Raw genomic sequence first — 137,017 nt, forward strand, 5'->3', positions numbered from 1 at the left:
AAACACTCAGAACAAGTGAAAAAAAACAAAAGATATAGACTTTGTAAGGGGAAATGAGGAGCGGGGTCATGTAAGCCCACTGTCAGGGCTTTGACTTGTGCCTCAGCAGAAAATCTGAAGGGCACGTTTTTCCTACAAACTCTGTGTTATTGACAAAACTCCCTTGGGATGGGTATTATCAGGTCAGACCACCTGCAGCTAAGAGGGGTTCAGCGACCCAAACAGAGAGGGAGTCTGTGGGTGTCCTTTGCCCAGCCGTGCAGGGTGAGGGGAGATAAGACCTTCTGGTCCGGGAAGGTACCTGGGCGTTAAGCCCAGATGTGACCTAATTAGACGGCAAGGGGCGGTGCTAGGGCTGATGGGCGTGGCCTGTCCGCCAGAATAAAGCGGGGGGGCCTAAGGCTTGACTGGCAGTGTGGGCGGGGCTAACCCGGAGTTGGCAGGCCAGCGTTCAAATCGCTGCTCCCGGAGGCAGCCTCCTAGTTTTGTCCTCAGGTCTGGTGACCCGTTGCTGGGGGCTGCGATGGAGTCGGAGTGGGACGCGCTGAGGGCGCTGGGGGCGGTTACCGCCTTGTGGCTGCTGCTGAGGGTGACCTGGGAGGTGGGCCACTTAGTCTATGTCTACCTGCTGCCCCAGGCACGCCGGGGCGCCCCTTGGCTCCGGGCACATGGAGCCTGGGCAGGTGAGGAGCCAGGGCTCTGTGCCAAGTGGGTATGGGTGGGGGCTGCAGGAATGAGGACGGGTGACAGGTGAGGACCCCCGATCAGAACAGAGGCTGGAGGACTCCTGGAAGCAAGATAGGTGAAGGCTGCGGTGACCAGGGCGAGGGAGGCACCCAGAAAAGGCACAAGAAGGGCCAGGAGGGAGAGTGGAGGAGCCGGCAGGGGGAAGGATCTGGGGTGGGCTGAGCTTGGGCTGGGGCAAAGTCTGTGGCTGCCTCCTCCTGCCCTCCCTCCTCCTCTCGTCTCTAGTGGTGACAGGAGCCACCAGCGGCATTGGCAAAGCCTATGCGCACGAGGTGAGTCATGATGTCTTACAGCCTAGGGAATGCTAGGAGTTTCTGTCTGTTAGCTTGCAGCAGCTGCCCCTGCTAGACTGAAAACTGCATGCTTTATCTGGTTCCTTCAGATGTCCTCTCCTCCAGGAAGCCTTCCCTCTGGTCTCCAGGCTTCTACAGCCCCTCAACATTTTCCCATTGTCACCCTGATTTAGTCATTCAAAACATATTTATTGACCCCCTCTACGTGCCAGGCATCTTCCAGGTCCTGGGGGGTACAGCAGTGAACAAACTAGGTTTAAAAAACCAAAAGAACTTGCCCTCATGGAATTTATGTTCTAGTGAGGGGAGACAGGTGTAAATAAGATTAATAAATAAAATATACAGTGTGTCAAATGGTGCCAAGGGTTAAGGAGAAAAATCAATCAAGAAAGGAGAACAGGGAATCCTGGGGATGTGTGGGTTCCCATTTTTATATAGGATGATCAGAGAAGATGTCACTGAAAAGGTGAAATGGAGAAAAGACTTGAAGGAGGTGAAGGAGGGAGTTATGTGGATAATTGGGAGAAGGGATTTCCAGGGAGAAGAAACAGCCAGTGCAAAGGCCCTGAGGTAGGGAGAACTGCTTGTTAGAGAAGCAGAGAGGTGGCCACTGTGATTGTGTCAGAGTGAGAAGAATAGGGGAGTCGTAGGAGTTGAGGAGAGAGATGCAATTTCAGGGCATATCCTGGGGAATCTGGTAGGTTATCGTGGATACCTTACTATTTGCTGAGTGAGGTGGGATCCTGGGAGGGTTCTGAGCAGAAGAGGGGTATGATACTGTAGGGGGTGAGGGTGGAAGTAGGAGATCAGCTAAGGTGCTCTTGCACAACCCGAGCAGGAGATGGTGATGACTCAGACCAGGGTGACAGAAGTAGAAGTTCTTGGATTCTGGATTATTTTGAAGATAAAGCTGACAGGATATACGGAAAGGTTTGATGTGGAGTATGACTCAGCTTTTTACCTTGTAACCTGAAACCTTGCTAAACTCACTTCTTGGTTATTGTAAATTTTTTGTGGATTTCTTGGGATTTTTCTACATCATCTGTGAATAGAGATCATTTCTTCCTTTCCAGTCTGTATACCTTTCATTTCCTTTTCATGCCTTATTGCACTGGCTAGGAACTTCAATATGCTGTTGAAAGGAGTGGTGAGAGTGAAGATCCTTCTTTATTCCTGATCTTGGGGGAAAGGCATTTAGTCTTTAACCATTAAACGTAATGTTAGCTCTAGGTTTCATTTACTTATTTACTCATTTATTTACTTATGTGCCCTTTAGAAGGTTGAGGAAGGTCCCTTCTACCCCTAGCTTGCTGAGAGTTTTTATCCTTTGTCAAGTAATTTTTCAGTATCTATTGAAATGATCGTATGGTTTTTCTTCTTTAGTCTGTTTATATGGGAAATTACATTGATTGATTTTTGCAAATGTTGAACCAACCTTGCATTCCTGAGATAAATCCCACTTGGTCCTTTTTATATATCACTGGATTGGATTTACTAATATTTTGTTGAGGATTTTTTGTGTGTAAACTTATGAGTTTCTTTTCTTGTAATATCTTTGTTTGGGTTTTGGTATTAGGATAATGCTTGCCTCACAAAATAAACTACTACAAGATTTTTGGCCAGAACACCTCAAAGAATGGAGCTGCCATTACTGAGATGGGGTTGAACTGAGGGAGGACCAGGTTTGGGGAAAAACAGACAGGAATTTAATTTTGGACATTTTAAGTTTGAGATACCAATTAGGTATCCAAGTTGCAAAGTATGCAGCTGGGTATAGCACTGTGGAGTCCCGAGGGGAAGTCTGGGTGGAGATATAAATGTAAGCATCATCAACATAGCGATGCCATTTAAAGTCATGAGACTAGATGAGATGGCCATGGGAGTGGGTGGAGATGGAGAAGGGGAGCACAGTCTGAATCACCCCAAAGAGCTCCCTGGACCATCCAAAGTCAAGAGGCGTGGAAGATGAGGAGGAACAAGAAATGAGACAAAGTAGGAGGAAAACCAGAGTATAAGGGATGGAGAAGAGGTGTTGGAAGCCACATAAAGAATGTTTCCAGCAAGAGGCAGTGATCACCGTGTCAATCACCGCTGGGAGGTGCTGAGAATACAGCATTTGCTTTACCAACGGGGAAGTTATTGGTGACCAGAGTGGTTTGGGTGGCAAGGTCGGGGCAGGAGCCCGACTGGAGTGGGTATGAGAGGGTACGGGAGGAGAACAGTGTAGACAATCCTTTCTTGGAATGTTGAGTGAAGGGAGCAGGTGGGGTGAGAAGAAATGGGGCAACACCTGGACAGGGAAAGTGGGAGAGACCACAGCAGATTTGTATGCTGATGGGAATAATCCAGAAGAGCGAGAAGTCGTGATGCAGGGGAAGGTGGGAGAAAAGCTGGAGCAATGTCCTTCAGCGGGCAAGAAGGGAGGGGAAGCTAGGGCTGGAGTAGAAGGGTGACCCTGGGGGAAAGGGAAAGGATTGTGTTTAGTTGCAAGTCAGCGAGTCCTGATGGCCACTCTGGGTTATTGCTGGCTGAGAGTTGGTCTGTCCCACCTCTGCACTCTGAGCCCCGTGAGGGCAGTGCTGGGACTGTCTTGGTCAGGGCCACCGGCACAGGACCAGGCACAAGCAGATGCTATGCAAATGTTTGTGGAATGAATGAATGGCCTTCATAGCACCAACCTCTCAGATGCATGGAGCTGTTGAGATGTTTGTGCCTGGCCTCTCTCCGAAGCTGATGGACACTGAGCTCCACATAATACATCACCCTCAGACACACAGGAGGAGAGGGTCAGATGTGTGCCAAAATGCTACTTGGCGCCCATTCCACAAATATTTGCTAACTCTCTTTCAAGGGGGAAGGCATTCAGGGCAGAAGGAGCAGCATGTGCAAAGGCCCAGAGGCAGGAAAATCCAGGAGATACTTGTGGGGCTAGATGAACCATCTGTTGTGCCTGGACTCCCATAGAGAGCTGGTACCAGGTCACGTGGAGCCAGGGTGAGGAACATGGTTTTGTCCCAAGGGTCCTGGGGAGTCAAGACAGGAGAGGTAGGGGCAGGTTTGTGCTTTAGAAAGAGCCCTCTGGCTGCCGAGTGGAGGGTGAAGAGGAGGGAGCGAGACTGAATTTGCCACGGGTACCTTGTGTCCCCAGCACCACCCAGCAAAGAGCAGGTGCTCTGCAAACACACCTTGAACAAATATTTGAAGGAAGGAAGGAACAAACGCTTGAGTTATTGGACTTTTCTGTCACTGCAAATAAAAGCCAAAGTCTTTACCGGGGCATCCGAGGCCCTATGATCTGGTCCCCTGCCTATCTCACTGGGCTCCTGTGCCACGGGCCACTGCCCCCAGGGCACGCGGGACTCCTGCTGTCCTCCCAGCCTTTGTGCAAAGGCCTCTGCGCTTCCTGCTCCGCCTGCCTGGACTGCGCCTTCCCCGGAGCGCAGGCATCTTTTTTCTCTTTCGTTCGCCTCTGCGTCCGCAGCGCCTACCACACGGTGCCCCCGGGCAGGCACCACACGAAATCTTTGTAGAACGAATCAATCAGTCAATCGATGAATTCTCTGCAGCTCGCCAGGAGAGGTCTGAACATTGTCCTCATCAGTCGAAGCCTGAGCAAGTTGGACTACGAGGCAAAGGAGATAGGTGAGAGCCAGGGGGGGCCGCGCTGGGGAAGTTGGGGACAGTGCCCGGGGCGAGACCCCGGCCAGGGCGGGGGCGTGGTCAGAGGCGTGGCGCGGCCTTGGCGAGAGGGTGGGGGCGTGGCCAGGGCGCGAGCGGGGCGTGGCCGGGGCGTGGTCTGGGCGGGGGCGTGGCCGGGGCCCTCCCCGTGGTCGGGGGCGCGGCTACGGCGGGGGCGGGGGCGTGGTCTGGGCGTGGCCATCGCGGGGGCGGGGGCGTGGTCGGGGCGTGGTGCGGTCGTGGCGAGAGGGTGGGGGCGTGGCCAGGGCGCGAGTGGGGCGTGGCCAGCGCGGGCGGGGGCGTGGTCAGGGGCGGGGCGGGGGTGTGGTCTGGGCGGGGGCGGGGCCGGGGCCCCCAGTGGTCGGGGGCGCGGCCATGGCGGAGGCGGGGGCCTGGGAAGGCATGGGGCAGAGGCTTGGGCTGGACAGGCACAGGGATGGGGTTGGGCCAGAGGTGGGACTGGATTCCAGCTGAGGGTCTGGCTCCCGCTGTCCCCGCTTCCCAGAGCGGCTTCATGGCAGGATCACACGAGTCATCCAGGCCGACTTCACCGGGGGCCTGGAGATCTACGGCGCCATCGAGGCAGGACTGAAGGACCTGGAGATCGGAGTGTTGGGTAAGTCCCCGTGCCTGCTCGGGGGCAGCCCTTCCCTCCACTGCCCCCAAGGTCACCGTGACCTGGGACCCTTTTGTGGTGGCCCTCCCTCTGCCCCGACCTGGTCTCCCTGGGCCTGTTGGAGTGACTCAGACAATTTGTCCCCTCTCGCTCAGTGAACAATGTGGGCATGCTGTATACACCTGGCTTCAAGAAACTGCTCGACTGTGACAATGTCGCCAAAGTGAGTGAAACCGAGGACAGGACTGGCCTCTCCAGCCCCTCCTCTCACGCTACTGCCCTCTGTTGGAAAACTCACGCAGTGCGCTACCCATGTTAGAACAAGGTACTCTATTGCCTTCCGCTGGAAAATTGTCTTAAAACCTACAGATCTTATGATGTCTGGGACGTGAAGGCGGTCTCCTTCGACGGGGCGCCCTTGTGCAGTGCCCAACCGGCACGACTGTTCAAGTTGAGCCTGCTTCTGCCCTTTCCTATTCCCTGGTGCTCACTAAGGGGACCCACGTGGGAAAGGGGACCCACATGAGAAAACCAGTGCCTGCCTTGTGGAGCGTGTGGCTTTCTAAATTTTTATTTGGGATCATTCTTGAACCCACAGCTTCTTTTCTCCTAATCACCTGTGCATATAGCCCCATGGTATTTCTTAGGAGAGTCCAGTAGTCACTTGGACCTCAGTTTCTGCTGCCAACCTCTGTTGTTAAATTAATTGTTTTCTTTGTCTTTTAAATTATATCAAAGTTATAAAGAGTCAAATAGTTCTACAAGGGTTGTTGAAGAAAACGGCATACGCCATTCTCATCTCCTATTCCACAGAGCAGGGTTTCTCAACATCCACCCTGCTGACATTTGGGCTCATGGTTCCTTGTCGTGGGGGCTCTCTTGTGCCCTGTAGGCTGTTCAGCAGCATCCCTGGCCTCTACCCACCACATGGCAGCAGCATCCGCCCTCCAGCTGTGATAACAGAAAATGGCTCCACTCACGCCCGAATATCCCCTGGGGAGAAAACCCCACCCGGCTGAGAACCACTGCCCTGGAAGCTACCGCTTTCAACCTGAAAAAGTATATAATTCATCCTTTCAAATAATCCTGTTTAGAGGGTACATCTTGATTTCTCAGCTTTAGCCCTTATCTGGTGACTACCCCCAGCGGAAGAGGAGGATTATTTCTGGTTCGCAGACACCGGTGCCGCCACCACAAACACACACCCAGGCCTCCCATCCCCCAGGATAATGTTTCATAGGTGTGGCTGCAGAATCACATTACTGTGCATTTGAAAATGCTGTCCATGGTGGCGCCATGTAGTTTTCCTTTCTATAACAACTTTTTATTCTCCCTGGAGTTAGTGATTGCCTCGATTTTTCATCTGCTTGGATTGCTATGTGCTTATCATTACTTCAACTCCGAATTGTAATCCAAAAATATAAAAATGTTCCAGGCAATTTCATCTTCTTGAAGGAATCTCTCCAAGAGCCTTCTGTCCTGCTCCAGTCTGGACTGGTTACCCTCTGTGTCACAAATCCTGGGACCTCTCTTTATCTTTCTCCTAGGAAGCCCCTATTTTCTCTATCACATGTTATAGCTTCCTTCGGTTTACTCCCTCATTTTGTTGGAGCATGTCCTCCAGTAGCATTCTGAGAAAGGGTGCATGGATGGTAAAAATTTCAGCTCTGTTTTCTATCAGTTACGCAACTTTGCATACATGACTTCATTTCTCTGAGCCTCAGTTTCATGTCTATAAAATGAAAATAAATATTTTTGCTGGGCTCACAGAGCTGTTATGACAATGGAATGAAATAATGAACATAAATCTAAGTTGTGCACTCCATCAATGTTGGCTATTACTATTAGACATAGACAAAACAGAAGATCAGGGTGGTTTTTAAATTTTAAATATTATTATTTCAAGAGGAAAACATATGCTCATTTTATAAAACGTAACGAGAGGGTAGCTGGGTATTCTGCTTCTGGTATTAGAGGAAGTTGTTGGAGGCTAACGCTGTGAATGAGAACCATTAGGAAAGCGGGATACAATGTTATAAAAAATAACTGGAGACATCACAGAGCTAGGAAGGCAATGAAGAACCTAGCACCAAGATTTGAGGGAGGAGAGAACCCAAGAAGGGAATTTGACATTTGGAGCAAAATTTCACTTCAAGGTGGCTCAGAGTTTAAGAACCGAAGCACAGCTTTCAACCTACTCTTGCTCCAACGAATAATGTAGTTCAAAGCTTTGGGAAATATCCCAAGTTTTAAGATGGTACCCTGAGAAACTATCAATTAGGAGTTGGGGTAAAGTAGAATAAACTAGGTTGCATGGGAACTGAAACAGAGTTTCCAGTGAATTCCATTCCCGTCGGGATTAATGTGACCTGATATTTCAGCGCCCCCTAGTTTAGCTGGCTGGAAGCACAAAAAACCAACACATCATCTTTAGACGAAAACAATATAGTTCAGAGCCTCAAATTAGCCATACGATTTTTTATGTATTAAATATCCAGCACTCGACAAAATATAACCAGGAATCTTAGGAGAAAAATCATGACAGAAAACAAAATAAATAATACATCATGTAATTTAGTCCACATGTGACCAAGATAATGGAAATATCAGCATAGATTTTTTTAAAATTGTGGTAAGCTTTATATAATATCCAAACAGAAACTCTGGATGTATTAAACCATAACTCCTCATTCTTCCCTACTCCCAACCCCTGTCCTTTCTGTCTCTATGAATTTGCTGATTCTAAATACCAGTGGGATCCTAGAATATTTTTCCTTTTGTGTCTGGCTTAGTTCACTCAGCATAATGTTTTCCATTTCATCCCTGTTGTAGCAAGTATCACAACTTCATTCCTTTTATTTTCTTTTTATTTTTTAATTGTGACAAATAGACATAAAATTGGCCATTTTTACATTTATTTACATGGACAGGTCAGTGGCATTTTGTACACTCACATTGTTGTGAAACCATCACCACCATCCACCTCCAGAACTTTTTCAATACCTCCCCCTTCTTCCCTAGCCCCAGCTCCTGGAAGCCACCATTCTAATTTCTGTCTCTGTGAATGTGACTACACTATGTACCTCGGATAAGTGGAATCGTACAGTATCTGTCCTTTTGTGCCTGAAATTTCATTTAGAATAATATTTTCAAGGCTTATCCCTGTTGTAGCATGTATCACAATTTCCTTCCTTTTGAAGGCTGAGTAGTATTCTCTTGTATGGATACACCACAATTTGTTGATCCACTCTTCCATTGATGGGCACTCTGGTTGTTTCCACCTTTGGGCTGTTATGAATAATGCCGCTATGCACATTGGGGTACAAATATCTGTTTGTGTCCTTGCTTTTAATTCTTTGGGGCATATACCCAGAAGTGGAAATGATGCATGCAAGATTGGTTTGGCTATTCAGGGTCTCTTGAGATTCCCTATGAATTTTAGGGTGAGTTTTTCTATTTCTGCAGAAAATGCTCTTTGGATTTTGATAGAGATTGTGTTGAATCTGTAGATCGCTTTGGGTAGTAATGACGTCTTAGCAGTATGAAATCTTCCAATCCATGACCGCGGGATGTCTTTCCAATTAATTATCTCTTCTCTAATGTCTTTCAGTGATGTTTTGTGGTTTTCTGTATATGAGTCTTTCCTCCTTGGTTAAGTTGATTCCTAAGTATATTTATTCTTTTTGATGCTATCATAAATGGAATTGTTTTCATAACTTCCCTTTCGGATGGTTCGTCATTAGTGTATAGAAACGCAACTAATTTTTCAATGTTGATTTTTGTATCCTGCTGCTTTGTGAATTCACTTTATAGTTCTCACATTTTTTTGCGTGAAATCTTAAGGATTTTCCACATATAAGATCATGTGCAAACAGATAACTTTGCTTCTTCCTTTCCAATTTGGATGCCTTTGTTTTTTTTTTTTTCTTGCCTGATTGCTCTGGCTAGAACTTCCCATACTATGTTGAATAGAAACAGCAAAAAGCAGAAAATGCTTTCAGTATTTCATCATTGGGTATGATGTTAGCTGTGGGCTTTTCGTATGTTTGTTATTCGTATCTTTATTATGTTGAAGTAGTTTCCTTTTATTCCTAATTTGTTAATTAATCATGAAAGAGTGTTGAATTTTGTCAAATGCTTTTTCTACATCAATTGAGATGATCCTGTGACTTTTCCCCTTTATTCCATTAATGTGTTGTATTACACTGATCAATTTTCATATGTTGAACCATCTTTGCATTCCAGGAGTAAATCCCACTGGGTCATGGTGTATCCTTTTAATATGCTGATGAAATCAGTTTGCTAGTATTTTGTTGAGGATTTTTTGTGTGAATGTTTATAGGGGATCTCAGTCTGTTGATTTCTTTTCCTCTGATGTCTTTGTCTGACTTTGGTGTCGGGGCAATGCTGGGCTTACAGAAGTTAGGAAGTATTCTCTCCTCTTCAATTTGTTGGAAGAGTTTGTGAAGGGTTGGCATTAGCTCTTTAAATGTTTGGTAGAATTCATCAGTGAAGCCGTCTGTCCAGGGATTTTCTTTCTTGGGAAATTTTTGATTACTGGCTACTGATTCAATCTCCTTACTACTTACGAGTCTATCCAGATTTTCTGTTTCTTCCTGATTCGCTTTTAGTAGGTTTCGTATTTCTAGGAATTTGTCCATTTTACCTAGATTATCCAATTTTTTGGCGTGCAGTTGTCTGTAGTGCTCTCTTATCATCTTTTTTGCTTCTGTAGAATCAGTAGTAATGTCCCACTTTTGTTTCTGATTTTATTAATTTCAATGTTTTTTCTTTTTCTCTTAGTCAGTCTAGATAAATGTCAATTCTGTTAACCCTTTCAAAGAAGCAACTTCCGGTTTCACTGATTTTCTTTGTTATTTTTCTATTCTCTCTTTTATTTTTCTCTGCTCTAATCTTTATTATTTATTTTATTCTGTTAGCTCTGGGTTTAGTTTGTTATTTTTTTTCCTACTTCCTGAAGGTATAGAGTTGTCGATTTGAGATATTTTTTTCTTTTAATGGAAGTATTTACAGCTATAAGTTTCCCCCTTAGCACTGCTTTCCCTGCATCCCGTAAGTTTTGCTATGTTGTGTTTTTATTTTCATTTTTATTTGTCTCTAAATATTTTTTAATTTCCTTTGTGATTTCTTTTTTGACTCATTGGCGTTTAAGAATTGTAGAAGTTCAATATGTATTATGGATATTAATCCCTTATCAAATGTATTATTTGCAAACATTCTCTGCCATTTTGTGAGTTGCCATTTTACTCCATTGATAGTGTCTTTTAATGTACAAAACATTTTAATTTTGATGAAGTACAGTTTATCTATTTTTCTTTGGTTGTGGTGCTTTTGGTGTCATATCCAAGAAATCATTGCCAAACTCAGTGTCATGAAGCTTTTCACCTATGTTTTCTTTCAAAAGTTTTGTAATTTTGGCTCTTACCTTTAGAGCTTTGATCCATTTTGAGGTTTTTGTATGTAGTGTTTTGCTTCATATATTTTGGGGCTCTGTTGTTAGGTCTGTATATATTTATAATTGTTATATCTTCTTGCTGCATTGAACTTTTAAAAAATATAATGCCCTGGGGCTGTCCCAGTGGTGCAGCAGTTAAGTTTGCACATTCTCTGTCAGTGACCTGGGGTTCACCAGTTCAGATCCCAGGTTTGGACATGGCACCGCTTATCAAGCCATGCTGTGGCAGGCATCCCACATACAAAGTAGAGGAAGATGGGCACAGATGTTAGCTCAGGGCCAGTCTTCCTCAGCAAAAAAAGGAGGATTGGCAGCAGATGTTAGCTCAGGGCTAATCTTTCTGGAAAAAAAAATATATATGTATAATGCCCTTCTTTTTTTTTTTTGCATTGTTTTTGAAACTTAGTGTCTATTTTTTCTGACATATTTATAGCCACCCGAGTTCTCTTTCCATCACTGTTTGCATGGGCTATCTTTTTTCTAATTTTTTACTTTAAATGTCTCTGTGTCTTTGTATCTAAAGTGAATATCTTGTAGACACATATAGTTGGGTGACGTTTTTAAGTCCAATATGTCGATTTCTGTCTTTTAATAGAAGCGTTTAATCTATTTGTAAAAAGTGATTATTGATAAGAAGAGATTTGCTTCTGCCATTTAGCTGTTTCTTCTCTGTATGTCTTAATTTCCCCTCTATTCCTAATAACTTTTTTATTTAGTTGAATTTTTGTAGTGTACCATTTTGATTTCCTTCTTCTTTCCTTTTCTGTGTGTTTTCAAAGTTATTTTCTTAGTAGTTACCTTGGGTATTACAGTTAACATCTTAAACTTATAACAAACTAGTTTTAATAATACCAACTTATTTTCAGTTGTGTACAAACACTCTGCTCCTATACATATGCTCCCTCCTTGTTTATACTGTTATTGTCACATCTTCATACATTGTGTGTCCATTAACATAGATAATACAAATTTATAATGATTACTTTATACATTTGCCTTTTCAATAATGCTGAAAAGACAGGAGTAACAAACCAAAAGTAAAACAGTGGTGGGTTTTCTACTTACCTATGTAGTTATCTTAATCTGTTTCTTTATTTCTTCTTATGGCTTTGATTATTTTCTAGTTTTTGATTATTTTCAAACTGAAGGACTCCCTTTAGCATTTCTTGTTAGAGCAGGTCTACAGATAATGATTTCCCTTAGCTTTTGTTTATTTGGAAATGTCTTCATTTTCCCCCTCATTCTTGAAGGATAGTTTTGCTGGACATCGAATTCTTGGTTGACGGATTTTGTACTTTTGTTTTTTAGGACTTTAAATCTGTTATCCCACTGCTTTCTGGCCTCTGTGGTTTCTGATGAGAAGTAAGCTGTTAATTCTATTTGTTTATCATGAGGACGTCTTTCTTGCTGCCTTCAAAATTCTCTTTGGGTTTCGACAGTTTGACTACAGTGTGTCTTGGTGTGGATCTCCTTGAATTTATTCTGCTTGGTGTTTGTTGAGCTTCTTGGATATGTATGTTTCATCAGATTTGAGAAGTTTTCAGTCATTATTATATTATATATTATATATTATTATTATATGATGTGTATAATGCTGTTTGATGATGTCTGACAGGTTCCTCAGACTCTGTTCATTTTTCTTCTTCTTTTCTTTCTCTTTTGCTCTTCCAGCCAGATACTTTCAATTCTCTTATCTTCAAGAATGCTGATCTTTTCTTCCACCCACTCAATTGTGCAGTTGAACACCCCCCTAGTGAATTTTTCATTTCAGTTATTGAACTTTTCAGCTGAAGAATTTCTGTTTGGTTCTTTTTTTTTTTTTTTATAATTTCTCTCTCTTTGTTGAATTCTAATTTTGTTCATATATCATTTTTTAAACATCTCCGTTAGTTCTTTTTTTTCTATGGCTTTCTTTAACAAGTGGAGTATATTTAAGACAGTTGGCTTAACGTGTTTGACTAGTAATTCCAGTTCTGGGTTTTCTCAGGGATGGTTTCTGTGAAATTATTTTTTTGCTATGTATGGGCCACCCTTTCCTTTTTATTTGTATTTTTTGTTGTTGTTGAAAACTGGACATTCAGAGTATTAAAATATGTCAACTCTTGAAATCTGACTTCCTCACTCCTCAGAGGTTGCTGACTTCTGCTTACTGAGAAAAAGTCATTTGTGACTTTTTAAAAACTATTTTTGCAAAGTGTGTCTTCTTGTGGTGTGTGGTCACTGGAGTTTCTGTTCCATTATCTCTGGGATCATCCAGTGACCTGACAAATATTTCCTTAAGTGTCCGGCTCCAAAAGCAGAGGAGGGTAGTGTCTTTCTTATCTCTTTAAATCTTCTAATAGATACTGCCAGGGGAAGCCATTGCTTCTAAGATGGCCAAAGGCAAGGCAAGTGTCTGCACCCTTCCCTTAGGGAACCACCAGACCAACCAAAATGCATAAGCTCACAGTTTTGGAGGACAAGGTCCTCACTGCCCTCCCTGGTACTAGCCAGCTACTTCAGGAATGCAAGATGCTATTCCCAAAACCACAGTGGGGCTGAGAAGTAGAGGATGCTGGGTGTTCTGCCCACACCACTCACTTACGAAAGATCAGCAGCCTGTCCATGAAGCACTCCTCTGATCGTTATAAGTGTCCAGTCAGGTCCCAGAGTTCCAAAATAGTTCATTCCAATTATTCTTTCCAGCTCAATAGTTGCTTTGATGGAAGAAATGACCCCTAGCACTTCCTGCTCTGCCATTTTGTGTTGTCTTGTTCAGCATAGATTTTAAAATAACTATGATTAATATATTCAACATACTAAAAATCACAACAGAGAATTTACTCAGAAAACTGGAAATTTAGAAAATTCAAATTCTAGGATTGAAAAATGCATTTATTGAAAAGCAACTTTATGGATAGATTTCATAATGAAACAGACACAATTGAAGAGAGAATTGGTGAACTGGAAGTAAGGACAGAAGTAGATACTCAGGCACTTGCCTGGAGAGGCAAAAGGATAGAAAACATGGAAAGGGATAAGAGATATATGAAGTATTGTGAAAATGCCCAATATGTGTGTAACTGGAGTCCCATAATACAAAAAGGAGTAAATAGGCATGATGTAAATATTAAAAACATAATGGCTAAATATTGTGCAGTACTGACAAAAGACATCAAGCACAAATCAAATTCCAGGATCACTATGACCACCAATGCAATTGCATAGAAACTTTCAAAGCAGGATTTAGAAAGTAAAAAATTTGAGCTGAAAGACAAATAAAATTGAGAAAATTCTGCGAGATTGATCAGGAAAAGAGAGAGAGAGAGAGAAGGCACAGATAAGTAATGCCAGAAATGAAAATGAGGGGCCAGCCTGGTGGCATAGCAGTTAAGTTCTCATGTTCCACTTCAGTGGCCCGGGGTTTGCCGGTTCATATTCTGGGTGCAGGCATGGCACCGTTTGGCACGTCATGCTGTGATAGGCATCCCATGTGTAAAGTAGAGGAAGATGGGCATGGATCTTAGCTCAGGGCCAGTCTTCCTCAGCAAAAAGAGGAGGATTGGCAGCAGTTAGCTCAGGGCTAATCTTCCTCAAAAAAAAAAAAAGAAATGAAAATGAGGATATCCTTGGTGATATCAAAACTGTAAGAAGATCCTACTAAGATATAATGGCAAAAATTTGAAATTTTAGATTACTGGAGCTATTTCCTAGAAAACACAATGTATACAAAAACAAAAAGAAATAGAATATCTAACTAGTGCTATATCTTTAAAGAAATTGAACCCATCATGTAAAAGCTCCTTACAATAGTGTTTACTCTTGGAGGGGTAGTGTGTGGAAGGGTACGTGGGTGGGGGCTCCTTGGGAGCTGTTAATTCTGTTTTTCTAAATCTGGATGCTGGTCACATAGCTGTATCCAGTTTGTGAAAATTCATTGAGCTCTACATCTATGGTGTGGGCACATTTCAGCATCCATGCTATTCTTCAATAGCAAGTTTAAAAAGATGAAACCTTCCTGTAAGTAAAAGCTCCAGGCCCTGATGTCTTTATCCGTGAGCTACCGAATATTTAAGCACAAAGTAAAAACAATCTCATCTAAACTCTTTCAAAGACTAGAAAAAGAGTATGCACTTTCTGCCTCATTTTATGAGGGCATACAACCATCATACCCACTCCCAATAAGGAAATTACAAGGAAGAAAAAATTAGAGCCTAATTTCCTTCAGGAACATAAATGCAAATATCCTAGACCAAATAATTAGCTCACCAAGCCTGTGATACATAAAAAGAATTAAATATCACGATCAAATGAGCTTTATTCCAAGAGTGCAAGGATAATTCAGAATTTGAAAATCTATCTGTATACTTCACCATATTAATAGAAAAAAGGGAGAAAAACCACATGATTATCTGCATAGATACAGAGAAAGTAAGAGTCAATTGCTGAGAGTTAATGTATGTTCATTACTTTTTAAAAAGCAACTAGGAATAGAACAAAACTGCCTTAATCTGGCAAACAATCCTCAAAGAACCTGCAACTAGCATCATACCGAATGGTGAAATGTTGAATGCTTTTTCCATGAGGTTGGGAACAAGACAAGGAAGTCTGCTATGACCTCTCTATTTAACATTTTATGGGAGATCAAAGATATAAGGCTAAGAAAGGAAGAAGTACAATTGTCATTATTTGCAGATGATAAGACTTTCTATGTAGAAAACCCAGAAGAATTTATTTATTAATCAACTCAGCAAATTTTATGTCTATATATCAGTAATGAACAACTAGAAAGTAATTTCTTTTTTTTTTTTTTTGAGGAAGATTAGCCCTGAGCTAACATCTGCTGCCAATCCTCCTCTTTTTGCTGAGGAAGACTGGCCCTGAGCTCACATCCGTGTCCATCTTCCTCTACTTTATATGTGCGATGCCTGCCAAGCGGTGCCATGTCTTCACCCGGGATCCGAACTGGTGAACCCCAGGCCGCCAAAGCAGAACGTGCTCACTTAACCACTGCACCACCAGGCCAGTCCCTCAAAAGTAATTTCTTGGGCCAGCCCCAGTGACCTAGTGGTTAAGTTCAGCATGCTCCACTTCAGTGGCCCGGGTTCACTTCCCAGGCACAGAACTACACCACTCACCCGTCAGTGGCCATGCTGCGGTGGCATCCCACATACAAAAAGAGGAAGATGGGCAGCGAATGTTAGCTCAGGGCAAAGCTTCCTCAACAACAACAACAAAAAGTAATTTTTTTAAGAGGCAAGATTTATCATGGCAGTAAGGACATCCAATATCTAGGCATTAATCTGAAATAAAATATGTAAGACCACTTTTCCTTACAGAAAACTATAAAACATCACTAAGAGAAATTTTAAAAGACCTAAATTAAAAGAGGGGCATACTTAGTACCTCTATTGTAGGCAATATACATCAATTGGCAGGTTCAGTGTGTAAAGAAACTCTCACTGAATTCGGGGCTATCCTAGACAAATTCCCAGCAGATTCTTTAGTGTAAATTGACAACGCAAAGGGCCAAGAACATCTTGAAGAAAAGTTCTACCAGATGACAAGAATTATTATGAAGCTACAGTAAATAAGACGGTGTGACACTGGTACAATGATAGAGAAATAGAAGAGTGGAGCAGAAGAGAGTCCAGAAATAGACTCCCACATATATGGGCATCGAAATTATAGCAAGACTGTATTACAGATCAGTGAGGGGGAAGAGGCTCTGTCAATCAATCAAAGTGGATGTGGGCATCTGGGAAAAAGGGAAACTTGTTCCCTACCTCACACCCTACCCAGAAGTCATTTCCTCTTGGATCATGGATCTGACTACGAACTCAGACTGGTGAGGCATAGAAACATTTAGGTAACTTATGAGAATGTCTTCACGACCATGGAGCAGGGAAATATTTGTCTTTTTTTCCCTGGCTTTATCGCGATATAACTGACATATAACAATGTGTAAGTTTAGGGTGTACGACATGATGATTTGATACACATATATATTGTGAAATGGTGACCACAATAAGGTTAGTTAACACACCTGTCACCTCACATAATTACAGTTGGGAAATATTTCTTTTCTTTTCTTTTCTTTTTTGAGGCAGATTAGCCCTGAGCTAACATCTGCTGCCAATCCTCCTCTTTTTGCTGAGGAAGACTGGCCCTGAGCTAACATCTGTGCCCATCTTCCTCTACTTTATATGTGGGACGCCTACCACAGCATGGTGTGCCAAGTGGTGCCATGTCTGCACCCGGGTTCCAAACCGGCGAACCCTGGGCCACTGAAGTGGAACGTGCGCACTTAACCACTGCGCCACCAGGCTGGCCTGGGAAATAGTTCTTAAACAGAAAACAAAAAGCATAAGCCATGAAGGAAGGGATCAGAAAACTGGATTACGTTAATATTAAGAGCTCTTGTTCATTCAAAGTCACAAACAAGCGAGTGAAGGGACAAGCCACAGAGTGGGAGGAGATATTTGCAGTGCAAGTAACCACCAAGGGGCTTGTATTTAGAATTTACATATATTAATATGTCATATACAAGTTATATATATTAATATATCATATATAAATATATTATTTATATTATATATTATATTAATATATATTATATTATTATATTATGTTATATATTATATATGTTATATAAATCTTTTTAAAGTACAAACAACCCAGTTAAAGAAGGGGAATCAGATTTGAATAGCCACCCTACAAAAGAGGAAATCCAAGAGATCAGTGAACACATGAAAATGTATTTAGCCTCATTCTTATTAGGGAGCTCCAAATTCAAGCCAGAATGAGATACAGCTACACAGCCACTAAAAAGTTTAACCCTAAAAGTACTGACGATACTATGTGCTGCTGGGGATGTGGAACAACCGAAATTCTTAAGCTTTGCTCGTGGGAATATAAATTTGGACGATTTGGGGAAATTGTTTTGCAATACCGCCTAAGATTGGAAATAGGCGTACACGAGCATCCCTCCATTTCACTCCTGGTGGTGTGTGAGTGCGCAGGTGCTCCAAAAGACACATTCGAGAGTGTTCCTAGATAAATTATCTATGATAGCCCCAGACTGGACCCAACCTAAATGTCAGTCAGTAGTCGATGAGATAAATAAAGCATGCTGTATTCATCGAGTGGAAAATTACAGCAATGAACATGAATGCACTTCTGCTACACACGACATGGATGAATCTTACAAACAAAATGTTTAGCAGACGAAGCCAGAGATAAAACGGTACATACTGTATGACTCCGCTTATATGAAGGTCAGAACCAGACAAAACTATTCTAGAGCGTATTAGAGGTCAGCATAGTGGGTAACCCAGGGGGAGGCAAGGACAGTGACTACAGGGGGAAATCTGGAAAAGTGTCAATACTTTATTTCTTCCTACTTCACCTTTCACAAGTAGGCATGTATTTTGGGGATCATTCTAATCAGAATAAATCGCTGGCCCATTCTTTTTTATTATTATTTTTTTTATTTAAAGACTGGCCCTGAGCTAACATCTGTTGCCAATCTTCTTTTTGTTTTTTCTTCTTCTTCTCCCCAAAGTCCCCCAGTACATGGTTGTATATTTGAGTTGTAGGTCCTTCTAGTTCTTCTGTGTGGGACGCCGCCTCAGCATGGCCTGATGACCTGTGCCATGTCCACGCCCAGAATCCAAACCAGGGAAACCCTAGGCCACTGAAGCGGGCGCGTGAACTTAACTACTCGCCACGGGGTGACCCCATGACCCATTCTTTTTACTTGCGGCCCAGCGATCCATCCATTGGCTACACTGTATTTATTTAGTCACTTTGCTATTGATCAGCATTCAGGATGTTTCCTGTTCTGTGTGACTACAAAGAGTGTTGCGATGAAAATTCACTGCCCACACGGGTGAGTATCTTGGAAAAGAATAAATTTCCGGAAGTGGAGTTGGTGGGTCAAAGGGTACGTGCAGTAGGTGCTACTTTTACAAAATGTGTTGTGTTAAAGTAAAACTAAGTTAGGAAATAAGAAAAGGTGGGCGCTGTGGCGGGGCTGGTGATGATTGGTTTTGTTTTCTTCCCCAGAGACTCTCGGATGTTGTAAACTGCAACGTGATGTCTGTGGTCCAGGTGAGTCTGGGCCAGGAGGCGCTGGGTCCACGGTCAGTGTAGCTCTGACTACTCTGGGTGGTCCCCAGCATCCCTCCACACCGGACCTGGCATGGAGAAGGTGCTAGGGGCTATTCCCTGAGGCTTGAAGGGAGCGGAGGGAGTGAACTGGAGGAGGGAGCAGGAGTCGTTGGGCGGGTGGAAGGATTGCAAAGGGAAAGGTGGAGTTTCCCCCACTCTTCTCTACAGATGACTGCAATTGTCCTGCCCCAGATGGTCGCCAGGTAAGAGGCAGTCTCTTTCTCTTCCACTCTGGATCCTCTCCCATCCAACCTCCAGGCTTTTTCCGTTCCCCGCTGGTCCCACCCACGTTTCCAACTCTTCTCTGTCCCTCTGAGGTTTCTCAGATGAGGGCTCGGGCTAAGGGGTGGCAGTGGGGGAATCACCTGGACCCTCTATTTCCGGTTGGCATTGATCACCTTCCAACGAATGCTTCCTCCTCCAGGGGCAAAGGCATCATCATCAACATCTCTTCGTTATCTGACAGGAGACCCTGTCCATTTTTAGCAGCATATGCAGCCTCTAAGGTACCCAGACCCACAGACCCAGGGCGAGGGCTGTCCTGCCATTCTCGATTCCTGCTGTAGCCCTTTATTCTGGCATTGAAGGTTCTGGGGGAAAAGTCCTGAATGTGTGTATGTGTGAGACAGAGGTGTGCCACCTGAATCTGGAGCTGTTCATAGGTCAGACAGACATCTGGGACACAATCCAGTGGGCAAGCTAGGTTTTTCTGTTTGTTTTTTAAGAGAAAGGGAGGCTGGGGTCAAGGGAGCACGTGAGGTGGGAAGGAGGTCTGGGAATTCAGAGACTGGCCTGGCTGGCTTGGAGAGTGCGTGTATGGGAACAGAGAGAGGGCTCAGAACACGCAAGCGCTCAGGTGTTAAGGTGAGGACTTGGGCCGCGAGGAGCGGGGCCTGCTGGATCCACGGACGGAGTGCTCTGCACAGGGACGGCTCTCGGTCCTGGGACCCTCCCTCTCCTTCCTCCACAGGCCTTTGTGCGAAGCTTCTCCCGGGCGGTGGGCGCAGAGTACTTCTCTCAGGGCGTCGACGTACAGGTACCTGACTCCGCAGGGGCGGGGCTCAGAAGGCACGTGGCAGCTCAGAACGGGAGGGGCATGGACACGGGGTAGGAGCTAAGGGACAGTGGAGGCTTCTAGGAGCAGAGAGATGTCTGAAAGAGGATAGTGATTTGGAATAGCTGGAGTGACCAGAGCTCAGAACTGTGGCTTTGCTTAGGGGGCGTGGTGTCAGGGGGGCATGGTCTCTTGGAAGAGTGGCATGTAGGGGCGTGGTCTCCTGGGACCGTGGCATTTACGGGCGTGGCCTCTTGGGGGAGTGTTTCTGGCATGGCATCTAGGGGCGTGGCCTCCTGGGGGGCGTGGTGTCTAAGGGCGTGGTCTCTCCAGGCGTGGCATCTAGGGGCGTGGCATCCAGGGGGCGTGGCATCTAGGGGGCGTGGCATCTAGGGGGCGTGGTCTCAGGGCAGACACTCGGACCCACGTGGGACTGCAGCTAGAAGGCAAGCCTCTGGGACCCACAGGGAGGGCCTGGGAGGGTAGGCTGGGGTGGGAGGGGACTTCTTTTCTTTACCGGCTTCCTTCCTGCAGACAGTGAGCCCCTACACGGTTGCCACAAACATGACCCGTGACGTGAGCTTCGGAAAGAATGCCGAAGACTTTGCTCGGGAGGCGCTGGACACTCTTGGCCTCACCTCGCAAACGCCTGGGTGCCTGAGCCACGCTTTGCAGGTGCCTTCACGGGGCAATCACGGGCAGAGAGCTGGAGGGAACCTTCCCTGGCTCCGGTCCACTAGTCCTTAGAGCGGAGAGACGTCCAGGGGAGGGGAGGTCCCCCACCCTGGGCTGGGGAGACAGGAGAGGAGATGGGGGCACATCCTGATCCCTGGTACCTCTCCTTCCCAGAGTTTCCTGCTGCCTCTGCTGCCCAGTTGGTTTTCTCTCTCGCGCTGGGGAGTGAAGTTGACATCTCTGTGGGCGAACAGGCTTAACGAGAAGTTCGCGAATTAAAGGCATTGAAGAGGCGTGGCCGCTTGTCCATCCTCCCCCGCCCCCCAATCCCGGGCCAGAGCTGTCGTTGTTAGCAAAGATGTCCCACCCGGGAGAACAGACAGACAGGCAGGCCAATGGAACAGAACTGGACCCCCCGAACACCTGCACATTTGGTGACAACTGCAGATCTCAAACCTCTAATGGGAAGATGGAGTATTCAATATGTGGCGTTTGGGGAAAAACAAAAAATATACATATAATTGTAGCGGTGATGGTTGCAAAATTTTGTGAATATCCTAAAATCCACTGAATTGTACACATTTAAAGGGTGAATTTTATGGTATGTGAATTATATCTCAATAAAAATAATTTTTGAAATGGAGACCCCCTAAGTATATGTATATATAATTAGATCCATTCCTCACACCATACACCTGCATAAACTCCAAATGAATCAGAAATCTTCATGTAAAAGAGAAACACGCAACTAGAAGTGTACACGAATGAATTCTTCTCCATCTTGGGAGTGGGAGAATGTTTCTAATTAATACTGAAAATTAAAAGCAACAACAAAAAGAATCGCTAATAAATATTGAACTATTAATGACATGCAGGCTGAATTCCTTAGGGAAAGTGTCTGAAGCTTCCTCTGAAATGCATTGAAAAGTGAGATGAATTCACTCGTGGATAGTGGGATAGATGGAGCAGATAGAGATAAGACAAGTCTGGTAAAATGTTAGTAATACAACCTAAGTGGTAGATACATGCTTTTTCACTGTACACTTCTTTCAACTTTTCTATTCGTGTACACTTCTAGTTGTGTGTTTCTCTTTTACATGAGGATTTCTGATTCATTTGGAGTTTATGCAGGTGTATGGTGTGAGGAATGGATCTAATTATATATACATATACTTAGGGGGTCTCCATTTTAAAAATTATTTTTATTGAGATATAATTCACATACCATAAAATTCACCCTTTTCATAATAAAATTTTCATAATAAAATAGTGGGGAAAATCCAGGAGCAATAAAATAAAATAATAAAAATAAAATAAAATAAAACTACTTAAGCAGATTTAGAAGTTACTTTGGAAAAGATGATTCCATGAGCAAAGTAAAAATGTGACCATCTCAGAGAAAATATTTACAACTTATGCACAAAATGTGAATCTCCTTAATATATACGGAAAAGACTAGGGGCCGGCCCAGTGGCACAGCAGTTAAGTGCGTGCATTCCGCTTTGGTGGCCTGGGGTTCTCCAGTTCTGATCCCGGGTGCAGACATGGCACCACTTGGCATTCATGCTGTGGTAGGCATCCCACATATAAAGTAGAGGAAGATGGGCATGGGTGTTAGCTCAGGGCCCTTCTTCCTCAGCAAAAAAAAAAAAAAAAAAAAAAGGAGGAGGATTGGCAGCAGATGTTAGCTCAGAGCTAATCTTCCTCAAAAAGAAAGAAAAAGACTAAAAGCCCAATGTTTTAAAATGTGTAAAGGAGTGAAAAGACACTTCACAGAGATACAAACACAGACAGTCCTTAACTATATGAAACGATGCTCAACTTCACTGTCTTCTTGTTTGCATGGCTTCTGGAGAGAAGTTAGATGTAACTCTTGTCTTGGTTCCTCTCTAGGTAAGGTGTCTTTTTTTTTTTTTTTTTTTTTACATTTATCCTGCTTGGTGTTCTCTGAGCTTCCTGGATCTGTGGTTTGGTGTCTGACATTATTTGGGGGGAAGTTCTCAGTCATTCTTTCCAATATTTCTTCGGTTCCTTTCTCTCTTCCTTCTGGTGTTTCCATTATGCACGTGTTACACTTTTGGTAGCCATCTTACAGTCCTTGGATATTCTGTTCTGTCCTGTTTTGTTTTTTTCAGTCTTTGTTCTCTTTGCTTTTCAGTTCTGGAAGTTTCTATTGAGATAGCCTGAAGTGCAGAGATTCTTTCCTCAGCTGTGCCTACTTAGCAAGTAAGCATCAAAGACATTCTTCATTTTTATTACAGTGGTTTTAATCTCTAGCATTTCTTCTTGGTTCTTTCCTAAGATTTCCATCTGTCTGCTTCCATTGCCCATCTGCCCTTGCACGCTGTCTCTGTTATCCATTGGAGCCCTTAATCATAGCGGTTTTAAATTCCCAGTCTGATAATTCCAACACCCCTGCCACGTCTGGCTCTGATTCTCGCTCTGTCTCTTCAAATTGTGGGGGTTTTTTTGCCTTTTGGTATGCCTTGTAATTTTTTCTTGATAGCCGGACATGATGTACTGGGTAAAAGGAACTGAATAGGTCTGTCGTAACGTGGTGGTGAGGTGTGAGTTGGGGGGGGTGGTGCATTCTGTAGTCCCATGATTAGATCTCAGTCATTTAGTAAGCCAGTGCCTCTAGATTGTGAACTTCACAAGTGTTTTTAATTTTTTTCTCTTTCTTAAGCAGGAGAGTGTGGCTAGTGTGGGCTGAGATTGGGCATTTCCCTTCCCTACACCCTGCTCTGTCAGAATCTGATAATATCCCAGAAGATTAGGCTCTGGGTCACTAGTCCCTCCAGGGCAGTCTTTGTTAAGAAGAGCAGAGTGCTTCTGATGAATTTCAAGATGCTCCTTTCCCCCGTCCCCCTGCCAGGAACACAAGGGGATTTTTCTCTGATATTTACTGTGGGAAGTGGCTTGAGCTCCTAGAGGTAAATCCCCAAATTGTGGAAAACTTCCTATGACTGGGTTCCCCTAGAGTTTTCAACTCTCACGCTTGTCCACACTGAGCCTCATCAATCACGGTGCCGGTTTCCCACCCCAGCACTGGTTCCCGCGGCAGTGTCTGCCCACGAGTCTCTGCTCCGGAAAGTTGTGGTTGCCTGTATTTGCCTCTCCGTCTTTCCAATCTTAGGGGCAGTGTTTCACCCCGTGTCCTCATCTCTGTTCAGCTTTTTATTTGTTGTTAAGACAGAGTGGCAACTTCCAAGCTCCTTATATGTGAAACTGGAAACCAGAAGCTACCTAAAAAGGCCATATACACTTAGAAAGAATGTATATTCTGCAGCTGTTTGATCTACCGTTCTATATGTGTTGATAGTTCAAATTGATGAATTATACTGTTCAAATCTATGTTCTTTCTGAAATATACTTTTTGCTTCTTCTGTCAGTTACTGCATGAAGCATGTTAAAATTTCCAACTCTGATTGTGGGTTTGTCCACTTCTCCTTTTAGTTCTGTCAACTTTTGCTTTATGTTTTTGAGGATGTTATTAGGTGCATGCATGTTTAGGATTGTTGTATGGTCCTAATGAGCCCATCTTAAATTATGAACTGTCACTTTTTAACTCTCGTAATACTTCTATCTAAAGTCTGCTTTGATATTAATATAGCCACACCAGCTTTTTTCTTTCTTTTGGTTGCTGTTTGCTTTGTGCATCATCTGCATTTCTTTTATTTTAAATTCTTCTTTGATTTTATATTTAAAATGTGTTTCTAACAGAGTATATAAAAGGATCTTGTTTCTCATCCAGTCTGACAATATCTCCCTGTAACTAGGGTGTTTATTTTCATTTATATTTAATATACTTGGTAATACAGTTGTGTTTAAGATCACTGCGCTAGTGACCTATTGCTGTGTAACAAATCACCCCAAAATTTACTGGCTTGAGACAATAGCAATCATTTATTATCTCTCACTTTCTGCAGGTTAGGAATTCATTAGTGGCTCATCTGTATGATAGTTCAAAATTCGCTACATCCTTGCCCACACTTGTTATGACCTGTCTTTTTTGTTCCAGCCATCCTAGTGGGTTGAAGTGGTACCTCATTGTGATTTTGATTTGCATTTTCCTAAAAGCAAATGAGCATCTTTTCATGTGCTTTTTGGACACTTGAGAAGGTGTCTCTCTTCTCTGAGAAACGTCTTCTCAGATCCTTGCCCATTTTAAAATTGGGTTGTCTTTTTACGATTGAATTGCAAAAGTTCTTTGTATATTCTAGATGCAAACCTCTTATCCAATCCACGCTTTGCAGATATTTTCTTTCATTCCATGAGCTGTCTTTTCGCTTTCGGTATGCTAGCCTTTGAAGCACCAAACCTTTTAATTTTCATTAAGTCCAACTGATCTATTTCTCCTTTTGTTCAGCTTCATTTTCAAAGGATGTTACCGCTGGTATAGAATTCTAGGTTAACAGTTCATTTTTTTCACTCGGTGCTTTAAACGTGTCATTCCATTGTCTTCTGGCATGTATTGTGGGTTGAATGGTGTCCTCCCCAAAAAGATATGTAGGGGGTGCCAGCCGAGTGGTGCAGTGGTTAAGTTCACACGTTCTGCTTCAGTGGCCTGGGGTTCACCAGTTCGGATCCCGGGTGCGGACATGGCACCGCTTGACAAGCCACGCTGTGGTAGGCTTCCCACATATAAAGTAGAGGAAGATGGGCACGGATGTGAGCTCAGGGCCAGTCTTCCTCAGTAAAAAGAAAGAAAAGAAAAGAAAAGTCAGACGCCCTTGTTTTCCCCTTAAATGTGATGTTTTTTTCTCTCTGAATGCTTTTCCTGATTTTCAGTTTTCTTTGGCTTCAGCAGTTCTACCATGAAATGCCTAGGTGTTTTTTCCTGCTTGGTTTTTATACTGCTTGGGGTTCACTGAGATTCTTTAATCTGTGAGTTGATGTTCTTCACGCATTTTGGAAATTTCTCCAAAAAGCGCTTCTTAAAAATGACTTCTGGACCCATGCTCTCTCTTCTCTCCTTATGCTGCCCTCATTCTACACGTGGCAGATCGTTTAACAGTGGCCCCATATTTCATGCACGTCTTTTGCGGGGCTTTTGGTACCATTCTTTTGTCTTAGAGCTCCATCGTGGATAATTGCTATGGATCTGTCTTCAAGATTCCTGTTCTTTCCTTCTGTTGTCAGTAATCTGCTGTTAAATCTCTTCAATGAGTTCTTTTTAAACCAACATTATAGAAACATAATTTATGTATACTAAAACACTCACACTATGAGTGTACGGTTCATTGAGTTCTGAAAAATATATGTGCTTGTGTAATCACCAAACAAATCAAGATATAGAACCTTTTTATGATCCCAGAAGGTCTTTTTGAGCCTCTTTCCAGCCAATCTTAACTCCTCCAGGTAATCACGGATCTGATTTACATTACGACTGATGAGCTTTGCCCGGACTAGAATTTCATACAATTGAAATAATGTCTGAACACTTTGGGGACTGGCTTCTTTCTTTCTGCGTAACAGTTTTGGATTCATCCATGTTGTCACACGGATGTAGTATGTTCCTTTTTGCCCATGAGTGATATTCCATCGTATGAGTACACTGCAATTTATTATTAATGAGCATTTGGGTTATATCCAGTTTTCTGATGTTATGAATAAAGCTTCCGTGAACATTTGTGTCAAGTCTTTTTGTAGACACATGTTTTCATTTCTCTTGAGTAAATACCCAAGAGAAATTTCTGAGTCATAGGGTAAATGTATGTTCAACTTGACGAGAAATTGCCAACGGGTTTTCCAAAGTGGGGGTGCCGTTTTACACTCCCTTCAACAAGTTGTTAGAATTCTAGCTGCTCCACGTTTTTGCCAATGTTTGGTATTGTCAGTCTTTAAAAATTTTAGCCTTTCTGAAGACATGTGGTGATATCTCTTTGTGGCATTAATTTGAATTTCCATGGTGATTGTAGATGTTGAATATCTTCATGGGTTTCTTGGCCATTCATGTGTCTTCTTTTTGAAAATGTTCAAGGCTTTTGCTCTTTTTAAAGTTGGATTTTTTAATCTTTTTATTATGGAGTTATAAGGGTAATTATATATTCTGGACTCAACTTCTTTTGCGAAATACATATTGCAAATATTTCCTCCCAGGTTTTGGCATACATTTTCCTTTTCCTAATTATGTGTTTTGAAGAACAGAAGTTTTTAATTTTGATGAAGTCCCACTTATCTTTTTCTTTTTCTTTTATGGTCAGTGCTTTTAGCGTCTTGTCTAAAAAATCTTTGCCTACCCCAAGTTCCTGAAGATTTTCTCCAATTTTTTTTTCTAGGAGTTTTATAGTTTTAGCCCTTACATTTAAGTCTATGATTCATTCTGAGATAATTTGTGTGTGTGTGTGTGTTAGGTTCAATTTTGTTCATGCAAATATCCAGTTGTTCCCAGCACCATTTATTGAAAAGACTCTCTTTTCCTGCCATAGAATTATGTGGACATGTTTATGGAAAAGCAATTGTGGGTCTACTTTTGGGCTCTCTGTTCTGTGTGTGTGACATACGTCCTTATATCAATACCACGCTATTGATTACTGTAGCTTTATGGGAAGTCTTGAAATCAGATAGTAAAGCCCTCCATCTTTGATATTCTAAGTCCTTGAATTTCTATATAAACTTTAGAATCGGCCTGTCATTTTCTACAAGAGTTTGCTGGGGTTTTGATCAGTTTTATTTCCAGACTTTTTATTCTATACCATTGATCTATTTGTCTGTATTTATATCAATAACACACTGTTTGATTATTATAGTTGTATAATAAATCTTGAAGTCAGATAGTGTTCGCTTTGCAGCTTTGTTATTTTCAAAGCTATCTTGACCATTCCTGGTCCTTTGCATTTCCACGTGAATTTGAATATCAGCTTGTCAATTTCTACCAAAAAATTACTGGGATTCTGATTGGGATTGCATTGAAAACTATAGGTAGATTTGAGAAGAATTGACATCTTAACAATGCGAGCTTTCTAACTCGTGAATATGGTTTCTCTCTCCATTTATTTACATTCTCATTAAATTCTCTCATCCGTGTTTTATAGTTTTCAGTGCCCACATCCTGCACATATTTTATTAGCCTTATATATGAGTATTTTATATTTTGTGACACTGTTATAAATAATATTTTTAAATGTTATTTTCCAGTTGTTGGTTAGTAATACATAAAAATGCAATTAATTTCATATATTGACCTTGTATCTTGCAACCTTGTTAAAATCACTCTTTAGTGCTAGTTTCTTTTTTGTTAAAATACTTAGGATTTTCTATGTACGTAATCATGTCATCCACAAATAAAGAGAATTTTACTTCTTTTCCAATCTGCTACCTTTTATTTCCTTTTTCCTGCCTTGTTGCCCTGGCCAGGATCTCCACTACAGTATTGAGTAAAAGTGGTGACAGTGGACATCCTTACCCTGTTTCTGATCCTAGAGGGGGTGTGTTCGGTCTTTTACCATTAAGTAAAATGTTAGTAGGAGTCTTTGTAGATGCCTTGTATTAAGTTGAGAAGATTTCATTCAATTTCTGGTTTGCCAAGAATTTTTATTATGAATGCGTGTTGAATTGTGTCAAGTTATTTTCTTCATTTATTGCAATGATATGATTTGTCTCCAAAATTCTATTAATGTGGTGAATTCCATTGACAGATTTATGATGGTTAAATCCATCTTGTAGTCTGGAGTAAATACCACTTTCCCAAGAGATATTTTCCTTTTTATATATTGCTGTAATAGATGTGTTAATATCTTGTTAAGGATTTTTATGTCTATGTTCATGAAGGATATAGGTGGTACTTTTTCTTTTATTGTACAATAAAATTCTTTTTATTGTATTGTCTGATTTTGGTTTCAGGGTAATGTTGGCCTCGTTAAGCGAGTTGGTGAGCTCTCTTCCCTCCTCTCTGCTCTGAAAGAGTTTCTGTAAAATTGATTTCACATCTTCCTGAAATGTTTAATAGAATTCAACTGTGAGGCTGTCTGGCCCTTGAATTTTCTTTGGGGAAAGGTTTTCAATTATGAATTAATTTCTTTAATAGTTATAATGCTATTCAGATATCTTATTTCTTCTTGTGCCAATTTTGGTAATTTGCGTGTTTCAGGGAATTTGTCCATTTCAACTAAGTTGCCAAATTCATTGGCATAATATTGTCCATAATGTTCCTTTTTTATTTTTTTAATTTCTTTAGGAAATGCAATGATGTCCCTTCTTTCACTACTGAATTTAGTAATTTTTTTTCATTTATTTTCTTGATTTAATCTAGTGAGAATTTTATTAACCTTTTCAAAGAACCAGCTTTTTAAAAATTGAATTTCCTTATTTTTGGTCAATTTCCTATATAATCGGTTTCCATTCTTAAGTTTATTTCCTTCCTTTTGTTTACTTCGGTTTAATTTGCTCTACTTTGCCTAGCCTCTTATAGCGGAATCTTACATCATTGGTTGTAAACCCTCTTCTTTTCTAACATAAACATTTAAATATATAAATTTCCATTTTGAGTCAACTTGTGTAAATGATCTTTATATTTAAAGCGCACTTCTTGGGGGCAGCACACGGTCCACAACAGACAGTCCAGTCTGACCGCCTCTGTCTTATAAGTGGGTGTTTTCAAAGTTTAGGTTGGTTGTTAGTACGGTTAAGTGGAAATCTATCATCCTGATTTTTTAAAAATCTACCTCATCTGGTGTTTGTTCCCTTCTTCAACCCTCTTTTGGATTAATCGATTATTTTTTTATGAGTCCACTTTGAGGTCTGTTGGCTACGGCTATTCGCTCTGTTATTTTAGAGTGTGCTCTAGAGCGTATGTTCTCCACCTTTAACTCAGCCCAGACCACCTTCAAATGACCCACCACCAATTCACACAGGGCGCCAGAACCCTGTGATGGTGCATTGGCATTTCCTCCCTCGCTGCATTTGTGCGGTTATCATACATAGTACTTTTGCAGAGGTTATACACTCCACAATGCATTGTGATTATTTTTGCTTCAACAGGCAATTTTCTTTTAAGGAGATTTGAATGATAAGAAAAACAGCTTGTATATTTACCCAAATCGTTACCATTTCTGACGCTCTTCGTTCCTTTGTGTAGATCCAGATTTCCATCTGGTATCTTTTTCCTTCTGCCTGAAGGGCTTTCTGTGACACTTCCTGTTGTGCATGCAGGTCGGCTGGTGATAAAGTCTTCCAGCTTTGGAATGTTGAAAAACTCTTTTTGGCCTTCAGTTTCTTAAAATTTTTCAAAAATTGTGGTAAAATATACAAAACATAAAATTGACCATCTCAACCACTTTCTGCTTTCTTTCTTTCTTTTGCTGAGGAAGATTGGCCCTGAGCTAACATCTGTTACCAATCTTCCTCTTTTTTTTCTCCCCAAAGTCCCAGTACATAGCTGTATATCCTAGTAGTAAGTCACTCTAGTTCTTCTGTGTGGGAGGCCGTCACAGCATGGCTTGATGAGCGGTGCTAGGTCCACACCTAGGATCCGAACTGGCAAACTCTGTGCCGACAAAGCCCGGCACGTGGACTTAACCACTCCACCATGGGACCGGCCCCCATCTTAACCATTTTTAAGTGCAGAATTCAGCAGCATTACGTTCACTCAAATGGCTGTGCAACCATTGCCGCCACCCATCTCCAGGACTTTTCTGTCAACCCAAACTGAAACTCTGTACCCATTAAACAATAACTCCTAATACCCTCCTACCCCCAACCTCTGGCAATACTATTCTACTTTCTGTCTCTGTGAATCTGACTACTCTATGTACCTCATACAAATGGAATCATACAGTATTTCTCCTTTTGTCACTAACGTATTTTGCTTAACAGAATGTTTTCAAGGTTGATCCACATCGTGGCATAGGTCACAATTTCCTTCCTTTTCAGGGCTGAATAATATTCCACTGTGTGGACTTACTACATTTTGTTTATCCATTTATCTGTCAATGGACATGGGTTGTTTCCACCTTTTGGTCATTGTAAATAATTCTGCTGTGAACATGGGCGTACCAGTATCTGTTTGAGTCCCAGCTTTCAATTCTTCTGGATATCGGCCTAGAAGTGGAGTTGCTGGATCACATGGTGACTCTGGTTTAGTCTTTTGAGGAACCTCCATACTGTTTTCCACAGCAGTTGTGCCATTTTACATTCCCACCAGCGATGCACGGGCTCCCAGTTTCTCCACGTCCTCACTAACACTTGTTACTTTCCTTTTTTTTTTTTCATAATAGTCATCTAATGGGAGAGAAGTGATTTGCATTTCCCTAGTGAACATTTTTTTCACGTGCTTGTTGGTCATTTGTACATCTTCTTTGGAGAAATGTCTATTCGAGTCCTTTGCCTGTTTTTAGTTTTGTTTTTTGGGGTTTTTTTTTTTTTTTTGGAGTAAGATTAGCCCTGAGCTAACATCTGCCAATCCTCCTCTTTCTTTTTTGCTGAGAAAGACTGGCCCTGAGCTAACATCCGTGCCCATCTTCCTCGACTTATATGTGGGACGCCTACCACAGCATGGCTTGTCAAGCGGTGCCATGTCCGCACCTGGGATCCGAGCCGGCGAACCCTAGGCCGCCGAAAAGCGGAACGTGCGAACTTAACCGCTGCGCCACCGGCCCCCTGTTTTTGAATTAAGTTGCTTGTTATTGAGTTATAGGAGTTCTTTTTATATTCTGGATATTGATCCCCTGTCAGATGTATAAGGAATATTTTCTTCCATTCTGTGGGTTGTCTTTTCACTCTTCATAGTATCCTCTGATACACAAAAGTTTTTAATTTTGATAAAGTCCAATTTATCTATTTTTGCTTCTGTGGCCTGTGCTTTTGATGTCGTACTTAAGAAACCACTGCCAAATCCAAGGTCATGAAGATTTTACCCAAGGTTTTCTTCTAAGAGTGTTATAGTTTTAGCTCTTAATTTAGCTCTTTGATCCTAATTTCTGTATATCGTGTAAGGTGTGATCCAACTTCCTTCTTTTTCACGTGCATATCCAGTTTTCCCAGCACCCTTTGCTGAGAAGACCGTCTGATCCCCATTGAGTGGTCTTGGCATCCTCGTCGAAAAAAAATTTCATCGTCAGAGTTGGTTCTGAGCTCTCTATTCTATTCCGTTGGTCTAGATGTCTGTCCCGATGCCAATACCACCCTCTTCTGATTACTGTACCTTTGTGGTGGGTTTGGAAATCAAGAAGTGTGAGTCCTTTCACCTTGTCCTTCTTTTTCAAGATTGTTCTGACTATTCAGGGTTCCTTGAAATTCCATATGAGTTTTAGGTTGGATTTTTCTATTTCCGCAAAAAACACTGTTGAGAGTTTGATAGCGATTGCATTGCATGTGTAAATCTCTTTGGATAGTACAATCACGTTGATAATATTAATTCTTCCAAACCATGGACATAGGATGTCTTTCTGCTAATTTGGGTCTTGTTTCATTTCTTTCAGCAATGTTTTTCAGTTTCCAGTGTCCGTGTCTTTCATCTTTTGGGTTAAATTTATTCCTATTCTTTTTGATGCTATTATAAATGGAATTGTTTTCTTAATTTTCTTTTGGGATTGTTCATTGCTAATATATAGAAGCACAACTGATTTTTGTGTGTTGATTTTATATCCTGCAACACTGCCGAATTTGTTGGTAGCTCTAACAGGGTTGCTGTTGTTTTTGTGGATTCTTTCGGAGTTTCTACAGACAAAATCATGTCATTATGAACAGAGATAATTTCATTTCTTATTTTCCAATGATTTCTTTCTCTTGCCTAGTTGCTCTGGCTGGAACTTCCAGTACTGTGTTGAATAGAAGTGGCAACAGCAGGCATCCTTGTTTTGATTCTAATCTTAGGGGGAAAATTTTCAGTCTGGGGCTGGCCTCGTGGCCGAGTGGTTAAGTTCGCACGCTCCACTGCAGGCGGCCCAGTGTTTCATTGGTTCGAATCCTGGGCACGGACATGGCACTGCTCATCACACCACGCTGAGGCAGTGTCCCACATGCCACAACTAGGACTCACAACGAAGAATATACAACTATGAACTGGGGGGCTTTGGAGAGAAAAAGGAAAAAAATAAAATCTTTAAAAAAAATTTTCAGTCTTTCTCCACTGTGTATGATGTTACCTGTGGCTTTTTCATACATGGCCTTTATCATGTTGAGGAATTTCCCTCCTATTCCTAGTTTATTGAGTGGTTTTCATCATAAAAGGTGTTGAATTTTGTCTAATTCTTTTTAATGTGCCCCATGGACATGAATGTAAAAATAATAAAATATTAGCAAAACAAAGCAAACAATATGTAATAAATGATAATACGTCATGATCAATTTGGTTTAACCTAAAAAATTCAAGACTGTCTTAACAACAAAAAACCAATCTAATTAATCTATCCTATCAAGAGAATAAAGAAGAAAATAGTTTGATTACCATAAAAGATGCAGAAAATGCATTAAGCAAATTTCATCACCCATTCCTCATAAAACTCTCATCAAATTAGTGATAGAAGAGATCTTCTTCATTCTGATAAACAGTATCTATGAAAACCCTACAGTTAACATGATACTTAATAGTGAGAGACTAAATGTTATCCCTTTAAGCTTGGGAATAAGACAGGATTTCTGTTCTTAATGTTTCTATTCAATGTTGTACTAAAAGATTCAGCCAGTGCAATACAACACGAAAAAAAATTCATGTATTGGAGAAGAAGAAATAAAACAGTCTTTATCTGCAAAATACCTAACAGTCTATGTAGAAATCCTAAGGAATCTACAAAAAGGAAAAAACAGAAACTAGGACTAAGAAGTGAATTTATCAAGGTCGCAGGATAGAAGGGCAATAAAAAAAAGTTGAATTTCCACATATAAGCAATAAATAACTGGAAAATGAAGCTTAAAAGCCAATACAATTTACGATATAAAATACTAAGAAATAAATTTAACAAAATTTACGGAAGACCTGTACACTAAAAGTTACAAAATATTGCAGAGACAAGTTAAAGAAGGTCTAAATAAATGGAGAATTATACCTTAATCTTGGATCAGAAGACTCAGTAATGTTCAGAAGTCAACTTTCCCTAAACTTATCAGACACGATGAAATCCCAATCAAAATCACAGCAGATGTTTTTGGTAGAAATTAACCATTTTATTCTAAAATGTATGAGGAAAAATTAAGGACTTAGATTTGATGTAATTTGGTAAAACAAGAACAAAATTGGAGAACTTTTGCTGATTTTAAGATTTACTATACTTGGGCCAGCTCAGTGGTGCCGCGGTTAAGTTCTCACGTTCCGCTTCAGCAACCCAGGTTCGCCGGTTCGGATCCCGGGTGCGAACATGGCGCCGCTTGGCAAGCCATGCTGTGGCAGGCGTCCCACATATAAAGAAGAGGAAGATGGGCACAGATGTTAGCTCAGGGCCAGTCTTCCTCAGCAAAAAGAGGAGGATTGGCAGCAGTTAGCTCAGGGCTAATCTTCCTCAAAAAACAGAAAAGATTTACTATAAAGTTTCACTCATCGAGATAGTGTGATATTGGTATCTTGGTGTAGGAGTAGACATAGATTGGTGGGACATAGTAGACATAGATTGGTCACTGATTTTCTACAAAGGTAACAGTGTAATTCAATGTGGTATCTACACCAGAAAAGATTAACTTGAACCCCTACCTCACACCATGCACAAAAATCAACTCAGAATGGCACCTGGACCTAAATGTGAAAGCTAAACTTTATAAAACTTCTAGAAGAAACCATAGGAGAAAATATTTGCCTGCTTAGGAGAGGCAAAGATTTCTTAAGACACAAAAGCATTAATCCTAAAAGAAAAAAATCAATAAATTGGATTTCATTAAAATTTAAAACTTCTGCTCTTCAAAAGGCAACGTCAGAAAAATTAAGTCATGCCAAAAGTTGAAGGAAATATTCGCAATCCATGTATTTAATGAGGAACTAGTCTCCAGGGTCTAGAGAGCTCAATAATTAATTAAAAGACAAATAACCCAGCAAAAAATAGGCGAAAGCCTTGGACACTTAGCAAAAGAAGATATATGAATGGCCGTAAGCTGATGAAAAGATGTTCAATGTTTTTAAACATGAGGGAAAGAAATTAGAACCACAATGAAATACCGATACACACCCACGAGAACAGCTAAAATTAAAAAGAGTGACAATATCAAGTGTTGGTCGATGTGGAACACCACCTGCCTGGCACCAAACTGGAAATCATTCAAACACCCATCAGGAATAGAATGGAGCAGGCTGGCCCGGTGGCCTAGTGGTTAAGTTCAGCACACGCTGCTTCTGGCAGCCTGATCTGTGGGTTTCGATCCCCAGCGTGGACCTCCACCACTTGTCAAACCAAGCTGCAGCGGCAACCCACATACAAAACAGAAGAAGATTGTCACAGATGTTAGCTCAGGGCCAATCTTCCTCAGCAAAAAGAAAAAGAAGAAGAAGAAGAATGGATCAATAAATTCTGGCAAGTTGCTCCAATGGGATCCTGCAGAGTAATGAGAACGAGCACACTACTGCTTTGCACAACGTGGATGAATCTCACAAATGTGATCTTGAGTGAAAGAAGACAGAAACCAGAGTCGTTATAATGTCACATTCCAATTACTGTTTTCCCTCCGTATTCGCCAGGGCTTGGTTCCAGGACCCCCGCGGATACCAAAATCCACGGACGCTCAGGTCGCTGATGTAATAAAACAACGTAGTATTTGCGTATAACCTACCCACATCCTTCTGTCTGCTTTAAATCATCTCTAGATTAATTACAACATCTGACACAAGATAAATGCTATGTAAACAGTTGCTTTGCTGTATTGTTTACGGAATAATGACAAGGGAAAAAGTCTGCGCATGCTCGGTACAGACGCGACCCGGTAGACAGCAGCTGGGAGCGCTTGCGGTCTGGTTGGGGTTCGATTCCCGGCCCCTGCCTCTAACACACTGTCCCCCAGCCGGTGCCTATTCTGAGCCAGCTTCCTGCCTGAGATAAACAACCCGTCCTCCCAGGGCCCGGGGGACGGTGCCAAGAGATTCTGTGTGTTTAGACACACGCGGGGAGCACCTCGCACACAGCGGACACCCGGTAAACAGCGGCAATCCTGCCCCAGCCCCACAGCCAGAAAAGAGGCTGGGATGGGAAGGCGTCTCACTCTGAGTCCGAAAAGCTCCTGTTTTCCCAGCTCTTCCCCGTCGGTCAGGACCAGTGCCGGATGCATCACGTGACCTTTCCGCTGAGCCCTCCCAGCCCCGCGGGCTCCCAGGGGTGGGTGGCTGCTGTAAGAACCTGGGGTGTGCAGGTGGGGTCCCACCCCTGGCACTGGTTGGGTGGTGGCTTCGGTTGTATTCTTCCCCCGCCTGGGCCTCTGTTTCCAAGTCTGCAAGTTTGTGGAGCAGGGGCACCAAGTGAATCCTTGCGAGTATGGTACTTGGCATGCAGTCGGCACTAAATTAATGCTGCTGTTAGGACCCTTTCCCTCATTTTACAAAAGTGGAAACTGAGGCTCCGAGTAAGGTCAGAGCTTCTTGGCAGACCAGGAAAATGATTGCCATCTAGAAAAAATGGGGGGCTGGCCCCGTGGCCGAGTGGTTCATTTTGCACGCTCCGCTTTGGCAGCCTGAGGTTTGCCAGTTTGGACCCTGGGCACGGACCTACACACCGCTCATCAGGCCATGCTGAGGCGGCGTCCCACATAGAACTAGAAGGACTTACAACTAGGATAGACAACTATGCACTGGCGCTTTGGGGAGGAAAAAAAAGAGGAAGATTGGCAATAGATGTTGGCTCAGGGCCAATCTTCCTCACCCCCCCAAAAAAAAGGGGGGGGGAGGGGCACAATATTCCTAATAACCAAAAAGTAAAAACAACCTAAAGGTCCATCCATTGATACATGGATAAATAAAATGTGACCCATCCGTAGAGTGGAATATTATTTGACAATAATAAGAAATGAAGTCCTGACATATGTGGCAACATGGATGAAAGTCGAAAACATCATCAAGTGAAAGAAGCCAGACACAAAAGACCACATATTTATTCACAATATCCAACATACAGAAACAACCTAAATGTTCAACAGACAAATGGATAAAGGAAAAGTGGTACATCCATACAATGGAATATTATTCAGCCCTTAAAAAGGAAGGCAATCCTATGATTTGTAACGACATGGGTGGACCCAGAAGACATCATGCTAAGGGGAGCAAGCCAGTCACAGAAGGACATGGGCTGCACGAGCTCACTTAGACGAGAGGTCGAAAACAGTCAAAGTCGCAGAAGCAGAGAACAGAATAGGGGTTCAAGGGCCTGGGGGGAGGGGGGACGGGAAGTCGTTTGACGGGTGCGAAGTCCCAGTCATACAAGATGAGTAAGTTCCTGAGATGTGCCGGACAACATCATGCCTGTAATTAATAATACTGTGTTGTGCAGTTAAAAATGTGTAAGGAGAGTAGATCTGATGTTAAATGTTCTTGCCACACACACACGCACACACAAGACCACATATTCTGGGATCCATTTATACGAAATATCCAGAAGAGGCAAATCGACAGAGACGAAAAGCAGACCCGTGGTCCCCAGGGCCTGAGGAGGACAGAGGGTTTGGGGGATGATGGCTAAGGGGTGCAGGGTTTATTTTCGGGGTAACGAAAATGTTCTAAAATGGACTGTGGCGATGGTTGCACAGCTCTGTGAATATACGGATGGCGACTGAATTGCACACTTCAAATGGATCAATTGTCTGGTGGGTAAATTATATTTCAATAAAGCCGTTTTGACATGGGGCACTAAAATCTGTAAAGGACACTGCCAACCTGAGGTTAATCCGTCTGTAATTAAATGCCTACAAACCACAACGTGTTCGTGCCTCCACCCCTCTCTTGTATGTCAATGACATTGAAAGTGTCATTTGGGGAGTTGAAGTGAGGAGGGTACATCCTCTGGACATCTCACCTTGTCCCAGGCAGAGAGAGGTTAAGCAGTTCCCTAGAGAGGAACAGGAACCACAGCCCAGAGAGGGTCAGCTTCCTGCCCAGGGTCACACAGCCCCGGGGCTCCAAAAGTCCTGAGTCCCCACCTTCCCGAGTTCAAATGTGCGTGCGTGAGGTTCCAACCCCAGCCCCAAGGCTGACCCCTGGCTGCCTCCTTCCCATTTCTCAGGGAAAAAAAGAACCATGCCAGGAAGCATCCATCATAGGCTGTCCAACTGGGCCGGAGGGGCAGAGGTCAGCAGGGAGGTGACCTCAAGGACTCCGTGGGGACCAGGATCCGGCAGGGCTGGGGGTGAGAAGGTGGAATGTTTCCCACCCTGAGATTTTTTCCTGCGTCAACCCAGGAGGGCGCCCTGGATGCTGCTGGCCCTGCCCCCCACCTCCTTCCTCTCTTGACACGGCTTCCCGGCTGAGGATGGATGGGAAGGGTGTGCCAAGGTGGAACCTCTGGGCCCAGAAAAGGACAGGCGCTTAGGGAATGACAAAGTGAGGGACCCTGGCTCGGAGCGGCCAAGGGCCTGCCCTGGAGGCATGCAGCCCGGGCCCTCCGTGCGAATGGGGCGGCCGGGCTGCCCCTGGCCCCGCGGGGCCCTCTGCAGCCTCCACTGCCCAGCCCAGGAGTTGGACCCTGGCCCGGCCTTGGGCGTGTGAGAAGCCCTTGGCCCTGGGCCCTGCCTTGGTCTTTCCTCCCCCCACACACTGGGGACTCGGCCCTTCCTTGTGTTAAATAGAAACCTCTTTATTCTAAGTATCGTACATTTTTTAATACATTGGAGTGGGGCCAGACCTTGAAGGGAGGGGAAAGGGGGGGGGCCCGGGATATTTCTAGAGTCTTCCAAAATGCTACCCACCACACGCTGGGCTGGGGAGGAGGTGCTAAGGACGAGCTTCGTGGCCTTGGGGAAGTCTCTGCTCCCTCTGGCTTCTGTTTCTCTTCTGCACGGGGAGCGATGGGCGAGGGGACCTCAAAGGAACTTTTCATCCCGGGGGTCTGTGGTCCCAGGCACCGAGTCAGTAAGGGGCCGTCCAGGAGGGCGGTTTGTCAGCAGCAAAGACGGGGGAGGCACTGAGGCGGGGAGGTTGCTGGGGGCATCTCAGCGTTGGGCCCGGGGCCGGGATGCAGAGGGGGACCGGGGCCGGGGCAGACAGGCCAAGTTGGGCCTGGCCAGCCGGGAGAGGGGGAGGCGGCCCAGGACGAGAGGGAGACTGAGGCAGAAAGGCGGGCGGGGTACGGGGATGTCAGCGAAGAAGACCCGGTCGCGGGGGGGTGACGAGGCTCCCTCTTCAGACAGTTCCAGGTCCCGGGCCACCGCCAGGATCTCGTGGCGGGCGGCTGTGTTGCAAAGGCCACGGATGTCAAGGAGGGCCGCCACATGCTTCCGCCTGGGGCAGAGGAAGGAACAGGTGCCTGGGGGTTCGGTGCTTCAGACACAGGCCCAGCCCCCCGGGGACCCCGCCTCAGAACCCGCCTCAGCTCTGGAGTCCCTTTGTCCCCCCAGATCCCTCCTAATACCAGTCCCCCTCAAATTCCTCCCCTCACCAGCCCCCCTGGCTCCCTCCTTTCATATCAGCCCCCTCTTCTTGCACCAGGCTCCCCTCCGGTGTCTCCCTTCACAGCAGCCCCCCCAGACCCTCCCCTCATACGAGCTCCCCTCCAGAATTGGCTTCCGACCATTTCTAACACCTGCCACCCACAGTCGATTCCAGAACCCTCACCTCCAACCCCAGCTCAGGAATCTTTCCTTTTACCCCAGTCTTGGCTCCTGATTAAAATAATCTTCAGCCTTCACCCCCAACCTTAGACAGCCCCTAAATTTCCATTCTGGTCCCCTCACTCCTGGTTAAGCTCTGGAATACAGCAGCCCTGGACTTCATCTCCACTTTCATCTCAAACGGCCCCACCATCACCACTCGGACCCAGCCCAGATGTGCTCGCCCTCGTTCCCATCCTAACGCAGTCCTCGCCCCAAGCCCAATTCTGGAAGTTTCTCCACCACTGCAGTGCCAGCGGCCTCATCCAAAACTCAACATCGCTCAGCCTATGGGCCGGCCCGGTGGCACAGCGGTTAAGTGCGCACGTTCCGCTTCTGTGGCCCGGGGTTCGCCGGTTTGGATCCCGGGTGCAGACATGGCACCGCTTGGCAAGCCATGCTGTGCTAGGCGTCCCACATATAAAGTAGAGGAAGATGGGCACGGGTGTTAGCTCAGGGCCAGTCTTCCTCAGCAAAAAGAGGAGGATTGGCAGTAATTAGCTCAGGGCTAATCTTCCTTAAAAAAAAAAAAAAGATCGCTCAGCCTAGATCTCATTCTAGAACCTTCATCCCCAAATTCGGCCTCAGAACACTCGTTTACTTTCCCCTCCCACCAAGCCGCAGAATGGTGCTGGACCAAAATTCTACTCCAGAACTGGAACTCACCTTGGGGACCCTCACCCCAAACAAAACCAACTGTACCCCACAACCCTCGCCCCTAAATCCAACACAATGGGACCTTCCCCGTCGCCGCTTCAGCTCAAGACCGCAGGTCTAAAACTCAACTCCAGAACCACCACCACATTCCAACGCAAGATGCTGAGCCCAAGCGTCCTCTCCCGAACTTGCAAACACAGCCTGGGGGCCCCCACTACTCCCTCCAGCCCAGCTGGGCGTCTTCGCCCTCCCCCATACCTGCTTGAGAAGCCCCATGGCTCCAAGACATGCGCGTCCGCAGGGTGTGGCTCAAGAACCTTCCGGCTCAACCAAGCTCCCAAACACGGCCCCAAACCCCGCTTTGGAGCCACTCCTCCCAGCCCAGCTCGAGCTCCAAAGGGGGCTTCAGATTCAAGTGCAGAAGCCCCACTCCAGCAGGAGTGCTGGGGTGCCCCCGCTCTCAGGGGACTCCAGGGCTCTGTGCCTTGCCAGGGACGGGAGCCCCACACCCTGGAATCAGAACTGTGCATCCGGAATCAACCCCAGGAGGCTCACCCTCCGCCGCTGGCCCTCCGCCCTGGAGCTTGAAACCCCACTGAGGCCTCCCTCCCCGGCGCATGGGGTTCCGTCTCTCTGAGTACAGAACGTCTATCTGCCTGAACAGCACTGCATGACTGCCACCACTGCCACCACCATCCAGCATTTACGGGTGGCAGTGGGGTGTGGTGGTCACGTGCACCAGCTTTTGAGCCAGCCTGCTGCCTGGGTTCAAGTCCAGGCTTTGCCACCGCCTAGCTGTGACATTCGGGGTGAGCTACTTAATTTCTGCCTGCCTTCCGTGACGCCAGCCACTTAGAACAGCCTTTTTACTTGCGTATGTTTTCTGAAATAACTTTTCTTATAGGTCCTGCTTATAGAGTGGGTGTGTAAGGTGATTTCTTAGGTCTGAGCTAAGGACTCGACCAACAAGAACTGGCATTGTTACGGTTGTCACCATTGATGATGATGATGCATCCCTCAATAATCCTATGAAAAGAATAGATCGTCCCCTCACGGAACAGATGAGGAGACTGAGGTTCAGAGCGGACCGCTGAGAAAGGAAATGGCCCACCAGGACCGGAAGGGCTCCTGCCGCCGTCTCAGTGCGTGTGCGCCCGTGTGCCCGTGCGTGTCCCCGTGTCCCCCGCGGCTTCCCTGCCGGGCCGGCCCTTCCTGCCGCCGGGCGGTCCCGCGCCCCGCCCCCCCACCCCCCGCCCCTGCCCTGGGCTTCCTGTGACTGCCTGTTTGTTTGCGAGCCCTGGTGGCGGCGGGCGGCGGCGGCAGCGGCGGAGGCGGCGGGAGAAGGAGGGAAATCGTATTAATAATGCCCTGGTTCCAGCAGGAAACGGCCGTCAGACACGCTCGCCGCCCCCTCTCCCTCGCCCAGGAGGCAGGAAACGCAGGGACTGCTGCCAAGGCCCGCTGGGGGGGGGGGGGGGGGGCGCGGGGGGCAGGCCGGGTTGGGGGGGAGCTCTCACCTGATGTCTGGGTAGTCCCGCACCAGCACCCCCACTTCCACCTGGATGCTGGGCGTGTCTTCCAGCTGCAGGACTTCGGCCAAGTGGGGCACCACGGCGTCCAGCCAGGAGGCCTGGGACTCCTGCAGGAGAGGGCCCGCGCTGGCACTCGGCCCCCGGTACATGCTCCCCCCAAACCACACCCTCCCAAGGCCCGGCCCCTCCCGGCCTCAGTGGTCTCGTCTGTAAAACCAGGCAGAGGACAGACTGTCCTCAGAGGTCACCTGGAACCTTTGGAAATTTGAAGAAATACCCATGATATCATCTACTCCCAGTTTTGCAGATAATTTGGGGCTGGGGACACCCCTCGGGTCGTAGCCAAGTTTGCAAAATGTTACCATTGGGGGAAACTGCCTAAGGAGCCGTCTCTCTGCCTTCTCAAGAAAATTTCCAAAAAAAAAAAAAAAAACATTCCAAGGACTCCAGGCTAGAAACTCCTGGAATAGCGGCTGAGCGAGGCCCTTCCGGTGCCGCTGATCACACTGGCACAAATAAGCGCTAGTGACTTTAAAGTCTTGGGTTTGGGAACATTAAGACTCCAAGTTTCTGGGGCATTTGGCTTCTAGGTGGGCTCACCTAAGAGCTAATGTTTCTGGAATGTTCTCTCTGGGCCAGCTAGGGTCCTAAGCACTTAAAGGGACTTAAGTGATGGAACCCCACACCACCACCTGGGGACCGTGACTCTCCCCCGCGCGCAGAGGCTAGCCATCACCGGGCGAAAGGCCATTTTTACGCGCGGAGAGCAAAGATCAGCGTCCCCATTGCCCCGAAGTTGGGTGAGAGTCTTCCTCTCAGGCGCTGCCCCCCGACCCCGGTTTCCGAGCACACCCCCCCCCCCCCCGGGGCCGCACTGACCAGCCGCCTGAAGAGCCTCTGGAGCTGCGCCGCGTCCTCCCGGAGCCTCCCGGCCACGCGGCTGCGGGTCCGCGCCGAGCGGCAGCGCAGGCGCCCGCGGAGCAGCGGCCGCACGTACTGGACCAGCGCCCGCCGGTGCAGCTCGGCCACCAGCGTCTGGGGACCCGAGGGACGCGAGGGGTGAGCCGCCGGGGGCCCCGCTCCCCACCCGCCCGCGCCCACGAAGGCGCCCAGCGGGGGCCTTCCCCCACGCCGGCACCCAAGGGGTGACCCCCCTCCCCCTCCCTCCCCCCGCCCCCTCCCTGCCCCCCCTCCAGCCTCCTAGTGAGCCCGCGGACACCCCCTGCCGGCGTCCCAAAGGTGCCCCATCCCCGACCTTTCCCCAGTCTCCGGAGCTCCACCTCCAGGGGCCCCCGACCCAGTCTGTACCCGGCCCTACACCCCAGCACCCGCGGGCACGCCTCCCCCAGACCCGGGGCAGAGTGCCACCTATCTCCCCCGAGAGAGCTGCTCCGCACGTTGAAGGGGTCTCCCCCAGGGGAGCGCTCTTGCTCCCCCCAGCCCCAACCCCCACGCCTCCACCCCCCAAGGAGGCGCACCTGGTAGGGCTCGTCCTGCATCCTGCGTAGTGCCAGGGCCTGAGCGCCCAGCGTGCCCACGATGCCATCCAGGGCCTCCGAGCTGCTCAGCCACTTCCGGCGCATCAGCTTGTTGAAGTGGGGCTGGGGGGGGCAGAGAAGGGGGAACGCATAGCTGTCTTCCCTTCCACCCTCTTTCTTCACTTACCAATTCAACATAGGTTCCCGAAACCCTGCTCCCAGCTGAACCAGAGCTCCATGGCGCTGGGTACACAGCCGTGATGGAGACAGCCCGACCCTGCCCGCCTGGGGCTCATAGTCCGGAAGGGGAGACAGACCAGAGCCCAGGCAGGGACCACCCAGAGTGGACAGGGCTGGAGGATGGAGCCCAGGGACTTAGTGAGCCCAGAGGGGAGGCCTGGGTCAGCACAGAGAATCAAGGAGGGCTTCCTGGAGGAGGGGGTGCCAGAGCTGAGGCCCCATGCTGGTCATTGTTAACCAGGTGAGGGGTGGGAGAGGGAGCGACTCATTGGGAGGGAAGAGCCAGTGTGAAGAAGGTTTAGATTTCAGATGGGCCTGCCCATCAGAGGACCAGAAAGAAGGTCAGCGTGGCTGGCAAAACCCCCTCTATAATCCTCAGGGCCCAGGGCAAATGAAAAGGAGGACCCTCATCCAAAAATTGTTAAGAACTTCAAGACAGAGAGAGCATTAAACCAAGCTGGGGCCCTTCTAAGCAAGGGGGCCCTGTGTGACAGCCCAGTGGAGAGATGGGGCTGGTTGGGTGGGGGCAGCAGAGCACACAGGGCCTCCTGGGCAGTGTGAGGAGCCCCTGCTTTCTCCTGAGGGCACTGGGGAGCCATGGCAGACTCTGAGCAGGGGAGGGAGAGGGTCAGCTTTGTGCTTTATGGAGATGGATGGGAGAGGACGAGACTAAGGCAGAAATTAGGGGGGAAAGGGGTTGAGCAGAGAGAAAGGAGAATGCAGGCGGTAGAATTCGGAGGATGCAGTGAGGGAGCACTGTGGGGTGGCGTCTGGCTCCAGGTGTGTCGCTGTTGCCATAAACTCTGTGTATCTGTGACGATAAGGATGCCCAATACCCGCCACCAGGACCCCAGCAAAGCCCCTGACGGCCACAGTCCCATTGCTGCCAGAGACGCCTGGAATTCCTGAGCCCACCTTCCAGATGAGTAAACAGAGACCCCGCGAGGACAAGCAACTTGTCCGGGGTCCCCCTACCTGGAAGCGGTGCAGCCAGGCCTGGAACAAAGACTGTACCCCGTCCCCTGCACCCCCCTACTCCCCCCCCAACTCAGCCACTTGTATTCACATACTTGTGCATTTAGTCACTCAACAAACACTCTCTGAGCCCAGCCCTGGGGGGTTACTAGGGACGTGTCGGAGAACGCTTGGGGACACGGGAAAATGAGATAAACAAACTCCAAGCGCCTGATAATCGTAAGCAGGTTGGGGGACTCTGAATACTCATCTGATACTTGATGATATTTGGAATTTCTGTTCCATTTGTCAGGTATGCAGATGGCACTGCGGTCATGTTTGTTTAAAAAGGACTCCTTATCTTTGGGGATACAGGCTGAAGTGTTGATGGATGATGTCAGGATGTCAAGGATCTGCTTTCAAAGAACCCCGTGGGGGCAGAGAGGGAGGTGAAACTAGATTGGCCAGGAGTTGATATTTGCTGGAACTGGTCCCCGAGAGGTCATTCTGTCATTCTGCCTACTTTTGTGTTTGTTTGAAATTTTCCATAACAAAAAGTTATTTTAGAAACATTCCAGCAGATCCTTGTCCTTGAGGAGCTAACACTCTAGTGGGAGGAGATGATTTAAAAAAAAAAAAAGAAAAGAAAGAAAGGCCATAGCATGGCAGGTGGCTGTAAGTGCTTTGGAGACAAAGAGAGCAGGGACTGGGGAAGCGGGCTTCTGTTTTAAATGGGGCAGGCAGGGAAGGTCTCACTGAGATGGTGACATTGGAGTCAGGACTTGAGAGAGGTGACAGAGGGAGCTGTGTGGCCATTGCAGAGAAGAGCAATGCGGGCAGCTGGAATAGCAGGTGCAAAGGTCCTGGGGCTGGACTGTGCCTGTCGCATTGAGGAACAGTGAGGGGGCGGTGTGGCTGGAGTGGAGCAGCAAGGGGGATAGTGGGAGGAGATGAGTCAGAGAGAGAAGGGGCCAGTGATGTGCAGGGCCCTGGGGGCCACAGCAAGGACTTTGGCTCTTGCTACATGGAAGCTGGGAGCCATGGAGAGTTCTGAGCAGAGGAGGGACACAATCTGGTGCACAAGGTGGGTTGGGCAAGTATTACAACCAGGGACACGCATACCTCTGGGTCTCATTCCCCAGTACTCCCACCGCCCTCCCCACATGCTCTCACCCACCTCTGAACCCAGCCTGCTCCGGGCATGCACAGGAGCCCAGAGACGATGACTGGGGCTCTAGGGTCTAGGCGAGGCTGGACAGGGACTTGGGGGACCTCACTGGGGGGGCTCCACCCCGTCCCCAGGCCCCCTCCTGCTGGTGGCTCTCTGTCCTCCCCCGCCCCAGCCATATCCTCCCACCTCTTCCTTCCTGCACCCCCTTCTGCCCCCCTAGACATGACCATCACCCCCACCCCGTCTGCTTCCCAAACACTGAGTCACGGGCTGAAAGGAACTGTGGGACGGGGGGCACTCCCCTGTCCCCTGTCCCGGCACGGGCTCCACCCCAGCCCCTGCCTCACTCACCTGCAGCTCCTGGAACAGCAGGTCAGCCAGGACGCGGTGGCAGAGTCGGGTCACTCGGTCCAGAGCGCTGGCCGCTGCTTCCCGGGCTGGCTCACTTTCGGGGGGCCCCACCCGGGCCAGGCGCTCCGCCAGGGCCCTGTGGGGATCAGCGGAACCAAAAGTCAAGGAGCCTCGACGTTGAGCCCAACCGCCTGGACCTGGCTGAGTGCACATAGTTAAACATATTTGAATTCGTATCTTGAATTTTGAATTATGTGAATTATGCATAACCAATTTGCAAAATGCATCAAAAATCAGTTAATAAAAAAGGAAAGTAAGATAAGATAGAAAACAATCTGTAACTCAGCATGTTTGAGGCTGGCTGCTCGGTTCCTATAATTCTAACACTGCGATGTTCTGATTGTTCGATTCTGGTGCTCTGAGATGCTAGGGTCTTTCCAGGACTCCCAGGTTTTATGCTTCTATGGTCCCGTGGACACGCCTCTCGGGGCCAGCTCTGTGGGCTCCCAGGATCCGAGCACCCCAGGTCAGCTTGTCCCCCGGGACTGGCCCTCTCACCTCAAGGGGGGCCCGCAATTGACCAGTGAGATGGTCCTGCTGACATAGGTGTCCGGTGGCAGCTCCCGGACTCCTGGATTCTCGTGGAATCGCTCCGCGCGCTGCTGGAAGCTGGTGGGAGGGGATGCGGAGGGCATGACAGATGGAGCCACGCTGGGTAAGGGTCCCTTGCCCCGCGCTCAGCCCAGCGAAGCCTGTGACCCCCACTGAGGCCCCCCCCCCCGTGTCTCTCTTGACTTGATTGCTTTTCATCTCTGCTCTCTCTGTTGGATCCCCCATCCTGATGCCCAGCCCCCTTCCCGCACACCCTGCCCCCAGCCCTCCTACCTCTGCAGGAACTCTGCCAGCCCCCCCAGGCAGCAGTGGGCCATCCGCTCCCCAAACTCCTGGCTGATGCGGGGTGCTTGGTCCGTGTGCTCTTCCAGCAGCTGCACGGTCAGGGGTGGGGGCAAGAGGGGGTGAGGAGGGGTGAGGTCCCACTTTCCCACCCCCGCATTGTCCGGCTGATCCCCGCCTCTTCCCCACCCCCTACCTCACACACATCCTGGGCCAGGCTGCTGGGCTGGTCCTCGGGGCTCCCCCAGTGTTCCTCATCCTCCTGCAGCACGCGAAGCAGGGCTGCCCGCGTCTGAGCCTGGAGTGGGGAGTCGGGGGAGAGGCAGGAGTCGGGGGCCGCCTGGGAGCCTCTCTCCCCGTTTCTCCCACCATGATCCCCGCTTCTGAGCCCCAAGCAGGTCTGGCTTCTATCCGTGAGCTCGTCAAGGTTACGCTGGGGAGGGAGGATGGACTGGAAAACCGCCCCAGCCCTTTCCATTCCTAAGTCTATGACTCGAAGCTTCATATTGAGTCTGTGGTTTTCAGCATCCTTCATCTAATAGCCAGAGTGTTTAAGCATCTATTTTCTCATTACTGATGTTCCTAAGACTCTGCTCTCAGGTTCTGCAAACAATTGGTTCAAGGCTGTCAGATTCTGGGATTCAAGACTTCCCAGGACCTGGGATGCTAAGGTTTACCCATCTCTGATTCTCTGGTCCAAAACTGTCTCCAATTCAGTGAGTCTGAGAATCGAGACATGTTCGATTCTCAGATTCCAGGCTCTCAAGTTGCAAAGATTCTCATTTCTGTGGCGGGGGCAGGACTGGGGTTCAGGCAGGAAAGGCCCCTGTGGCCAGGCTGGTGTCAACGGCCGGGCCATCCTGCTCTGTGATGCCTGTGCCCGGCCGGTTAACCATCAGCCCTGCTTATACGCAGAGACGCCATGAGGCCCTCCATCTGTGAGTCTGCAGGTCTGTGAGCTGGGGTTCTGTGACTGACTCTCTTGCTCTAAGAGTTGAAGTGTCTGAATGTACCGAACCTTCTGGAGGGTTTCCACGCCCCCCTGGGTGCTTGAGCTCCAACACCGACCATAAGGCAGAAGGGAGCAGCATGGGCTTCCATGTCTGTCTTTTGGACAGAACTCAGAAGTCCACAAGGGAAAAAGGGAGATGGAAATAGCAAAAGGGGGAGGGGAGAGGCCCCCAAGCTCAGCATGTCCCCCCACTCCCTGCAGAATGCCTCCCGCTCCCTAATCCCCAATGCCAAGTGCCAGGTACCTTAACATCGGTGACGCATTCATCCTCCAAGCCCCGCAGGGTGCCAGGGGACAGAAGGGGCCCCAGCTCCCCGTTCTCCAGGGCGACCACGTCCACCAACCCTAGGACCTCTCTGGGGGGTGGGGGGTGAGAGACAGGGAGGTCTGTGAGAGGTGAGGCTGGGCCATCAGACCTCTCCCCAATCCCCTCCCCATCCCTTCACCCCCGCTGCTGCTGTGTTTGTGACCATGGACCACTCCCTTCCTCTCTAGGGACCGGCTTTGCTCATCCCTCAAAGGAAGTGTCTGAAATTGTCACTCCCCTGGCTCCAGCTCTCTGAGTCAGCTCCCTGATGGATGATGTCTGGGCAAGACTTCCAGGGGTCAAGTCCAGGCTCGAGGATCTGGCACACAGGGTCTCACCTACGATCGGCTGCCCCAGACAGAAGCTTCCTTCCACCTCTGCTCTTTGTCCCTACCGCCTCACCTGGCCTTGGAGGCTGCCCCAGTCCAGCCCTCGCTCCCTGCTTCTACACTCTTGCATGCCCTGGCCTGTACAGTACCATCACCCCATACACACTCCTCCCCATCCAGGCTTTTGCTCTCGGTGCTTCTCAGGCAGAAGCACCATCTCCCTACAGATCGGACTTAACTCATGTCCCACCATGCCAGGAAGCTCTCCAGACTCCCTACCCCACCTCCGTCTCTCATGGATGGGGTGACAGTGTTATTAACATGTATTGCCAAATAGGATGGGGGGAGCAATGTTGGTAGCCGCTTCCCTCTCTTTCCTCTGCTGACAGCATCCTGATTTTGTTTGAGGAACCACCCATCCCCTGCGTTCTCCAACATGTGGTTTGAGGATGGCCAGCTCCCTTTTCCCGGGCGTGGAGAGGTGACCCAGTCATGGCTAGTCACCATATTCCATCCCCTGGCCACAAGATGCGTATGTGTTAGGTTTCAAAGGCTTGAAAGTTATAAGATTCTAAGACTGGGAGGGTCAAGGGCGTTGAGGTTCTAGAAGCTAAGAGTACAGAACTCAGGGGCCAACAGTGCTACAGTCCTCAAACTGGATGGGTCAACAGGGTCATGGTTCTAGGATCCAAAGAAGGGATGAGGCTAAGGTTTAGGATGCGAAGGCTCATTGGCACTAAGAGTCTAAGATTGAAAGCGTCATCAGTTCTAAAGCTATAAGATTGGAAGAGTCAAAAGTGCTAATGTCCTGGGATCTAGAGAGAACGTGTGAAGGTTCTAGAATTCTAAGGACCAAGATTTTAGGAGGAGAAGGGTCAGCGGGGCTAAAGGTTCTAGGACCAGAAGGATCAACGATGCTAAGATTCTAGAACTGGAAGGGTGGGCGGTGTTAAGAGTCCCAGACTGTGAGGGTGGACCATTCTAAGATTCTTGGACCGGGATGGGGCTGAGGTTCTAGGACTGGACAGACCAGTGATGCTGAGATATTGGGACTGGAAAGATGGACGGTGCTAAGGATCCAGGACTGGAAGGGTCCACGGTGCCGAGGTTTTAGAACTGGAAGGATCAGCATGGCTAAAGTTCTAGCACAAGAAAAGTGGACAGCACTATGGTGGCCCAGGGTTTCCCGGGTTCGGATCCTGGGTGCGGACATGGCACCGCTCATCAGGTCATGCTGAGGCGGAGTCCCACACGCCACAACTAGAAGGACCCACAACTAAAAATACACAACTATGTACTGGGGGGCTTTGGGGAGAAGAAGAAAAAAGATTCTAGGATTGTAAATGTTACTGGTGCTGAGGACCGGACAAGTCAATGGTGTGAAGGTTCTAGAATTGAAGGGTTGGCTGTTCCAAGGTCCTTGAGGGAAGGGGCAGGGCCCTACGCGACCTTGGGACAGCGGGTCCCCAGGCTGCGCGGCCTGCACGGGCCCCAGCTCACCTGGGGTACACCTGGTTGTGCCAGTGCAGCAGCGCGTAGCGGTCGGCCAGCGGGAGCCTCCGGCGGGCGGCCACCGCGAGCCACTCGGCCAGGGCGCCGTGGTAGCCGCGCAGGTAGACGCTGAAGGCGCCCAGGCCGGCGGGGTAGGCGGGCGCCAGGCGGCCCCGCACGACGCCCATGTCCTCCAGCAGCCGCGCCCGCAGCGCCTCCAGCTGCCCGGCCAGGCCCCCGGGCGCCCCGGGCGCCGCCGCCTCCAGGCGCTCCCTCGCCGCGCGCGCCACCGCCTCGGCCCAGCGGGCGCGCAGCTTGCGGGCCGCCCCGGGGCCCCGGCGCCCGTCGGCCGCCTCCTCCTGCACCAGCACCTGGCCCAGCTGCGCCACGGCGCCCGCCCCGGCGCCCGCGCCCGGCCCGGGGCCCGCCAGCGTCTCGCGCACCAGCGCCCACAGCTCGCGCTGCAGGGCCTCGTACAGCAGCGCCACGTCCCGCGCCCGGCGGCCCCCGGCCGCGCCCTCGGCCTTGGGCGGCCCCGGCACGCCGCACCCCGACGACGCCAGCTCCTCGGCCTCCAGCTCCAAGATGTGCTCGTCGGCCCGCGCGAGCTCGCGCTGCTGGATCAGGCTCAGGATCTCCAGCACTGTGGGGGCAGACGGGGAGGGCACAGGGTGGGTGGTTACGGGAAGGGGTAGAGGGGAGGGGAAGAGGGATGGGGAGGGGGAGGGGGAGAGGAGTCAGGGGCAGTTCGGGAGAAGGGTGTCCGATGAGGCATGAGGGGGCAGAGCAGGGAAGGGAAGGGAAGGGAAGGGAAGGGGGGCGGAGAGCGGGGGGTGGAGGAGGAGGAGAGTGGAGAGAGGAGGAAGGCAAGGGTGGGGGAGGGCGAGCAAAGAAAGAGGGGCAGGAGCAGGGCTAGGGGAGGGGAGGATGGGGTGAAAGGGGATGGAGAAAGGGGCAAGGGAGAGGACCAGGCCGTGGGAGAGCAGACCAGAGAGGTTAGGGAAGGGAAAAGGGGGTTTTGGCATGGGAGAGGGAGTCTGGGTGCAGGAAGGAGGTCAAAGGACTAGAGCGTGTCCCATGAGGAAGAGGATGGAGGGGGGGAGTCAGAGGAAGCGGGAAGTAAGGGCTTGAGGAGGAACGGAGAGCATTAGGGCTCAGGGTCAGGGGTCAGGGCCTGGAAGAAGGTATCAAGGAATGGTGTGGGACAAGGGGAGGAGTCAGGCGAGACCAGGGGTTAGGACAGGAGAAGTGCATCAGGGCCAGAGAAAGGGAGCAGAGGAGCAGAGGGATGGGGGATCCAGTGGGCCAGGTAAGGGGGAGAGGAATGGAGGGCACCAGTGGACCGTGGGCAGGATGGAGGTGGGGAGAGGATAGTAAGACCAGCGAAGGGGTCTTTTGGGGGTGGGCAGCCGTGGGGTGATCTGACATGCTGAGTTCAGACTCCTCCAAGAGAGAGGAGCCATGGGGTTGGGAGGCCTCTGAGTGAAGGCAGAGGGAGGGTCCCAGTGGCCCAGGGTTACCCCGACACCTCCACCCCCCTGCACTTCCTCCCTGGCAGAGAAACTATTTCCTGGCCAGCGCTATTTCTGCCCATCCGTTTCCAGAAGGCGGGGGCTCCAGTCACCCCCTCCTCACCTCCCTGCAGTGCCCTCCCAGTCCCCAGGGAGCCGGGGCTGAAATAGCCTCAGGCCAGGATGTGGAGGGCACAGGAGGATGAAGAAGGCGCTCTCCTGACATCCCCAAAGCTGGGGCAGCATGGACTGGGGGGGGGGGGGGGGAAGGGTTAGGAGCAGGAATGGGGGATGGGGGAGCCAGAGACAGGGTTGAGGGTTGAGGACGGAGTTGAATGAAGGGGGGCATTGGGACAGGGCTGGGGACCCGTTTCAGGGATGGGACTGGAGATGAGGGCGGGGATGAAGGTGGGGGTTGGGATGAGGGGGTTTCGGATCAGGACATGGTTGGGGTTGAAATCTGTAGAAGGGGATAGGAAAGGAATTGAGCAGGACATCTGGGGTTTGGGGTAGGGATGGGGTTGGAAATGTGGGTGGTGATGACTTTGGGTGAAAGTTGAGGACAGGAAGAAGGAAGAGATGGCTATGAGTCTTCAAGATGAAGCTTGGACATGAGTTGGGGTTAGGAATGGGGATGGAGTTGACGATGGAGGTTGGGATGGGGGTCAGGAATGGGACTCGGGATGGGGGTGGCGATGGGATTAAGAATGAAGGAAGAGGTTGAGGCTGGGGTCGGGGCTGACATGGGGGGCTGCGGAGGGACTAGGAATGGGGCTAAGACTGAATGAGGAAGCTGGGGGCGAGGGGTTGAAGGTGGATGCTGGGATGGGCCTGGGGTTGGGGGTCAGAAGTGAGAGTGAAGAGAGGAAGGGGTTGAAGTTGTACGTGAGGATGGGATTGGGGTAGAGGAATGAGCCATGGGGCGAGACTGGACCCGCTGGCGGTTGTCGTGGTGTTGGCATAGCGATGAGGTTAAAGATGGAGTGTGGAGGGAGAGTTGGGGATAAGCGTGTGGGTGCATCTCAAGGTGGAGACTGCTGATGGGGTTTGAATAAGTATGGGGTGGAAACCACAAAGGCATGGGAGAGACACTGGGATCGAGGTTGAGGAACAGATAGGGTGGCGTTGTGAGTTGAATTGTGTGTCTCTCCCCTCCAAAAAAAGATACGTGAAGTCTTACCCCAGGACCTCAGAATGGGGCCTTTGGAAACAGTCTGCACAGAGGCAGTCAAGTTAAAATGAGGTCAGAGGGTGGGCCCTGATCCAGTGTGACTAGTGTCCTTGTAAACAGGGGAAATTAGGACACAGACACGCACAGAGGGAAGATAATGTAAAGACACAGCACTCTGTGACCACAGAGGACTGGAGTGGTGCAGCTACCAGCCAAGGAACGCGGCCGGCCAGCCGGCCGGCAGACCACCGGAAGCTGGACGAGGCCATGAGGGACCCCCAGCAGGTTTCAGGGGGCTCACGGCCCTGCTGACGTCTGGCCTCCAGAAGTGTGGGAGAATGAGTTCCCGTTGTCCTCAGCCACCCAGTGTGTGGGCCCTGGTTGCGGCAGCCCCAGGAGACTAATAAGGTGGTGGCAGATTGGGGGATGTCGTTGAGAGAGAAAGGTGGATGTTGGGCATGGGGCCGAGTCTGAAGACAAAGTTGGGATATGAGTTCAGGTAGTGGTGAAGGTGGAGGCTGGGGCTTAGCATCGGCTAGAGTCGGGGTTGGGGCTCAGAGTGGATGGAAGCGGAGAAGGGACTTGGGATGCAGGAGGAGGCTGAGGTGGGGGTTGGAGTTTGGGACCAGGGTTGGGGCTGGGATGGGAACGAATGGAGTATGGAGATTCAAGATGGAACGTGGATCCTTTGAAAGGAGATAGGATTGGTGATTCGCTTGTCATCGGACACTGGGGTGAGGTTGAAGGTGGCAGGTGGAGAGGGGGACAGGTGGGGGTGGAGATGGGGCCGAAGCCGGAGCTTGGTGACGATGGGGATTCGGACTCAAGGAGGATGGGCTGGTGTTGCACGTGGAGGCGAGCGGAGGGGAGCCGGGGATGTGCATGGAGATGGGGTCACAGGTGGAGGCACTGTGATCCCCCCAGGAATGAACCAGGACTCCAGACTCACCTGACAATGGCTCCTTCACCTTTGGGGGCTCCGGGACCTGGGGCGGGGGCTCTGGAGCCGCCTCGCCTGCAGGTACCACCCTCTCAGCCAGGGACGCCCGCCGGGGCTTGGGCCCGCGCCCCAGTCTCAGGAAGGCCAGCCTCCGGGCGGCCTCCCCAGCCGCCTCCTCGTCTCCCTGGGCTCGGATCCCCTGAAGCCTGGCCAGGAGGCCAAAATCTGCCGAGCTACGGCGGATCCCCGGGCTCAGCACACGGCCCAGGAAAGAGCGGGGCTGCCCGTTCCCTGGGCTGCCCCCCCGCCGGCTGGGAGTCCAGCCCAGCCGGAAGGGAGCCAGGCCGGCCAGCTTCTCCAGGGTGGCACGGCGGCCACAAGATGTCCCATTGGGCAGGCTCCCCAACTCTCCAGATTCCTCCTCTTCCAGCCCTGGAACTTCCTCAAAGGGGTTCCGAGAGGACCTCAGGGGTAGGGTCCCCGCCCGGGGCACCTTGGAGTCTGCCACCCCTAGGCTCTTCAGGATGGGCATTTTGACAGGCAGGGACCTGGGGGAGAAAAATAACGGACCATCGATGGTGTTGATGACAGTGGTGTGGATGACAACACCACCGCGCACCCAGCCCTTCAGCGCCTGTGTGCCAGGCTCTGGTCTGAGCACCTGCTAACCCCGCGGATCTGCACAGGCCCACGAGGCAGGTGTTATCTTTGTGCCCATTTTGCAGATAAGTAAACTGAGCCTCGGAAGAGCGAAGGCGCTTGCCTGAGGTCCCAAGTGAGGCAGGGACAAAGCCGGGAATCATGCCCAGACCTGTCTGATTCCAGAGCCTGGCTTCTTCCCCACCCTCACCCCCCCCCAGCATCGGCATTCAGACCCTTCCCCTGCCTAACTCCTGCTCCAGAGTGTTCATCATCTTAGTGGGCCCTGCTACCCCAGGAGGAAGCAGGCCCAGAGAGGGGAAGGGTCTTTCCCAAGGTGGCACAGCCTGCGAAGGGCAGAGACTGCATGGGGACCCAGGCCCCCTGTCTACCCAGATAGCCAGGTCACCCACCTGGGTACCTGCCTCATCTCCCTGGTCCAGTCGGGACCCCTGTCACCCCTACCCCACCCCAGTCATTCCATTAGCAAAAACTTACTGGGAAATATCCAGAAGAGGCAAACTTTGGAGACAGAAAGGAGAGGAGTGTTGCCAGGGGCTGGGAGAGGGAGCCGGGGAGTGGCCACTTAATGGGTGCAGGGTTTCCCTTTAGGGGGATGAAAATGTTCTGGAACTTGCTAGTGGTGATGGTTGATGACATGGTGAATGTACTAGATGCCACTGAATTGTACGTTTTAAAATGGCTAATATGGTGAATTTTATGTTGCGTGTATTTTACCACAATTAAAAAAAAAACCTTACTAGGCATTTGCCACGCAGGCAATGGGGATACAGCGGTGGCCAAGGCAGACCCAGGCCCTGCCAGTTCCAACTCCTAAGTCCCTCGTCCCCTCCCTCTCCATGGCCCCTACTCCTGTCTGAGTCACCCCACCCCACCCCCGCTTCCCTGTTGCAGCCTCTTCCTTGGTCTCCAGCCTCTAGTCTTGGCCCCTCCAGTACACCTTTGAGGACTTCGTTAAGGCATAAACCTGCCTCTCCCCTCCCTCGAATCTTCCATGGCTCCCCAGTACCCTTGGGACAAAATTCAGCCCCCTTGCCTGCCAGCTGTGCACATCACCAGTGCTATCCCGCATTCTCCTCATCCTTATCCAGGCTCCTCTGGGTTTCTGCATCTCTCGATCCTTCTACCCAGAAGCCTGTTCTCCATGTTCCATTCATGCTTTAGGACCCAACCCCAATGCCTCCTCCTCCAGGAAGCCCTCCCTCATGCCCAGGCTGAGTCAGGTGCCCCCCTCAGGTCTCCCCCTAACCCAGCCCTGCACACTCTGGGTCGTCACTGTCTGGGGATGGGTCTGTGTGCCCCCCCGCCCCGAGACGGCAGGGTCAGGGCTGTTGTGGTCACCACTGTATCCCCAGCTCCCAGGGCAGGCACTCAGGGAATGAATGGGTGCTACCCAGGAAATGGAGGAAGGAGGCAAGGACTTCATTCCTTGTGGGGGAGGAGGCATGACGAGTTAAGCTGTGGAGGTCAGGAAGGAGCAGGCCACTCAGGGCCTCCTCCCCAGGGCACTGGGAAGGGCGCTTTTGAAAATGATGAAATAGTCCAAACGTTTAGAAAATTATCGAAAACAAAACTTCAGAAACGGCCCCTGTGGCTACAGCTGTAGTCTCATCGGAGGCAAACATTCGCTCTGTTCGTTCAGACTTTAAGAATCACATGCCCCAAACGCACAGAAGCCTCCTGCGGCCCCTGCCCCAGCCTGCTCCCAGGGAAAGTGGCCGAAAGAGTTGTCCTCCCGTGGCCGCAGACGGTTCTTCGATCCCCACACAGACTGTATCCAGAAAGCATACACTGTTCTACATGGTTTCCAACTCACTAGAAACCTCATCCTGTGTGTACGTTGCAACCTGCTTATTTTTGGCTCACGTTATACACGTGAGATTCATCTATGTCCCGTCTCTGTGGCTCTAGCTGTTGCATACTATTCCACTGTGTGACGATGACAAAATCGTGTAAGGTGTCCCCGTGTTCACTCGTTCTCCTATTGCTGGCCACGTAGGTCGTTTTGAACCCGGAGAGGTCGTGAGCAGGCAAGGGACAGGGTCAGGGGTGGACAGCCCTGCGGGGGAACGGGGGGTGCTGGGGGATGCTGGCGCTGCAGGGGCCCTGAGGTGGCTGGGCCATGGGCAAGAGCAGCTCCTTTCCTGGTGGGGAGCCCTCGTCTTTGCTCCCTGACTTCAGTCTCCAGACCTGAGCTGTCGTTTCTCAAGCCTCCTGTTCCCAGAAACACTGTCCTGGCCTCACGCCAGTCTCAGTGGTCCCCCAGCCCCCAGGGAGGCAGTCACCATGGCAACCCTTGCCTGGAGCCCCCATAGCTGTGGGCAGTCCATACCAGCCCCCCATGCATGCGCACTATTCGCACCCTGATTTCTCTGTCTTCCATCTTCCAGACTGGCTTCCACATGCCTCCTCCCCAAATGGCTCTATCATCGCCACCTCCCCCAGCTGAAACAGGGGGCTCCAGTTTCCCTCCAACTGAAGTTAACATCACCCAAACTAGATGTGACATACCCCGCTGGCTCTCGCATCCACCCCCAAACTGGAGCCAATGCCCCCAAACCATTTCCAACCTCCTCAGGCCCGGCTGCAACATTTTCCCCCCAAACTGGCCCGACGTTTTTCTCCTTCCTGGCTCCGACACCCACCTCTGCAAACCGGCTCTGACATCCTGCCCCTCCAGCCCCCTTGTCTGCCTCCCAGTGCCAGGCCCCTGACTCACTTCCGAGGCATCCCTTAAGCCCCCGAGCCGCCGGGCCCCCGCAGGATGTCTTGGCCACCGTTGCTTCCCTCTGGCCTCCTCCTCTTCCTCGCTGGCAGCCTCTCCCCACAGCCCCAAACCCTCCGCAGGCAGCCCGACCTCTGTTTGCAGAAGTTGTCACCTCCGGTCCCCAGGGTCTGCATGGGAGAACCCCTCCCTTACAAATGGCACGTCCAAGCCTGACCCCAACCAGTATACCCCAATCCAGCCTTGCTCCCCAACCCTCCTGTCCCCAGCCCCGCCTGTTTCCAGCTCATCCACATCTTCTCTGCCAACCGCGTCCCCATCCTGTCTTCTGCTTCATTTCCATCCCAACCCCTGTCCCCTTTCCCATCTCCAGGCCCCCATCCTTGGGGATGGAGCAAAGCACTCACCCCTCCCCGGCTTCTGTCTTCCCACCTGAGCTCAGAGGACATCAGACCCACCAACTCTCATACCTCTTCTCCCTTGGTGGTTCCCAGCTCCCTGGCGCCCTGCAGCCTCTCTGCATCCCCAGGGTCCCCAAAGTCTTCCCTGCGCCCTCCTGCCACTCTCGTCTCCCCATCTCCTCCCTGCCCTCTCGCTGGCACTCTCCCCAGGTCGGGCTCCAAATCTTCTCTTTGCGCCCAGCCTCTCCGGGCTTCAGGACCCCTGTGCTCAGGAACTCTGATGCAGCCCCGATCCAGAGGGGCCCCTGCGCTGCGAAGCCTGCCCCCTCCTCCAGCACACTCACCTCGTCCCTCTGTCCTTGCTGCTGTCCTGTCCTAAGGCTACTTGAGCCAGGAATGCTGAGAGCTGGGATCTGAGGAGGGGGGGTTAGGGGAGGTCAATTTCCTGTCAGGAAACCCCTCCCTCTCTGGGGCCAGGGGCGGGAGAGACTCTATCTGTCTGCCCTTTCGGGCCGGCTGCGGTCAGTCGGGCTGGGAAAGACAGGCCCACAGGCCGGCCCCCACCCTCACCCCCGCCCCGGCCAGAATCGCCCGCCCCAGCCTGCTCTTCACGCCTCTCAAGGTGATAACACCATTCCGGGCGCCCCAGGGGACACCCCACGCTGGACGTGGGCCCAAGGCTCTCTCTTGGGTTTGAGTTCCCCGCTATGGGGTGAAGGTTCTGCTGGACCCAGAGGCCAGGATGGGAGGCCCATGGGGGCGGCCCTGAGTGTGGGTTTGGAATTGTGGTTCTCTTTGCCTAAAACCCTCAGATCTCAGGTCTCTGCATGGCCCCCTCCTTCCTTACCATCCCGGTCTCAGCTCCAGCATCTCTTCCTCAAAGGAGACATTCATCCAGCCAGCACCGGCACCTCCGAGCCCTGCTCTCTCTCTCTCTCCCAGAGACATTACTCCAACGGTCAATTCCTTCAGAGCACCTTCCACGATCTGAAATGATCAGATTCCTCTGCCTCCCTTAGAGATTTTCTGACTCCCCAACTCGAATGTCAGTTCAAAGCAGATTTTGCTTACCTTGTTCATCTTTATGCAGTAGATGCTCAGTAAAGATTCACTAAGGACGGTGCCAACGGTGATGGATCAGAACGGAGGGCTGGAAGCTGGGGATGGAGATGGCAGGTGTGGCTGGGGCTGCAAATGGGTTGGCTCCTCTGGGTGAGGCTGGATGCAGGGTCCGGGTTGCTTTTTTTTTTTTGAGGAAGATCAGCCCTGAGCTAACATCTGCTGCCAATCCTCCTCTTTTTCCTGAGGAAGACTGGCCCTGAGCTAACATCTGTGCCCATCTTCCTCTACTTTATATGTGGGACGCCTACCGCAGCATGGCTTGCCAAGCAGTGCTATGTCTGTACCTGGGATCTGAACCGGCGAATCCCAGGCTGTCAAAGGGGAATGGGCAAACTTAACCGCTATGCCACTGGGCCAGCCGCCCGAGTTACTTTTAAGGCTGGGTTTTATGTTTAGGTGGCCTTTCATGGGCTCGGGCACAGGGTCCTAGGTGTTCGGCCTGGGACAAGTAATCACTGGGCAAAGTTGGGGCTGCGGTGGGGTTGGGGTCAACATTAGGGTCACGGGCTGAGCTGGAGATCTCTGCTTGTCTGTGTAGACCGGGAGTAGGCTGGGAGAAGTGGGTCAGGGGTTAAGATTCCAAGGTCTGAAGGCCTCAGATGGGGACTGGATTTGGCAGACAATGGGTCGTGGGGGAGGGGAGGGTTGGGTGGCCAAGAGGGGAGGGCGCAGGACAGGCATTGTCCCCCCAGGTCAGTGTGGACCCTGGTAATCAGAAGGCCACCCAGGCTGGATCCAAGCGGCCTGTCATGGGCCGTGACCACTGTCGGATCCCCCCCCCTTTATGTTTAATTTAATTTTTTAATCGACATAAAATTCACATGCTGTAAAATTCACCCTTTTAAAGTGTACAATTCAGTGGGTTTTAGTGTATTCTCAAGGTCTCAGCAAACACCGCGTTTTCATCAGCCCCAAAAGAAAGCCCTGGAACCCATGAGCAGGCGCCCCCCAATCCCCTCTCCTCTCAGCCCCTGGAAGCCTCCAATCTACTATAATTCTCCATGATTTTACCTATTCTGGACGTTTCATAGAAAAGGAATCAAACAGTAAGGGCGCTTTTGTGTCGGGCTTTTTTTTTTTTTTTTCGCTAAGCATACTGTTTTCAAGGGTCATCCATATTGTACCCTCCCCCCCTTTAAGCCTCAGTGCTCCCATCTGGGAAATGGGGTCTGACTCTCCGGGGGGGCACGGGGACCGGGGCGCCAGAGTGGGCCCTGAAGCCTGGTGGGCGGGCGTGAGTAGGGAGGTGATCTGCCGCCCCCGTGTGGTAGACGGGAGAACCGCAGCTCCCAGCTCCGGGGCTGGGAGGGGATTGGGGTCACTCGGCGCTCCCCACCCCCACGCCACCCCAAGACCCCACCCCCTCACCCGCAGAGCCCTTGAGCTCTCAAAGCTTCTGGGACACCATCCTGAACGCCTCCCTCTCTGCCTCGCCCCATCCCTGAGACGCCTTGGGGCCCCATCAGCTAAATAATCGTGATCATGTCCCCCACTCCCGAAATTCGAATCTGCTGCGATGTGAAGCGCTTGCCTTCCGTTGTTTGGTTAATTTGTTGCAGGCTGAGGTTGCTCCTATTGTCATTCGGGGACAGGAAATCAGAGAGGTTAATACCCAAGTTCTGGAGTTGGGAGGCACTGGGGTTCCAATTCCACTTCTGCGGCTCACCCACTGTGTGACTTCAGAGAAGGTGGATGTTCTTCCTCGGGCATCTCTCTCCCCATCTGGAAGTGGGGTTGATGATGCTGGTCCAGCCTCAGGGGGCGGCGGGAAGGAGGAAGCGCTCCCATCCTGGCGCAGAGGAAGCCTCAGTGAGTCAACGGAGCCGGTAGAATCACCCAGAAATGTGCTGGGAAATGTTTAACAGCCAGCTCTCCGCGGGGAGGGAGTGGGGACCCTGACTTGGCGGCATTTGACAATTTCTGTGGTGTGAATATCCCCACCAGGGCTAATTTCAAGTACCGAGGTGACCTCACTGAACGCATTTTTTTCCGGGAAAAAAGATGCGCAGGGGTCCATTACATCGTAGCTTCACTGTGCAGATACAATAGACGTAAAGAACCTCGGGATCACAGGTAATAATCATACGTAGCGAAAGTATTAGAATGCGATGAATATTTATTACCTTTGTTTTGCATATAATTTAATTGTATGTTTGCATAATTTAATTTTTAATAATGGCTGTTGAACAACCAGTTCCAAAATTCCTGAGACTTTAACAGCTCGCTGGAGTCCAGCACACTCCTGGTATAGCATCACACCTGTTTTTTAGGAAGGGAAACTGAGGCTCAGGAAGATGGTCAGACAGACAAGGGCAGGGCGTGGATCCCAGCTAAGGGCTGTGGGATTCTGGAGCCAGGGCTGTGCATGTCCCTCTCTCTTTCATCCCACCCTCGTTTAGAGGGCACGGGTGGTCCTCACAGCACTGTGTGACCTCAGCGAAGCCCTCACTCTCTCTGGTCTCAGTTCGCCCCGCAGGTGAATGCATACCTGCACAGGGGTCCTTGGTGCCTGCTTCAGCCCTGCCAGGAAGGCAACATGTGGGTCCTCGCCTTCGCTTCAGAGACTCGGAAACTGAGGCCCAGAAAGGGCAAATGCCGGCCCCGAGTCACACAGCTGGACAGAGAGAGGCCTCAGACTCCATCTGGGGGGCAGAGGAGAGAAGACCCCCACAACCTTGGGGTCTGGAGTTTTCTGGGAGCTGGGAGGTAGCATTGCTAGAGGTTGGGCTAGAGGTGCAGTGGCCCTGCCTGGCACCCCATCTCCTCCCCCCCCCCCTTAGCCCCGGGTCCCCACGAGCTCCCTGGGCCCCAGGACTGGGGAGACGGTAGACTGGGAGGGAGGATGTGGACAGCGCGGGTGCCCTGTCCTGCCTCCAGGGGCTTCTCCGCCCGTGTCTTTATCTGCTTTCTCTTCACAGGTCTCTGCGTCTCTGTGTATCTCTTTGTCTCTTTCTGTCTCTCCCTCCGTCTCTTTGTGTCTCTTTCTCCTCGTTTCTCCCTCTTTCTGCCTGTCTGTCTCTGCCCTTTGGCTCTCCCTTCATCTCTTTGTGTCTCTGCGCTTCTTCCTCCCTCCCTCTATCTCTTTGTCTCTCTTTTTGCGTCTCTCCATCTCTGCGTCTGTCAACATCCTTCTCCGCGTCTCTGGCGCGCTGCCGCGGCGTCTCTCTCCTCCTCTCCTTTCCGGGGAGCCTCTGCCCTCCTGTGAGAACATGCTCCCCATCGACGCGCCCGGACCTGCCTCCGCCCCCGGAGCCCCCGGCCGGCCCGGGCCTGCGCCTTTAAGGGCCGGCGGCAGGGGGCGGGGTCTCGGCGGCCCCGCCCGGCCGCCCCTCCCCCTGACGTCCCTTCCTCCGCGGCCCCGCCGCCGCCGCCTCCCGCCGCCGCCGCCCGGCCGGCTCCGCGCCCCCTCCCCGGCCCCCGCCCGCCCGTCTGCCCGCCGCCCCCATGGCGCCCCGGGCCCCGAGTGCGCGGGGCCACTAGGACCCTCGGCGTCCTCTTCCCTCCCCCGTCCTGCCCCCTCTCCCGCGGCGCGAACCCGGGTGTCCACGGCGCCCAGCTTTTGAGCTCGCGTCCCCAGGCCGGCGGGGGGGGAGGGGAAGAGTGGGGACCCCGGGACCCCCGCCCCCCCCACCCGGCCGCCCAGTCCCCCGGGACCCGGAGAAAATGTCTTCGCGGACGGCGCTGGCCCCGGGCAACGATCGGAACTCGGACACGGTGAGTGGGGCTCGGCCCCTTGGGGAGCCCCGGCGGGTCCAGCTGCCGACCCCCTCGGGCCAGCCGCCGTGCTCCTAGCCGAGCGAGCCTCTTCCCTCGTTTCCTGGGGCCCGGTCCGGCCGGCCACCTCCCGACCCCCGCCCGGACTTCCAGGCCTCTCGACCCTCCCCCACTCCTCTGCCCAGCCCGACCCCTGGGGGCGCCCCTCTCCCGGGACCCCTCTCTCGTCCCTCTGCAGCCCGCTTCCGCTCGGGTCCCTCCCCTCCAGGAAGCCCCCTCCCCGGCTCCCGGGAGCCCCTCCCTCCTCCGGCGTGTTCTCCAGCCCCCTCCCCTCCCGGCTGCCCGCATCCGACAGCTCGCCCCCTCCCGGATTTGCGGGGCTCCTGACCCCAAGGCCCGGCCCTGGCCCTCTCCCGGGAAGGCCTGGCCCCTCCTGCCTCCTGCCTCCGGCCTCCCCGGTCTGGATACGGTGCCGGGCTCCCCAGGAGCCCCCTCCCCGCATCCCTCCGCCCCTCCCGGCCGCTCCCGGCTCCCGCGGGCACCCCCTCCCAGGAAGCCGCTTTCCCCCTTTCCTGGGCCCAGGGCCCTTTCCGGCTTGTTCAAGGTCTCTCCACTCCCCGGCCTGGTCCCCATCTTCCCAGCTGCCCTGTCTTTGCATTCCCGGCATCCCGGGCCCCCCAGACGCCCCCCCCCCCCCCCCCAGACCCTGTCTGGTCTCTTCCTCTCCCAGGAAGCTTTGGCCTCCAACTTCCAGGCGCCCAGCCCAGTCTCGGATTTCTAGGCCCTGGACCAGTCTGACTCCAGGCCTCATCTTCCCTTTATCGACTCACCTTCAGGCAAGCCCCCTCCCCATGCCCCCAACCCCTCCGTCCGTCCTCGGCCAGTGCCCTGCTCACTGGGCACCATCTCTCCCCCTAGACCTCCCGGCCCCCACCCCTTCCCGGCCCCAGGGCCTCCCTCTTGCTTGCTGGAGGTCTGGCTTCCAGGGGAAGCCCCCTCCTCACCTTTGGAGGCCATCCCAAGGCCTGGCCCCTGATCCTTCTTCCAGAAGCCTCCAAGCCTCTGGTCTGGCGCTGGCTCTAAGTCCTCTTCTCTGGGGGTCTGTCTGCTGGAAGCCTTTTCTCCAAGTTTCTAGGCCTCGTGACCCCCGTGAGGCTCAGCCTGTGTTCCTGTGGGCCGCCCCTTCCCAGGACCTCCAGGCCCCTGCACTTCCTCAGGTTCCCAGGACTGCTCCTCTGACTTCTAGGAGTTTCCTAAGACCCAGGCCCCCGCCCAGGGATCCTTGGCCCCCGACTTCCACTGCTCTGTGGCTTTGACCCTGCCCGCTGTTCCCAGGCCCCGTGCCTACACCGCAGCCCAGAACAATCCTGGGGAGACTCACCCTATATTTCCCTGGTTTCTCATTACTCTCAGTGCTCCTAAAGACCCTCCCGCCAACCAGTGCCAGACTCCTCCCCACCTGGGGTCTTTGTCCCTTTTCCCCCAGGCCTTCTGCCAGGTCCCTGCCCCCCCACCGGCCACCCTCACCCCAGATCCCCACCAAAGAGATTTATCTCTGCCCTTTCTGCTTGCAGGACCCCCCCCAGAGATGCCCCCCTCCCCGCTGCCCAGCATGCCCTAGGCCAGCTCTGTTTGGAGTCTCCCATAAGATACCCCCTCCCCCCAGTCACTACAGGAAGTGCCAGGGAGCCCGCAGACCTGGGTTCAAATGCTGGCTCTACCAGCCAGTTTGCACTGTGTCCTCAGACTATGGGGTGTCCCTCTCTGAGAGAGGACACCTGGAAAAAGAGGATGGTCCCTCTGAGAATTACTCGAGATGGTACCGGTGACGCCTGGCCCGCAGGACGCGCTCCACACACGGTCGCTGCTGTTGTGGCTGTGGCCATGAGTCACATTCTCAGCCTGGGCTGTCATCCGTTGTAGCGTGAGCTCGCAGATCCACTCCCCGCTGGAGCCTCAGTTTCTGTATCTCTGTATGGGGTTGATGATCGCACCGCCTGTTAGGGATGTTTTAAGGAGCCAAGGAGATTCTGTGAGTTAAGAGGCACAGGGCCAGGAATATTGTGTCTGCTGTTATCATTACTTATTATTATTGTTCCTTTGATTGTTCAGATAAGCATGGATGCAAATCTGGGTGACCTCAGGCCGGTGACCTCACCTCTCTGAGCCTCGGTTTCCTCATCTGTAAAATGGAGCTCATGAACACTTCCTTCTCTGGTTGTTCAGATCGGTGCATGGTGGGGAGTTGAGGACCCTAACTGAGGAAGCGAATGCCCTTGTCTCCTCCTCCCGACTCGACTCTCATGTGGAAACCCTCCCTGCCAGCCCTGGTTGGGGGATCACCTCTCTCCCTCTGGAGTCTGAGGTCCCAGCCCCCTCCCTCTTGGCTGGTTACCATGACGACAGCCAGGTGGGGTCGTGCTCCCCCACCCCAAGTTCCAGGCCCCCCACTGCCCAGCCTCTCTGGAGGTTCCTTAGCAACAGGCCTGGTGTTGGGGCACCAGCCGGGCGGGAGGGAGTCAGGCCAGCTGGTGGTGCCAGCCAATTTTAGCTCCCGCCCCCGGCCCCTGGGGGCTTTGTCACCCACTGCCCCAGCTGCCCCCTGCAGGGGTTCCTCAGCCATGCTGCCTTCAGTGGGGTGCCAGCCCAGCCCCAGGTGGCTCCCTTGGTGCCACCTGATGGCACTTCTCCTCTAAGCCCTTATCTCGCTGGGGATCCGAGGCCTTATCATCCAGGACCTCCGCCTTCCTTCCCACCGTCCCCTGGGAGGAGGCCTGGGGTTGCGGGCAGCCCAATGGGACAGAGCTCTGTGCTCAGGAACCAGCAGGCCCAGGTTCGAATCCCAGGCCCTCTGCTCCACCTGCCGTGTGACGCTGGGCGAGGCACTTCCCCTGCGTCAGCCTTGGGGTCCCTGTCTGGAGAATACGGGTTGTCATTGGACCCCCAGCGGAGGCCAGGGTGAGGGCACAGAGCGTGGCAGGCGTGTGGTTAGGGCATCTGCCGCGGCGGTTGCCTTTGTGTCCCTTGTGAATGAGCTGTGTGACCTTGACCTGGCCCCTTCCCTCTCCAGGCCTCAGTTTCTCCTCGGGAAGGTCAGCGTGCAGGTGCCGCTGTCACTGGGCTTCTGTGGGGATTAAACATAGAGGAGACGGACGTTAGCGGGAACACGGCCTCAGACGTGATAAACGCTGCTTCACAAAAAGGATGTGGCCGTGTGAGGCGGTGTGGTGTGGGGAGGGTAAAAAACATCAGCTCAGGGTAAACTGGTTTCAGATCCCCGCTCTGGGCCTCAGTTTCCCTACCTCTAGAATGGGGATGATGCTGCGTGAATGGCGGGTGCTCGTTAAGTATTGGTCGTCATCACGGTTAAGTGGCCTGGCAGACTCCCTGCGCGGAGCGGCCGTGGGGTCTCGTCTCGTCGCCTACCTGGCCTCGCCTCTTCCTCGCCTCCCTGGTCCTTCTGCTCCCCCCCTACACGCCCCCCGGCCCTGGGAAGGGGCAGCATCTGAGCAGAGCCGTCTGGGCTGGGGCCTCTGGCTCCCTCTGTCGCCCACATCCTGGGCCCCAGTGCTGAAAGGGAGGCACGGTCCCTGGGGCTCACAATCAGGACAGGGCAGCCTGGAGCAGGCAGGTGACCTGCGGGGGAGAGAGGCCCAGGAGGGCTGGGGCGGCAGGAACAGAACGTCAGGGACAGAGAGGAGCGATGGCGTGGGAGCCGGCGGGTCGGCCGCCGCTGTTGCACAGGGTGGCAGGGCAAGTGGAGGAAGCAACAATGTTTCCCACAGTAGGAGGGTGACCATGTGGGGCTAGAACGGCTGTGTCAGAGTTACAATGTTTCGAGTCGCACTGGGGGCAGTAGGATTGGAATAAAATCATGAGAGCTGTAAACTGGGAAGAGAATATTGACATTTGGGTTTGGAGTAGAACTGGGGGCCGGATGGGGACAGTGGCTGTTGATAGCAGCGAGGGAGCCCTGGGGCGGGCGTGTGGGGCTGCAGCATCGAGTCTAGATGGAGGTCACTGTGGCTTGGGCTTGATGGCAGTAGCATTTGGGATAAAATATGGTGGAGCCGATGGAGGTCCCAGGACGGGGGTGGACGGACGGCAGAAAGGGCTGAAGGAGATGCCTCTTGCTGGGGCCCTGGGTGCTGCAGAGTGGGAGGCCCCGGGTTTCTGTTCTCAGCGGCGTGTTTTCATGGAGAGAGATGGGGGACCCAAGGGCATCATGCTTCCCTCCGGGGTGCGTTTGGAAAGGGCCCCGAGGGGCCAGTGGCCGTGGCTGGAGTTAACTGTCCCCAGCCCCAGAGGCCACCCAAGGTGCCCCCCGCTCACACTCTGTCTCCCCCGCCCAGCATGGCACGTTGGGCAGCGGTCGTTCCTCGGACAAGGGGCCGTCCTGGTCCAGCCGTTCCCTGGGCGCCCGCTGCCGAAATTCCATCGCCTCCTGTCCGGAAGAGCAGCCCCACGTGGGCAACTACCGCCTGCTGAGGACCATTGGGAAGGGCAATTTTGCCAAAGTCAAGCTGGCCCGCCACATCCTCACCGGCCGGGAGGTGAGTGGGGGATGGGCGAGGCTCAGGACCGCATCCTGCGCTTTGAGGGGACTGGGGGGCCGGGCTTGGCCCTCACCGTGCTTGGTGACCTCAGGGAAGTCCCTGACTCTCTCTGGGACAGATCAGAGCATCTCAGATTTTTCCAGAACCACCCTCGTGAGAGAGGAGAACCAATTTCAGACAGCCCTGAAATTGTGGGGAAATCTCTGATCCCAGGTAGAGTCGGGCGTTGTTTCTAGGAATTGACGTGGCTGTGGTCTCATAACCTGGGCCACCTCCCTGTTTTAATGATGGACTTTGGGTCCATCAAATCTTGCAGTGATCGCAATGAGAACACAGGTTTATTCGAGTTCTCAATTGCACGTTATCTTACAGTGGCCACCTCGCCTGTCAGAGCAGGCGCCTGTGGCGAGGGTGGCAACGTTGTTGCAGACGGGGCCCACGGGGACCTTGTAACATAGATATGACGCCTCTGATTCGCTCTTAATGGGAGAAAAAGATGGTGGATGAGTTCGTGACTCCATTACTCCCTCCTTGATTTTAGAGAAAGCGACTGGAGCGATTTCTCCTGCCCTCACGCTGTCCACGCCATACACAGAAAAGACACCAGGCCCCAGTGGTTTTATGGGCAAATCCTCCCAGACATTCCACTTTTATGCCAATACTTCCAGAGGCTATAGAAAAAAGCCTGATTTTTCACTGCCCACCTGATTTCAGGTGCTAGTTCGACGATGACAGCAAAACCAGATGAGAAATAAACTCACGGGCCAGCCTGACACACGGACGCAGATACAAAAATCTTAAACAGAATCTCGGCACATAGAGTCTGGCCCATCCGTTCAAGAAAGCTGTGCGATGACAGGGCTGGGTTTCTCCCAGGAAGGCACAGTTCTTTTCAAATTGACAATTTATTCACATTGTTCGCCACGTTCACAGATTCAAGGAGAGAAACCATATGATCGGGCCCAATGCTGGCATGAGAAGTTCTTGATAAAATTAAAAACCCACTTGTGAGAATATGAGGAAAGCTTGGGGATCCGCTCCCCCACACAGAACACGTCATTCCCCTTATGTGGATCTTGAACGTGATTCCAGAGGTTTCCAGGGGGACCAGCTTCTGAGGAAACAGGGCCTCGCGGGGGAAGAATTCTGTAATCCAGGGGGTTTGGGGGTGGCCCCAAAACCCTTTAGGAAAACTATAGACTTAGAGCTGATTAAGACTTTTAAAGGCCCCTCACTGCTGAAAAACTTACTGTGCTCTGACCCCAGCGTGTAATTCAAAATAAAAACTTCACTACAAGTATAAGGAAAGTTCAGTAACCTTCTGATTTTTCCCCTGTAATGACTACCTCAAAGTTCTTTCAAAACTGTATATGTAGTTTTAAGTTTCAAGTGTTTAAGTGTTTAAACTATCAGGCTGCATTAGTTCAAACGCCAGCCCACAGACTTACCAGCCTTGTGATCTTGGCCAAGCAGCTGAGCAGTTCTGTGCCTCAGTTTCCCCATTTATAAAATGGGGATAATCCTAGCCCATATGGAGACACTGTGAGAATTGAAAGAGTTCTCGTTTGTAAAGCCCACGGACCAGGGCCTCGCCTATGTGATTGCTCTGTAAATGTTAGCTACAGTTATTATTCATTGTTCCACAAGTAGTGCCTTCGAAACAAAGATGTGATGGGTGAATGGTCTGAGATGTCCTCAGACAGGGGCCCCCTCATGGTCTCGGTCACCCTCACACACGCTCACACAGGCCCCTGGAGCATCCCCACCCAGTCACCACTGTGGAATAGGGAATATTTCCCTGGAGAAGGAAGGGTCGTGGTGAGAACGGCATGTGCAAAGGTCCTGAGGCTGAGAGCCCCCATCCAGTAGGAATGGCCCAGGTGTAAGGCTTTCTGTGAGTGGGGGCAAAGAAGGGACATCCCAGGGTGATCTGAGCTGGGGAACCTTTCTCAGCTCGGGGGCCTCTGGAACCATGGCCTTTTCCCACTTCCATCTCCCACCTCCAGGTCGCCATCAAGATCATCGACAAAACGCAGCTGAACCCCAGCAGCCTACAGAAGGTGAGGCGCAGGGAGAGGGAGCAGGGTGGGGGTGAGGTTGGGCGCAGGGTCCTCGAAACCGACCACCCTCATCTTTCTCTTTCTTTCTTCCAGCTGTTCCGAGAAGTCCGTATCATGAAGGGCCTAAACCACCCCAACATCGGTGAGGAGGGGAAGGGAGTGGGCTCAGAGGCTGCCAGCCAGGGCACTTGGGGAAAAAGAGAGTCAGGGGAGGGGAGAACTGGTGGTTATAATAGTTAGAAAGACCTGTTTTCTCATAGCAGTATTGCTGCTCACTGGCTGTGTGACCTTGGGCAAGTCACTTAACCTCTCTGAGCCTCGGTTTCCTCCTCTGGAGTGGGGGTAACAAGAGGGCTTACTTCAAGGTCATGTGAGGATTGGATAAGATCGTGCATGCAAAACACAGTTCAGAGCCATGGGAGCTGGTGTGATTGTTGTCATCAGCAGCATCCGTTGTCACTGTCATTATCATCAGGCAGAGGAGAGAGAGCGTGATCTTTATCCAGAAAAGCGGGATTTAGCCTTGTCTGGATGTGGCCGCAGGATTTATTCATCCGTTCGCTCGTTCACCCAGTAAATATTTACTGAGTGTCTGCTGGGTGCCAGGCCCTGGCGACACAGTAACAGACACACATTCTTGGCCTCGGAGAGCTGACATTCTTGTGAGAGAGTGGAAAAGCGGGTAAAGTGGGGCCGAGGAGTTTGGAAAATCTTGCCGTCCATAGGGAGCCATTGAGTGTTCTTGAGTAAGGGGTGCTGCCGTGGGTGCATCCGCACAGTTACCAAGAGCGTGTGGAGGGCGAGGGGTTCCTTCTGACCGCGTAACCCACACCCCCCTCCCCTTGGTCATTCCAGTGAAGCTCTTCGAGGTGATCGAGACCGAGAAGACGCTCTACCTGGTGATGGAATACGCAAGTGCCGGTGAGGCCCCGCCCCCTGCCCCCCTCGCCCCCGACAGGCCCCCCCCCCACGGCCTTCCCTGACCCCTAGCCTCTGCCCCGCAGGAGAAGTGTTTGACTACCTCGTGTCGCACGGCCGCATGAAGGAGAAGGAGGCCCGAGCCAAGTTCCGCCAGGTCGGCCCGTGGGCGAGGCTGGGCGGGTGCCTGCGGCTGGCGGGAGGGTCTGATTGCTGGGCGTAGGTCTGGGCGGCCAACGTCCTGGGGGCGTGGCTTACAGCCGGGTTTGGGGGGGTTGGGTGCCCGTGGGTGTGCAGATGCCCACCACCAGCGAGGAGATCCAGATGGAGGTGTGCAGGTGCCAGTGTGGGCGAGAGGGTCAGGTGGGAAGGTGCCCGGGTGTGCAGGTGTGGGATGTGTGGGTGGGAGGGTACCCAGTGTGCAGGACTGTGGCTGAGAGGGCAGCAGTTGCAGGGTGCCAAGGCGTGTGTGTGTGTGGAGTGGGGATTAGAACATGTGTGGGGCACAGGTACGTGGGTGCCCAGGAAGACAGGTGTGGAGACGTGTGGACAAAGTGTGTATGGCAGACTGGGTGTGCGGGTGAGGGGGCCCAGGTGTGGGTATGTAAGTTTGTGGGCAAGAGGGCATGCAGGTGTGTGGGTACCCAGGTGCATGCATGCCCAGGTTCATGGGTGCCCATGTGTGTGTGGGCCCAGGTGCACAGGTGTCCAGGTGCATGCATGCCCAGGTGCGTGCATGCCCAGGTGCATGCGTGCCTAGGTGTGTGCGTGCCCAGGTGCGTGCGTGCCCAGGTGCATGCATGCCCAGGTTCATGGGTGCCCAGGTGCACAGGAGTCCAGGTGCATGCATGCCCAGATTCATGGGTGCCCAGGTGCACAGGAGTCCAGGTGCATGCATGCCCAGGTGCGTGCGTGCCCAGGCATGTGCGTGCCTAGGTGTGTGCGTGCCCAGGTGAATGCATGCCCAAGTTCATGGGTGCCCAGTGTGTGTGTAGGAGGGCCTGTGGTTTCGGATGTGTGGCGGTAAGGAAGGCCAGGTGTGTAAGCGGGCAGGAGGGCCTCAGTGTGGGTATCTAGGTTTGTGGACAAGAGAATGTGCAGTGCGAGGATGTCCAGGTGGGTAGGGAGGAGTGTGGATGCCCGGGTGTGTGGCAAGGAGGTTGCCCACACACATAGGAGGACAGACAGGTCTGGGGGCGTCGGTCCAGGACTGTCCAGCTGCCTGACGCAGCTGTACTGGGGGTGGGGGCTTCAGCCCTGCTGTGTCAGGGCCGCGTGTCAAGAAGTGTGCCGTGTCCTGTGTGTTTCCAGATGTGAAAGTCGGGGGTGGGGGGCTGGTCCTGACGTCGTGGTTCTGACGGCCCTGCCGGGAGGGCATCCTCACATCTGCGTGTCCGAGTGGAGCTGTGCGTCCCACAGCATTTCTTGCTGGCACCGAATCGTGGTGGGAGGCCCCAGCATCTCGGCCTCGGCCCCGGGGCTCGGTTGTGGGTGGGTTCACAGGGTCTCTGAGGGAGGCTGAGGGGCTTGGGGGCCACCAGTAACCGCCCTTCCTCCCCAGATTGTATCGGCTGTGCACTACTGTCACCAGAAGAACATTGTCCACAGGGACCTGAAGGTGAGCCCCCCACGCTGGGAGCTCCCCAGCTCAGCCCACACCCCCCACGCTTGACTCCGGTCCCCTGGGGTCCCCTCTACCCTCCACATCCCCTGCCTCTCCCCGTGTTCCTTCCTCAGTGTCCAGAGCCCCTTGACTTGTTCTCAAGCTTTTGTGGCAAAAACAAGGCCAGCAGGTGGGGGAGCAGGGAGCAGGGTGGGGACAGGAGGAGAGAACAAAGGAGAAAGAAACAGTGTCCCAGCATGGCCCCGGACGGGTCCCTGTGTGCCAGAGAAGGACACTGCGGCTCCATAAAGAGTCCATCGCTCTCGGAGCCTCGGCATCTCTCAGGCTTAGAACGTTCATGAATCCTCAAGAGCCACCTGCCTCAGGTCTTAGGGTCACAGACATCTCAGGACTTGAACCCCCGAGGCCAGTGCCGGGCCGGGAGGGGACGCCTCGGGCCTGGCCCCCGCTGTCTGCCCACTGGAGCTGGGCTGGGGCAGCCCCTCGAGCCACTCTGTGTGCCCGGGTCCCCCTCCGCACCTCCCACCGGAGAGACCTGCCCATCTCAGGCCTTCCCGTCTGAGACCCAAGAGAGACGTTTGTGTGGCTCCGTCAAGTGGTGTTGACTCTCATTTCTTGAGCACCTACTATGTGCCAGGCCGTGTGCTTTACGGAAGGTCTTCCCGTGGGATGTGTAGTGAAGGACCAGGTTCATGTTAGTGCTTTCGATTCCCGATCCGTTGTCGACAAGTGCTTTTGTAAAGTACGATGAAAATGAAATGAAAAAAATGATGTGCAAAATACTAGCCCGATTTTTTAAGTTATTTGCATCAGAAAACATGAAATTCTGGGACTGGCCCAGTGGGGTAGTGGTTAGGTTCATGCACTGTGCTTGGCGGCCTGGGGTTCGCCAGTTTAGGTCCTGGGCGCAGACCTAGCACCGCTCATCAAGCCATGCTGTGGTAGGCGTCCCACATACAAACTAGAGGAAGATGGGCACAGATGTTAGCTCAGGGCCAATCTTCCTCACCAAAAAAAAAAAAAAGAAAAAGAAAAAGAAAATCAAATCCCACTGTCAAATTGCTGTAGAAGTTCCTAGACAGTCCCAACTCTGTCCTGACCCTCAGAGGGGGCCCCTCAGAGGCTCTGAGCATCAGGGGACTGGCCCTGCCATAGATGGGGAAGATCCAGTGGAGGAGGCACGCCCCCTGGTGGGGGGTCCTGGAAGTGGCTAAAAGGGGTTTGGGGATGTGGTTAGTGCACCAGGGGGACCAGCCGCCAGAACCAACCCAGACGTGGGGTTGTGGCTGGATTGTGGAGCCTCGAATGGCAGAGGGGGGAATGTCATCCCGCTGCAGGATGCTATTGCTTTGAGCTTTAGGGCAGATCTCTCTGGAGTGTGTGTCCTTGTGGGTTCTGTCCCCTGATAAGTCGGAGGTGGGGAAGGTTGGTACGGAAATGCACCGGGAGATGGGGAGACCAGGAGGCCCAGAGATTCGGGCGGCCTGGCTAGGGAAGGGCCACGTGACATGGGCCAGACGCGGGCGACATTTCGAGTGCGTGGATGTGCCCTGATCTGCAGTCAGAAAGCTGGAAGAGGCAGGTGCTGGAGCCACCTTCACGCTCCGTCCTCTTTTGGATTCCAGCTCTGCCTCTTTCTCGTCGTGGGCGCGAGGTGGCCTCCCTGAGCCCTGGGTTCCTCACCTGTGAAATGACAGTTACTAGAACAAGTGCCGCTAAAAACAGACCACACCTTATCATGAAAGGAAGCATTTATTGAGTGCTGACTACGTCCCCCTCGCTGCGGTGGGCCCTTCACGCTTAACCCCATGACCACCAATGAGGCAGGTGCCGCAATGACCCTCAGTTTACACATCGGGAAACTGAGGCACAGAGAGGTCTGGTAACCTACCAAAAGTCACACGGCGAGTGAGTGGTGGAGCCAGGATTCTTCCAGAATCTGTGTTCTTAACCCTACATTATGCAGCCACTGTTATAAATGATAGTCCGCTCAGCCCAGCGCATAGTAGGTACACAATAAATATTAGATTAAATTCCCATTTTCATTGTTATAGGTCTTGAAGAGTCCTCTTTTTGTCTCTTCTGCTGGGTAAACTGAGGCTCAGAGAGGGGCAGGAGATTGCCTGGGGACCCCCAGCTCTGCAGACCACGTGGGATCGTAGTAGCTAATGTTATATAGCGCTTACTGGGTATGAACTGCTCTAGGCCTGTTATGTGGATTAACTCGCTTAATTCTCAGAGAGCCCTGTGACATAGGGACGTGATTGTCCCCATTCTGTGGATGAGGAACCCGAGGCCTAGGGGATAAGGCCACTGCGCAGGGTCACACAGAGTAGGGACAGGGCCACAGTTGGTCCAGGGGGCCTGGCTGAGGATCCCGTGCACCTGTCCACACACACACCCCCCCTTGGCCATCTCCCTTCCTCCCAGGCCGAGAACCTCTTGCTGGACGCCGAGGCCAACATCAAGATCGCCGACTTCGGCTTCAGCAACGAGTTCACGCTGGGCTCGAAGCTGGACACGTTCTGCGGGAGCCCCCCGTATGCCGCCCCCGAGCTGTTCCAGGGCAAGAAGTACGACGGGCCGGAGGTGGACATCTGGAGCCTGGGCGTCATCCTGTACACCCTCGTCAGCGGCTCCCTGCCCTTCGACGGGCACAACCTCAAGGTGCTGGGCGCGGCTGGCGTGGGGGTCTTGCTCTCCTGGGGAGGGTCTCTCTGGGCCCCCATCCCCCATACACGTCCTCGGCAGACGGCCAGAGAAGCGGGGCTGGCCTGAGGTCACATGGCCAGGCGGGGGTCAGGCAGGACCCAGGTTCTCTTGGCCATGGGGCAGCCCGAGTGGACCGTGCTGTGTCAGGCTGGTCCACGGGGCACATGTTTTGCAGGTGGTAGAACTGAGCTCGAATCCTGGCTCACTCACTCCTTCACTCATCCGTATTTTTCGCCCTCCGTCCATGGGCCAGGCTCTGTTTTAGGTTTTGCAAACACAGTGGAACCAGAGAGGCAAAAGTTCCTGCCCTCGGGGCAGCCTGGTGGCACAGCGGTTAAGTGCGCACATTCTGCTTCTCGGCGGCCCAGGGTTCACCGGTTCGGATCCCGCATGCAGATACGGCACCACTTGGCAAGCCATGCTGTGGCAGGCGTCCCACATATAAAGTAGAGGAAGATGGGCACGGATGTTAGCTCAGGGCCAGTCTTCCTCAGCAAAAAGAGGAGGATTGGCAGCAGATGTTAGCTCAGGGCTAATCTTCCTCAAGGAAAAAAAAAAAATTCCTGCCTTCATATAGGCTGCTCCGTGGCCAAACTTTGAAAACATGCTCCGTGGGAAGAGCCAGTCACCAAAGGCCACCTGTTATAGGATTCCATTCATATGAAACGTCCAGAAGAGGCACATCCTGAGTGACAGAAGCAGATCAGTGGTGGCCCTGGTCTAGAGGGAGGTGGAGTTCAGGGTTTCTTTTGGGGCGATGAACGTGTTCTAAAATCGATGGTGGTGATGGTCGCCCAACTCCGTGAATAGACTGAAAACCAGTGAATTGTGCGCTTAAAAGAAGAAAAGATTCCTGCCCTCGTGGACCGACACGCCAGCGGCAGAGTCGGCCAGAAAACTAGAGAAACAAGCGAGATATATATTATGTCAAAAGCTGGCCAGTGCAATCGGGGAGAAAATGGGAGTGGGAAGTGGGGGGTGAGTTGTGGTGTTGTGTATTTTGCTTTTCTTTCCTTTGAACTCTTTTTCGGGAGCATTGCCAGTCTACAAAAAAGTTGCAGGATGAGGACAGGCGGACGTGGTGCCCTTGAGGGGAAGCACTAATGGCTAGCCCCTGGCCATGTCGGTCGTATCTGACTGGAGATGCATGTGGTATTGTCGGCATCTTCATACTGATGGAACATTCGGGAGCAAGTCACACACAAAGTGTCCTTTATGCCTAAGGGCTGCATGCGGCAGGTCCCTCCCGAGGCGGGGGCGTTTTCCCGTCCACGGTGGCGCTCAGGAGCTCTGCCGTGGACACCGTCCTGGCCTCCAACCCCCGGTCCATACTCGGATGTCGTCCGTTGGCCCAAGAATCTCCGTGGTAGCTGTTTTTCCTCCGGCTCCGGCATCCACTCGGGCCCCTGTGTTGCGGCTCAGTCATCCTGTCATCTGGGACAGTCCCTCTGCCTTCCTTGGGCACTTGGGACGTGGCGTTGTTGGCGAGGTCGGCCAGTTGTCTCCCTCAGCGAGGGGTGCTCCGTGGTTCCTTGTGGTCGGGACTTTTGGTGCGCTCCGGGCGCGACCTTGCAGCGGGAGTGCCCGGTCCTGCTCCACGTGGCCTGTGAGGAGCCCCCAGGAGGTCAGGGAAGTCCTTGCTGAGGACAGACCATCTGTGCAGAGACCCGAGCGATGGCGAGGAGGGATTCCCCTCTTGACAGTGGCCTCGGCCGAGCATCCACCCCTTTGAGCCTCAGTCTCCCGCTCTGTTCGGTGAGGAGCGTAAGGTACCAGCCTCGCAGCGGTATTCGAGGCCTCGCTGGGGCCGGGCGTGCAGAGTGCGCACTGTCACAGAATAATCTGTCAGACCGCCCAGCACGAAGCCATGGGGGCTTTTCAAAGGGCCAGGCCGGTGTCACCTCCTGCTGTCCTGGTTCCCCCACCAGGCACCCCAGCGCTTGCTGAGCGAGGGAGAGACACAGCTGGGGACAGCTCCTGGCACTGTCATTACCTAGCTCAGTGACCTTGGACAAACCCCTTTGTGAGTCTCAGTTTCCCCGCCTACAGATGGGGACATTGAGAGCCACTTACAGCCAGGCCGGGCATGGAAAGCCCGTCACAGGGACCTGGCGGCTGGGCGGGGCGTCATGGCCGCTGGCTGCTGCTCACCAACGTGACAAGTGGCAGGTGGCACAGTGGTTACACAGCCCCGGCTCCAGGGCCCGACCGCCTGGGTTCAAACCCAGGACGAGTGACTTAACCTCTCTCGGCCTCAGTTTCCTCGTCTGGAAAATGGGTATCCCCGCCCTGCTTCACAGCGCCCCTGTGAACACAGATGTCATGCGCATAAAGCCAGGCCCGGGGACGTGCTCTGAAAGTGACACACGTCCTTATTAAATAGTCACGACCCCTCGGGCTGTGATGGGCGGCAGACCCCGGAGCTCCCCGGGCATGTGCCTCTCCCAGCTCTTCTAGGACAAGGCCCCAGAACCTAGCTCCCAGCCGCGTCCCCACAGAGGGCTCCGCCCCAGGAGACCCCCGTCTTCCCGTTCACCCCCTCGCTCCTTGTTCTGTCTCCCTCAGTCCTTCCTTCAGGGATGGAAGGGGTCTCCCTGGTCTGCCACATCATGGAGCACAGAGTTTATTCTTTCTTTCACAGCTGAGGCAGGACCCCTCATAGAAGGCCTTTAAGGGGCCGGCCCGGTGGTGCAGCGGTTAAGTGCGCACATTCCACTTTGGTGGCCTGGGGTTCGCCGGTTCGGATCCCGGGTGCGGACATGGCACCGCGTGGCAAGCCATGCTGTGGTAGGCATCCCACATATAGAGGAAGATGGGCACGGATGTTAGCTCAGGGCCAGGCTTCCTCAGCAAAAAGAGGAGGATTGGCGGCAGTTAGCTCAGGGCTAATCTTCCTCCAAAAAAAAAAGGCCCTTAAAAAAAAGCGTAAAAATCAATGCCCGTTCTTTGACATCGCTAGGGCCGCCCCTTTAAAGCCAGGCGTGTCTGGGGGGTAAGAGGAGGCCTGGGGGTGGGAGGAGGGTGGCCAGGATCCCTCTCTTTCCTCCTCTTTTGTAAACCTGATGTTTCAGTGGCGCTTGCTCCAGGCCTGACCCGTGCCAGCATTTATTTCTACAGACTCGCTCGCGTTCCACCCTGGAAGTGGGCATGTGGTCCCTGTTTACAGATAAGGACACTGAGGCCCCACAGGCCGCCTCACCTGCCCACCTCCCCTCTGATCTGGCTTTCAGAAGTCACTTTGGCTGGAGGTTAAATTATGGAGCTTGAAAAGGATTTTTTTTTTTTTTCTTGAGGAACATTAGCCCTGAGCTAACTACTGCCAGTCCTCTTTCTTTGCTGAGGAAGATTGGCCCTGAGCTAACATCCATGCCCATCTTCCTCTACTTTATATGTGGGATGCCTGCCACAGCATGGCTTGAAGAGCTGTGCCATGTCCACACCTGGGATCCGAACCGGCGAACCCCGGGCCGCCGAGAAGCGGAACGTGCGCACTTAACCGCTGCGCCACCGGGCCAGCCCCATGAAAAAGAACTTTTTTTAATTGCTGCATCTAATACCACGTTCCCATTTTACAGACGGGGAGCTGAGGTCAGGGGAGAGGTGGGATGCTGGGCCTCGGAGCTGCTGTCGCTTCTGGGGGAGGTTGAGACAAAGCCGAGTGCGTGCGTGTGCGCGCATGTGTGAGAGTGGCGCGCCCCGCCCCCAGTAACGCCGTCCCCGCAGGAGCTGCGGGAGCGGGTCCTCAGAGGGAAGTACCGGGTCCCTTTCTACATGTCGACAGACTGTGAGAGCATCCTGCGAAGATTTTTGGTGCTGAACCCAGCTAAACGCTGCACTCTCGAGGTGAGCCTGCGGCCCGCGCTCTGCCTGGCCTGCGCCCACCTGCCTGGCAGGGGCAGGGGGGCGGGCTGCCCGAGACAAGCCTCCCAGGCCCGTCCTGTCACCAACCCCCCCAGCCTCGCCCACTCGCCGCCGTGCCAGTAATTAACTAATGAGCTCCTAGGGTGATTACAGGGTGCCGGGGGCCCCAGATGACACGCACGTGGGAGGGTGACATCAGGAGGCTCCGGGAGGGGGCGGGGGTGGAGGTGCTCGCTCAGGAAACCCTCGGTTCTGGATGTCAGGCGCTGGAGGTGGGGGACAGGGCCGATAGCCCCCCTTGGGGGCCCATGTGGGAGGTGGGGAGCTGTATTTTTTTCGATTTCTTCTGACATCTGTCTTCTGCCCTGTCCTGCTCCCGGTTCCTTCAGCAAATCATGAAAGACAAATGGATCAACATCGGCTATGAGGGTGAGGAGTTGAAGCCATACACAGAGCCCGAGGAGGACTTTGGGGACACCAAGCGAATTGGTGAGGGTCCGGGGGGGGGGGGCACCAGGGAGCCAGGGGTAGGGTCTCCCCAGTACCTACGCCTTGGGTTAGGGCATCGGAAGAGTTTGCAAGGCAATTAGGGAGAGCAGAGGCATCTGGGCTCCAATTCCTGTGCTGCTACTTTCTAGCTGTGTGACCCTGGGCAAGTTTCTTCCCCTCTCTGTGCTTCTATTTCCTTATCTATAAAATGGGATCATTGTGGAACGTATCTTGTAGGGTTGTTATGAATATTAAATGAGTTCATCTACGTAAAGTGCTTATATTAGGCGTGTGATAAGTGCTGATGTGTTAGCTTTGATTATTAAGATGCAAAAAGAAATCATAGATTGCTTCTAGAAGAATTTGTGCACAGGTCGTCAGTAATCTGCACATTTGGGGGAGAGCCTCAGCTTGACATGTGCCTCGCCCACCACACTTTTGGTCCCAATCCTCCAGCCTGGAACCTTGAACTCTTGACCCCTGAGACATTCATTAGCCCTGGAAGTGCCCCTTAGGAACCATCCAGTCACCCTCCCTACTACTGCGGAGGGGACTGAGGCCGCCATCAAAGCTGGCTGCATTGATCAGGACTTTCATGGCTGCAAGTAACAAAACCCAAGCCATTCTGGCTTGAACTAGGTAATAATAATAAGTTGAATCACATGAAATTGCCATTTTTATAGGTTCAAAATAGTCAATACCAGCAGTTTCATGTGGTTTAATCTAATAGTGATGTTATTCTCAGAACTAAAAAGGCCAGGGTACGCCAGCCTTCAGGCACAGCTGGATCCAGGTGCTCAGAGGCAGTGGTTGGGAATCTTCTCAGTGGTGGCTTCTTTCCCAGGCAGCTCTCCCTGGAGCAAGCTGGCAACAGCATATCCTAGTGGCCTGGACACCCCATCAGGAAGAGAGGCCACTTTCCTTATGTTCCAATGGAAGCCCTAGGCTGGTGCCCATTGGCTATCCCTGAACCAATAAGTTTGGCCTTGGGGATGAAACACTTTGATTGGCCAGACCTGGGTCATATGCCTGCCGTGGACCAATCAGTGTGGCTTTGGGGATGGAGCATTCTGATTGGCCAGACCTGGGTCATATGCCTGCCATGAACCAATCAGTGTGCCTTTGGGGATGGAGCATTCTAATTGGCCAGACCTGGGTCATATGCCTGCCCTGAACCAATCAGTGTGGCTTTGGGGATGGAACACTCTGATTGGCCAGACCTGGGTCCTATTCCTGCCCTGAACCAATCAGTGTGGCCTTGGGGATGGAGCACTCTGATTGGCCAGACCCAGGTTATATGCCTGCCCTTGGGGTTTGGAACAGGCAAGAGTCAGCCAGGTGACGGGAGCAGGGAAGGAATGTTCTTCCAAGGAAAATCAGGGTGCTGCTGGCCGAAGGGGGCCTGGATACTAGAGACGCCAAAGAGCTGGCATCGCTGTGTGGTGCAGAAACGAGTGGAAGGGAAGCGTCTGGGGAGACTGAACTTCCTCTCCGTCCCTCTCTCCCAGAGGTGATGGTGGGTATGGGCTACACGCGGGAAGAAATCAAAGAGGCCTTGACGAGCCAGAAGTACAACGAAGTGACTGCCACCTACCTCCTGCTGGGCAGGAAGACTGAGGTCAGAAGGCGCCGGGGGCATTGGGGAGGCACGATGCCTGGGGTGGAGGGATGTCTGGGACAGAGGGGACAGGGTCTGAGGCTCCTCGTCTGTCATCTTCCTGCAGGAGGGTGGGGACCGGGGCACCCCGGGGCTGGCCCTGGCACGGGTGCGGGCGCCCAGCGACACCACCAATGGAACAAGCTCCAGCAAAGGCACCAGCCACAGCAAAGGGCAGCGGAGTTCGTCCTCCACCTACCACCGCCAGCGCAGGCACAGCGACTTCTGTGAGTATCGGCCTGCACCCGCACACGCCATCTCTGGCCCCGAGGCCTCAGACCTGTGTCACGTCAGGGTTCTCTGGCTGCAAGCGACAGAAACCTGCTCAAGCCGACTACAGGGAAGGGACGAATTTCTTATAAAGGCGCAGGGACATTGTGTGGAACTTGGAGGCGGCCAGCTCAGGAAGGGATTAGAAACTGGAAAAGCAGCCAGATGCAGAGCAAACACTCTGTGTCTTGCTTCCACTCTGCCTGTCTCGATTTTCCTTTCTTTTTTACTTATCTCACCGAATCCTTTTGCCAGCTCCTTACATGTTGGTTTTAGAGACCAGCCCAAATGGGAGCTGGAATCTCTTTGATCCACTTGTCAGGGATGGAGCTCTGATATCAGGGTCCAGTTGAGATTAATCCATATTGACTAGGACGCAGGAGGACACATTGTACAAAGTGGCTGCTGAGAGCCTGCCCTCTGGCCTCTCCTCCACACTGAGATGAAGGGAGGCCCTTACTAGTAGAAAAGGGCTGTGCAGACACCTGATTATACCCCACATTCTACAACTGACAGGTGTCTCCTCTGCAGAAAATAAGTAGATGCCACCACCAATCCCACAAATCAGGCACAGAAACTTCCAAGAGTTCTCTTCCCTACACCCTCATCAAATGTTCATCTTCCCCATTATTTTTTTTAGCAGCTCTATTGAGACCTAATTCACATAGCATGCAATTCACCCGTTTAAAGTGCACAGCTCAGTGGTGTTAGTACATTTATGGGGTGGTGCTCCATCACCACAGTCAACTTTAGAACATTCTCGTTGGCCCAGACAGACACTCCAGAACCCTTAGCCATCAGCCTCCAATCCCCCATCCACCCCAACCCCAGCCCCTGACAACTCCTAATCTATTTTCTGTCTCTCTCTCTTTCCCTGTTCTGGACATTTCGTGTAAACAGAGTCATACGGTCTCTGGCCTTTGGGGTCTGGCTTCCTTTGCTTAGGATAATGTTTTCAGAGTCTGTCCACGTGGTAGCCTGGATCAGGGCTTCATCCCTTTTAAAGGCCGCGTAATATTCCTCTGCATGCAGGTACCGCGTTTTGTGTCTCCGTCATCAGCTGGTGGACATTTGGGTTGTTTCCACCACGGCTGCTGTGAACATTCATGTGCGGGTTTTTGTGTGGGTGGATGTGTTCGTTTCTCTCCGGCATTTACCTGGGAGTGGAAGTGCTGGGTCACGTGATAACTCTGTAAACAGTTGGAGGAACTGCCCGGGTGTTTCCGACTCTCCTTTGTTGATGCAGCCCCACTTCTCTGCAGGGGCAAAGTTCTGTCCTCGGGGGTGGGTGCCAGCAGGGGGAGAGGGTGGCAAGGATGCTCAGCATCCGCCCTAAGCAGGAAGTGTGGGCTTCTGGATGGTCAAGCCATTACTCTTGCCCCACCTATGAAAGAGCAAGACTAGGGTGCTGGCCCAGTGGGGTAGTGGTTAAGTTTGTGCGCTCCACTTTGGCAGCCCAGGGTTCGAAGGTTTGGATCCTGGGCACAGATCTCACACCACTCATCAAGCCATGATGTGGTGGCATCCCACATACAAATTAGAGGAAGATTCGCTCAGGGCCAATCTTCCTTACCAAAAAAAAATATATATATATTGGCCCAGAAAGTCCCTAAGAAGCTTGTGACTCCAACATCCCATGGTTAGAACGTGGTAACCTTTTAAACCTCCACACAGAGACCGTCTGGGTTGCAGGCATTCTGGGGTGAGGGACTGTTGATGGCCCCCTGTCAGTCATTGTAGAGCTCTCAGCTTACTGTGGTTCTGGAACTTTCGAACATGAAGTTTCCTGAGAATTTGACACATGGAAGTTCTGACTGTCTGAAGTTCTACACATTTACCCCCTGTTCTAAGACCATAAATTCCCAAAACATTCTAAAGGACCAGATTTGGTTTTGAAACTAATACAGTCATATCCTTAAAATTCGATGGGAGGAAGAAGGTAGACAGTAAAAAAACGTCTGTCCTACACATTTCTCCCAACCCCCAGCTTGTCTTGGGGGCAGCCACTGTTACCAGCTTCATATGAATTCTTTTGGAGAGATTTTATTTGTACCTAAACATATAAAGAGATAGATGTGAAAAGAAGGAGAAAGAGAGAAAGAAAAGAGACATATAAAGATAGATAAATGCCTTGTTCATATATTAATATGAAGATAATATTCTCCACTTTTAATACAAATGATAGTCTGTCAGAGGCATTCATATATAAACAAGTAGATACAGATAGATATAGATACAAACTTTCCCCCTTTTTGTACAAGTGACAACACACTGTAGGCCTCATGCCTTGCCTTTTCTGATTTATAGTTTAGCCTGAAGATCATTCCGTTTTGGTATGTAAGAACCCACCTTGTTCTTCTTTATGGCTGCGTAGTATTCCATCGGGTGGAAATATCTTGACTTGTTCGGCCATTCCCCCGTTAAGGGGCATTTAGGCTGTGCCCAGTCTTTTGGCCTGAAAGAAAAGGATGATGCAATGAGTAACCTGTCTGTGCATCTTGTCATTTATGTGGAGTTTCTGGGTCAGTAGCTGTGCGTGTGTCATTGGGACGGATATTGTCAGAATGGCCTATGCAGAGCTCATAGCCTGGGCGAGGAGTTCCGAGGTCCCAAGGATCACCCAGAGGAGCTTCTGGCTGTTCCAGTTGATATCAGCCCTCATTGTCCCCTCCCTCCCCCAGGTGGCCCATCCCCCGCCCCCCTGCACCCCAAGCGCAGCCCAACCAGCACGGGGGAGACGGAGCTGAAAGAGGAGCGTCTGCCGGGCCGGAAGGCGAGCTGCAGTGCGGCGGGCAGCGGGAGCCGCGGGCTGCCCCCCTCCAGCCCGATGGTCAGCAGTGCTCACAACCCCAACAAGGCAGAGATCCCAGAGCGGCGGAAGGACAGCACGAGCACCCCTGTGAGTGGCCGGAGCTCGGGGGCCAGGCCAGGGGGCCTCCCGGTTCCTTTTTCATGCCCTGCTGTTTCGCGTCCTGTTCCCCACACCAGCACACAGGACCCCTTGGTCTAGCGGTTCACTCACTCATTCAACAAACACTTATGGAGGCTGTCTGGGTCCTGACTTTCTGCTTGATGCTGGGGCACAAGTTAGCATTCCATGTCAGAAAGGAGGACTGTACTGGCTTTAGGGAGGAAGGAGTTAATACGGGGAGTCAGGTGCTGACAAAATTGTGGGACGCGCTGGAGGAGCCGACAGTGGACGAGACCCACAGGAATGACACATCAGCACAGCAGAACCGACCCACCCGGGGAGCTGCCACGTCGGAGGCTGCCTCTAGCGCTGTGGAGTTCAAGAACGCACGGTCCCGGCTGCAGTCAAGACTCAGACTCCATCCTCCGCCAGAAGGGCCCCTTGATGCCCAGAGGTCTGGAGAAGGGGCCCTGGGGCCCCGCTGAAGCAAAGACCCTCAGCTCGTGACCTTGCCTGTATGAGCGCAAGTCAGAGGGGATGGGAAGGTGGCTGCCACCCCATTTCCACCTTCCAGATCTTCGTGAGTGCCAAGATTGGCAGGACCCATTCATATGCAGACCTCAAGCTTCAGAGGAGTCTGAGGGATGTAATATTTGGCTTTCCTGCTTCTGGAGCTCCCTAGAATGGGAGGTTTGAAGGAACCAAAGGAGCCTTAACATCGGGAGACGAGGGTGCAGGCACAATACGGAAAGCGGTCAGGACTCTGCAGCCACACGGACCAGAGTTTGAATTAAACTGATGAGCTGTGTGACCTTGAGCAAGTGACTGCACCTCTCTGAGCTTCAGCATTCCTCCCTGTGAAATGGGCTCATCAGAGAACTTGGATTGTTGTGAACCTCTTGTAACATCTTGTACGGAAAGTACTTCACCCAGTGTCGGGCTCAGTAAGTGCTCAACGAATGAGAGCTATTGTTATGGCTACAAGAAACCCACACCTTCAGAAGCTAGAAAAGGAACCGCAAATTAGCTCCAAAAGAAGTCCAAGGAAGGAAATAACAAGTCAATAAAGGAGAAAACAGATGTACACTAGAGAAAATGAACGAAGCCGAAAGCTGGCTCCTGAGAAGATGAGTAAGATCAGCGGACCCCCTAGCAAAACTGGTTAAGAAAAAAAGACAGCAAACGCGAATTACTCATATCAGAAATGAAAACGAGAACTATGTTCCAACATAAAAAACGAGTGAGAGGGCTGGCCCCGTGGCCGAGCGGTTAAGTTCGCGCGCTCCGCTGCAGGCGGCCCAGTGTTTCGTTGGTTCGCATCCTGAGTGCGGACATGGCACTGCTCATCAAACCACACTGAGGCAGCGTCCCACATGCCACAACTAGAAGGACCCACAACGAAGAATATACAACTATGTACCAGGGTGCTTTGGGGAGAAAAAGGAGAAAAAAAAATCTTTAAAAAACAAGTGAGAAGCTATTAGGAACAACCTCATACCAGTAAATTTGACGACTTCGATGAAATGGACGGATATGTTTAAAAACACAATTTACCGAAACTGACGTGAGAAGAAATAGAAAACCTGGACAGTCTTAGGTTCTTGTTAAGTTGCATCCATGATTTCAAACTTTCCCATAAGGAAAATTTCAGACCCAGATAGCGCTAACTGGTGGAATTCTTGGAAACACGGAAAGAAGGAATAATACTGATCTTAGACACACTTGTAGAGGACAGAAAAAGAGGGATCGCTAACCAGCATATGTATGAGGCGACATAATCCTGGCGTGGTGTCCTCTGTCCTCAGAGACGGTGCCCAGTCCGGGTGGGACATATATGCGAACAGACTGACAATACAGAGGGAGAAAGGCTGTCGCAGGGGGCCCCCAGGAGGCCCCTGAGTCAGCCTGGGGCCGAGGGTGGGGTGTGTTAGGAACAGACACCTGCACACACACAGGCGTGAGTCAGGAGGCGTAACTAGCAGATGAGACAGCCCGGGGCTGAGCACAGAGGCAAAATGTGGCATGAAGGATGTTCAAGAAAGCTTGACGTGGCTGGACTGTTCCCAGGTGGGGGAGCTGGGAGAGGGGTGGGGGACAAGGCTGCCGCCTGGGAATCCTGCCCGACCGCCTCCTTTCGGCTCCCGTGGCTCAGCCTGCGTTGCTGGCATGGCCCAGTAACCTCCAGATGGCCCGGCATGAACCATCGCCGGCTCCCCCTCGGTCCACACACAGGCCTCTACCTCCTTCATAAGGATGGAGGCCAAAGAACGGAAAAGGGGTGCGTTAAGGGCTGTGCCTGCCCCGCCTCACCCCCCTCCTGGCCGTGTCTCCCACAGAACAACCTGCCCCCCAGCATGATGACCCGCAGAAACACCTACGTTTGCACAGAACGGCCCGGGGCCGAGCGCCCGTCCTTGTTGCCAAATGGCAAAGAGAACAGGTATGGAGACGGGCGCGACGGGGCGGGGGGAGGGAGCAGGGCCCCCTGGGGCTGAGCTGACAGACGTGGGGGAGGGGGCCCCGGCGGGGACTGCCGAGTGTCTGCGTGTGCCCTGCCCCTGGCAGAATCCACCCACGTCCGCCCCCTCGCAGACACCCCCCTTCATGGAGTCGTCACCAACACCAGGAAACCAGCCTGCCCTGTCCTCCGCCCACCAGGCTTGGGAACCTGAGTGGATTGTTGTTTTTTGAATGATCCGTTTTTAGAACTCGAGAGAAGCCCCAGAATGTCACAGCTCCAGCATCCTCTGGTTGGCTGGTTTTCAGACTTCTTTGCCTGAGTTCCTTCCATCCCTTTCAGCTGGGAAGTGAGGGAAACCAGTGCCGACCGGCTGGAGCCTAAAAAGAGAAAGAGTTAGTTCAGATCACAGTTCAAGTCCAGGACGGGGGCGGGCTTAGGGATAATGACACAACCGCCCGCCCCGCCCCGGGGCTGTAGGATGGGATGCCAAGGTGCACTCTGGGAAGCACGTCATAAAGGGATGCAGGTGTTCCTCCTGGGCGGGGCAGGGAAATGAGTGATGGATAGCAGGAATTCTGTGGCTCCTCGCTCTGAGTTCCAAATCTGGCCTCTGCACTCTGTTAGCAAGATGACCTTCGACAAGTCTCTGAGCCTCTCTTTCCTCCCCTATAAGCCAGGGGTGATGTTCTCTGCCTCCGGGCCCCATTAGAGGGATCCAGTAGAGATCAGGTGCGTCCTGTACCTGGCACACGGTCTGGGACATAGTAGGCATTCCATGACTAAGAGCTTTTTTTGTGGTTATTAAATAAAAATAATAATAGCTAACATTCACCAAGCAGTAACCATGTGCCAGTCCTCTGTATATTAGCTGGTTGAATGCCCCTGACAGCTCTGTGAGGTTTCTCCATCTTACAGCTGAGGAAATGAGGCACAGAGGGGTTAAGTAACTTGTCCAAGGCCACACAGCTGATGAGGAGCAAAGATTTGAGACTGACTCTGGGATCTGTATTTGTAACCGCTGATAAGGCATGGCCTTCAGTTCTGGTCAGGAGACAGTGTCCAGTTAGATTATAGGCTCGGCTGCTGTAACGGAGAGTCCCCAAGGCACAGTGGCTTAAATAAAATGGAGCTTTAGTCCACTGTGACCTAACCATCCAGACGTAGGAGGCCAGGGTCCTCCAAGGACCCAGGTTGATTCTGCCAACCTCAGCATGAGGCTCCTGCTCTGGTCCAAGGCCCCTGCACCAGTTGCCACCATTTCCCAACCAGCAAGCAGGGCGGAAAGACAGTGGAGCACAAACTGTCTTCTCTTTAGAGGCCTGACCCAGAAATAGTGCAAAGTACTTCTGCTTGTATCCTATTGGCTAGAGCCTAGTCACATGACCACCCCTAGCTGCAAGGGAGGCTGGGAAGTGTAGTCTCTGGCTGGCGGCCATGTGCCCTCCTCTTAGAGGTTTGGTTACGAAGAATAAAAGGAGGAGGATGGATTGTGAGGGAGACATGGGGGCATCTGCCACAGTCAGGGTTCCCCCTCTGAGATCCAGGCTGGTCCTGGGGTCCCTGGAATAATAGAAATTGGAGGTCTAGTCCCTGCTGGCAGGACTGGGAGGGCCAGAAGGGCTGGAGGGGGGGTCCTGGGACAATGGAAATTTAGGAAGAAGGTCTCTAACTCTTTATTTTCACCTGTTGAAAAATTGTCATAATGAATATAGGTACTCTTGACCTTCACATCTGTTCCTTTTCCCGAGTTTGCATAATGAAAGTTGAGACAGCAGAGTGTTCGCAAAGTTGATTTGGCTCCTGAGGTTTGGATGGCAAATAGCAAGAGATTCTTGCAAAAATATATCTGAATCTATTTATTGCTGAGTTTGGAGAGAGGAGAGCGGGTAGGGGACAGTTTGGAGGGGGTAGAGATTGAAGAAAGGACAGTTTGAAGAAGGGATGACTTAAGAGGGGAGAAGAGTTGGTAAAATAATACTAGGGTTGTACAGTACACAGCCTGGACAACTGTACAAGGCAGCCCTGTCTCTGAGCTCTAGCTTGGTTGGGGTTTCTTGACCTTCTTCGAGGCCCCACCCTGACTCGTCTCTCTCTGCCCACAGCTCGGGTACCCCACGGGTGCCCCCCGCCTCCCCCTCCAGTCACAGCCTGGCTCCCCCATCAGGGGAGCGGAGCCGCCTGGCTCGCGGCTCCACCATCCGCAGCACCTTCCACGGTGGCCAGGTCCGGGACAGGCGGGCAGGGGGCGGGGGAGGTGGGGGCGTGCAGAACGGTCCCCCCGCCTCTCCCACGCTGGCCCACGAGGCCACGCCCCTGCCCACTGGGCGGCCCCGCCCCACCACCAACCTCTTCACCAAGCTGACCTCGAAACTGACGCGAAGGTGAGCCTCCCCGGCCGTGGGGGCGGGAGCGGGATGGGGCTGATGGGGTCTAACCTGTCTCTACTCTGCTCCGTCCTCCTGTGCCCCGACATCTCCTCCTCCTCTTCCTCCGCCTCCTCCTTTTCCTCCTCCTCCTCCTCACGCTGCAGGGTTACCCTCGATCCCTCTAAACGCCAGAACTCTAACCGCTGTGTTTCGGGCGCCTCTCTGCCCCAGGGATCCAAGATCAGTAAGTCCCGACCCCCCTCTGCTCTCCTGGCTCTGCCTCCCTGTCTGCATGTCTGATCTGTGTGTGCAGGCATCGGGGGAAGGGGGCTCCGGGAGCGGGGATGGGGTCTGTAGGTGGGCTCTGGTGGTTCGTTGACTCACTCATTTGATAAACAATCGTCCGGCCTCTGGAGCCAGACTCCGGGTTCATCCCCCAGCTTTGCTGAGTGCCCTTGAGCAAGTCACTCAACCTCTCTGGGCCTTGCTTTCCTTTTCTGTAAAAGGGGGATCGTAATAGCAGCACCTTCCTCATAGGGTTTGTGGCGCCGACTAAACGAGGTGAGATATGGACTGAGCTTAGAACATTGCCTTGGAAAATGCTTTATAAATGTTTGCTGTTACTCACTGAGCGCCTACTGTGTGCCTGGGGCCAGCCTCGGCCCTGGAGTAGAGCGTGAACAAAATGTGTAAAATCCTTCCCCAGGCAGAGCCAACGTTCTACTAGACCCGGACACTAGACAATAAATAAATAAAATGTATAGACTCTCGTGTGGTGACAAGTCCTAAGGGGAGAAATAGAGCAGGGAAGGGGGCGCGGGGCGTGGAGAGGGAGGGTGCAGTTTTAAATGGGGTGGGCCTCCCTAAGGTGTCATATGAGCAAAGCCTGAAGGAGAGGGGTGTGTGTGTGTGTGTGTGTGTGGCCCCTTCTGTATGTAGGTGTGTGTCTCCACCCGCCACCCTTTCTCTCTCGTCTTCCAGATTCTTCCGTCTCTTTCCTTTGACCTGCACTAACCATTTCACACTGGGCGCCCCTTCTGGGCAGGGAGAGGGAGCTCAGATCCCGATTCCCGGCCCTCCCGGGTCCAGCTCCAGCCAGGGGGAAGGGACTGGGGCTCAGCCGGGGGGGCTGCCCCGAGTCCTGGAGGCAGTGGGTTGGGGGAGGGGCTCCCTATGTCCAGATGAGACACTCTGTCCCCCTCCCCTCCCTTAGGGTCGCAGACGAACCTGAGAGAATCGGGGGACCTGAGGTCACAAGGTGAGTCGTGTGCCTGCCCCTGGCGACCACACCAGCCCCCACCCCTCCTCTGGCCAGGTGTCTCAGCACCTGCCCCCATTCCCCTAGACCCTTAGATGGGACCTGAGCCTCATCCTCCGAGGCCAGCTTCCTGAAATGCCCTGTGACCGTCCCTCCTCTGCTCTTCTTAGCACAGCTCCCATCCCCAAGGATTTCCCCTCACTCCCACCTGCATCCCTGAGCTCCATCCCCTGACCGTCTTTAACTTCAGCCTCTTCCATCTACAACCGACCCCTCCCCCTGCTGACACCACGCCTCCCCTCCGCTCTCATCCAGTGAGGCAGGGCCGTCGCAGGCACCTCTGGGCCATCAGGTGGCAGACATTATCTGTACAGCCCTAGGTGGGAAATAGTTTAGACTTTGAGGGCCAGACAGCCGCTGTCTCATCTCTTCAGCTCTGCCATTGCAGCACAAAGGCAGCCGTATTCAATAGGAAAAAAAATAGATGTGGCTGTGTGCCAATAAAACTTTATTGACAAATGCAGGCAGCCCGTCCTTGGCCAAGCCCTGCCTTCTTTGACACAGTAGCAATGGAGAGACCCCAGTGGGAATAAACAGCTTCCCTGGTAGGTTCGACAAAGTCCCAGGACTCACTCTCATTGGCTGGAATGGGGTCACATGTCCACCCCTAAACCAATGCCTGTAGTCAGGGGCAGGGAGTTCTCTGATTGGTCAGACCTGGTCATCTGCTCAGCCTTGAACCAATCACAGTGGATGTGGAATGTCCTCATTGGCCAGAACTGAGTCACGTGCTGCCCCTTGGAGCTGAGAAGTGGAGTCCCCTCCTGAACCAGGAAGTCTCCATGTGGGATGCTGCTGAAGAGGGGCATTGTGGGTAGTTTAGGCGGGACGTTTCCTTGTTGTGCAGGGCCCCCTCCCGCACTGCCAAACGCGCATCATCTCCCATCCCTCCCCTTCAACCTAATAAATGCCACCGGTGCGCCCATCCCAAGACATTGTGGCACTCACAAAGCCCCAGAAATGTCCAGATACCCGTTGGGGGGCAGTACGGCTTCTAGGTGAGAGCCTGTGCCCTAGAGTGGGGAGGGCTGGGCCTCCAAAAACGGTGATTGTTACCAGAAGGACGTATTACCTAGGAAGCAAGCTCAGCTGCTGGAGCAGAGACCCCCCCCCACCCCCCACCCCCCACCCCCCACCCCCCACCCCCCACCCCCCACCCCCCACCCCCCACCCCCCACCCCCGCCAAATACAGGCGGCAGTAAATTTCTCTCCTTCGCACCCTCTGTGGCCTGGCCAGGCTGGCAGGGCCAATCTGTTCCATGAGGTCACTCAGGGAGCCAGGGGTCTTGCATCCCCATCCCTTTGAGCCCTGTGGTCATCTTCGCAGCAGAGGGTGGCTCATGCTGCAGCCGAGTGGGGCTACAGAGTCCAGGGCACTTGGTGTCTTTTGAAAGAGGCGGTGTGCGCGGAATTGCGCGCATCCCTTCCGCTCGCATCCTGGAATTGGGAGACATGGCCGCGCCTGGCCGCAGGGGAGGCTGGGAAATGTAGTCTCTGGCTGGGCAGCTGCGTGTCCAGCTGAAACTGTCACTGGGATGAGAAAGGGGGAGACGGGTTACCGTCCTCTTCTCTCCTTTGAGCGTCCTCTCTCCCCCCGCAGTTGCCATCTACCTTGGGATCAAGCGGAAACCGCCCCCCGGCTGCTCCGATTCCCCTGGAGTGTGAAGCTGACCAGCTCGCGCCCGCCCGAGGCCCTGATGGCAGCCCTGCGCCAGGCCACGGCGGCCGCCCGCTGCCGCTGCCGCCAGCCCCAGCCGTTCCTGCTGGCCTGCCTGCACGGGGGTGCGGGCGGGCCCGAGCCCCTGTCCCACTTCGAAGTGGAGGTCTGCCAGCTGCCCCGGCCGGGCCTGCGGGGGGTCCTGTTCCGCCGCGTGGCGGGCACCGCCCTGGCCTTCCGCACCCTGGTCACTCGCATCTCCAACGACCTCGAGCTCTGAGCCGCCACGGCCCCGGGTCCCCTCCCCTTCCTCTTCCTCGTCCCCTCCCCTTGGGGTCAGGGAGGGGATTCTCATTTTGTCATCACCTGAGGTTCCCTGAAGTCGGTTTAGGGGCCAAGATTGTCCCCTCGGCTGTTCTGCGGGGTCGCTGGGCATGAGAGAAGAGCGAGGGTGCTTGGCAGGGGGAGCTGGCACCTTCCTGGAGCCTCCAGGAGGTCCTGTCCCCCCTCGCCCTGCCATGGGGCACCTGAGGAGACTCTGGGGGCAGGGCCGGGGCAGAAAGGGAAACTGAGGAAGCTCTTCCATTCCTCCCGATGGCTCAAGAATTAGGGCTTGGGCAGGGGCCGGAGGAGTTAACTGAGCCTAAAGACTGGAGAATGGGTGGGAGGAGGGCTGGGAGTGGGGGTCCGAGAGGCAGATTCCTTCCCCTCCCCCTCCCCTCGTGCTCGAACCCCCCTTCCTGCCCCAGGCTGGCGCGGGGCACTTTGTACAAATCCGTGTAAATACCCCCACCCCCTCCCCTCTGCAGAGATCTCTCAAGGAGCTGCCGCTGTCACCTCCGGTTTTTAAGTTATTACACCCCGCCCCCGTCAGCCCCTCACCTGCAGCCTGTCGCCCAATAAACTTAGGAGAGTCCCCCCTCCCCCACGCTGCCCCCGGGGTTTTCCTTCCCTGCCCTCCCCTGCAAGTGTGACGAGGAGGAGGTGTGGGACCTTGGGCGAGTGGGTCCTCCTTTCTGAGCCTCGGTGTTCTCATCTGCAGAATGGGAGCCGCGGGGGTGCGAGGGTCAAGGGTGACGGTGGAGGAGGGCGGGGCAGAATCGGCCTCATCCACGGGGCCCCAGTTCCCGTATCGGACCCCACCCACGTCATACTGGACTCTCAACCACTTCTTACTCCGGTAGTACATTTATTCAATAAACAGTCATTGACCGGTGCCTACTCCATGCCAGGCCCAGTGCTGGACACGCAGACGCAAGGAGCCCCTGTGTTGGGGGACGTGGGTTCTGACGCAAACGCTAAAGAAACTGTTGCTTTGGGGAGCCCAGAAAAGAAAGTGAGAGGAGGTTGGGGAAGGTGCTCTGGGGGAACTGGTGCTGGAGTTGGGCTTTGAAGGATGTGTAGGAGTTGACCAGGTATTGGATATGCCCTGGGCAAAAGCCTGGAAGTGGGAGTGTGTGGTATATCTTCAGAGAACTGTGGGTGGTTTCCGTGTGGCTGCTATGCTGGGGTGGGTGGAGATTTAGCAAGAGAAATGCTGTATTAGGACTAATAATCCATCTGCCCTTAAGCAAAAATGTATCTGTTTGCTTATGTTATTTAATAGTCCAAGGGCATCTGGCTTCAGGTATGGCTGGATCCAGGCAGCAGGCCATCTCACCTCTGCTTTTCTCAGTGTGAGTTCCATTCCGGCAGTTTCATCCAGTGGGCACTCCCGGGTCGCAAAGATGACCCCAGCAGTTCCAAGCTTTCATTCCTCCAGCTTGGTTTCTGCAGCAGAAAGTTCTTCATTGCCAACTTCCGGCGAAAGTCTGGAGACAGACTCTCATTGGCCCACATAAGTCATGTGATCATCCATGAACCAGTCTCTGTGACTCTGGAGTGGCCCAGCCGGTACCTAGAGCTGGACTTAGAGGGGGCTCCACAAAGGACAGGCAAGGTGTTGTGAGCAGAAGGGAAGTGGGAGCTTGGTCGACTTAAGCAGTAGAGGGCCATCCAGTATAGGATGGCAGGGCTTGTTCACCAGGACATTGTGGGCCAAACTGAACAAGCTGGGCTTTGATTCTCGGGCACTGGGGAGCCATGGAGGGTTCTATGCAAGGAAGAGACTTAGAACTGTCTCAGTTGCCCATTTGGGGCAGGTAGAGTCAACCCTCGTCTTGTTCATGGGGCTGATAGGAACTCAAATGAGAAACGAAGGGTAGTGAAGATTGAGTGGTCCGTGGGAAAAGTTCAGGGTCTGGGGCAGAACCACATTACTGTCTTAGAAGTGAGGCCGGGATAGGGATCTGCTGAAAGGTGTTTATAGTTGAGAGGGCAGGGAAATGCGCTGTGGAGGTGAACCAAGCATGTCTTGAAGTCTCAATCCCTAAGGGCTTTCTCTGTGCCCAGCCCTGTGCTGGGGACACAGAGGTGACCGAGACAGCCCCAGCCCTGCCCTCGTGGGGCTCACAGTCCAGGAGGGGAGGCACCTATATCCTCACTGATGGTCCACAGTGGGCAAGGCTCGTGTAGGGGAGCCCAGGGGCTGAGGAAGTCCAGAGGGGGCGCCTGCCCCAAGCAAGGAGGGCTTCCTGGTGGAGGGGCATGCATTCTAGGCAGAGGGAACAGCCTGTGCAATGGCTGGGAAGCAAGAGAGCACAGGACCTTCAGCAAACGTCGTAGGATGCAGGGTGAGTAGAGAGTCCCTGAGAGATGCTGGCAGAGCCTTGAAGGTCGTGGAGAGGAACCTGGGCTTTCTTCCAAGGGCACTGGGGAGCCATAGTGAGGTTGTGAGCAAAGGAGAGGCAGGGGCAGGTTTGTGCTGTGAACGGAGGGAAGCAGGCAGGTCAGAAGAGCAGGGAGGAGGTCGGGGCGGGACAGAAGGTGAGGTGAGAAGGGGTGGGTTTAAGGCTTATGGGGCGCAATGGGTAGGACAAGCGTGCTAGCTGCGAGGTGCCCGGACTGCGGGTTTGGCTGGCTCCCACCCTCCCCGCTGCAGTGTTTGTGGTCTGTGTGGCCTGGGGGGTGGAGCTGGAGTTAGCGATGGGATCTGCAGTTGGGGACAATATTTCAAGGGACGTCCCAGCGTCTGACAGGTCCTGCCTGCCTTGACCTTTGGGGTCTCTTCTCGTTTCAGCAATGTCTCCGGGAACTCTTTGGGACATTCCCTGGGCCTCAGTTTCCCCTCTGTCCAACGGAGAGTAGATTTCTTGATCCCTAAGAGCTCTTTACCTGTGTGACTTAAGGTTTGAAAAAGCGCCTCCTCCAGGTCACAGAGGGCTCCGTCTTCTTTACTCTGCCTCACGTTTCCTTCCGAAACCTTCGCCTTCTTGGGGGCCCACCGTGTGCCCTGGCGGACAGAGGCCTCAGCCTACTGGGGCCCGTAGAAGTGATTGACGTGGCCAACACCCAATACGTGTTCAGATTCTTCTTGACTTCTATTATCGGCCCCTCCCGCTCCGCCCACGGCCCTTTCCTGGGACCGAGCTCTCCAGAAGGCCCGTCCCCAAAAACTTTACGGGAATGCTCTGACCCAAGCCCCAGTCTGGAGGAGGAAACAGCTGGAGCAAAGACACTGAGGTGGCAATTGCTGGGTGTAAGGAGAGAAAGTGTATATAGGAATCATGGGGAAAGAACTGGAAAGATGAGCCTTCAGCAAAGGGTACACATTGCAGTTTGACCTTGAAGAATCGCAAATAATAGGAGTGCGTTCTAGGAGATGCGGGGAGCCATGGCAGGTTCGTGAGCCAGGTTAGGGAAGTTGAAAAGACTGGTAGCAGCTACAGAGGGATGAAGTCACGCAGCACAGAAGGCGGCCAGTGAAAAGCATAATGAGGTATATATGATGAGATGCACGGGAGGTCTCAAACTGGAGGCCCGGGGGCCACATTCAAGTCTTAGACGTTTTCTTGGGCCTGCATTTCTCCCTGGAGTGAACCCTGTGTTAGAGATCTGAGCCTGAGTGATCGGGAGTCGAGTTTGGGAAGGGCCCAAGCTTGGCTATGTGACACTGAGCCACACCTCTCTGGATCTCAGATTCCCCCACGGAGCCTTACAATTTTTGGATTTGACTCTGTCCCCTAACTTGGCTTCATTTTAGAGATGTGATAAAAGATGCCTAGAAAGGGCGAACCACTTCGAAGTCACACAGCGGCCACTTGCAAAAGTCTCTCCTCCCTCCATAAGCATCGCACACAAAGCTAAGGCCACCATTGCTTTTATTTGTTGCTTTGCGTGGAGAAAAAGCACCAGCCCCAGATGCGCTGGGGAGCTCCACCAGCGAGAGCTCCAGGTGGTGGGCGGAGCTCCGGAAGACGAGAGCGCGTGAGGGAGGCTTCCTATTGGCCAGAACCCAGAGGATGGAGCCCATTGGTTGGAATTGTGGTTGGAATCGGAACTCCGAGATGGATGGATAGAGCCCCGGGTGGACCCAACCACGATCGGGCCTCCGGAGGAAAGGGGCGGGGCCAGGGACGAAGGGGCGGGCCTCCAGGGGGCCCGGGCCTCCCGGGGGCTGGGGCTCCAGCAGTCGACGGCGGCGGGCAGGCTGGGCGCCTACTTCTGGGCGGGGATCATGTCGTCGATGGACTGGCCCTTTTCCAGCTTCTTCTCCATCTCCACCATGAGCTTCACACCGTCCACCACCAGCTGCACCTGTTCCACCTCGGACGAGCCCAGCCGGTCGGCGTTGGACACGTCGAACACGGAGCCCACGGCGGCCGTGTCCACGCCCCCTGCGGAAACAGGAGGCAGGGCGTGAGGAGGAAGCAGACGTGCAGGGGCGGGGTCGGGACGCGGCCCCCGTGCCAACTGCGACAGCCGCATGTATTGAGTGCCTACTGTGTAACAGGTTGCGTGCACGCAGAGCCCCCTAGACGTCTGTCTATTCAAGCTCCCCCGTCTCCGGCTTTGGGTACCTCACCCCTCAACCATCCAACAAGAAAATATAGCATGGTGGGTAAGAGTGAGCTCCCGAGCCAGGCTGCCTGGGATCGAACCCCCACCATCCTCCTCTTTACAGATGGGAAACTGAGGCCCCTAGGAAGCCGGGGACGTACACAAGGTATATTGTACAACCATGATGCTGTCATATTGACTCCTATGAAATAAGGCGTGCTGATGGCCATTTGCAGAGATAGAAACTGAGGCTCACAGAGCGGCAGCCTCCCCGACCCCAGAACCCGCAGGGATGCCCCCGCTTCCCTTCTGCCGCCGCAAAGGGCGCGCCCCAGACGCCGCGTGCGGGGCCGCGGGGCCGCACCTGTGCCCCGTTTCTGCAGGCGCAGACGTTTGAGGATCTCCTCGAACTTGGGGTGCTTGCTCAGGTGCGCCAGCTTCACGTGCACGCCTCCACGCAGCCCCGTGCCCAGGTTGGATGGGCAGGTGAGCACGTAGCCCAGGTGCTCGTTCCACATGAAGGGGTGGCCGGCTTTCTTGAAGATCTCCTCAATCTGAGGCAGGGGGAAGAGGACCAGGGGTCAGTGCCAGTGGGGGTCGCCAAACACACGCGCGACCGGGAGGGCGTTCTGAGGGACAAGGCGTGAGGATGTGAGTGGGGGCGAGGTTCCGAGGGGGCGGGGCTGGAACCCAGGAGGGAGGAGATTCTGTGAGGAGGGGCCACATGACACAGACAGTGCAAGCATTCCAAGGGTGCTGCGCTCGAAGATGCTTTGGAAGCAGGTTCTAAGAGGCAGAGCCTGAGCATAGGGGAAGAGCCGGGTTCCAGGGGGCGTGGCCTTGGAAAGTGGGTGGGGTGAGTGCTGGGGGCGGGGCTTGGGCATAGGGAGGAGTCATGGTCCGAGGGGCGGGGCCTTGGGAAGGGGTGGAGCGGACAGTGAGGGGCGGGGCTTGGGCATAGGGAGGAGTCATGGTCCGAGGGGCGGGGCCTTGGGAAGGGGTGGAGCGGACAGTGAGGGGCGGGGCTTGGGCATAGGGAAGAGCCCGGGCCCGAGGGGCGGGGCCTTGGGAAGTGGGTGGGGCGGACAGTGAGGGGCGGGGCTTGGGCATAGGGAGGAGCCCGGGCCCGAGGGGCGGGGCCTTGGGAAGTGGGTGGAGTGGGCAGTGAGGGGCGGGGCTTGGGCATAGGGAGGAGCCAGGGCCGGAGGGGCGGGGCCTTGGGAAGGAGTGGGGCGGGTGCTGAGGGGCGGGGCTTGGGCATAGAGAGGAGCCAGGGTCCGAGGGGCGGGGCCTTGGGAAGTGGGTGGGGCGGGTGCTGAGGGGCGGGGCTTTGGCATGGGGAGGAGCCGGGATCCGAGGGGCGGGGCCTTGGGAAGTTGGGGGGCGTACAGGGTGGAGTCAGAAGTCAGTGAGCGGCAGGCCCTCACCTTCTGCAGCCCGACGCAGAAGCGGCGGAAAACCTCCTTCATGTTGCCCCCTTTCTCCATAGAGATGACTCGGAGGTGGTCCTCCTCGTTCACCCACACCAGGAAGCTCTTGTTGTCATTGTGCCTAGGGTGGGGGGCAGCAAGAGGCGAAGGAATCAGCTCCGCGGGAACCCCATTCCTCCCTCTTGCAAACACATGCCCCCCGCTCTTGGGCAGCGGGCCTGTGGGGCAGGAGGCGGGACATCATCGGCTTCTTCAAAACCGCGGAAGCTTAAGCCGGCGGACACTAACGGTCCCAGGGTGTGTGAAAGCTCGAATCCTGGGATCAAGGGCTTTTAGGGTCTTAAGTCTTTGAGTCTTAGAATCTCAGAATCTTTAAAAAATAGATGCCCGGAATCAGAATGGATAAATCTTGGAAATCCTACATCTGGTCTCAGGACAGACAACCTTCCCATCACATTGTGACATCTCTGGAATAGAGTCTTAGCGTCATAAAACTTCAGGATCTGGAAATGTTTGAAACCACGGAATCACAGAATCTGAAATGAGTGGGATCTGAGGACCTAAAAATATTTAAAATCTTGAAATCTTAGACTCATCCAATCTGGCCAACTTAGAACCCAGACGCTTCAAATCGTTTGAAACCTAGATTCTGGAAAACTTTTTAAATCCTGCCTCTGAGAATCAGGGATTCAAAGATTCATGGAAAGCCTAACTAGCAACAATAGTTAGTGGTAAAGATCATACTAACAGCCGAGATGGACTGGCACTTCCTGGATACCGGGTGCTGTTTCCAGTACGTTACGTAAGTGAGCTCATTTAATCCTCAGCTATGAATTAGTGTGATGTCCATTTTACACAGGAGGAAACTGGGGCAGAGAAACAATAAATAATGCACCCAAGGTCACACAGCTGCTAAGCGGTGGCCCTGGGATTTGAGCCCAGGGAGTCTGGCTCGAGCCTGAGTTCCTAACTGCCACCTCTCTGGTCCAAGTTTCCCAAAATGTGACACACAGACCACAGGGAAGGCAGGGGCGGGGGGGCAAGATCATTTTCTGGGGCACTTGGCAAGGTCATTATTTGTAGGGTCTTGACATTGGTGGAGGAGTGAGGAGGAAGGTGAGGGGGGGACGGGAGGGGGTTGGGGGGAAGGGGCTGCCCTGGGACAGGGGGCACCTCACCAGATGCCACGGGCGTCGGGCCAGTCTCGGGCCATGCCTGAGGCCAGCAGCAGCGGGGACACGGGCTTGTCGAACAGGAAGTGGTCGTCGATGAGCTGCTGTTGCTCCTGCTCCGTCATGCTCTTCAGAGGGTAGTACTTCCCCTTGAACTCACCCGTCAGGCTGTTGAGGGCTGAGGGGCCACACGGCAGCGTGGTCAGCAGCCTGCCCACCTCAAGCAGGGTGTGGGGGCCCAGGGACCCCTCACTGCTGTCCCTAACAGACCTGGACCTTGGCCCCGTGGAGGTCCTAAAGGCGACTATACGCGATGTAAACCCAAATTCATGACATCCCCTGAAGCATGCTCTTCCCCTGTCTGCCCGGGTCCCCGGAACAGCCACCCCAAGTGCTCTCTCCCAAGTGGACTCTCCCTTCACACCCTGCCCCTCGCATCCAGTGCACCGGCAAGCAACACTATCCCGGTGCCCACTCCAGAAAGTCAATGTCTCAGGAATCTGGGGAGCCATCAGTCAAAATTACTATCATACAGTATATATAGGATTCGCATATATTCCTATGCATAATAATTATACGTTTTGTGGATAATAAATATATGTATATATGCATAATATTTACATAATATATACATATTTATATACATTTTATACATTACTATATATATACTATATGTATACTATACTATATATATACTATACTATATACTATAGTATATTGTTAAAAATAAAATATGTAAACTTACAATTGACTAAATTATACTTAAAACAAAGGTAATAAATCCTCAAAACTATCACTTCCTGATTATTCTACTACATTTACCATCATCTATATTCTTGAAGCCACTTTCATCTATCGTATCTGTGTGGCGGAAATACTATATAATGATTTGCTGCCTGGCATCTCTTTGCGTCTCTTCCCGTCTCTGTATGACGTCACGTTGATAACTTACAATTGGCCGTGGTGGGAGAATTTACCCCACAGAAATTGGCAGCCATTGCAAATCAGGGCTTTTTTTTTTTTTTTTTTTTGAGAGCCAGTTGTTAAACATTTACCGGAACAACCATAGTCCTATGGGTTTTACCTCCAAAACATACCCACTCTTTCTCTGCATCCCATTGCTATCCCTCATCCCTTGCCTGGACCACTGCGGTTGTCCCCTCCTGGTCTCTCTGCTCCTTCTTTGCTGGCAGTCTTTTCCCCACTCAGCAGCCAGAGGGATCCATGGAAGTCTGAACCAGTCCCTCCTCTGCGCGCCACCCTCCCATGGCTTCCACCTTCCAACAGCCCACAGGCTCTGCACAACCTGCCCGCCTGCAGCCCTCTGTCCTCGACTCCTCCCCTCTCCCCCTCGCCCGCGCGGCTTCAGCCACTCAGATCTCCTTGCTCTTCCTCCCACACACCTTCCCACCTCAGCGGCTTGGCACTTGCTGTTCCACCTGCCTGGAATTTTTCCCAAGGCAGGCTCCTCCTTGTCAATCAGGTCTCAAACCCTCCTTTCTAAGCTAGCTCCCCTCCGTCATCCTCTGCCACACCCCTTGTTTCGTGGCTTCATGGCCCTTTGGAATTATCTTGTTCTTTGCTTGATTGGTTTCTGTGTTTCTTCTCATCTCCGCAGCAGGCTAACAGCCCTGTGAGAGCTGTGACCTTGTTCATCTTATTCACCTTGGGGGCCCCAGCTCCCCACACAGGGCCATAAGAACCGCAAATGTTTGCTGGATGGATGAATGGATGGATGGATGGATAGATGGATGCATGCATGCATGCATGGATAGATGCATGGATGGACGCATGCGTGCGTGGATAGTTGCGTGCATGGGTGCATGGGTGGATAGATGCATGGATGGGTGGATGGATGGGAGGGTGCATGGACGGATGGATGCATGCATGCATGCATGGGTGGATGCATAGATGGTTGGATGGATGCATGGATGTCAGGACTCCGGTGCAGGTGGGCATCTGCATGGATCTGTTCAAGGCCCCTCATGTCTTAACAGCCCCCCAGACTTCCACCAGGGATAATACTGCCAGCTGTCACTCACCAAGCAGCCATTATTTACCAAGCTCCTTCCGTGTTTTGGGATATGGGGGCCCAGGGAGCCAGAGACCTGCCCACGGAGGAGCAGAGCCAGAGCTGGGTGAGCCCAGGGTGGGCAGGGTAGGGGTCTCACCTTCCACGGAGAGTTTCTCCACCGCCCTGCGCTCCCCGCGGGAGCAGTGGGGGGGCAGCGTGTAGCCCTTGATGCTGCGGCCAGTGCGGACGCGGCTGCTGAGCACGTAATGAGGGTCCAGATCGTCTCCACCCTGGAGGACGGGTGGGGGTCAGGGCCTGGTGGACCCTCCTGGGCGCGCCTCCCCAGCTGCCCCCTCCCCAGCAAGCCCGTCTCCCCCAGATCCTCCATCCTCTCTGGCTCGCTGCTGTCTTCTCATCTGTCCCTATTTTTTTCTCCAAACCTCTCTTCCCCGCTATTTCTGTTTCTCTTCTTCTCTCTCCCTGTCTGTCTTCCCATCTCTGACCCTCTCCATCCTGTCTCTGTGCCTCTGTTTCTCCCTTCTCTACACGTCTGATTTGTGCTTCTCCCCCCGCCCGTCTCCTTGTCTGTCCCTGTGTCTCTCTGTCCCTCTCTCTCTTCCCATCTCCCTCTGTCTCTCTCTCCATCTCTGTGTCTCTGAGTGCTCCTTCCCACCTCCGTCCTTCTGCGTCTCTCTCCACCTCCGTCCTGCTCCCTCTGCCCTCTGTCCCCCAGGCCTCCCCTCCCCTGGGGGCAGCCGACCTTGAGGTTCTCGTGGTTGAGGTCAGTCTTGTGCTTGTCGGTGGGTTTGTAGCCCCCATGCCGGTCCTGGATGATGGGGTCGAAGAGTTCCTTGAAAACCACGTAGGACTCCTCGTCACCGGCCACACAGCCCACGGTCATGATGAAGGGATGACCTGGGGGTGTCAGGGTGGGGTCAGAGGTGCTTGTCCCCAGCAGGGAAGGCCTGGGTTCCTGGGTCCAGTGTAGTCTGTGTGTGCGTGCACGCACGAGTGTGTGTGTGTGTGTGTGTGTGAGCAGAGCTTCATTCAAGACCTCTGGGTCAGAAGTGAGAAGGCCGAGGGTTGGCAGGACAGGGTGGGAAGGCTGGGAGAGGTCAAGGTGGCATCTGGGGTGAGAGAAGAATGCTGGGGGGCCCAGCAGAGCAGGAAGGGAGTTTCAGGGGGCCAGTGACAAGGTATGAAAAGTATTCCCATTTCAGAGTCCCCAAATCCTGGAGGCTTTACCTAAAAATTTTCAGAAGCTTCAACTATCAGCTCCCACAGATAAGCAGAGACTTGAAAGATCCGGTTGTTTCCGAGATGGGGAGAGAGAGGCCGGGAAAGAGAGAGCCTCTCCCCTCGATGCTACGATGAGTCGCAGGCGAATTCGGGAACCGGAGCCCCTGCCACCACTTCCCCTCGCCCTCGCGGGGGCCCTTGGAGAGCGAGCACAGCACCAATAGCACCCCCTGTCAGGTCCCGAGAGCTCACTTTGTTTCCGGCGCTGATTCCAATGTTTCCATACCAGGGGGGCCTATTTTTTAGGTGGGGAAACTGAGGACCCAGGAGGTGGGATGGAGGCCTGGCAGCCCCTCCCTGAGCCCCCACCTCCTCCCTGTGACGCGCTTACCTGGGTTGTCCACACCTGTCTGGATGACATCATCCAGAGTGAAGCCCGATGGAGTCTCCTTGTCGCGCAGCTTCTTGTAGATGTCAAAGGTCAGCGCCTTGGCCATGTGGTTGTTGTGCTTGCTGAGGTCCGGGTACTCCTCTTCGGGCTTGTAGTTCAGTTTGAACTTGTTGTGGGTGTTCCCGAACGGCATGGCGGCGGTGTTGGGGGCCTGGGGGGGCAGGCCAGGAGAGGGAGGTCAGCCTGTGGCCAGCAGAGACCAGCAAGGGCACAGAGCCGGGCATTGAGGGTCAGGCCTAACTTCTGCGCTGTGTGACTTGGAGCAAGAGGAAGCCCCCTCTCTGAGCTCTTGCATCTTGACAAGATGCATCAGGAGTCTCCGGTTAGGATCTTGGCTCTGCCAAATCCTGGCAGGTGACCCTGGTCTAGTGACCTTGCTAAAGACTCAATTTCTCCAGCTGGAAAATGGAGAGGGGAACCCCTTGGGCCAGAGTAGTCATCGCGGTATGAATAAGAGTATGGGTTCTGGAATCAAACACCCTGGGTTTGAGTTCCAGCTCTGCCATTTACAACAAGCTGTGTGACCTTAGGCAAGTTGCTTAACCTCTCTGTGCCTCGAATTACTCATCTGTAAAATGGGGATCGTGAGAGCACTCAGCTCATGGAGGTGCTGGAAGGATTAAACGAGTTAATTATATAAAGCGCTTGGAATAGTGCCTGGCACACAATAAGCATTATTTTGCTCAGCCGTTATTATTATTATCATCATCATCGTTATTTTCAAGGTCTCTGTGAGGAGCTGGAGAGAAGGTGGACGGTGTTGATGGGAATGAGTGTGTGACCAGAGAGGGGACAGCCTCTCCGCCACGGTTCTTGGGTGCTCAGTCAAAGAGATGAGGAGCAGCGTGGAAGGGAGGGCCAGGCGCCTGACCTCACTCGTTTTGCTGACAACTCTCCCGCAGGGCTCAGGTGAGAAGAAAAGCTCAGCCTCTGGGGTCGACAGGGCTGGGTTCCAATCCCACCCATGCTGTTTCCCTGCTGTGTGATCCTAGTCCGGTGGCTCAGCCTCTCTGAGCCTCTGTCTCCTGTGAACTGAGCCTTCCCCTTGGGATTCCCAGGCGGATTCTTCGAATTCAGGCACAGGTCCCGGCATGGGACTGGGAACTGGTACCCAGAAGGGATGGCTGCCGTTCTTGTTATTATTTTTATTTGCAAGACCCAGGAGGGAGGAGGGACCCTTCAGCGGTGGTGCTGGGGGGGGGACCCTCTCTCCCGGCTCCAGGAGTGGGAAGCGGGGAGGATGATGGGAAGGAGATGGGGACCCAGGCAGAGGCCTCAGGCCGTGGGGGATGGGGACCACGAAGCCCTGTGAAGCCGCTGTCCAGGGCCTGGGTTTATTTTTAGCAGCTGGCAGGCTCCTCCCCGCCAGCTGCCGCCCCCCAAACCCGCTGCCCACATTCCAGGGGCTCAGCTTGCACCAGCTCAGCAGGCCGGAGACAGGTGGGCCAGGACGGCAGGGCGGACATGCATCCAGGCCCTGGGGCTCAAGGGCTCCCAGCCCAGAAAGACCCCTTCGCAGGGCGTCCCCACCCCCACCCCCAGGAAAGGGCCCTGAGCCCAGGAGACACGAGCAGAAATAGCCCCAGAGCCACACACGCTCACATCCCCCCAGATGCGATCTGGGACCCCCAGATCAAACCACAAAGTCACAGCCACACACCCCCGGGCTCTGGGACACATGCAGGATACAGGCACTCCCGGGGACCACGGAAAGTCAGACACAAGGTCGCACTGCTGTGGGACACAACAGGGACCCACAGGGTTGAAACCCCAAAGAACCCACAGCGCCCGCCCTTGTGGACCGGGACGGGTGAGGCGCAGGCGCCTCGCACGTCTGGTGGCAGCCCGTTTCTGGAGACAAAGCGTCAGGAACAAGGCCAGGCCCGCAGCCCCTGCAGGGGATGACAGCTGGCAGCTGTCAAGACTCCTTTGTCTCTGGGGTCCCTCCCCAGGACCCTGGGCTGCAGAGGTCGCGAGCCCCAGCGGGAGGCTCGCAGGTGGAGGGGACGCCCAGACGAGAGGTCCATCTTCCTGCACACCTGTATGCAGGAGGACGTCGGGCGGATGCCCGAGACCCCTGCCAGAGCCGGGCAGGTCTCTGGCCCCCATGGACACCCCCACTCCGGCCCCCACCCGGAGTCCCACCGCAGGCGGTACCTGGCTGGGCTGTGCTGAACGGGGCTGTCTCTATCCTGGAAGGTGACACTGACCCGAAGGATGGGCCTCCAGCCCTGGCCTTATATAGGGGGGGCCGGGCTGTGCTATTGGCTGGGAGGGGCTGCCCCCAGGGAGGGGGCCCCCGAGAGCAGCTGAGCTGCCCCCCCGGTTCCCTGGGCACCGGGCCCATCCTGGACCCAGGCATGCCTTGCGTCCAGCCCCATGGCCTTGTATGGGCTGCCCCAGGGGCTGGGCCCTGGCCACCCCCTCCAAGCTGATCCCCCGACCAAGTGCTGAGTTTGGCTGGCGGGGACAGCTGGCCCCCAGTCAGGGACACGAGACAGTGGCAAGAAATGTCCCAGGCACGTACAGGCCTCTCTTCGGCCAGGGTGGCCTTGACCCTGGGAAATGGCAGTGTGTCCTGGGCCCTGCACGTGGGGAAACCTCGCAATGGCCCCAGGAGAGCCAGGAATCTGGATTTCCAGAAGAGGAAACAGACGTCCAGAGAGGCCGTGACTTGCCCGCTGTCACCCGACTATAGGGAGCATATGACCAAAGCAGGAGTGGGAATTCAGGGCAGGCTGACCCCAGAAGCCTGTGCCTGGATGCACTTTCCTCCTGGGGAGTGAGGTGGGGGAAACTGAGGCTGGGCGGAGCGGAGGAGATTCCAACTCAAGGCCGGGGTGGGAGGCGGTGGTCGCCATCCCGCTGCAGTCCCCGTCCCTCCGGGAGGTTTCCGCTCTGGAGGGGACGCCCCGGGGACTCTGCCGGGAACCGGGGTTATTTTTAGAGCGCGCGCTGCGCTGTCTCCTCTGCCGGAGGCCGAGCCCCGCGGGATGGGGGCGGGATGGGGGGCGCGGGGGCAGGTGTCGGGGGAGGGGTCGCCACGTGTCCGGGTTAATTATAACCGGCCGGCTCGGGTGTCCCCGGCCTCGCCTCCTTACAAGGGCAGCCGCGGGCCCGGGAGGCGCCGGGCGCGCAGGGCAAGGGGGCTGGGCGGCGACTCGGGCGGAGCAGGAGCTACGGGCGCCTCGAGTGTGTGACCGAGTGTGTGACCAGGGGGGACCTCAAGGGCTGAAGAGGGGATTCGGTGAAAGGGGGGCCTACAGGAAGCTGCGTCCTCCGCCTGGAAGGCGCCAAGATTTCAGGACGAGCGAGCCCAGGGAGCCCCCAGGATTGCAACCTAGAACAGAAAGCTCCTTTCCCTCTGGGGGTCCTCGCTCCTCCCTGGGTCTCCATCTTTTCTGGTGCCTCCCGGGTCTCCCCCATTTCTTCCCAGGCAAGTGGGGGCTGACCTGGGGAAACGGGGCTCTCTCTGCTAGAATCTCCCTAGACTCCTGGTGGGGAGGGGGACGCGGAGGAAACTTCTCCTTGGGGCCCAGCGCCTGAGCTCTCCACCCACCTGTCCCTTCCCGGCAAGGTCAGAGTGGCAAAGTTCTCCTTCACGGTTAGGGAAGCTGAGGCAGGGATAACTAAAAGGAGTTGGTCTGGAATCATAATGCATTTACCATTTCACCAATTTTTTATTAAGCACTTACTGGGGACACAGCAGAACTCACCCCAAGCCACCGTATGCTGTGATGTCGGGGGCCATAAGGGCTTTGAAGGAAAATGAAAGAGGGTGACAGATGAGTGATGGCACAGCAGGGGAGGTCAGGTCAGGCCTCCGTGGGGAGGTGACATCTGAGCAGAGACCTGAAGGAGAGGAGGGAGCCAGCCATCTGGGGATATGGAAGGGGAACAGCAGGTGCAAAGGCCCTGAGGTGGGTGTGGCTTGGCATATCTGAGAGACAGGGAGGAGGCTGGAGGACTGGAGCAGATGGGGCAGAGGAGAGAGCAGGAGGAAGATGAGGATGGAAGGGGGACAGGAGGAGTTTCCATGCCTCTGTGGGTGGGATAGGAGCCCCTGAGTGTTGTCAGCAGGGGAGAGACCTGGTGGGTGGCACAGCCGGGCCCCCTGGACCCCTAAGAAGCCCTTGTGGGGACGTTTGACATTCTTTCTGGCCACACAGTGTCAGAAGCCCTTTCTGTGTTTGGGGCGTTCCCACCTGATGACAGCCTCCTTTGAAGAAGCCAACAATGTCAAAAACTCCATTTCCCAGGATCCTTTGCAGCAACAGTCCAGTCATGTGATCAGGGTGAGCCAATCAAACACTCCAGCAGGACCCTGCGTCCTGAGCTCTACCCGCCTTATCTTCTTTGAGTCTCATAGGAAGAATTGGTGTTGGGGAGCAGGATGACCCCCATCGTACATCTTTCAGCCCCCTCCCCAGAGCCCGTCAGTCTCCAAGGCCTGTCCATCCCTCCTCCTACCCTCCATCTCCTCCGAATTCTCTCCTGCCCTGGTCTTGCCCCCTCCCACCTACAGAACCATGCTCCCTGGACGTGCTAGCAGAAGGTTAGCAGGGACACTGATTGGCCACTCTGCAGTCCCCACCACAATAGTTGACTCTTATGGAGCGCTCCTATATGTCAAGTGCTATGCTAAGTACTTTACATATATTAACTCATTTAACACTCCTGACAATGAGGCTCAGAGAGGTCAGGTCACTTACCCAAAGTCACACAGCTGGGAAGTAGCAGAACAAGACTGGACCAGATCATCAGTCCCTGAGCTTGTATTCGTAACCTCTTCCTGATCCCACCTCTTCGTGCTGAAGCCCCATTTTACAGAAGGTGGACACTGAGGCTGCAAGAAGGCAAGGGAGTCACCCAAGCTCACAGCCAGTATTCTGGAATTCCAGAGTCTGTACTCTTTTCCCTTCACCCCCAAGGTCCTGGCATTGCAGAGCAACTCTGCTCCCAAACTCTCCCTTTTTCCTACCACCTCCCCTGTCCCTGTCCCTCCTCTGGGGATGGGGCTGCCACCTCCAGGAGAGAGTCTGGGAGGTGGCACTCCATCCTCATGGCCCACCACCCCAGAACTCTCTCCTCATCCAACCCCAAAATTCCTCTCCCAGTCCTTGTGGTCTATGATGCCAAGTGATTCAGGGAAGATGAGTTGTAAATCACAGTCAGCCCCAGAACCAGAGCCTTAAGGACCTGCCCACTGCTTCTTGTTCCCTGACAGCAAGGCCAGGCCTGCTGCAGCCCTGTAACCAACTGGACGTCAGGCCCATGTGGTGGTGGGGCCGTGGAAGACAGGCAAATGAGATAATCTTTCATGACTCCCCTTCCGTCCTGCCCAGTCCCTCCAAATCCATTGTTATGCATTTGGCTATATGTTTTCCTCTAGGTGCTGCTTTAGCTGCATCTCAGTTTTGTTTTGTTTTGTTTTTTGGTTGTTTGTTTTCACTTTCTGTTAACATTTCAAATTTACTCTTTACATTGAAAATGTTATATTTGGAGCATTTGGATGATCACATTCATTCATGTTTTAGTTTCTTAAATTTACCTTTTTGTCGAGGTATAACTTACATTCAGCAAAGTGCCCAATGAGAACAATGAACTTTTATATATGTGTCCATCTGAGTAAGCTTCACCAGGACCAAGCACCTGGACAGCTCTCTCATGCCCCCTCCCACTCAGTGTCCCCTCTCTTCTCCAAAGGGACCCCTATCCTCGCTTTTAACACCATAGATCAGTCTTGCCTGTGATTCAACTTCGTGTAAATAGAATCACACAGGCTGTCCTCTCTTCTGTCTGACTTCTTCTGCTCAACATTCCGTCTACTGAGATTTGTTCGCATGGTCACAGGCAGCAAGAGAGTGTTTTTAGTAGGTTTTTCTATAGAGCAGTCTGATGACTGGTCACTTCTAAATATTTTCTAGTTTCTGTTCTCATTTCTTCTTTGTCTGATGAGTGGCTTTTAAAAAATCTTTTTATGTATGAATGGACAAAAGATGAGATGTCACCTAATGGGATAATATGTAGCTGTGAAAAGGGGAAAAAGCTAATCTATATGTAGTGCTCTGGAATAATTGCTAAGAGCCTGAGTCCATTCGGGCTGCATAACACAGACAGGGTGGCCTACAAATGACAGAAATTTATTACTCACAGTTCTGGAGGCTGGAAGCCTGAGATCAAGGTGCCAGTGGGGTCGGGGGAGGCGCCTCTTCCAGATCCCAGACTTCCTCTATCCTCACGTGTCAGAAGGGACAGGGGAGCTTTTTGTGATCTCTTTTATAAAAGCATCAATCCCACTCGTGAGGGGTCCACCTTCGGGACCTTGTCACCTCCCAGAAGCCCCTCATACTCACTGAACCTAATGACAGTTTCGGCTCTCCCAGAAATGGAATCCTGGGGCTGGCCCCACGGCCGAGTGGTTGAGTTCACATACTCTGCTTCAACAGCCCAGGGTTTCGCCAGTTCGGATCCTGGGTGCGGACATGGCACCACTCATCAAGCCATGCTGAGGCGGCGTCCCACGTGCCACAACTAGAAGGACCCACAACTGAAAATACAACTATGTACTGGGGGGATTGAGGGAGAAAGAGTAGAAAAAATATATAAATAAATAAAGACAATTTTTAAAAAATGGAATCTTAAACCCGTCCATCAGGAACCGCCTGATCAGCCCTCCCTCGGTGTCTGCTTGGCAGACCCCTGATGTCCCCTATCAGGGAAAGTGACCTGAGAGTCACCAAGCTGCCTTTTGGCCTAACACACCCTCCTTGTTCCTGCTCCCTTCTTGTAAGTCCTTCATTTTGTCCTGCTCCTCGAAGCTCCTTTCTATCGGCTAGATCAGACGCTGCTCGATTCAAATCTATTTTTGCTCAAATAAACTCTTAAAATGTTTACCGTGCCTCAGTTTATCTTTTAACAATATGTGGACATTGTATGGTGTGGGCCATGCAGGGGAGGTCTTTCTCATGCCGAGGCCGGGTCACAAAAGGAAATGTTCAAGGTCGAAGCTCAGAACTGGCACAGCGTCCCTGGTGCCCCTCGGCCATTGGCCAAAGCAAGTGGCATGACCACACCCAGTGTCAAGGCCGCCGTCCCCTCTCCCTCCGTGGGTAAAGATTTTTCTCATTTCTGTTTTTTTTAAATGGGCACCACGCTCACACAGCCACACACGATCCGTGCCCGTGGGATGCCTCTGGAAGGATATCAGAAATGGGTCATGGGGGCCGGCCGGGTGGTGCAGCGGTTAAGTTTGCACGTTCTGCTTCTTGGCGGCCCGGGGTTCGCCGGTTATCCGAACTGTTATCCCGGCTGCGGACATGGCACCGCTTGGCAAGCCATGCTGTGGTAGGCGTCCCACGTATAAAGTAGAGGAAGATGGGCATGGATGTTAGCTCAGGGCCAGTCTTCCTCAGCAAAAAGAGGAGGATTGGCAGGAGATGTTAGCTCAGGGCTGATCTTCCTCAAAAGAAAAAGAAAGAAAGGGGTCATCATGTTTGCTGGTGGGAGTGATGTCTAGGGACCAAGGAGAGACTAGTCTTCTGTTCTCTGTGACATTCTTTCTGACAGCGCATTACTCTGTAAATTAAACAAAGGCGGGGGAACTTTTAAAAAACTGGCCAAGAGGTGAAAATCAAAAAGGCCCCAACCCATCCGCCCGTTTTCCTGACACGGCAAACTGAGGCCCTCAGTGAGAGGACAGGAGTTTTGTTGAGTGCCTTCTTGGCTGTGGTCTGGGGCAAGGGATTCCTCCTCTCGAGCCTCAGTTTCCCCATCTTTAGTTGGGGCTAGCAATAGTGCCTACCTCTGGGGTCCTGTATGGACTCCGGGGCTCTGCTACTCCTTGGCTGTGTGACCTTGGATAAGTCACTTGACCTCTCTGTGCCTCATCTTCCTTACCCGTGGAACAAGGATAATCATAGCACTGACCTCATCAGGTTGGTGTGAGGACTAATTTACAAGCCTTGGCGTAAGGCCCGTCCTGGGTAAGAACTCAGAAACTCCCGCCCTCACTGGTGCTGTGCAAAGAGCTTGGCGCAGGGCCGGCCTAAAGAAACGGCCACCTTCTGCCTTTATCTCATTTAATCCTCAACACTGTGCTATGCGATGAGTGTGACAATCCTGGCTTAACAGACAGGGAAATACGTGCTCAGAAAATCATTGCTTGCCCCAGGTTACACGGAAAGGAAATGGCGAGACCAGGATTTGAACTCAGATCTAGCTGGCTCCGACCCCCTCCCACCGCCCCCCCCATCCCCACGGCGTGACCACCCGCTGCTCAGTGCTAAACCTTTTAAAGAGATTACTCGTTAATCCCGCAACAGCCTCGCAAAGTAGGTTACCCTTGTGAGTCCTGTTCTACAGAATAGGAACCTGAGGCCCAGAGAGGTTAGTTCCTGGCTCAAGGGTCACACAGCCAGCAAATGACGGAGCAGGGATTCGCGCCGGCTCCAGTCCCTGTGCTGCCTTGTAGTAAGCCTGTGGCAGATCCAGAACCAACGTCCAGTGTCCTGAGGCCAAAACAACGCAGGAGGGGGAAGAGGAGGGACTCAGTTGCTCCCTTCTACCCCGTTCCCTAGAAATAAGCTGGAAAAGTGAGAGTGTGCATGGTGGGTGGCGTCTTATTTTCCGACAATCAGTCAACACCCATTCTCCGGAGTGCCTTCTCTGTGTTCAGCCTGTGCTGCGTGGCCCTGGGGACACAGTAGCGGGTGAGACTGCCCTGGTCAGTCATCCCCTCCTCGGACTTACAGTCCAGTGCGGGAGGCAAAGCCATCCTCAAGACGCTGAGGACCCAGAGAGGGCAAGGCTGGGATGTGGGAGCCCAGGAGGCTGCAGGAGCCGGGAAGGGGCGTCTCATCCAGCCTGGGGTGGTCCAAGAGGGCTTCCCGGAGGAGGAAGCATCTGCCCTGGGGCTCGAGGAACTGATGAGTAGAGAGCAGGTCGGCGGCTGCTCTGAGGGAGGCCGAGGAGCCGCGCGGGGTCTGGGCCTGGTCCGCGGGCCGGCAGCGCCCTCTGCTGGAAGCATCCTATGTTCCTATATATCCATGTGCAGGGGCCCGGCTACCGTCAGAGTTCGGGAAAACTCGCATTGAACCGAATTCTATGCCGCGCGCCCAGCTTTAGCCGGTTTACGTTTCCAGGACTTGATTCATTCATTCAGTCATGCAACGAACATTTGTTGGGCACCTCCTTTGCGCCAGGCTCTGTTCTAGCGCTGAAGATAGAGCGCGGACCATCCAGAGCCCAGCCCTCGGGAGCGGACTTTCTAGCCTGGGAGAAGCGATAACATCACGCCATCGGTAGCTGGCATGTGCTAAGTGTTTCCTATCCATGTATGAACTCACTCAATCCTCGCCGCCTTTGACTATCTCCATTTTCCAGATTAGGAAAAGCGGGAGGCACAGAGAGGTTAAGTTCCTTGCCCAAGACCTGCACAGCCAGTCTTGAAATCAGATTTGAACCCGGAGCCACTCTTTAGCCATCACGTCACCTCGCCAAGAACGTGACGTAACATTATAATGTGCTGTGTGACCTGAAATAACATTAGGCCCTGAAAAGTTTCGTGAACCAAATCCAGCCGAGAAATGAGGCATGTTTGGCGGCGGAGGGTGTAATTTAGAAAGGGGGCAGGCAAGGGAGGCCTCTTGGAGGAAGCGGCCTTTGAGAAGAGACCAGATAGACGACGACAGCAGGGGGCACGGCCAAGGCAAAGGCCCAGCGGCAGGTCATCGGTCTGGGAGCCAAAGTTTCCAAGATTCCGAGTTTCCAAGATTCCGGCTTCGGTTTCAGGCCTTGAGCATCCTCGGGCTCGACGTGCCCCGGAGGCCCCGGGCTCCGCCCGCTGGTCCCGCTGTTCCCGCCGGGCCCGAGGTTGGGCGGGGCCGGCCTCACCTGGGGGCGTGGCTCCTAGCCGCCCCGCCCCTCGGAGGAGCCGCGGGGGCCGAGTCGCGGGGCGCCGCCGGGAGCGTGGGGCGGAGGCTGGGGGCGCAGCCCGGGCGGCGGGGTCCCGAGCCGTCGGCGATCAGGTGGGCGCGGGAGTGCGGGGCGGAGTCCCCGGGGACCGCGAGGATGGGGCCGGGGCGGGGGGCTGCGCCTGGCGCACCCCTGGGCCCGCTGGCCTGGCGATGGGGACGGGCCTTGGAACCCCGGGACGCCCCCTGCCCGCCCTGGGGCTCCCCGGGTCTGGAGGCCAAGCCGGGGGCGCGCCCCCTCCCCCGAGCGCAGGTAAACAGCCGCGCGGCCGGGGCGGGGCCTCGGGAGGGAGGGGGCTCTTGTGACGGCGCGCGGGGCGGGGCCGCCGCCCAGGAGCAAGTCGCGTGGTTTTGGGGGGCTGGCCGAGGTGGGGACCTCTTGCCTGCGAGGGGGTGTGTGTGCATGAGAGAGGGTATGCGAAGCTCCAGAGTGTGTGTGATGGCGTCAGGTTGCGGGTATGGGTGTGAAAGGGAGATGCACCGTCGGTGTCACCCTGCGAGGGCACAGAGGGACCCTGTGAATGGTGTGGGAGTGTTTCGGTGCTGTGAAAATGTGGGCGACTTCTGATGGTGTGTCTGTGATGCTGGCGGGGGGTAGCTGTGTCTAGCAGGATTAGGTGTGAGTGTGACCAGGCGGGTGTGTGGCTGTCTTTCTACCTGGAAAGTGGGGTGGGTGGGCCGGTGTGTGGAACAGCATGGATGTGTGCGGTGTGACTGTGATGGTCATTGTCAGCTGGGTGGTTGTGCGCACGGGGCCGAGGACGTGAAGGGGGGTTTGCCGCTGGGGGCGCTGGATGAGGGTGGGAGCTGGTGTGTATGGAGGGAACAGCCCAAGGGATGCGTGGCTGTGACTGTTACCAATTGTGGCTGGTGGTATCCGGCTGTGGGTGGTGTGTGCGAGGCTGTGTCTGGAGCATTTGGCTCAGCTGTCTGAGATTGTGGGTGACGTTGTGGGAGGTTGTGTACGTCGGCGGAATTGTGTGAATGATGGTTGTGGTTGTCAGAATGACTTGATGAACTTGTGTGATTGTCTTTGTTTATGGGGCTTGTGTGTGTGGCTAGGTATGGTGTGACATACGTATATACACACATATCTACATAGGGAGAGAGACTGATAGTGATCGAGAGCCTGCCGTGTGTAAAATCCGCAGGATTACACGCCTGCCCTTACTGTGTATCTGAGTGTATGTGATCGTGAGTGTGCGAGCGGGTGCAGGAACCGCCGGGTTGCTTCCGGTGGACACAGTGGAACTGCCGCTGTGCATCTCCACAGCCATCTGTGCCGTGGGCACCCACTTGTGACAGCATAACATGATCCGAGTTCAGGGGTCATTTGCATGTCCGTGGATCTGTGTGTGCGCCACATACGTGCAGGAGTGTGAATCCCCAGCTGACCTGGCAGGGGGTAGGGGGTCTGGGAGGAAGTGGGGAAGATGGGGACGGGGCCACAGTGAATCCGGGGGGGGGTGTGCTTGGAGAAGGCAGATGATGGAGAGGTGACTGCTTGTGGGACCGTACGAGTGTGGGACAGGGCGTGTGTCATGGCGACAAGTACAAGGAGACAGTCAGAACGTGAGTGATTTTGGAGTTGGTCGTATTTTTGAAGATGAGGGGGGAGAGAAGGAGTTTCTTCATATGTTGCCTTTTATTTGTGAAAGGAAAATATACCTGAGTTGTACTTCGAAAATTGGAGTGTACAGGTGTTATTTCTGAAAGAAGAATGTGTGTGTCATATTTCTGACGTAAGAATGTGTGTGGTGCGTTGTGTTTTTAAGACGAGAGGGTGTGCATTGTTGAGGTCTATTTCTGAGAGGAGAGTGTGTGTGTGTGTGTGTGCACACGCGCCCCAGAGGCATCACCAGGGGCATTGACCTTGTCACTCACAACCACACGAAGTCCCACAAATGAGACCCCCACCCAGTACAATCTCGGCCTCAGAACCTCAGCTGTCACACGGCCAGGATGATGACATCCATGGGCCACGCCTGCCACACGTGTGTCCCAACACGCCTTGGGCTGGCTGGGCCTGTCTGCAGTGGAGGGCGGAGCCCCGTTCCCTCTGGATCTGTCAGCTCCCCAGGCCCTGAGAGCCGACCCATGGGGCCCCCTCCCTGACTGCCCCCCCCACCTGGAGGCCTCCTCTGCTTCCGGCCCTCCAGCCCCTTGGCCCTCTCCTCCTGCCCCACCCCCAGTGGTCTGACTGGTTCCCAACAAAAACACCCTAAGAATGAGCTCACAGAGAGGCCGCCGCCTCCACACGCCCCGCCCTGCACGCTGGCAGAGGAGGGCACCTCCAGTCCCGGGTCCCACAGCCGGGACTTCTGGGCCGGGGTGTGTGGGGTCCTCGGGGTGGGGAGGGCCAGCCAGGTGAGCTGCGGGCAAGACCGCGGTTGCTTCCTTTGGTTAATTACACACAGTGGGGGTCTGGAGTCACCCTCAGGGGACAGGCGAAGGTGGCCTAGAACATTTCCAGTTTCGGGGAGGCCAGGATGGATGTGGGACGGGGTGCTGGCCGGAGTGAGGAGAGCACGGAGGCAGAGGGCTGGCCGGGATGGGTCCTGCTGGCCGGGATGGCGCGGAGGCTGAGGGGCCGGCCTGCCTGGCCTGGCAGTGATTCCCGGATCCCACTCACCCTCCAGGAGCAGCAATGTCTGTGCAGGTGGCAGCCCCGGCAAGCGCGGGGCTGGGCCCAGAGCGCCTGAGCCCTGAGGAGCTGGTGCGGCAGACGCGACAAGTGGTGCAGGGGCTGGAGGCCCTGCGGGCGGAGCACCACGGCCTGGCCAGGCACCTGGCGGAGGCCCTGACGGGACAGGGCCCTGTGTCTGGCTTGGAGCTGCTGGAAGAGAAGCAGCAGGTGGTGAGCCACTCGCTGGAGGCCATCGAGCTGGGGCTGGGCGAGGCCCAGGTAGGAGGGGACCACCTGGGGGGAATGGGGCTCGGGCCTGGGGAGGCCCAGGGTGAGGGGGCAGCCTAGGGTACAGGGAGGCCTAGGTGAGCCAGGCCTGGGTGGGGGAGGCCCTAGGCCAGAGATGGGGTCCCTGGGCTGCACTGGGGGGTCTTTGTATGTGACAGGGACCCCTGTACCAGCTGGGGTCCTTCTGTAGAACTGTGGATCCCGGGGAAACTTTGGGATCACATGGGTGGATCTGATGGGTCCCTGAGCATACTTTGTGTGCCTGGGGGAAGTCAGAGGGGGCCCTGGGAGCCTCTGAGCATCTCTGGAGCCACACTGGAGGGGTCTCTGCAGAATCTGGGGGATCTTGGATAGAGTGGGGGTGCCCTGGCTTGACTTGAGGCCCTGGGCTGGGCCAGGGGCTGTCCGACAGGGTAGGGACCAGGCCCCCACCTTCACCTCCCCACCCTGGCAGGTGCTGCTGGCCTTGTCCGCGCACGTGGGCGCGCTGGAGGCCGAGCAGCAGCGGCTGCGAGTGCAGGCCCGGCGGCTGGCCCAGGAGAACGCGTGGCTGCGGGAGGAGCTGGAGGAGACGCAGCGGCGGCTGCGGGCCAGCGAGGAGGCCGTGGCCCAGCTGGAGGAGGAGAAGAGCCACCTGGAGTTCCTCGGGCAGCTGCGGCAGTACGACCCGCCCGCGGAGAGCCAGGTGCCGTGGGGCCGGGCCGGGCGGCCCCCAACCCTCCCCCGGAGCCCCCAGTGCGCTGGACCCTCCAAAGACCCCCCGCTCCTCTGTAGAACCCCACACCCGCAGCCCCACTCGGACTTCTGCAGAAGCCCCCCAGCTTCCACGAAGCCTGCAGACCCTCCGCAAGCCCTCAGGGGACCCCCGAGCCTCGAGACCACCTCCTCCCTCAAACCCTGTGGTTTGGGACCCCAGTCTCTGAAACATGCCCCCAACCCACATGACACCCCACTTTCTTGTCCTCGCTGTAGCAGCCTGAGTCCCCGCCTCGCCGAGACAGCCTGGCCTCCCTGTTTCCCAGTGAGGACAACGAGAGGAAAGGTGGGCGGGGGAGCCCAGCCACGGAGGGTGAAAGGCCAGGCTGGGCAGGGGCTGCTGGACCCCAGGCTCTCTGCGGGGGCTGGGGGGTCAGGGCAGGGCATCAGGAGGGTGAAGCAGGTGGCTGTGGGGGGTGACGGCGGGCAGGTGAGGCTGGAAGGTGTGGAGTTAGGCAGGCCCTGGTGTCCACAGCCCCACGGGCCAGTCGACGCCTGTGACCCCATCTCAGGAGCCAGTGCGGGGCCCAGGGTCCCAGGGGCCAGGTGGGTGGCGAGGCTGCCGCAGCTCTGGGTAGGGGAGTTACCCCCTCATGAGGGGCTGGAGGGGTAGGAGGCCTGCCGTGTGACTCGGTGCCCACCACCCCAGGACCTGAGGCGGCGGGGGCCGCAGCAGCTCAGCAGGGTGGCTATGAGATCCCAGCCCGCCTCCGGACCCTGCACAACCTCGTGATCCAGTACGCGGGGCAGGGCCGCTATGAAGTCGCTGTGCCGCTGTGCCGCCAGGCCCTGGAGGACCTGGAGCGGAGCTCAGGCCACTGCCACCCTGATGTGGCCACCATGCTCAACATCCTGGCGCTGGTGTACCGGTGAGGGCGGCAGCCGGCCAGGGCTGGAGGGGGCAGCAAGGGCAGGGACCTGTTGGGTGGAAGGGGGGGACCCTGGTGTCCTGCTCTGCCGATGTGGGGCACCCGGTGGTGGGGAGGGGGGACAGATCCACCTAGACCAGGCAAAAAGGAGTCAGAGGATGGACAACAGAGACCCCAACAGAGTGGGGAAGAGACGTGGGGTGGCCAGAGGCTTGGCAGCGATTTGGGGGTACAGGGACCCTGTGTAGACCTGAGTGTGGGGGGACCCAGAAGGAACCCCTGAAGGGTGCCAGCCATGCTTGGTTCAGCCAGGTCCCTGGGCCTGCCAGGATGAGCCCAGGCCGTGGCCCCTGCTACCCCAGCCTGGCTGACCACCCCCCATTCCGGGGTCACCCCACAGGGACCAGAACAAGTACAAAGAGGCCACCGACCTCCTCCACGACGCCCTGCAGATCCGGGAGAAGACGCTGGGCCCCGAGCACCCCGCCGTGAGTGGGGGCCCGGGGGGGGGGGTGCTGGGGGACTGGCCCTCCCCTGACCTACCTCCCTGACCCCACAGGTGGCCGCCACCCTCAACAACCTGGCGGTCCTCTACGGGAAGCGGGGCCGATACCGGGAGGCAGAGCCCCTGTGCCAGCGCGCCCTGGAGATCCGAGAGAAGGTCCCGTCCCCCTGCCCAGCCCCAGGGAGCCCCGTGTCCTGTGTGGCCCTTCCCATTTCATGTTGTGAGCCCCCAGTCCCATGACCCACCACCCTGACCTTCTGTGAGCTCCACTTGATCCTGACTCCTGACTCTAACCCCCTTCTCTTACGACTCACCTCATATGCCCCCACCATGTCCTGACCTTCCAACCCCACGTGACCACCAGCACAGCCCCATCCTAACCCTGTACCCCGTGAGCTTCTGGACCACCATGACCTCTGACCTGTGAATCCCCAGTTTGATGGTGCAACTTCTGCCCTTGGCCCCGCCCCATGTAACTAACTGTCCGCTCTGATCTTTTAACCCCTAACTCGTGACCCCCATCGTGGCTGCTGGCATCATGTGGCCCCCCCAATCCTGGAGAACCCCAGTGACTTGTGACCCCATGACCCCAGGTCCTGGGCACCGACCACCCGGATGTGGCCAAGCAGCTCAACAACCTGGCCCTGCTGTGCCAGAACCAGGGCAAGTTCGAGGCGGTGGAGCAGCACTACGCCCGCGCCCTGAGCATCTACGAGGCGCTGGGCGGGCCCCACGACCCGAACGTGGCCAAGACCAAGAACAACCTGGTGAGGGCGCGGTGCGTGCGGCCGTCTCCGTCCTGGGGCCCCGTGGACTGACGGGCCGCACCGCGGGGAGGTGCCCACTGGCTGGAGGGTGGGATAGCACGGAGCCCCGCCTCTGCCCGGCCCTCAGAGAAGGTGTCCCCTAAGACTCCAAGCTGGGCCCTGACTGCTGAGGTGGCTCAGCGCGGAGGACAGAGAAGTCAGGAAACGGGCGGGTGGGCGGCGGCCAGAGTGAACAGCTCCCGGGGCGGAGAAGCTGGAGACTGGCGGGAGACAGCACGGCGATTTACTGGGCCACTGAGCCCCTCCTTAGTACTGTCCCCTCCCGTCCAGCGCTTAAAGGACCCCAGGAGGTAGGTGCTGCCCTTGCCCCATTTTGCAGATGAGGAAACTGAGGCACACAGAAGTGGTGTCACTGGCCCAAGGTAGAGCAGGGAACGGGCTGAGCCGGGAAGTCCCCTGCCCTCGGTCACCCAGGTGGGGGAAGTGGTGGCCCCGGGCCCCAAACCCCCTCTGCTGTAGGGCGAGGCCTCGAGTGCGGGGTGAGCCCAGGCTCCTTCCTGGGGTCGGGGAGGAGGGGTCCGGACGCAGTGCCAGGGCCTGGGACGTCCCCAGAGTTGGGCCAAGATGACCCAGGCCACCCCCTCCCCCAGGCCTCAGCCTACCTGAAGCAGAACAAGTACCAGCAGGCGGAGGAGCTGTACAAGGAAATCCTCAGCAGGGAGGACCTGCCCGCCCCTCTCGGTGAGCCCCAGCCCCGCTGCTCCCCTCCCCCAGGGGGCTCCTCGGCGTCCCCACTGCAGTGTCCCCATCTGTTCCCCAGCAGCCCCCAGCACAGGCACAGCCGGTGACAGAGAACAGGTAAAGACGGGCTTTGCTTTGGCTCCCGGGGTGGGGATGCGGACTGGATGGGATGGGGGCTGACCGGTGTGCCCCGGCCCCAGACCCTTCGCCGGAGCAGCTCCTTGTCGAAGCTCCGAGAGTCGCTCCGGGAGTCGATCCGACGTGGAAGCGAGAAGCTGGTCTCCCGACTCCGAGGCGAGAGGGCGGCGGGGGCGGCCGGGTGAGTGTTGGAGCAGGTCGGCCTAGAGCCCTGACATCTGCTCAGGAACCTTCCACGGTTCCATCTGCCCTGTGACATGTGCGATGGGACCTGGTGCCGGAGAAGTCTTCCCCGGGAGGGGCCAGACGCTCCTGGACCCCCCGTTACCCCCACCCCTCCCCTGCAGGATGAAGAGGGCCGTGTCACTGAACACGCTGAACACGGATGGTCCCAGGGCTGCTGGGCCCCAGGTGAGGGGCAACAGGGGCACCCGAGGCAAGGGAAGGGGGGTGACGGGCTGGCGTGGGGAGCCAGGGGCTGGAGGTTGCAGGTGGCATGGCCCCGAGGACAGAACGAATGGGTTTACTGGGGGAAGAGGCAGGGGGATGTGCGGACAGGAGGATGAGCAAGCTGGCCACCAGGCTGCTGGGGTGGCCCTGGTGGCGACTGGAGTAGAGCTGTGACCTGCCCCTCGCCCACCCTTGAACCATCCCGTCCCCAGTTCCCCAGTCGGCACCTGAGCGAGACCCCTCGGACCCTCAGCACCAGCACCCAGGACCTGGGCGCCCGCTAAAGCCGGCAGGACCGCGTGGCCGCAGCCTCTCAGGAAGACTGGAGGGGGATGGGCGGAGGGTCTTCCATGTCCCCGCCTCCGGGGGGCACCCAGTGTATCGGGCGTGCCTGCTGCCCTCTCCTCCCGCGATTAAAGGCTGTAGAGTCGGCAGCCAGCCACGTCCGCCTGAGGTTTCCTGCAAGGTCCTCCCAGTAGCTCCCCCGAGCTGGGACCCAGGGCCAGTAAGACGCAGTTGTCACCACCAACACCTTTTATGGCCCTGCCCCCTCCCGCTACAGCTGCTGGGCGATCTGCTCTATCCTGCGCAGCGTCTCCTCCGACTCCAGCTGCTCCAGGCTGAGCAGGGACAGGCCCAGCTGATCCTCCTGGCGGGGGAGGGAGGTATCAGATGGCGGGGGACAGGGACGGCGGCTGCACTTCCCCACACGCCCCTGATAGGACACAGGGGACCAGGACTTGAGGCCAGTAGTGACAGGAGGGGGCCAACAAGGGGGTTCTGGGACAGGCTGTTGGAATTTGGAACCTGGCGCAATGCAGAGCATACCCTCCCGTAAGCAGAAGTCAGGTGGAGGGAGGTGGCAGCCAGAGGGCAGTGTCCAGGTGTCCAGGCTGGAGCGGGTGGCTTTCCGAGGCCCTGGTGCCCTGCCTCCTCGCGCTCCCCACGGCCTCCACTCCCCCGTTCCCAGGCCTGGCACGTGGGCGCACACAAACCTCTCTTTGTGAGGCCGGGCTGGGGCGCGGGGACAAAGCCGAGGGCCCTCCTGGAGGAGGAGCTCAGCCGGGGAGGGTGATGGGAGGTAGGGCGGCGCCCTGGCTCACCCGGTGGAACGGCTGTGCCATCTGCCTCAGGAAGTACTTGGCGACCTGGACGCCCTCGTCAACGGTCAGGTTGAGGTTGGCGTCCGTGAGGTGCTCCTGGATCCAGCGGGGCAGCTTCCCCCGCTTGTCCGCCCGGGCAAACCGCTGTGAGCAGGAGGGCAAGAGGGCGGGCGTCAGGACCCCGCTGGGGGAGCCAGGTTCCTCATCGGGAAGATGACCGAGGGACAGCCTGGGCGGAGGCCCCGGACCCCGCACCTTGTCGGCGAAGATCATGAGGCCGTAGTCCGTCTTGCCCCTGATGGCCCGCCCCACACACTGGGCTGCGTGGCGCATGGCGTCAAAGGTGAGAAAGTCATTCTCGCGGATCTGGAACTGGTCCCGCAGGTACTCCAGCCGCGCCTGCAGTGGGGGAGGTGGAGGGGGACAGGAGAGGGGGGAGCCGTCCCTTCCTGCCTGCCCCTGCCCCACACCACATGTGTCCCTGGCGACCCCCGGCCCCAGTGCTGCTCACCTTGAGAATGCGGCTCTGGGTATAGACGTAGGGGACCCCGAACATGAGGACGGCTCGCCCGTAGTGGTGCACTGGGGGCGGGGGGCAGGAGAGAGGTCACCGGTGGGGCCTGGCAGGTCGTGCGGTTTCAGTGGGAAGAGAGTGGGTGTGCTCCGAGGGCCCAGGGACAAGGGAAGGGGGCCCCTGGGCATGCCCAGCCTGTGGGTGGGTGGCCCCCTGGGGGAGCAGGCACGCCAAGGGCTCCATGCAGGTGCCTGGGGACAGGGGGCCTAGGCCACTCACCAAAGTCGATTCCCTCGGACACTTTGCCACGGGCCACCGAGAGCAGGATGGCCCCACGGCCGTTCTCGCAGGCCTGGGGAGGGGAGACCAAGAATGAGACGCGGCCCCCCCAAGCTGCCTCCTTTGGCCCCTCGGCCGCCCGTCTCTCAGCACCCCCATATCCCCCCACACACCCACCTCCTGGTACTTCTCCAGGGCGACACTGGTCTCAGCCCCATCTTGGGTCTCGATAAAGAGCAGCTTGTTCCTCTGGATGTTTTCAAGGATGCCCTAGGGACAGACACAGGCAGGTCAGGGCGCGGGCTGGTGGGAGATGGATTAAGGGCACGGCGTCCTGGCTGAGCTCAACCCTGCCATGGGTTCCCATGCGACAGACACTTCTGTCTCCAGGCCTCGGCGTGCCCAGCAGAGACTCGGGGAAGAAGGGATGGAGGGAGGTGGATGGGCCAGCCCCACTTTTTTTGGGAGACCCTGTGACCCAGGCAGGGAACCAATCCCTGTGCCCCATCTTTTGCACAAGGAGGGGAGACGGGGCCCAAGATGGCCCATCAGGACACTCCCCCCGCCGGTGATTGGTGGAGAGACTGATGCAGGCCAGGCAGCGCCAATCAGAGGCTGACCCGACACTGTAACAGAGGGTGAGGTGCTGATGGGGACAGACACGTGGACGGAGCAGAGGGTCCAGAAGCACACCCCACACAGACGGTCACCGTGCCTCTCAGTGGGGAGAGCAGCTGCCTCTCCACGTGGGGGAAAATGAGCCTTGACCCTGAGCTGACGCCATCCACAAAGATGAATCTGAGGTACCTCACGGATGTGAAAGCTGTAACTACAAAGCTTCTAGAAGGAAACACAGGAGGCTATCTTTGTGACCTTGGGGTAGGCAAAGGTTTCTTAAATGGGACACAAGGGCCCTTGGGACGTGAGGCTCAGGCGGCTTCAGCCACCTTTCCCACAGTGTGGAAAGAGCCCGTCCGAGGACGAGACCAAGGACGTGGCCGTGCGTGGAAGAGGTGCCCCCCACCCCCCGGTGCTCAGATCAGCCAAGTTCACCATCTCACCCCAAAGAAGCCCTGGCTGCACCTTCCGAGAGCCGGGCCATGGTGCGCTCAGAAGCAGAAAGGATATGGCGGCCCCCCGCCCCCACATCCTGCCACGCCCAGCACCCGCCTGCGGTGACCCCATTTCCAGGACGCCCCAGGACCTCGCCCACACACTCCCCAGCACGGGCTCTGCAGACTCACTGCCCCGAGGCTCTGTCCAGCCTTTATTCTCCAGAACCTTCCTCTAACAGCACGGCACCCAGAAGTCACGCTGCCACCCCGAGTTTCCACATCAAGCCACACACGTTGGGCGGACAGTCACGGGGGTGACCCCCCCAAAAAAAAGCAGTAGGGGAATAAGGAACCCAGATGCTGGGGTGTGGTGGCCTCTCCTGAGGGGTACGCCTTTGAAGGAGCGGCCCACGGAGCTGCTCACATCTTAGTTCTTAAATTGGATGTGGGAGCAGGGGACAGGGGGCGAGCACTCTTGAAAGTGTCCCTTTGTGTTCTGCACACGGTCCTGCCACCTGATACACGTCACTGTTTAAAACACAAGAGAAGTTGCGGCGGGCCCTGTGGCCTAGGGGTTAAGTTCGGCATGCTCTGCTTTGGTGCCTGGGTTTGGTTCCTGGGTGTGGACCTACACTGCTCGCGACAGCCATGCTGTGGTGGCATCCCACATACAAAACAGAGGAAGACTGGCATAGATGTTAACTCAGGGCCAATCTCCCTCAGCACAGGAAAAAAAAAAAAAACCATAAAAGGAGTAAAACAAACACACAGAGGAACAGAGTCAAGAGCTGAGGAGAGAGGGGTCCTCCTGGAGAGCAGGTGGCCAGGGTGGCTGGACGTACCTGCTCGTACCAGGAGGCCACGGTGCTCTCCATGTACTGGTAGCTGGTGAAGAAGGCCACGATGCCGTCGGGCACCACGGCGGACATCTCCAGCAGAAGGTTCCCGTAGTTGCGGATCACCGCTGTGGGGGTCAGAGAGTGGGCTCTCTCCCGGTCCGGTCCTCCTCCCCACTCCCTATGGGCGCTTTCCTGGCTAACATCATGAGGACTTGGGGTTCCCGGACGCCCCGCTGAGGCTGCCTGCAGGGCTGTCCACACACGTCCCACTTCTCCGCCCCTGAGGTTAGCTGTGGCCGTGTGACTGGCCATGGCCGACGAAACAGGCACAGCAGTGGCTGTGCGTCACCCCATGTGAGTACCTTTAAGAGCCAGTGTACAATTCACTGTGACCCCTCGTGTCACATCTCCGCCAGCAGAGGGTCCCAGGGAAGAGACGTGGGCAGCCCCGCCCACCCCCAGGGCTGGGTACCCTGGGCAGGAAGGAGCCCCTGCGTTGAGCCACTGGGATCTGGGGATCCTTGTCACCGCAGCATGACTGAGCCATTCTCATACACCTCCCCTCTTGGAACCCAGACAAACCACCCATGGGCAGCATACCAATATCTTCCCGGGTCTCAAATTTGGAGCTGATGGCCACCTGGTCGTTGCCACGGCCGATGATCTGGAGAGGGCAAGAGAGGCCATAATAAGTGAGGCAGCAGCAAGCGCTCCGATGAGTGAGGGCCGGTTTCTAGAGCTTTCTAGAGATAGTGTGATTGACCGAACCCTCAGCTACCCTGTTACCTGCACTGTGCAGATGAAAGACCAAAGGCTCAGAGAAGGTGAGTTGCCTGCCCCAGGTCACACAGCAAATAAATGGCAAAGATGGAACTGACACCAAGCCTGTCCATGTTCTGACCAGCAAGTACCCCCCGGCCAGCCCAGCCTCCAGGCCAGCGGCTTCACGAGAGGGCTCCTCGCCACAACCTCAACAGCCACAGGTGCGTTCCCACCGGCCACCTCCCAAGACGGGGATGCCGCGCTCATTGCCCTCCACAGCTCCTGAAGGGCAATTCCAAAAGCCAAAGCGCGCCGGGAACTCCAGCTTTTTAAGCTTGGCCCCAACTCCTGGAGCAGCGAAGCCTGCCCTGCCCTGAGTCTACTGAGCCCTGACTCCGCTCTCTCGTCTGACTCTTCCAGACGTTTTCCTGCTGAACTACAGTCTGATTCTCCCTGGAGCGAGGCTACGGGCCGGCGGGAGAGCCGCACCCACACAGCACAGCCTCGCTTCCGAAGTCGAGAAGATTCGCAACTCTACAAGCCGTCTGGCCCCAGGACGTCAGAGGAGGGATGGGGGCCTGTGTCTGTCGCCTGTCATACAGACAGGGAGACTGAGGCAGAGTCGGGGGGGTCGCTGACCAAGGTCACGGCGGGACAATGAACCGGGCAAAGCCAGGTGACCAGGGCCAGGCCCCGGGCCACACAGCATTGACACTCATCGTCTCACTAAATCGCTCCACCGCCCCGGAAACGGGGAGGAGGCATCCCCATGCCACAGGAGGAAACTGAGGCTGGGGAAGCAGCAGAGGAGGGGGCGGATGAGGAGGGGAGGCCCCCCACGCACCATGGGGCAGAGGCAGACCCGGGCCAGCGTCATGGTGAAGGTCGCCATGGTGACGGGGTGGAAGTCCAGGATCTTGGGATAGATGTCCAGCGGGGACAGCGTCTGTAGCAGGGACGGCAGGAGGGGTCTTAGCGGGACTGGCAGGAACCAGGAGCCCTGGGGCGGGGGGAGAAGGGTCCTCACCCCGGACGTGATGATGACAGACTGGAAGCGCTCGAACACGGGTTTGATGGCCAGCGAGGCGTCCATGCAGCTGCGGGAGGCAGACGGGGCGGTGGGGCCGGGCGGGGGGCTAGGCCATGGCTGTCCCACCCCTCTGGGGTCGGCGCTCACCTGAAGTGCAGGATGGGGTTGGCGATGGTGGGGGTCCGGTCGTCAAAGGGCTCGATGATAATGGTAAAACCTACAGGGGGCCAGTGACATTCCTGGGCGCCCATCAGACCCAGCCCCACCCCCGCGAGTGACGGGGACCAGCCGCCAGCCGCCCAAGCCTCGAACCGAGGCATCAGAGGCCAAAATACACCTCACCCGCCCGCTTCTCCCCAGGGCCGCCACCCATGCAGATGGTCGTGGAGCACCCTAAGCAGAGAGCGCCAAAGGGCCCTGCTCAGGCCCCCCGCACCGCACTGCAGGGCCCGCCCAGGCCGGAGCCTCCAGCCTTCTCCCCTGTCTTCCCGTCGAAGCCAGCAGGAGGCCGGTCAGCTCTGCCACCAACCTCCAGCTGCACCCTGACCGCTTCCCCCAGCCCCTCCCCAGTCCAGCCGCCACTGCCTCCACCTGGACCACGGCGGCCGCCTCAACGGGCTCCCGGCCCTGGTTCCTACACAGCAGAGGGACCCTGCGAGCTCCTGAGTCAGGTCACATCCCTCTCCTGCTCAGAAGCCCCCCACGGCTCTCCACACCCTTCCCAGGGTCCAGAATAGTGTGTGGAGCTCTGCCAGCTGAGCCCATTTCCTCCTTGCTCATGGGCCTCCCGCCCAACCTTCACAAACCACCAGGCTCCCTCCACCCCAGGGCCTTTGCACTTGCTGGGCCCGCTGCCTGGAAAGCTTCCCCAGGCGGTTAGCTTCACTTGGTCATTTGGGAGTCGGCTCAGCGGTCGGCTCCTCAGAAAGGCCTTCCCTGGCCACTGCAGGCATGCTCCAACACGGCAACATAGTTGTTTCTCATGAAAACCACCACTTTCTGGAATTACCTCTCTCATTTGTTTGTGCCTTTTTTGAGGAAGACTAGCCCTGAGCTAACATCGGTGCCCAGCTTCCTCTACTTTATATGTGGGACGCCTGCCAAAGCATGGCTTGAGTAGTATATAGGTCCACACCCAGGATCCAAACCAGTGAAACCCAGGCCGCCAAAGTGGAGCATGCGAACTTAACCACTGCGCCACCGGGCTGGCCCCTATTTATGTCTTTGCCCCCTGTCTTCCCCTCTAGAATATAAGTTCCAGGAGGTCAGGACTGAGGTCTCTCTCGTTCCTGGGCTTCCCCAGTGCTAGGCTGGCCCATTTGCTGAACAAAGAGAGGAATGAATGAATGTACAGATTCAATTTCACATATTAAAAAAAAATCACAAGTCCTCTGTGCCCAGCCCTGCACTGGGGACACAGGGGTGACTGAGACAGCTCTGGTCCTGCCCTCTCAGGGCTCACTGTCCGGTGATGGAGACACAGATCTGTCCCCAGAGAGTGACCACTCCGAGTGGGCAGGGCTGAGACAGGGAGCCCCCAGGAGGGGGCCTGACCCAGACTGGGCGTCAGAGAGGGCTTCCTGGAGGAGGGGACATCTCTACTGAGCCGAGAACTGAAGGATGGGGGGGCAGCTGGGGGCTGAGGAAGACGGGAAGGATGCTCCAGGCACAAGACTGAGGTGCTGGCAGATGGCGGAGCGGGGAGGAGGGGAGAAAGCCAGAGAGGGAAGACAGGGTGGGACGGAGGGATGGACACAGAAGAAACTTTTCAGCGGGACTTGCTGCTGATGGGCCCTCGGGGGGCGGGGACGGCCGCCCGTCGTCCTGCTGAGGCCGGGCCTGGCCTGGTTTCTGGATAGAGGAGTAATCCCCGGGGATGAGCCTGAGCCTTGGGCGGCTCAGAGCTCAGGGAGGGGAGGGACGCAAGCTCCCACAAAGCTGGAAGTCTGAGCGCCACCCTCAGCCCTCTCCCCGTGCTCCTCACGGCCTGGCACTGAGGCCCGGCCTCTATCCTGCGCACATCTCTCTCCGACCCCTCCCCTCTCCCCGTCCTGCCCCCAGTCCCTGCCAGAAGACTCTAAAGCACAAACCTGACCCTGCTCCTCCCTTGCTCAGAACCTGCCATGGCTCCCCAGTGCCGTCAGGGGCAGAAGAAACAACTCCTCCCCACCCTCTTCGGTGGAGCTGACCCCACAGAACTTCTCTGGCCTCATCTCAGACCATCGCCCACCCCCCGCGTTTTCCACGCTGCAGCCAGAGGGAGCTTTGAGAATACAACTGAGTGCGAGGCTCCCTCGCTCAAGAACCCTATGTGGCTCCCCACTGCCCTCAACATAAAGCCCCAACCCCTGAGCCAGCCCTGCAACGTCCTGCATGTCCAAGTCCCACAGCCAACCCTCCGGATGCCGCGGCGACCCTGACCCGGGCCACCAGGGGCCTGGCAGAGGCAGGGAGTTGGGGCTTACCCTTGGCGTAGGTGCTGACAAGGGTGGCGAAGTTAGCGAGGAGCGTGAGCGGGGAGAAGTCGGCAAGGTCGGCGATCTCCAAGGTGTGCAGGAGGGAGCGGAGGCGTTCGGCACAGAACCTGGAGTGGAGGCCAGACGGGGTTGGGGGCGGGGGCGGCTGGCAGGAGCAGGACCAGCAGCCCCCTCCTCGACCGTCAGAGCCCGGGGTCTCCCCAGGGGATGGGCGCTCCAGAAAGGCAGGCGCAGGGGTTGTTTCGGTCACTTGTGTCCCCACATTGTAAAGTGCCCATCGCACAGAGCCGTGCTGCACCAGGGCACAGAGAGAGCAATAATCATACACCCGAGTCACGTGGTTGTGTGTCACACGCGGTCTCACTATCTCCTACGCAGGTTCTCGGTCAAAACAAGGGACCCACATCCACACCCAGAATCCCAGTCACGATGTGAATCCTGCACGGCCACACGTCATACACTCACGCCCAGAACCTGTCACACACGGCCACGCCCAGTGACACAGACGGGGTCAGTCCCAGATGCTCACAATCTCACACCCGTCGTGGAGCCTCACGCACACGCAAGGCCACCCAGCCGCCACCACTGCCAGCGGGCTGGAGACGCTCATCCCTAGGGGACGGTCACAGAGCAGGAGCACCTGGCTCTGGAGCCGGGCAGACGGCCCAGTTTGAAAGCCGTGTCTTGAGTGTCGCTGCTTCCAGTCTGTCTTCTCGACTAGACCCTCCGGCTGGATGGGGTGACCCCCCATGTGTCCCCAGCCTCAGGGCTCCCCATCCCAGCGCTGCCCACTCTGCATTGCCCCTGTCTGGGGGTGGGTGTGTCTCCCCTGCTGGCCTGTGAGCCGGGGAGGGTAGAACCAGGCTGTCTTAGTCCCTGCTGGGTCCCCAGCATCCCCAGCACAGGGCTGGACAACGGACAGATGCTCAAGGAATGTGTGCGAGATGAATAAAGCACAGGAAGAAAGGATGCATGGTGGGGCCTTCTGGCTGGCTCCTCATCCCTTTGTTTCCCTTCACAAGCCCCCTCCTCCAGGAAGCCTGCCCTGATCGCGGTCTCATAATTCTTTAATGTCTCTTCCCCCGATTCTCACGATGTTGGTGGGGTAGGACCATCTCTCTCTCGTTCCCACTGCATCCCCTCCTCCAGGAAGCCCACCTGGTCACCAGGCTGGGTCAGGCACCCCCTGTGTTCCCTCAGCCCTCTGGGCTCACCCACCCCAGCTCTGCCCATCCTGGGTCATCCCCGTCTGGGACAGGTCTCCCCTTGGACGGTGAGCCCAGGAAGGCAGGGCCAGAGCTGTCTCGGTCACCACCGTGTCCCCAGCACAGAGCAGGCCTCGGGGAACAAAGGTCGTATCTTTGCCCTCACAAGTCTCCCAGGCAGGGGACACAGACGAAGCCGCACGGAGGGCTGTCCCAAGCCTTTCAGGGCCAGGACAGCCAGGGGCTTTGGAGCCTACAGCCCTGGCTTGGCACAGCCACCCCAAGCAGTGAGTGCTATGTGACCCTCCTCTCCAGGCACCCGTGTCCTCATCCGCAGCACAGAGACACTGCAATGGGATTCCACGAGGGACGGAACACAGAATGCTTAGCTCCCTGTCAGAGCTCAAGACAGGGCCAGTGACCTGTGTCATGCTTTCTCACTGAACCACCACAGAAACCTGGCAGTAAAGGAGGTGACCCCCATTAGCTTTTCAGAGGAGAAAACTGAGGGTCAGAGAAGACCAATGATTTATCCAACACAGCAATGGGAAAGTACAGGACGCCCCAGGTCCATTCTCTGCCTGCTCTGTGCCAGGAGACTGACCCCCCCCCAAGTCTGCATCATGGGGATGCTCCTGTCCTCAGGCTGGGGGAACAATGCGCGGCACTGGTGGAAGGAGACAGGGACCCAGGGGGTCCTCAGCATTTTCCCCCAGCTCCCACCCTGCTGGGCCTTGTCAGGAGCCCGTCTCCAGGGCCGCTCCCTGCCCTGCCTGTGACCTGGGGTAGAAATGTCTCTGAGCTCTTGCAGGAGCCCAGGGGCCTCCCAGCGCTGTCAGCTCCTCCGCCCCGCCTGCCCCCTCTGTCAACGGTCCGGCAGCAAACCCCCTCCAGCAAACGCTCTGGCTGCACCGTTTGCTGCCTGCCAGGCCCCTGCCCAATGCAGGGCCCAGGACCAGCTCCGACCTTGCCCGCGGTCCCAGCCCCTGCATCACACACGCTCCCCTGCCTCCTCGCTCACTCCTGACACTCGGAGGACAAGGCTCCCCCGCGGGGCCGAGCCGGCCGTGGGGGCGCACCTGAGGGGCTTGCGCTGGATGCACACGCGCTGGGCCAGGCCGCTGAGGAAGGCGGGCGGGCTCTCCTGCACCACGTGCTGCACGCGCAGCCGCCACTTGACGTACTCCAGGAGGCGCCGCAGGAAGCCCAGGAAGTGCTCGGCCGTGCGGATGGAGCCGGGCACCGCCTCTGCGGGATGCAGGTGGAGGGGGACACGGGGTCAGGCCACCGCCGCGGGGAGGGGCGCGGCGCGGCGCGGGGCGGGGGTGGCGGCGGGGCAGCGCTCACCCTGCAGCACCTCGTCCGGCAGCACGGGGTTGGCCAGGTGGGCGTCGGTCTCCCGCGCGGCGCTGGCCTCGCGCAGCCCCTCCACCAGGCGCCGGTACTCGTCCCGCAGACGCTGCTCGTCCGTCTCCTTGATCCTGCGGGGACAAGGGTGTGGGAAGGGCGGGGACGCCTGGGGCGCACCTGCAAGGGGCTGGTGTCCGGGGTCAGGGGGCAGGTGGGGGGGGCATGGGGAGCGGGGGGCACCCAGGCCTGCCCACCTGAGCACCGTCTTCTGCAGGGTCTCCAGGTTGCCCTGGCAGCGGTCCAGGGTGCGCCGGGTGATGGTGACGCTCATGGAGTCGATGCAGACGTTGTCTAGGGAAGACGGGGAGCGGGCGGCTCAGCACGCAGCCCCCGGCAGCCCGAGGGGCTGGCCTCGCCGCCCCACTGCGCCCCCTCACCGATGTTGTGGGCCTCGTCGAAGACCACGACCGCCTTGCGGGCCAGCTCCTTAGACACCAGGTCGGCGATCTTGGGGTCCAGGAGGTAGTGGTAACTGTAGACCACCACGTTGGCGTGCAGGATCTGGGGGCCGAGGAGGGCAGGGTCACCCCAGCCCGCCTGCACGTGCCCACCCCGCGCCCTGCCAGCCCCCGTCAGCCCTCCCAGGGCCACAGAGGCAAGGCAAGGAAGGAGACACGGGCAAGGCACAAATGGAAGCACACGGATCCAGACAGACTGACAGACAGAGGCACAGACCAACACGGAGAGAGGCAGGCAGACAGACAGACGGGTGGGCAGGCGGCCTGGAACCCTCACCCACCCCCTGCCCCCCGCCGCCGCCTCACCGAGTAGCGGGCAAGGAAGTACGGGCACCAGCCCTGGCGCCTCCCCACGGCCTTCAGGTCATCCAGGTTGTAGATGCCGGAGGGCAGGGGCACCTGGCGCCCATGGGTGTCGAATTCCTGGGTGGGGCAAAAGGGGGCCTGGGGGTCAGCGAGGCTGGCCGTTCAAGCGGCTCCCTGTCACCCCCTCGGCCCTGCCCCCGCAAGCACCTCATAGAAGCGGCAGTGGGGCAGGCTGGCGTCCTGCTGGTGCTGCGCCCGCACGTAGGAGGCCGTGAGGCTGTGGCATTTCCCGTCAACGTCCTTCCCAAAGCGCAGGGGCGTCACCTAGGTGTACAGAGGGCATCTGGGCACCAAGATAGGCTGAGGAGCCCAGCCACTCCCTGAACTTGGGGCTCTAGGCCTCACAGCCAGGTGGGATGGGAGGCTGAACCAGCCCATTGGGGTGAGACTCAGGGATTTTTGGAAAACTCAAACCTCAACCTGTTTCTTTCTTTCTTTTTTGCTAAGGAAGATTTGCTCTGAGCTAACCATCTGTTGTCACTCTTCCTCCTTTTTTGCTTGAGGAAGATCAGCTCTGAGTTAACATCTGGGCCAGTCTTCCTCTACCTTGTACGTGGGTCACTGCCACAGCATGGCTGACAAGTGGCGCAGTTCCGTGTCCAGGATCTGAACCTGTGGACCTGGGCTGCTGACATGGAGTGCACTGAACTTAACCACTACACCACTGGGCCGGCCCCTCAACCTGTTTCATTATTAATCAGTTAAGACACTTGGGAACTTGCTGCAAGATACAAAAGTGGTAACACTGTTAGACTCTTTAAATTATTATTTTTAAAACATTAAGCCCTATGTGCAATGGGATAATATTCAGCCACAAAAAAGAATGAAATCTTGCCATTTGCAACAACACAGATGGACCTTGGGGCATTACGCTAAGTGAAATAAGTCAGACAGAGAAAGACAAATGCCATGTGATCTCACGTACATGTGGAATCTAAAACGAAACAAAACAAAAACAAGCTCATAGATACAGAGAACAGACTGGTGGGTGCCATTGGGGGTGGGCAAAATGGGCAAAGCCATCAAAAGGTACAAACTTCCAGTTATAAAACAAATAAGTCCCAGGGACATAATGTGCAATATGGTGATTACAGTTAATAACACTGCATTGCATATTTGAAAGTTGCTAAAAGAGTAAATCTTTTTTCTTTCTTTTTTGAGGAAGATTAGCCCTGAGCTAACATCCGCCACCAATCCTCCTCTTTTTGCTGAGGAAGATTAGCCCCGAGCTAACATCCATGCCCATCTTCCTCTACTTTATATGTGGGACACCCACCACAGCATGGCTTGACAAGTGGTGCCATGTCCACACCCGGGATCTGAACCAGCAAACCCCGGGCCGCCGAAGCGGAATGTGGGCACTTAACTGCTGTGCCACCAGGCCGGCCCCTGCTTTATCTTTTAAAATGCTACAACAGCTGGAAGCTTAGCAAGCTCTAAGACACAGAGAAGGCTCTGATCGCAGTCTGAGAGCCCGCCTTGCCCGCACCCCACGCTGCCCCCTCAGTACCACAGCCCAGGCTGCCTTTGCTCAAAGCCAAACCTTCTCCTTCACCCAAGAGTAGGCTCTGAGGCTGCTGACCCTGCCCTCTCCCGTTCCCGCTTCATTAGTCAGCAAAGCTGGTGCTACGTCTCTTTAATTATCAGCCATCATGTGTGCTATTTCTCATGTATTCTTATAACGTGGGGTTTTTCTGTTTTGTTTTGTTTTGTTTTTGCTGGTGAAGATTTGCCCTGCACTAACATCTGTCGCCAATCTTCCTCTTTTTTTTTTGTATGTGAGCCACCACCACAGCATGGCCACTGATAAACAAGTGGCGGAGGTCCATGCCTGGGAACCAAACCCAGGCCACTGAAGCAGGGTTCATGGAACTTAATCACTAGGCCACGAGGGCTGGCCCACAAATAACATTATATAATATATAATCTGTTAGTTACCACATATAAAATGCTTAGAACAGTGTCTGGCACACAGTGAATGCAATAGTTTTATAACATAATAATAACTAATATTCTTTTTTTAAACTTATTTTTTATTGCTGTAACACTGGTTTATAACATTATGTAAATTTCAGGTGTACATCATTATATTTCCATTTCTGGGTAGATTAGTAACTAATCTTCTATGTGCCATATATTATTACATATATTAATGTCACAATAATTTCTAATATTCTTTTAGCTCTTTATACATGCTGAGGACTATACGTGCATTATTTCACCCAATCCTTTTTTTATTATTGAGATATAATTGACACATGACATTATATTTGTTTCAGGTGTACAACATAATGACTGGATACTTGTATATATTGTGAAATGATCACCACAATAAATCTAGTTAACATCCGTCACCGTACACTGTTACAATTTTTTTTCTCATGAGAACTTTTAAGATCTCTTCTCCTAGCGACTTTCAAATATACAATACCGTATTATTAACTATAGTCACCATGCTGCACATCACAGCCCCAGGACTTATTTATTTTATAACTGGAAGTCTGTACCTTTTGACCTCCTTCACCTTTTTTTTTTTTTTGAGGAAGATTGGCCCTGAGCTAACATGTGCTGCCAATCCTCCTCTTTTTTGCTGAGGAAGACTGACCCTGAGCTAACGTCCGTGCCCATCTTCCTCTACTTTATATGTGGGATGCCTACCACAGCATGGCTTGCCAAGCGGTGCCATGTCCGCACCCGGGATCCGAACCGGCAAACCTGGGCCGCCGAAGCGGGCCGGCCCCCTCCTTCACCTATTTTGCCCACCCTCCACCCTTGCCCAATCTGATCAACGACTGTATGAAACAGATAATTCATTATCCCCATTTTACAGAAAGGAAGACTGAGGCCCAGACAGCAGAAATCGCCTATCCAGGAATACCTGGCTGAGAAGGTTCAGAGCCAGGACAGCAGGCCTGCTGGACTCCAGGAGCTGCCCTCTTAACCTCTCCCAGGTGGGGCCAGTGGAAGGCTCCCCGGAGGAGGCGTGCTGGCCTGGGCCACGAGGAGCGAGGAGAGAACTGTGTGTGGCCCCTGCGTATCTCCCGAGAGGCCTGGTCCGGGGGTCGGGGACTCCCGGTGGGATGGAAGCCTTTCCTCAGCCCCGAGGCCTAGGGCGAGGGGGCCGGGCGCTCACCTCAGGATGGATGCACAGGTTCTTCCGGGAGCTCAGAGCTAGCCCCAAAAACTGCAGCTTCTCACCCTCCTGCTTCTCGTAGAAGTTGAGCAACTTTCGAAGCTCCTCGATGACCTGCCCCAGTCGAGGCGGGAGGGGGTCTCAGCCTCACTGAAAGCACAGGCCCCCTGCCCAGCCAGGCCCCCGCCCTTCTCCAGCTTCCTAAATGCCCCCACGGCTGCGACGGCGACCCCAGGGGGACCAGCGCAGCCCGGGGAGCACTGGGATTGGCCCCCGCTCACCTTCTCAATCTCAGGCACAGTCCTCGAGCAGTAGATGAGTTTAGTCACCTCCAGCGGATACGCCTGCCGACGACAATGGCCTCAGCCCCCGGCCGGCCTCTTCCCTCCTCCCCCTCCACGGCCCGGCGGGTCACTCACCCGCTGGTATGCCATGATCAGGGCCAACAGGGACACCGTCTTCCCAGTGCCCGAGGGCATCTCCAGGACTCCATGACCCTGCGTGTTGGGGGCGGGAGGGACAAGACACAGGCTCTCAGAACTTCAGGGACACAAACTCTGGGGACCTCCCCTCCAGAATGCCACCATCTTGCAATAGCAGGGCAACACAGCCGTTAAAAGTCTGGGCCCCAGGGGCAGTGGGTTTGAATCCCACCTCTTTGTTGAGTGGTCTTAGGCAAGCGCCTTCCCCTCTCTGGCCTCAGTATCCTCATCTCTAAAATGGACCTCATAAGGGCTGGCCCCATGGCCTAGTGGTTAAGTTCGGCGCCCTCTGTTTTGGCAGCCCAGGTTCGGATCCCAGGCGCAGAACCACACCACTCATCAGTGGCCATGCTGTGGCAGCGACTCACATACAAAACAGAGGAAGACTGGCACAGATGTTGGCTCAGGGTGAATCTTTCTCAGCAAAAAAAAATTAATTAATTAATTAAATTAAATGGACCTCATAAGCACTTCTTCATAAGATGACTATGAAGATTAACAAGAAACTGGGGGTTAAATTTTTAGCGTAGTATCTGATATATAGTGACCCCTTTCCTTTCAATTTAACAAACATTTCCACAGCACTCGCTCTGTGCCTGGCTCTCCTTCTAAGCGTGTTACATCAGGGTTTCTCAGCCTCAGCTCTATTGATACGTGGGGGCCGGATAATGCTTGTGGGGGCTGTCGTGTGCACTGTAGGATGTTTAGCGCCAGTAGCACCCCTACCCCACCAGGACGACAACCAGGAATGTCTCCAGACATGGCCCAGTGTCCTCTGGGGGTCAAAATCCCCCCCAATTGAGAACGGCTGCCCCAGTTAATGAATTAACTCATCTAAGCCTGACATGGGCCTCTGAGGTAGGTACTACTACTATATCCGTTTTACAGAGGTGAAAACGGGAAGAGGGAAATGAAGTGATTGACCCAAGGGCACGCCGCTGTGGGTCCAGGGTCCCACCCCAGGCAGCCGATCCCAAAGTCTCTATATTCCTAACCACTGAGCAGCTCAGCCTTTGAGAACCGTGAGCTGCTGCTGTTAGGACCTGTTACTATGTGAGAGTAGAGGCGTGGGAGGGCCGGCTTCCCAAGGCCCTCAGGTTCCTAAAATCCAGCCGGCCTGCAACCTCGGGTCGCAGCCCGGGCCGGGCGGGCAGCGGGGCGACCCCCACCTTGGCGTCCAGCGTGCGCTTGAGCTCCAGCATGTACGAGAACTGCTCCGGATAGATGTAGTCGTACGGGAAGTAGACCAGCAGCCCGTCCACGTTGAGCCTGCCAGCGGGGGCTGCCGGATCAGTCCCCCGGGCCCTCTGCAGCCCCCAAACTCCCCTGCCGTCCGGGGACACCGGCCCGCCAGTCCCCCCGGGCAACCCCTAGTTCCCAAGAGCCTCCGGGTCCCCTAGGCATCTCCCCGCTGCCCATCCACGTGGGTCCCCGTGGCTATGCCCACTGCACCCCTGCAGCCTCCCCTCGCCCAGCCGGGCCCCCCCATCCTCCAGACCCCCGCGCCCGCTCGCGAGCCCCGCATCCTCGTCCCTTCTCACTTCATGGCGCCGCTCGCTGAGTGCAGCGGCATCGGCCCGCCTCCCTCATGAATATTCAGTGAGAGGCGGGATCCCTGGGCGTCCTCGAGGCGCCGCTCCACCTTCCTCAGGACGCCATTGGCTTATCCTGCCCGTCACTCCAGTGGGGCGGAGCCAATCGGGATAATACGCCTGCGGACGGCCTGCGGGGGCGGGCTCCCAGGAGAGGCGGGGCCGCAGGCGTCGCTGAGGATCGCCGAGCACCAAGAACAAAACATGGAAGGAAGAGAACCGAGAGAATCGATCCCATCCTTTGGGATTCTGTCTTCCCGTCTCTGCCCAGCTTATCTGAGTAGCGAATAGAATCTAAAGGAAAATGACAGAGAAATTGGGGACCCCTTGGGGGCGCACGATTAGGAATGGCTTCGCCGCACCAGAGAAACATGCACTCATAAAACGCCTGCTGTGTCCTAGCCTTCTCTGGGGTAAATAACTCCTTCCATTTATTGAGCTCCTACTGTTTGCCAGACACTGTGCTAGACGTCTTCATCAGGCAGTAATGGAAAGACAGTGTAGCTTGGTGGTTAAGGTGTGGAGTCTGGAACTGAAATGCCTGGGTCCAAATCCTGGCTCCACTGTCTGTGTGACTTTGACCGAATTGCTTAGCTTCTCTGGGGTTCCATTTTCTCGTCTGCAAAGTGGGAACAATTAAGTTATCCGCAATGTAGATGATTCTTAAATTAACCCACATAGGGACCGGACCCGTAGCCCAGTGGTTGGCTTCACGTGCTCTGCTTGGGGGGCCCAGGGTTTTGCCGATTAGGATCCTGGGCGTGGACCAAGCACCGGTCATCAGGCCATGCTGAGGTGGTGTCCCACATGCCACAAGTAGAAGGACCCACAACTGAAAATACACAACTATGTACCAGGGGGCTTTGAGAAGGAAAAATAAAATCTTATTAAAAAATTAATAATAAATAAATTAACCCACGTAAAACAGTTAAAACTGGGCTTAGCCATACTAAGCACTCAGTGAATGCCAGTAGCTTTTATGGCTTGTTTAACAAACAGCAATGGGGCATCTACTGCGTGCCTGACGCCGTGCCAGGCCCTGGGAACACAGAGGTGACCGAGACTGCCCCTGTTCCCGTCCCCGAAGAACAGATATTA

General features: G+C 54.2%; 6 protein-coding genes and 3 long non-coding RNA genes across 31 annotated transcripts; 4 read left to right on the plus strand and 5 right to left on the minus strand.

The window, feature by feature from the left end:
* The first annotated feature begins 412 nt into the window (after positions 1–412).
* LOC100070719 (very-long-chain 3-oxoacyl-CoA reductase-B-like) lies at positions 413–21,333 on the plus strand. 2 transcript variants are annotated; one of them, XM_023649889.2, is made up of 11 exons: positions 416–683; positions 973–1,019; positions 4,607–4,682; positions 5,224–5,334; positions 5,490–5,557; positions 18,857–18,901; positions 19,130–19,164; positions 19,386–19,467; positions 19,932–19,997; positions 20,550–20,690; positions 20,865–21,333. In XM_023649889.2, exons 1-11 carry the CDS (start codon positions 524–526, stop codon positions 20,967–20,969), a joined length of 936 nt encoding a protein of 311 aa, XP_023505657.1. In that variant the 5' UTR covers positions 416–523; the 3' UTR covers positions 20,970–21,333. The 2 variants fall into 2 exon arrangements, with proteins under 2 accessions (XP_023505658.2, XP_023505657.1); XM_023649890.2 differs by lacking the exon at positions 973–1,019 and having other exon boundaries at positions 413–683.
* Positions 21,334–38,362: 17,029 nt separating this feature from the next.
* EXOC3L2 (exocyst complex component 3 like 2) lies at positions 38,363–58,416 on the minus strand. Of its 4 annotated transcripts, XM_023649896.2 has the most exons (15): positions 58,291–58,406; positions 58,067–58,206; positions 57,564–57,632; positions 56,813–56,988; positions 53,443–53,981; positions 49,821–50,454; positions 47,929–48,040; positions 46,869–46,970; positions 46,664–46,764; positions 46,337–46,447; positions 45,779–45,914; positions 43,063–43,185; positions 42,464–42,619; positions 41,570–41,691; positions 38,363–39,027 (listed from the first exon to the last, which is right to left on the minus strand). In XM_023649896.2, the coding sequence occupies exons 4-15, from the start codon at positions 56,821–56,823 to the stop codon at positions 38,739–38,741; spliced, it is 2,436 nt and encodes an 811-aa protein (XP_023505664.2). In that variant the 5' UTR covers positions 56,824–56,988; positions 57,564–57,632; positions 58,067–58,206; positions 58,291–58,406; the 3' UTR covers positions 38,363–38,738. The 4 variants fall into 4 exon arrangements, with proteins under 4 accessions (XP_023505664.2, XP_023505665.2, XP_070080717.1 ...); XM_023649897.2 differs by lacking the exon at positions 56,813–56,988; XM_070224616.1 differs by lacking the exons at positions 58,067–58,206; positions 58,291–58,406 and having other exon boundaries at positions 57,564–57,716.
* A 1,010-nt stretch (positions 58,417–59,426) lies between these two features.
* Positions 59,427–64,026, minus strand: LOC138915937 (uncharacterized). Its single transcript, XR_011422444.1, has 3 exons — positions 63,060–64,026; positions 60,830–60,983; positions 59,427–60,130 (listed from the first exon to the last, which is right to left on the minus strand). It is a non-coding gene; the product is annotated as an uncharacterized lncRNA (long non-coding RNA).
* Positions 61,718–92,142, plus strand: MARK4 (microtubule affinity regulating kinase 4). Of its 2 annotated transcripts, XM_023649900.2 has the most exons (18): positions 61,718–62,055; positions 66,408–66,608; positions 68,618–68,671; positions 68,765–68,813; positions 69,527–69,592; positions 69,676–69,746; positions 71,151–71,207; positions 73,644–73,880; positions 77,649–77,768; positions 78,176–78,275; positions 79,784–79,893; positions 80,000–80,159; positions 82,884–83,101; positions 85,450–85,553; positions 87,677–87,955; positions 88,105–88,184; positions 89,154–89,198; positions 90,860–92,142. In XM_023649900.2, exons 1-18 carry the CDS (start codon positions 62,005–62,007, stop codon positions 90,922–90,924), a joined length of 2,067 nt encoding a protein of 688 aa, XP_023505668.2. In that variant the 5' UTR covers positions 61,718–62,004; the 3' UTR covers positions 90,925–92,142. The 2 variants fall into 2 exon arrangements, with proteins under 2 accessions (XP_023505668.2, XP_023505667.2); XM_023649899.2 differs by lacking the exon at positions 88,105–88,184 and having other exon boundaries at positions 61,811–62,055.
* Positions 80,906–86,054, minus strand: LOC111775215 (uncharacterized). The gene is made up of 3 exons (XR_011422441.1): positions 84,868–86,054; positions 82,552–82,657; positions 80,906–81,988 (listed from the first exon to the last, which is right to left on the minus strand). It is a non-coding gene; the product is annotated as an uncharacterized lncRNA (long non-coding RNA).
* A 2,956-nt stretch (positions 92,143–95,098) lies between the features above and the next one.
* CKM (creatine kinase, M-type) lies at positions 95,099–104,605 on the minus strand. The gene is made up of 8 exons (XM_001502522.7): positions 104,258–104,605; positions 102,041–102,251; positions 101,171–101,325; positions 100,568–100,700; positions 98,403–98,574; positions 97,222–97,345; positions 96,159–96,348; positions 95,099–95,631 (listed from the first exon to the last, which is right to left on the minus strand). The coding sequence occupies exons 2-8, from the start codon at positions 102,231–102,233 to the stop codon at positions 95,453–95,455; spliced, it is 1,146 nt and encodes a 381-aa protein (XP_001502572.1). The 5' UTR covers positions 102,234–102,251; positions 104,258–104,605; the 3' UTR covers positions 95,099–95,452.
* On the plus strand, positions 97,736–106,395 carry LOC138915936 (uncharacterized). Of its 2 annotated transcripts, XR_011422443.1 has the most exons (3): positions 97,736–98,026; positions 102,826–103,009; positions 106,270–106,395. It is a non-coding gene; the product is annotated as an uncharacterized lncRNA (long non-coding RNA). The 2 variants fall into 2 exon arrangements; XR_011422442.1 differs by lacking the exon at positions 106,270–106,395 and having other exon boundaries at positions 102,826–103,217.
* A 5,602-nt stretch (positions 106,396–111,997) lies between these two features.
* KLC3 (kinesin light chain 3) lies at positions 111,998–119,652 on the plus strand. Of its 16 annotated transcripts, none has more exons than XM_070224623.1 (13): positions 111,998–112,128; positions 114,714–114,979; positions 115,443–115,673; positions 115,961–116,030; positions 116,394–116,613; positions 117,014–117,101; positions 117,173–117,274; positions 117,712–117,885; positions 118,536–118,626; positions 118,706–118,743; positions 118,827–118,945; positions 119,112–119,175; positions 119,427–119,652. In XM_070224623.1, exons 2-13 carry the CDS (start codon positions 114,722–114,724, stop codon positions 119,496–119,498), a joined length of 1,527 nt encoding a protein of 508 aa, XP_070080724.1. In that variant the 5' UTR covers positions 111,998–112,128; positions 114,714–114,721; the 3' UTR covers positions 119,499–119,652. The 16 variants fall into 16 exon arrangements, with proteins under 16 accessions (XP_070080724.1, XP_070080727.1, XP_070080730.1 ...); XM_070224626.1 differs by having other exon boundaries at positions 118,709–118,743; XM_070224629.1 differs by having other exon boundaries at positions 115,964–116,030.
* A 78-nt stretch (positions 119,653–119,730) lies between these two features.
* Positions 119,731–135,948, minus strand: ERCC2 (ERCC excision repair 2, TFIIH core complex helicase subunit). Of its 2 annotated transcripts, XM_023649901.2 has the most exons (23): positions 135,869–135,948; positions 135,497–135,596; positions 134,265–134,342; positions 134,127–134,189; positions 133,846–133,959; positions 130,860–130,976; positions 130,653–130,769; positions 130,266–130,389; positions 130,083–130,179; positions 129,826–129,959; positions 129,558–129,726; positions 127,262–127,380; positions 124,944–125,013; positions 124,794–124,863; positions 124,611–124,712; positions 123,605–123,668; positions 123,008–123,129; positions 121,288–121,380; positions 121,111–121,183; positions 120,829–120,899; positions 120,573–120,716; positions 120,318–120,461; positions 119,731–119,863 (listed from the first exon to the last, which is right to left on the minus strand). In XM_023649901.2, the coding sequence occupies exons 1-23, from the start codon at positions 135,898–135,900 to the stop codon at positions 119,771–119,773; spliced, it is 2,310 nt and encodes a 769-aa protein (XP_023505669.1). In that variant the 5' UTR covers positions 135,901–135,948; the 3' UTR covers positions 119,731–119,770. The 2 variants fall into 2 exon arrangements, 1 of the variants encoding a protein (XP_023505669.1); XR_011422440.1 differs by lacking the exon at positions 124,944–125,013 and having other exon boundaries at positions 124,794–124,943.
* Positions 135,949–137,017: the final 1,069 nt, after the last annotated feature.

The sequence above is a fragment of the Equus caballus genome, chromosome 10, assembly GCF_041296265.1.
Source record: "Equus caballus isolate H_3958 breed thoroughbred chromosome 10, TB-T2T, whole genome shotgun sequence".
In the NCBI taxonomy this organism is placed as follows: domain Eukaryota; kingdom Metazoa; phylum Chordata; class Mammalia; order Perissodactyla; family Equidae; genus Equus; species Equus caballus.

Coding starts and splice junctions, on each gene's coding strand:
- LOC100070719 (XM_023649889.2), top strand. CDS start 524: ATGGAGTCGGAGTGGGACGCGCTGAGGGCGCTGGGGGCGGTTACCGCC. Junction 18,902..19,129: donor ACGTGATGTCTGTGGTCCAG/GTGAGTCTGGGC, acceptor TCTTCTCTACAG/ATGACTGCAATTGTCCTGCC. Junction 20,691..20,864: donor GCCTGAGCCACGCTTTGCAG/GTGCCTTCACGG, acceptor TCTCCTTCCCAG/AGTTTCCTGCTGCCTCTGCT.
- EXOC3L2 (XM_023649896.2), bottom strand. Junction 45,915..46,336: donor AATTGCGGGCCCCCCTTGAG/GTGAGAGGGCCA, acceptor TGATCCCCACAG/GGCCCTGGCGGAGCGCCTGG. Junction 43,186..45,778: donor TGCTGTTCCAGGAGCTGCAG/GTGAGTGAGGCA, acceptor TGCCCCCCCCAG/CCCCACTTCAACAAGCTGAT.
- MARK4 (XM_023649899.2), top strand. CDS start 62,005: ATGTCTTCGCGGACGGCGCTGGCCCCGGGCAACGATCGGAACTCGGAC. Junction 77,769..78,175: donor CTAAACGCTGCACTCTCGAG/GTGAGCCTGCGG, acceptor CGGTTCCTTCAG/CAAATCATGAAAGACAAATG. Junction 79,894..79,999: donor TGCTGGGCAGGAAGACTGAG/GTCAGAAGGCGC, acceptor ATCTTCCTGCAG/GAGGGTGGGGACCGGGGCAC.
- CKM (XM_001502522.7), bottom strand. CDS start 102,233: ATGCCGTTCGGGAACACCCACAACAAGTTCAAACTGAACTACAAGCCC. Junction 100,701..101,170: donor TCAACCACGAGAACCTCAAG/GTCGGCTGCCCC, acceptor CCCGTCCTCCAG/GGTGGAGACGATCTGGACCC. Junction 95,632..96,158: donor CCTGCAGAAACGGGGCACAG/GTGCGGCCCCGC, acceptor CTGTTTCCGCAG/GGGGCGTGGACACGGCCGCC.
- KLC3 (XM_070224619.1), top strand. CDS start 112,228: ATGGGGACGGGCCTTGGAACCCCGGGACGCCCCCTGCCCGCCCTGGGG. Junction 114,980..115,442: donor TGGGGCTGGGCGAGGCCCAG/GTAGGAGGGGAC, acceptor CCACCCTGGCAG/GTGCTGCTGGCCTTGTCCGC. Junction 116,614..117,013: donor ATCCTGGCGCTGGTGTACCG/GTGAGGGCGGCA, acceptor GTCACCCCACAG/GGACCAGAACAAGTACAAAG.
- ERCC2 (XM_023649901.2), bottom strand. CDS start 135,900: ATGCCGCTGCACTCAGCGAGCGGCGCCATGAA. Junction 133,960..134,126: donor CTGTGCCTGAGATTGAGAAG/GTGAGCGGGGGC, acceptor CGACTGGGGCAG/GTCATCGAGGAGCTTCGAAA. Junction 130,180..130,265: donor CGACGAGGCCCACAACATCG/GTGAGGGGGCGC, acceptor CGTCTTCCCTAG/ACAACGTCTGCATCGACTCC.